General features: G+C 34.8%; 3 protein-coding genes across 12 annotated transcripts; 1 reads left to right on the top strand and 2 right to left on the bottom strand.

The window, feature by feature from the left end:
• Positions 1 to 22,969: 22,969 nt before the first annotated feature.
• On the top strand, positions 22,970 to 26,170 carry LOC120357608. Its single transcript, XM_039448450.1, has one exon. The coding sequence runs from the start codon at positions 22,970 to 22,972 to the stop codon at positions 26,168 to 26,170; it is 3,201 nt and encodes a 1,066-aa protein (XP_039304384.1).
• A 15,105-nt stretch (positions 26,171 to 41,275) lies between these two features.
• Positions 41,276 to 46,185, bottom strand: LOC105205306 (RNA-binding protein 7). Of its 5 annotated transcripts, none has more exons than XM_011174650.3 (3): positions 46,047 to 46,185; positions 45,840 to 45,965; positions 41,276 to 42,211 (listed from the first exon to the last, which is right to left on the bottom strand). In XM_011174650.3, the coding sequence occupies exons 2-3, from the start codon at positions 45,921 to 45,923 to the stop codon at positions 41,591 to 41,593; spliced, it is 705 nt and encodes a 234-aa protein (XP_011172952.1). In that variant the 5' UTR covers positions 45,924 to 45,965; positions 46,047 to 46,185; the 3' UTR covers positions 41,276 to 41,590. The 5 variants fall into 5 exon arrangements, with proteins under 5 accessions (XP_011172952.1, XP_039304066.1, XP_039304068.1 ...); XM_039448132.1 differs by having other exon boundaries at positions 46,101 to 46,119; XM_039448134.1 differs by lacking the exons at positions 45,840 to 45,965; positions 46,047 to 46,185 and adding exons at positions 42,358 to 42,490; positions 42,660 to 45,604.
• A 12,717-nt stretch (positions 46,186 to 58,902) lies between these two features.
• Positions 58,903 to 129,306, bottom strand: LOC105205307 (protein cereblon). 6 transcript variants are annotated; one of them, XM_039447717.1, is made up of 8 exons: positions 129,136 to 129,306; positions 118,809 to 118,874; positions 99,744 to 99,835; positions 96,705 to 97,049; positions 88,693 to 88,945; positions 82,676 to 82,821; positions 68,682 to 68,878; positions 58,903 to 60,916 (listed from the first exon to the last, which is right to left on the bottom strand). In XM_039447717.1, exons 1-8 carry the CDS (start codon positions 129,194 to 129,196, stop codon positions 60,763 to 60,765), a joined length of 1,314 nt encoding a protein of 437 aa, XP_039303651.1. In that variant the 5' UTR covers positions 129,197 to 129,306; the 3' UTR covers positions 58,903 to 60,762. The 6 variants fall into 6 exon arrangements, with proteins under 6 accessions (XP_039303651.1, XP_039303655.1, XP_039303656.1 ...); XM_039447721.1 differs by having other exon boundaries at positions 60,685 to 60,916; positions 118,828 to 118,874; positions 129,136 to 129,304; XM_039447722.1 differs by having other exon boundaries at positions 60,685 to 60,916; positions 118,828 to 118,874; positions 129,140 to 129,291.
• Positions 129,307 to 144,179: the final 14,873 nt, after the last annotated feature.

Below are 144,179 nucleotides of genomic sequence, written 5' to 3'. Positions count from 1 at the left end.
TTCGGCTAAGCGTGGGAGCTGCATGCCGCAAGGAACACGATTGGCCGAACCAAACGACGAATTTCCGTATAAATATCGCGACAAAATCGGAAAGCGACGGAAGAGTTTGACAAACAGCTGTCCGGTGTGTTACTCGCCGTGCGTGACTTACACGTCGAGCTTGTAACACAATCCGGAGATAACAGTCGACCTATATATACCGGGCCGTCCGGGAGAACAAGAAAACGAGCGACATACATAATCATACTACAAGTGTAACGAAGGCAATACTGAAGAAAATACATTATTTTAACGTTGGAACAAGCAAGTGTTTTATCTTCAACCACCGAGCGGCCCTTCCTACGAGTCCTAACTCCTAAGGCGCCAAAAAGATTCCGATATACCTACCGACGTCCCTGAAGCCATCACCGGGGCACAACATTATAGAGTATGTTGGTACAGAGAAGCATGTTGGGTGCCTTTAGTGAGTGCCGCCTCCTCCAGGTATGCTTTAAACTTGTTGATTGTAGAGCGATTTACTTGGGCAAAATAATCCGCATAAGGAATGCGGCAAGGAGGGGCGTATCCATGTCAAGCCGCTAGTTTAGCGGCCTTGTCAGCGTTTTCATTTCCAGGAATCCCTTTGTGAGCCGGAACCCAGCAAAGAGTCAGATTAAAATGTGCGTTGTTTAAAAAAAAGAGCTTATATTTCAGACAATATACGATATTGTTATCTGCCTTGTGATTACATTGAGATGGCTTGCAGCACACTCAAAGAGTCAGTGAAGATAACAGAGTTAGTCCAGTGAAGTTCTTCGATGATTCCAGTGGCTTCAAGTAGCGCCCAAGCTTCGGCAGAAAAGATGGAAGACTCGGCCGGTAATTTGTGTTTGATTGCTTTGTTTAAGTAGGGGACAAAGACACTGGCTCCAACGGCCACTGAGTGTTCAGATTTCGAGCCGTCTGTATAAAGTTGAATGTGTTCTTTGAAGGAATTATCAATCATGCAAAGAAAACTTTGATTGACTAGATTGTTGGAGGTATTTTTGTCGAGCTTCTTGAGTAAATAGTCGATGCGTGGGGTGAAGAAATAAGCGAAATAGGAATATTGGAACCTGGGAGGAATAGTACTGCGAAATAAGTTTCTCTTATCTCCAGAAGCCTGAATATAGATTCCAAAGATGAGAAATTTTTTAATAAGTTTAATTTTATCATAGACTGAAACCACCGCGCCTTTGAGTGATAAGAAGAAGATAACGGGATTAGTTTTGTTAAAAAGTGCTTTGTATATATATCTAAAAGAGATATGCAAGATTCTAGTTTCCAATGAAGGAGCTCTTTAGCTTCATAAAGCATTATGTTGGTGGGAGTGGAAATTCTATAACCGAGAGCAACCCTAATGCATCTAAAAATTAATCTTTTAAGTTTCAAAAAATCCTTTGAGTTGTTACAAAATTGGAAAATCTGACCGCCGTATTCTATGGAACTTCTAAAGGTGGCGCGGAAAATTTGCAGAAGTAAACGGGGGTGGGCGAACCACCAAACACCCGACAAAGAAGAAATGATGTCCGCCAGTTTTCTGCTCTTATTTATAAGGTATTTTAGATGAAAGTCTCCTTTAAGCCTGTCGTCAAACTAGACACCTAAAAAGCGAGCGCTGGAAACTTTGGAAACGCGTGTGCCATTTATAAAGATGTCCGGGGAACTTTGTGTATGTGTGTTGAGTGTAGCCTGTCGATTTCGAGAAAAGATCAAAAGTTGTGATTTGTCGGGGGAAAGAGTTAGACCTCTGTCTTTAAGAAAGGCATTCACACGGTCAACGTTCTTTTGAAGGAGACCAACAGCATTACTAATCTCGTCGGAGGATACAAATAGAGCGATATCGTCTGCGTATTGCAGAATCTGTCCCTCTTTAGTTAAATGTTTACTTATATGTCTTAGATATATATTAAAGAGTGTTGGACTTAATGTGGAACCCTGAGGGAAGGGGTGCCCTTACGCGAGAAAAATGGACCTTTAAGCTCGCTATGAAATGATGAAAAAGAATTTTCTTTCTGAAGTAAGGTTGGCAATAAATCTACAAAAGATTAAAGGTAGATCCAAGTCCAGCAGATCTTGAACTAATATAGAGGGAACGATATTATCAAATGCTCCTTTGATATCCAGAAAAACACAACGGATTCGCCCTTGATAAGGGCAGAGTTTGTAAAGATGGAAAGAAAGACAAGGTTGTCAATGATCTACACGATCTGAAACCGACCTGAAATTCAGGTATAGAGCAATTATTTTTAGTGACTCATCTAAAGCCTGCCGCAGACGATACGTTTTTTCTTACTGGATTTCTAATTGGATTTTCTTGCTACCGTACGGGCAATGGTACTGGCAGTGCTACTGGCCGTGGCTTCACACGGTGCGAGTTTTCGTACGGGCTAAGCAACTGAAATTTGTTTCATAGAAGCGGCACGCTTAAATATGGATGAGATAGATGAGATGGATGAAATTATTGCAACAGTTGTACATTGTCGTAAAATTGCATTATTTTTAATTATTGAAAAATTGCGACAACGAAATAAATATCGCCGACGTTTATGGAGTCGACAGTCAATACATTCTTTAATGCCTCACTTTTACTGTGTTTATTATGGTAATTTGGTGTGTTTATCGCATATAAACATGGTTCTTATTAGTAGGCCTCTATTAAACATAAAATACTTTCTTTGGACTATTTTGAAGTCTTTTCATTTCTGCACGATGTTATGTTTGCGAAGTGAATTCACGTTTGAACTTTGACAAAACTTTGACAGTATAACCTGGTATAACCCAGTATAACCTATAAGACTGCGTCCTGATTGGCTTTCACAATAAACCAGTACAGAATCACGTAAGAAAAATAGGACATGATCTATTACGAAAATCCAGTACGCGAGCCAGTAGCGTAGCCCGTAAGCTATCCATTTCCAGTACGGGAGCACGTAAGACTGCCAGTATAGGAGCACGTAAGCAATCTCGTAAGAAAAAACGTATCGTCTGCGGCAGGCTTAAGTCTAAAGTATAAAATCTTTTCCAAGATTTTGAGAAAGTTGGACAAAAGAGAAATGGGTCTTACTCCGCCTGAAGGTTTAGAGATAAGAACAACAAGTGACTGAGACCATTGTTCTGGAAAGAGATCTTCCTTGATTAGAGCGTTATGTATGTCTGCCCGGCGGGTCCCGATAGCGCACATCCTGCCGTTTGTTTTCTGTTCCTGAACTCTCTAAATAAGTGTAAACTTAAAATGAAATAGATAGATGTTTCAAAGTTAGCGAAAGCAAGAAGGAACGTTCCAGTGCAGTCTAGTGCAGGAATAGAAAACAAGCCTCTGATAGCACACAAACCACTCACAATGGCAGATGCCTAGAGATTTTCCGTAGGTTGGATTAGATAAGTCAAGATGATTGGTTGGTGAGCTATCAGGATGTGCGCTATCGGGACCCTTCCATGTCTGCCAAAGTAGAGAGGAAGAAGTCTGGAAGTGCTTTTATGATGCTGTATGTGAACTGATCGAGGCCTGGAGCAGAGGGAATTTTCATACTGTAAAGAAAGGAGGTTATTTCTGAGGAAGTGATGTCTGAGTTTAGAAGACAAAAACTTTCGGAAGAGTTTTCTTTAGGCTCAATGCACACAGGACGCGTCAACGCGTTACGCATGGCGAATAGCCAATCATTCTTTTGCTTTCTTATTTCTTGTCATAAAAACGAAAAAATGATTGGCTATTCGACACGCGTAACGCGTTGACGCGTCCTGTGTGCATTGAGCCTTAGGGGTGATGTTAGGAATAAAAGAAGAGTGTCCTGAAGAATAAAAGCCAATAGAGTTAAGTGTGAATGGATTATGTGAGCATGAGGGCGGGCAAAGTTTGCCGATGCAAGCCATTTGAGAATTGGTGAATTCTGTACGATCATTAGGAGGTAATGATTGAGTTAAATTGCGTTTTTTAAAACGTTTAACAAGCAACCATAGTTCTGCAGAGGGGGTTTTAGAATTAAAGGTTTACAAAAATTTTTCCAACTGTTTCTTTTCTATTTTTTAAGAATGTTAAAGCATGATCTTTTAGCTTGAACAAATTGATTAAAGTTATCCGTAGAGGGAAATTGTTTATAAATGGCAGTCGCCTCACTGCGGAGATTGACAGCCCTCTGACAATCACTATTCCACCAGGGGGGAGGATTTTTAGAAGATTTGATTATAGAAGATTTGGGAAACCTCTGGTGGTCTGGAATAAAGTTAAATAAAATATTTGTGATGTGAGCAATAAAGTTGTTGTATTTCTCGCAAGCATTAGAACCGGGTAAGTCGTCATAAGAAATTGGATTTTTAAGACACGTGGCGCCAAAGTCATTCAATTGGCTACGCGAAAGATGCCATTTATAGACGAATTTATTCCGGGTTAATAACAAACCATTAATTTGGGTAACCATAGGGTAGTGATCGCTACTCCAGGTATCGGCTAACGTCTTAGGGCCAGTTTCACAACTTAGTTTAACCGGAGTTTAAACCTTTAAGCTTGGATTACGGTAAATATTGTGTCCCACAACTGTCTTAAACCTCGGTTAACGTTGTTAAACTGCGGTTAAAGTTGAACGGCGAAATTCGGGCGTTTAAGGTAGATAATCGAGGTTTAATACTGCAGCGCCACTGCTTTCAGTAATCTTTCGAGTATTGTACTTCATGGCTGATATCTCCACGGAATTGTAAAAAGGTTATGTTGCAAGATATGGCTCTGGAATATATGTTATCGTCATCTGACGATGAAGATTTTGTGCAAATAATAAATCGACGCCCGAGAATAATTAGAAGACGACCGTCATATTTTGAAGAATTTGATGACATTGATTTTTATGCTCGATTTCGCTTAACCAAGGAATCTGTTACTGCAGTCTTAAGAGAAATCAAAGAAGAAATTTCTCATAAAACAGAACAGTAAAAATAGTTTTGTAATATTATTAAATTAGTACTTATAGATTACATACTATAATTACGATGGCCATATATGTGTTTTTCCAAAGAACAGTTTTTTTTTTATTTCGAGTGGCTGTCTTTTAGATTTATTTATTTTTTTCAAAACTCAATTTTGTCTTTTATTCTAATCTGTTGTTCTTTATTTTATGAGAAATTTTTTTCTAATTAGTGTTCCAATGTTTAATGTACTTAATAAAGTGTAAATTTTTACAGTAACAATTGAATTTAATTGTTTAGTTCAAACTGATTTGGAAACATGTAAGAAGAAAACTTTAAAACTTTTAAATTTGTTCATTATTTTTTGCCTTGGTGTATAGAACCTGTAATATCTCATTCCCTACTCTTCGGTAACAACCAATCACACTACTTGTTCTAGAAGAAAGATAAGTCTGTTGAAGTTTCTTCGCATAGATTATAGGTTTATGTAACCTAGAGTTAAAATCTGGTTGTGAAACGCGATAGAAGTTTATACCGTGGCGTTAAACTTTATTCCGGGTTAATAACAAACCATTAATTTGGGTAACCATAGGGTAGTGATCGCTACTCCAGGTATCGGCTAACGTCTTAGATAAACATAAGGTGGTTAGCTTATTAGAAGAAAGGGAAAGGTCAATGGTCGAGTCTTGAAAGCCAGGAAGAAGCAGAAGAGTAGGGTTTTGATCATTAAGAATAACAAAGTTGTGATGATCAATAGCCTTGGCCAGTAATTTGCCGGGACCATCATCATATGAATTATTCCAGTAGGAATGATGGCAATTAAAATCACCAATTAAAAACATGAGTTGAAAATTGTCCTGAAGCTCGAATATTTTGTTAAATACACTGAACGGGGTACGTTTACCAGGGTGTCAATACACGTTGGCAATGAGACAATGAGTATTATTAACTTTAATTATAATATCCAAAATTTCGAAAGAAGAATCAGTAATATGATCCAGCTCAATAGAAGAGTATGCGATGTCGTTAGTTATGAGAATACAGACACCACGTTTATTATGGCCAACGATGTCTTTTCTAACTACCTGAAAACCTTCCAAATGAAAGTCATTATTTTCATGTAAAATGGACTCTTGGATACAGATGATGTCGTAGTTGTAATATAAAGTTACCGCATATATTTACCTTTCGCCATTGCTCCCAAGTCTTTTTAGCTCCAGGAAGGGCATTTAATATATTAATAATTTCACACCATAGTTTTTGAGCATCTTGATATAAAAATGTTGATGTAAATTTTGCCGATACTAATTCCGAATGATTATTCAGAAATTCGATAAGAATTTTTCTTTGTCTATTTGATATATTTTCTACTCGTTTTTCTGCCATCTTTTATATATGTATATATATATATATATATATATATATATACCCAGATAGCCAAACGTGAATACTCAATCTAAATCAAATAATTGCAGAAATTAAGTTGCTCGTCAATTGCTATTATGTTGCCTATAATTTAATGAAACAAAAATGTTTTTGTTAATTCAGTATTAATATGCTGAGTTTTATTGTTAAACAATGGTAGAACAATTGTTGCAACCAATGTTTATAGCAATCTGATAGCAATATGTGAACAACGATTATCATTCATGAGTTGTGAGCAACGTGTCGGCAACCGAATGGTAATATAAAATTAACAGAAACATGCGAGTATTACTATTATTCATAAGTTGTGAGCAACATGTCGGTAAGCGAATAGCAACTCTACTATAATAATAATTGCTGAAAAGTTTTCAGCATTTAGTTGATAATAATGTGCATTATTATTGAGTGAGAGAAGTGCACGTAAACGCCAGTACCTAAGCGACCAACTGAAGCGAAGCATCCCAGATAACATTTCTTGCTGGCAAGTTTTGCGCGCGATGTGCATGCGAACTTTGTAACAGATTTGCGTTTTGTTCGTAGAACGTGTTACATCGTGTATATTGCTTACAAGTAGCTAGCTCATGTATTGTCCCATGTACTGGCAAATTACATGCAGATGGCTAACATATTGCTAGTCGTTTGCTCCCCAGATAACATTTTTTGCGCGCAAAGTTTGCGTATCTTATGCATGTAAACTGTGCACGCGGTTTGCGTGAGTTTTGCCCCTCAAGTTGGTTAAGCTCATGTATTGTCCGATACACCAGCATATCACATGCAAATGGATACCATGTATCGGATAATTATATTTGCTTGTACCCAAATAACATTTTTTGCGTGCAAAGTTTGCGCGTCTTATGCATGTAAACTGTATACGCGGTTTGCGTGAGTTTTGCCCGCAAGCAGTGTTCTCAGGGGGTCTATCATGTAATATTTCCCCTAGGGCGGAAACGTGAAAAGTGAAAAGTTTCACGTGAACTGCACAATCATGTACGATTCCACGGAATCATGTAACTCACTCATGAGCGGAAATATGAACTTTTTCACGTGAACTTTTTCGCCATCAGCCGTGATGGCGAAAAGGTGAAAATTTAGGGAATTAATAAATTGTATGTATTTTGAAATAAGAATGAAAGTGTGGTAACAGTGTGGTAACAGTTTGAAGAGGTATTATTGAAGAGGTTAACCTTTTTGGTATTGCATTGCGTTGATAGGATAAAGTAATACATACATAAATAAAAATAACCCACATAGCACGTAATATTTCTGTGATATCACAGAATCATTGCAATATCACAGAAATATTACATATTACTGTGAAATATCACAGAAATATTATTGTGATATTACACAGTGATAATAACATTGAAATATTCCACTGATATCACAGAAATATCACAGAAATATTATTGTGATATTACACAGTGATAATAACATTAAAATATTCCAATGATATCATTGCAATATATTGTTGCAATATTTAATTTCAAAGAACAAGGTAATGTCAAACCACGTTTTTATTATGTCTTATTAATGCAACGTCACTATCTCTTTGATTAATTTCGATATTTTTAGTATCCTTAATATTCTTGGTAATTTCGGTATCCTATAGAAGAAATCAACTTACAAATAAAATAATTACGAGGTGTGTTCAAAAAGTATCGCGAATTTTGAATTTTCGCGGGTTACGTATATTCGAATTTCGATCTTTTTGTGGCGTTATGTTGGTACTCATGTCTTTCACTTATGCCGACAAGCTCGGCCATTTTGTATGTTCACTTAATTGTTGACAGCTGGTTTGCTTGCACGTGTTTTGGATCGTCTTCGATTTTTACCTATTAAAAAAAATGGATCAAAGAACCTGTATCAAATTTTGTGTGAAAAACGAAATTAAGTGCGCGGATGCATTCCGAATGTTGACTGTGGCATACGGAGAAGCTACCTTGGACCGAAGTAACGTTTATCGGTGGTACAAAATGTTCTCAGAAGGCCGAGAAGATGTGAACGACGAAGAGCGTGCCGGACGCCCGAGCACTTCAACAACAGACGAAAAAATTAATGAAGTGGAGAAAATGGTATTGGCCAATCGTCGAATCACCGTTAGAGAAGTTGCTGAGGACCTAAACATATCGATTGGCTCGTGCCATTCGATTTTTATCAATGATTTGGGCATGAGACGGGTCGCCGCGAAATTCGTACCAAACGCCTCTGCTCACACATCGTTGCTTGTGCACGACTTTTTGGCCAAAAACAACACACTAATGATGCCGCAGCCACCGTATTCCCCAGATCTGGCCCCCTGTGACTTTTTCTTGTTCCCTAAACTGAAGAGGCCCATGAAAGGACGACGTTACGCTACGCTTGACGAGATAAAGACGGCATCGAAGGAGGAGCTGAACAAGATAAAAAAAAATGATTTTTTGAAGTGCTTCGAAGATTGGAAAAACCGTTGGCACAAGTGTATAATATCTCATGGGGATTACTTTGAAGGGGACAAAATAGATATTCATGAGAAAATAAATAATTTTTGAAAAAACACAAAATTCGCGATACTTTTTGAACACACCTCGTATGTCTTTGCCCTTTCGTGGAATAAAAGTAAATGTTAAGAAAAAAAATTAATTAACTTTATTATTAGTTTAGATATTTACTTAATTTATTCCTTAAACTGTATATATGTATAAACTATAATGTACGCTCTTCTATGTAATCTATCAATTTAATTGTTGCTTTACAACTCGATCAATAATGATTTTATTAAAAAATTACAGAAAAACCTTTGTATTTATCTTATTGTCATTTATAATTTTTACAGGAGCACAAAATTGATTTTAATTTTTAAAAATTTTTATCATGAGGAATTTAAAAAAAAAATGTTTACAAAAAGTTTTGTTAATACACATTTATTATTTACTTGGCAATAAATATTTCAAAGTATATTAAGAAGTTTTTAAAAAAATATACATTTTTACGTCATTTAATATTTACTGCTCGGTACATTATTTTGTGAAATAGTTTATTCATTAATATTGATTAGACTATTATACACCACAGTAAAAGGTTTTTCAAGTTAATTAAAATATTAAATTTCTAACAAATTTTTCTTTAGATTTCACTTTTTTTCAACTCTATTAAAAAATATGATTATATATATTCTATCATTAATTAGGTATTTTACAATGTTCATTAATTATATGTATGTATATAATGTTGCGGCTCGGTCACCGACCGTCACAACATACGACGAAACAAGCGAGCGCGTACACAGCCGCTATGCGGTCCCGCCGTGTGTATAAGACTCCACGCAAACAAGTGAGTGCTGGCACCACCGCTAGATGGCCGCGCCGCTGGAGACCTTTTCGTGAGTCAAGTGCAGCCTCAGAGGATCGATTATGAAACTTTTTCCCTAGGGCGGAAACGTGAAAAGTGAAAATCTTTACCATTGAAGTTAATGGAGAAATTTTTCATTTTTCACGTTTCCGCCTTAGGGAAAAAGTTTCATGATCGACCCCCAGGTGTTATATCTAGACGCCACTGCGGCCGACCGGGCCGACTCACCACGACTCACTAGCTCACACTTCAGTGAGATTTTAAAGAAAATTGTTGCTTGTTGTAATTTGGAAACGAATACTTGTTCTAATTTTTTTCCAATGTAACGTCCCTTGAAAAAAAAGTTAATAAACTTGTTTCAATAAACTGATTACTGATCAGTAACTGATTATATTTTGTCAGTTACTGATCAGTAATCAGTTTATTAAAACAAGTTTATCAATTTTTTTTTAAGGGGTACGTGTGAAACGCTGTTCCATATAAAATTTTATATTTTTACATGTAAATAATATTTTGTATTGTTATTTAATCTTGAACATAAATTAAAATTATAATTTAAATTGAATCTTTTTTAACAAAAATGAAAAAGGATACAAGAGATTTTTTTTGTAAATTAAACATTTATTACGTTTACATTATTGTATTCTGTTTTAATAAATATAATTATTTCTTTATGTTTAATATATATTACATGTAACGATATGAAAATAATATTAAGAATAACAATAAAAATAAAATAAATTGAAATAATTTATTTATTTAATTTTTTACAATATTATTTAAATATCACATAAACATCACAGAAATATTGTGAAATATCACAGTAATATTACTATGAAATATCACAGTAATATTACTGTGATGCGTTTTCGCGGACATTTTGATATTACTGTGATATCACAGTAATATTTCGTGATATTTCTGCAATATTTCATTTGTAATATTGCAATGTAAAAGTGATATTGCTATGATATCACTGCAATATTACGTGCTATGTGGGAATGCTTTTGTGATGTAATTAGGTTTGATATTTATATTTGACAAATTGATATCTTGATAATTATATAGAATGAGGTTTCATCAAATGCAAATTTAGATGAAAATATACTTTAAACGCGTTTTGATACATAATGATATAAGAAAGGTGCGCCTTGTGAAAAAGAATATTAATCAATCATGTAAGTGTTTATAACTTATAAATTTGGAAAATACACGTGTGAGCCGTGAATTCAGTTTTCATCAAGGTCCGTATTCTAAATTATTCAATATTTTTTAATTAAACAAAGTTAAATTTAATGACTAATGAAATTAATTTACTTTAAAATTTGCACACATAAAAAACTAGTTAAAATTAATTTTGAAAAACAATGCTTGAATTAAATTACAATGTAATTTTGAATATTAGATTACTACATAATAAAATGTAAATAAATGTAATATATATTATATTTGTAAATTAAGTTTATGCAATATAACTAAGAAATATTGCTATTTATTTATGAATATTTTTTTTACAATTTTTTTTTATATAATAAAATTTTTACAGTAAAAGTTATACTGTAAAAGCAGGTAGAAATCTTTTTCACGATCGCTTGATAGTTGCAATGACAGAGCCTCTAATGGTGAATTTCGGAACGCAAACTAAACTTCCGCGCATTATTCATACATAATCGCTGTGCGTGAAAAGATTCATGTGAACTCTCTATGAGTGAAAAATGAAAAATGAAAAGTGAAAAGTGAAACGTGAAAAGTTCCACGTGAAATTACATGATTGACCCCCAAATGGGACGGGATTTTTGCGCATGCGCGAGAATGTTTATGCGAAAACATCACTTAATTTCACTATTAAAAGATTCTAAAATTATGCAACATATTAAATTGATTAGACCAGTTAACAAGGGGGGAAGGTACCGATAGCGCACAGTACTATTGCACACAGCCAATCACAGCGGCTGGTGCCTAGTGATATTCTTCTGTTCAAGCGCTATGAATGGTTGTGAGTGGCTTGTGTGCAATAGTACTGTGCGCTATCGGTATCTTCCCAACAAGGGTACTCATACTACTCATTAATACCTTTACTTAATTAAATAAATACTTTACTGATGCTGAAACCACCGCGCATGCGCTAAAATTCCGTCCCATCTGAGAACACTGCCCGCAAGTTGAAATTCTGTAATTTCAGATTGAAATGGATTTAACAAGTGAGTGCTAACGCCACAGCTACGCGGCCACGCCGCAGAAGATTTTCTCGTGAGTTGAGTGCAGCCACGGCGTTATATCTAGGAATTACCACCGCCGACTCGTCAGCTCATACTTTAGTGACACTTTTAAGAGCTGTTTTTTGTAACCTCGAGACGAATACTCGCTCTCATTTTTTTGAAACATGGCGTGTGTGTGAAACGTTGTTCCACATAAAATTTTATATTTTTACATATAAATAACAATTTGTATTGTTATTTAATTTTGTACATAAATTAAATGTTTAATTCAAATTTAATTTTTTAAAATCTTTTTTAACAAAAAGAATACAAGAAATATTTTTTTTTTGTAAACTAAACATTTATTACGTTTACATTAATGTATTCTGTTTTAATAAATCTATCTGAGTTCGGATCTTATTTTTCAATCGATTTTAATACCGTATTTTCGGTGCAGAAATCCCGATTGATTCGAATTACCGATCTGATCTATCTATTGAACATAAGTCTTGATATGACACAGATTTTGCAACAAGATCTATATGGTATTTATAGAAGGGATATGAAAAGGATTAAAAATCTTTTTACCTGTTGTTTATAACATGATGGCAATTTAAAAACACAATATGTTGCACGTCAGTTGTTCACAAATTGCTGAAAATCGTTGTCATCAGATTGCCGACAAGTTTCTTGCATTGTCTGCAATCTGAGGGCAACCTAACAGCAACACTTGTTTCCTACCCATTGTTTAGATTTTAAGGATTCCTGACGTGTTGCTCGCCAGTTGCCAGCAAGTTGCTGAAAACTGAGTTTAAAGTCTATTGCCAATAGATTGTTGGAAACTTGCCATTATTATATTTTGAAAATTGTTACTGACAAAAACATACTGAAAAGAGGATACTCCTTTCTGTTGCTTTGCTGACAACTTATGAACGATATTTGTGGCAAGTTGCCGACAATTTGCAATCATTTGGCTACCTGGGTGTATATACATATGTATATATATATATATATTAAGTGTATGCATTAATTTTAAATGATTTACAAGAGATGGCGTAACTAATACTATATCTCATCGGGGCAAATAAGCTTCATCTACAATGTTCCCTACAAGCAATACGCAATGTAATATAGATGTATACAAAAAGTCTGGCCAATAAACTATTATCTCTCTCGGGCCAAATTGTTGCTAACTTTATGTCAAAGCACCATCAAGTGGCTTTAGTTTTTTGTAGGCGCCATTGTGCCGAATTGTAAACAATATTGTGTTTTTGAGCATTAAATATGTCGAAATTTGTGCCAACAAAACGGCATTTGCGGGAAGCTTTGCTTTTTTGCTACCATTTGAAGAAAAGTGTTGCTGATAGTCAACGAATGTTGTCGGAAGCTTATGGTGATTATGCTCCATCCCCATACAGCAGAAAACTTGCAACAATATTGTTGCAACGTTGCAGTAATATTACAACGTTGCAGCAATGTTACAACAATATTTCTGCAGTCTTCTGTGCTGTATAGGTCGATTTCAATATGCGAGTACTGGTTTCGACGCTATAAAAAAGGTGATTTTAACACGGAAGACAAGGAACGTCTAGGTCAGCCGAAAAAGTTTGAGGATAAGGAATTGGAAGTTTTCCTCGATCAAGATCCGAGTCAAACGCAAGAAGAACTTGCAGAATCATTAAATGTTGATCAATCAACGATTCCCAGACGTTTGAAGGCTATTGGAATGATTCAAAAGCAAGGATATTGAGTGCTGTATGAATTGAAGCTGAGGGACATCGAAAGACGCAAAATGACCTGTGAATTGTTGCTTCAAAGACACAGAAGAAAAAGTTTTGGTAATTGTTAAGAATACCCACTGCACCTCCGATTTTGACGAAATTAGACTCAGTCGACGCGTTTTCACTCAAAATGAAAGAATCTGGCAAGAAAAAGTGTCGCTCTGGCCCGCGAACCGAGATATCAAGCGTTAAAGTTGGCGATTGCACAGGTTAAGATACCTGTCATCTCGGCGTTATGTAGCGAACTGAGCATGCGCTGTGGTCACGTTTGCATGCTGGTGACCGCATGCGCATGCGTTTTAGTAATTTAATTTATTTAAAAAATGTTAAATAAAAATTTTGAAATTTATGAATCTGTACAATATTTCTTATAATAACCCAACCTAAATCTTAGTTTTAAATAAAAAATTGTTTTGCATGGAAGTTGAAATTACCGATGTCTGTTTTACAGTGAAATTGACTTTTATTTTAATTTACATGATACAAAGCACTTCCCTAACAGCACAAAGTCGACTTTAAGTCGACTATGAGTCGGCCATAACTGCTAGACGTCTGGAAAATGGACGTCCATAAATCGACTTTAGACGACTTAAAGACGTCTATAAGTCATACAATGTCCCACTTTAATCGACAACTATAAGTCGACTTTTAGAGACGTCTTTAAGTCATACATTTGAAGACAACTATAAGTCGACTATAGTTAGCCATCCTACAGACATTCTATGCAGTTGTAAAGGAAGTAATATTGAAATTGAGAAAATATGTTATAACATTTTTTACTTGTTTGATTCGTTTTATTTAAAAAAAAAAGAAAATTGTTATAATATGTAAAGCAAATATAAATGTGTATATCTGTGTATATGTATTGTGCGCATTTGTTTAACTTTGTGTGTGTATATGTATATCACAATAACTTAATGTATACAAAATTATCTCGCATAATATTATTATTGTATACAGATGCATTTGTTAAGAAAAATAATAATAAAAATAATAATAAAAACTTTTAACTATATTATATTAATGGACGTCACATAAGAAAAAAAATCTTTATTTCTCACCTCTCCTTAAATATCCTGTATACATGTATAGATTCTAAATTTATACAATGTCAATGTAAAATGTTCTTTCTATATAAATTATAGAACTTAGCTAACTTTTTAAGAAATGGATCCTTTGTTGTAGATGCTGCAAAGATAAAATATTCTTTTTTATTTTGCATTCTGCAACTCGAATCTCTAGTGGATAAAGAATGTCACTTTGTTTTACTCAAGATATTGAGGGATAATTTGTTTATCTTGATTGCTGGTACATTAATTCCTTGTGTTCTTTTTTGCAATTAGAATGCACAAATTGAAAGTGATATTATTAAAAAAACAATTGAATCAATCATTTAAAAAATAATTCAACTTAAATAAAAAAAAAAATTAATTGAGCGTCAAAATCAAGATGTTAATATCTATAACAATATTTAATTAATATCAATTTTTAATTAATTTTAGTGCTGCAGTTGTAAAAACTAGACATCTTTAATTCTCTAAAAGTGAGAGTTGTTGACGTATGTTGTTTTTCAAATGAACAAATTAATTTTTGTTTTGAAGACAAAGCTCACTTGTAGTAAATATGTTCAGTTGTAGCTTCTTTTCTCCGTCACGTAAAGTTCTTTATGACTCTGCCAGTTTTCGTGCCACTCAACCTCGACATCGACATAAATACCATGGATTGGAAATGCTTTGGCAGAGAAATCTCGATACACATATCTCCAGTGTTTTTAACTGCTTCGGCACCACTGATCTCAAAACTAAAATATTCGTAATTGATCGTTTAAATATTCGGATTTATATCTAATTGATATGGTTTTACAAAAAAATACATACTATAGTCCTACTTCACGACTCGTCTGTCCCTCAACAACGGCTCACAATGGCAATCGCCGCACATGACCGGTATGGCTGCACACGCTCCGATGGATAATAAAAAATAGCGGAGAGTACAAGAGAATTTTGTATGTCCGAACGGCTGCAGCTAATAGTCTTTATTCAATAAGCACAAGACCCGACAGACGGGTAGGATTACAACAACGCGGATTGACTCTTGCAAGAAACTTGATGACTCTCGCTTGGCGCTACATGCAGCAGCGGTGACAGCGGTGCTCGCTCACTACAGTGGCGCTCAGTCGAGTCGATTTCAAAATGTCTTTTTCTAGACGTCTTAAAGTCAACTTTTGAAAGACGTCTGCAGACGTCTATGCAAAGTCGACTTGCAGTCAACTCTGAAAGCCTGACTTAGAAAAGTAGACTTACAGTCGACATATGAATGGTTTTGCTGTTAGGGTTTCCACGTGAAGCGAGGTCCATCCCCATCCCGCGCGCGCGGGGGGAGGTGGGGGTGGAAAAGGTGGGGTGGGGATGGATCTCGCTCCGCGTAAGAAGTCCCCTATATCATGTAAATTAAAATAACAATTAATTTGGCTGCAAAGCAGACATCTGTGGAGGAGGGTACGCTAGGGGTGGAGAAAGTGGGATGGGGATGGACCTCGCTTCACGTGGAAAGTGCTTTGTATCATGTAAATTAAGATAAAAGTTAATTTCACTGTAAAACAGACATCGGTAATTTCAACTTCCATGCAAAACAATTTTTTATTTAAAACTAAGATTCAGGTTGGGTTGGGTTAAAAAAAGGGGGGCGGGGGGAGGGGCGAAGCCCTTCCCCCTTTTAAGCATTTACTTTCCGCATGATAACTTAATTAATTTATTCATTTATCATTGAATCACTTATTGCTCTGTATTTATGTTTCAAATTCGCGCACTTTTTGTATGTGTGTGCTCATGGAGCATGCAAATGTGCCCAAAGCGCATGCTCAGTTTGCTACATAACGCCGAGATGACAGGTATCTTAACCTGTGCAATCGCCAACTTTAACGCTTGATATCTCGATTCGTGGGCCAGAGCGACACTTTTTCTTGCCAGATTCTTTCATTTTGAGTGAAAACGCGTCGAATGAGCCTAATTTCGTCAGAATCGGAGGTGCAGTGGGTATTCTTAACAATTACCAAAGTTTTTTGCATCGTATCGTGTCGGGTGATGAAAAATGGATACATTACGATAATTCGAAGCACAAAAAAATATGGTGCAGGCCAGGCGAACCATCAACATCGACGGCAAAGCCGAATATTCATGGCGCCAAGCTCATGCTCTGTATTTGGTGGGATCAGCTGGGTGTACTGTATTATGAGCTGTTCCAACCTAACGAAACTATCACTGGAGAACGCTACCAACAACAATTAATGCAATTGAGCCAAGTATTAAAGCAAAAAAGGCCAGATTTTGCGAAAAGACACGACAAAGTGATTTTCCAGCACGACAATGCTCAGCCTCATGTTGCGAAACCGGTCAAGGAAACATTGGAAGCGCTTAACTGAGATGTTCTACCACACCCGTACTCTCCAGATATTGTTCTTTCGGATTATCACCTTTTTCGATCGATCGCTCATGTCTGACAGAGCAACGTTTCCATTATTATAAAGATATCAAAAAATGGGTCGATTCGTGGATAGCTTCTAAAGCTGTATCATTCTTTCAACGTGGAATCCATCTATTTCCAGAAAGATGGGAAAAAATAGTGGCTAGGTATGGGAAATATTTTGAATGATCAATTTGGTAACTACTTTGTTATAGCAAAGCCGTAAGTTTACCTTAAAATCTTTTAAAATTAATGCATACACCTAATATAAATTAAAAATACATATATAAAAAATTATTTTTTAATTTTTAAATATTGTAGCAGGAAGTATAAAACTCAATAAAAAGTAAATTTAAATAAATAATTTATGAAATAATAAAATAATTTTTTATAATTACCTTATTAATAACAATTTCAATATTTTGTATGCAATACAAATATTTAATAGGCAATAAAATTTAACTTTCAATTTCTCCTTAAACGTAAACGTTGTAAACGATATGTGTAACCTCTTTTTAAGGTTATAATACAATCTAAATAATTTAATCGTGTAGTTTTCTTCTTAAATTTTTATCTTCAAAATAATTACTAATAAGCAATTAATTTACAGGTTGTAATGTTTTTTTTTCAACAGATTTCTTATGTATCAACAAGAATAACTAAAGCTAGTATTTCATTGGTTCACTCATTTCATGAAGATTTGGCAACAACGCTCTAGTATTCGTATGCGATTAGTTTTCCTACGTTAATTCGTATAGTGATCAAGAATTTACTTCATCAATTGCATACGAAAACTTTCATGCGAAATTATTCGTATACGAAAATGATCGTATGTGCTCAAGAATATGGTCCCTGTAGTGGTATATAATTGTATGCTATGAAATTATCTGCTTAGAACAATTTTTTAACGCAGATGTTGTAAACAAAAACCTAGTTGAGAACTGCTGCGCCGAACGTAGCGCGCGGCGGCCGTCTGAAAGCTTGAGCATTATTATAAAAAAAAAAAATATATATATATAGGCTTGTTTTCTATTCCTGTACTAGACTGCACTAGAACGTTCCTTCTTGCTTTTACTAACTTTTAAATATATATCTATTTCATTTTAAGTGCACACTAATTCAGGGAGTTTAGGAACAGAAAACAAACGGAATGTGAACCTCCGCGCTGCGGGTGGGTCCCGATAGCGCACATCCCGATAGCACACAAACCACTCACAATGGCAGATGCCTAGAGATTTTCCGTAGGTTGGGTTAGATAAGTCAATATGATTGGTTGGTGGGCTATCGGGATGTGCGCTATCGGCACCCACCCCGCGCTGCCAGCTGTTGGACTAACAGATACAACAATTTTGAAGGTGCCATTCGTTTGCTAGTCGTTTGCTAGTGTTTGCATGTTTTTTGTTTTGTTTGCATATTAATTAGTTTAAACAAAAAATCAAAATTAAAATTTGGACAAATTTGGACAAAAAAAGCCGTTTTAACCTTTACTTCGTGATTTCTTGAATAATTCAGTGTCGAATCGTTTGCTAGTCGTTTGCTAGTTCCGAATACATAAGTATTATTTTAATTATGAGTGTTTTCCAGCTATGACACAAGTTAACACTGTGTAACACAGTGGGATGAGATCCGATAGCGCACGGTGCGATAGCCCACCAACCAATCATCTTGACTTATCTAACCCAACCAACGGAAAAACTCTAAGCATCGGCCACTGTGAGTGGTGGTGGGCTATCGGTCCCGTACGCTATCGGGATCCGCTCATTACAGTGTCCATTAGTGTAAGACAATTAAATGTTTTATCTTACATTAATGGACACTGTGTTACACAGTGGCTTTGTTTACACCGAATACTTGATACGCGTAATATTTAGTAACTTTTTATTCAATTATCTTAATTTCGGTAATAAATTTAATGAATAGTATATTAAGCTGGTACAATGTAAATCAAGATAATTAATTAAATATAGATATCACGTATACATTTACACGTATTGTCGAAATTAAGACAATTTAGAAAGTTACTTGTTAGTATGCGTGTCAAGTGTTCGGTGTAAATTAGGTCAGTGTTGACTTGTGTCGTAGCTGGAAAGGGAAAGGTACCAATAGCGCACAGTACTATTGCACACAAGCCACTCACAATCACTCATAGCACTTGAACAGAAGAATATCACTAGGCACCAGCCGCTGTGATTGGCTGTGTGCAATAGTACTGTGCGCTATCGGTACCTTCCCGCTGGAAAGCACCCTACATCAATAAATAATGTAATAATTTATTTATTAATAAATAGGATTTCTATAGTAACTTTAGCCCTAGTAACTTTCTAGGTAACTCGATGCGCATGCGCCAGTTTTATCCTCAATAAAATCTGTGGGTAGCATAAAATCGAAATTAAAATTTGGACAAATTTGGACAAGTAAAAAGCCGTTTTAGTTTTTATCTGATTTCCTGAATAATTCAGTGTCGAATCGTTTGCTAGTTCCAAATATATAAGTATTATTTTAATTATATTGATAAATAATGTAATAATTTATTTATTAATAAATGGGATTTCTATAGTAACTTTAGCCCTAGTAACTTTTTAGGTGATCAAGTCACCTAATAAAAATTCCATTTATTAATAAATAAATTATTACATTATTTATTAATATAATTAGAATATAACTTATATATTCGGAACTAGCAAACGACTAGCAAACAAATCGACACTAAATTATTCAGGAAATTACGGGTAGGTCCCGATAGCGCACATCCCGATAGCACACAAACCACTCACAATGGCAGATGCCTAGAGATTTTCCGTAGGTTGGGTTAGATAAGTCAATATGATTGGTTAGTGGGCTATCGGGATGTGCGCTATCGGCACCCACCCGAAATTACGAGGTAAAGGCTAAAACGGCTTTTTACTTGTCCAAATTTTAATTTCAATTTTTTTGTTTAAACCAGGAACTGAGGAACCTGAGAACGGCCATGTTGGCCTTTTTCTTATAACGCTAAAATTCTCGGCGCACTAACGACGCACATCTATTCTGGTCGGAATATGAATTAAAATTATATCCATTTTGTGACTCTGTTGATAAAAAATGGTTCAAGTCTGTGCTAAAATTATGTAGTGGGGGTACCCCCACCATATGATTTTAGCACAAACTTGAACCATTTTTATCGACAGAGTCACAAAATGGATGTAATTTTAGTTCATATTCCGACCAGAATGGATGTGCGTCGTTAGTGCGCCGAAAATTTTAGCGTTATAAGAAAAAAACCGGCGTGGCCGCTCTCAGGTTTCTCTCTGGTTTAAACTAATTAATATGCAAACAAAACAAAAAAACATGGAAACACTAGCAAATGACTAGCAAACGAATGGCACCTTCAAAATTGTTATATCTGTTAGTCCGACAGCTGGCGGCGCGAAGATTATATGTGAAGTAGAGTCCCTAGAAGTAGAGAGTCTGGACATCTCTGGGTTCCACGTGATTGGATGCACGTGATTGTGCACCTAAAATGGCAGCACCAATACGGATCCCTGTTTAGTCCTCTTTAGCCAATGCGATAACAGCATACAACACGTTCAAGTGCACACAATGATAAACATACACACACATAAAACTCACGTACATACACTGACATATTCATCACCGACATTTGAGGGGCAGATGTCCAGACTCTTTACTTCTAGGGACTCTAATGTGAAGTATTCAGAGGGACTTCCGGTGAAGCGGTGCTAACGAGCGGTCGCTCGCGCCTTTTCTTGCAACTGAAATCTCTTTTATCCGTGAGATACGGTGTTTTATATTACTCATTCGGTAGTATTATCAACCCATCTTTTTTGGCTTCCCGAAGGGCCTATATATATACTATTGTGCCTGTTCTGCGTGTGGGACAAACCGTTTGTTTTCTGTTCTTGAACTCCCTGAATTAGTGTACACTTAAATTGAAATAGATGTATATTTGAAAGTTAGTGAAAGCAAGAAGGAACGTTCCAGTGCAGTTTAGTGCAGGAATAGAAAACAAGCCTAAAGAAGTGGCCGACCTTAACCTCGACGCCACGGGCTCACCGGCAGGCGTGCAAGTGCCGTCCCCACAATATGAAGACATTGGTTCAGATTTACAAAATTTCATAGCCAATCTGTTCTTGGGCGATACCAGTATGGAGGAGACTGATGATGTGGACATGCAAAGTGCGAATAAGCGAGGTCATCCAACGACGGATGAGGATGACGCAACCGCCCTGAAAGATGGTAACAGAAAAACTCCTCGTACTACTAAAGATATTAAAGATAAATCAAAGGATCTGTCATTGTCTTTGCCGAAATCGCCTGTAATAGCTAAGCTGGGCGCGCATTCAGTCGAGCCAAAACAGGCAGACAAATCCAAAGTCATGAATGTACAGGCCCAAAACAAGAAGGTAGGTACATTCTGGTGGAGACGACTAAAAATTTTTAATACGACGCCTTCTCAAGAGCGCCCTTTATTGTATACTTCCGTATCAAATCAGCTAATGAAGTCGGCAGACTTCGTACGTCGCTGATTTAAATCTCTAAAAAGCTAGACCATTGTAACGTTAAATTTACCAAGATTTTGAAATACTCTAGATATACCTGGATGGCAACATTTTCTTCCAAAACATTAGCGAATAGCGGACTTCCGTTTCCGGTTGATTGGGTGTGAGTTGACAGCGTGGTTGAGTGAAGGTGCGAAGTGCGATTGTGAGAGGTGGAGTAGAGTAGTGAGAGTGAGTGTGTGAGAGGAGCTAGAGGACGGGACGAGGGGGGTGGAGGAGTGAAGGGAGAGAGGGGCTGAAGGGGTTAAGGTAATAGGGAGGGAAGAAAAGTCGGGCGATAGTGAGGTTAAAAGGTAAATTAGGAGTTAGGTAAGAAGGAAGTGAGACAGAGAATCTAGGGAATTTATCGGAGAGAGGCTTTGGGCATAGAGTACTGTAGGAGAATAGATATCGGACAAGGATCGAGGGATCGAAGATCGATTGTTATCGGTCGACAATCGTAATGACCTTATATGTTGTCGGAATTTGGAAGAGCGCGAGCGAGCGGGAGTCCGCTGTGAGTCGCGAGCCGAGACAGTGCTCCGTGTCAGAGACAGAGTGTATAAGGACAGAGTAAGAGATAAACAGAGACAGAGTGCGGAAATTCAGAATTAGCCACGAGTTCGTTTTTTCCTTTTACGTGAACTTTTGCAAGAGACGATTGATATTATTAATTTGACTGAAGCGACAAGATTCGCTCTATATATGTAACTATTTAAATCGCGTATTTGATTAAATTGCGACATTATTAATAACAACTACCTTTAATCATTATATTTATTTCTATTTTATCCTTCTTAAAATCATATTATCCTACAATCTGGGGGCTCGTCCAGCGATAAAGCTCATTCAGCGATAAAGCTCGTCCAGCGATAAGGATCATCCAGCGATAAAGCTCGTCCAGCGATAAGGATCATTCAGCGATAAAGCTCGTCCAGCGATAAAGCTCATCCAGCGATAAAGCTCGTCCAGCGATAAGGATCATCCAGCGATAAAGCTCGTCCAGCGATAAGGATCATCCAGCGATAAAGCTCATCTAGCGATAAAGCTCGTCCAGCGATAAGGCTCGTCCAGCGATAAGGATCGTCCAGCGATAAGTGCCGTAACGCATATTATATTATATTACATATTACATGCGAAAACCGTTGGAATGCGAGAACAGTTCAACGCGCGTCGTTACACAGTGATATCGGACAAAAAGACAAACACGAAAACAGAGTGTTGTGTACATAAGTGACTCACAAGGAAATTTCGCGAGAGACAAAGACACCTGTTATTGTGTAATATATTGTGAGACTTATAAGTGAGTTGCGTGCAAGTCGCAATGGACAATATTCAGCAGGCAATAATGAAGGATCCGACTAAGTACAAAGTAGAGGCACTTAAGGAGATGCTAAAAAGACATAATCTATCGACGGCGGGAACGAAGAACGAATTGATCTGTCGTCTGATGGAGTCTGATCCGAATGGCGAGTGGCTACGCGAGGATAACGAAGAGTCTCGCGATCGGCGTGGCGATGCGGAGGATGTCTCACAGGCTAGCGTTTCAAGGACGCAGCAAGGTACAAGCGCACGACTATCGGAAATTGAGCTTTACGAAAGAGAGAGAGAAATAGCGCGACGCGAGTTAGAATTAGCGCGGCGCGAAATAGAGATGTTGCGACAAAATCAGCGGATGGAACGCGTGGCAATTAACGAAAATCAAAACGCTAACAATGATATCGTACGAACTCAATCTGCACAATCAAAAATAAATGTAACTGCTATCGCGGATTTACTCGGTTATTTTGATGGTAAATCAGTGCATTACGAGACATGGGAAAATCAGATCCGTTTATTGAAGACAACGTATAAACTAGAAGATGATACGGCTAGACTAATAATCGCTATGCGACTGAAGGGCAAAGCGCTGGAATGGATACATTTGAAACCGGAATATGTTGCGATGTCGTTCGACGCTCTTCTCGGTGAATTGCGGAGCATGTTTCAGCACCGTCAGTCCAAGATGGCACTAAGGAAAAAATTCGAGGACCGGATGTGGAAAAAAGAAGAGACGTTCCATGAGTATGTCCACGAGAAGATCATTACCGGCAACCGTGTTCCTATCAACGACGACGAGATACTGGAATATATTGTCGAGGGCATACCAGACGATGCGCTTCGAAACCAGGCACGTATCCAAAGGTTTGACACAGTGGGGGCGCTTCTGAATGCATTTGAAAAGGTAACCCTGCGAGAGCGAGGTGCGTTTAACTCGGCAAAATTTGAAAAAAGAAACGGTGTCGCGAATAGAGAGGAGAAGACTGAGAAAGGTGACGCGAAAAGAAGGCCGACAAATACAGTTAGACATTGCCATAATTGTGGTAGGCGAGATCATCTGGGGGCAAACTGTCCGACTAAAGATCAAGGCGCGAAATGCTTTGCATGTAACGAACGCGGACACATTGCGTCTAAATGCCCGAAAAAAGCGGGAACCTCGAAAAGCTGTCTTACCGCAACGCGATCTAGGAACCAAAAATATGTTAAAGACATTTCGATCCAAGGTCATCAAATAAAGGCATTAATAGATTCCGGAAGCGATCTTACGCTGATGCGCGCGGATGAATACGTAAAATTAGGCTCACCGCGGAATGCGGTGAAATTAGGCGGAATGCGATTCCGTGGAGTGGGATCAGATAATAACACGACCCTAGGAGAATTCGAGGCCGAAATTCGTGTTGACGAACACAACTTTTCCGTGTGTATACAAGTAGTCTCGGACACGTTAATGCGACATCAAATGTTATTGGGAACCAACTTCTTGGATGCTGTCGAGGTCAATTTCAAAGCAGGAAAAATTTCCATTAGTCCGTTACAAGAGTCAACATGCGAGAATAAGCATTCGATACCGGAAATATTTAATATAAATTTGACACACGCGGATTTTGAGATAAATCACGTGGACGTGACCGGCGCGGGAAATGCGGAGCAAAGAGCATCGTTACAAAACCTTATTGAAAATTATAAGCCGAATAAAGCGCGCGAAACTAATATTAAAATGAAACTTATACTAACAGACGAAGAGCCAGTCTATCAGTCTGCCAGGCGATTATCTCCGTCGGAAAGAGAGGAGGTCAACGCACAAATCGACGAATGGCTTGCGGAGGGAATTATTCAGCCATCGATATCGGAGTATGCCAGTCTTGTGGTATTGGTCCGGAAGAAGGACGGGGCGGCCAGGTTATGTGTGGATTATCGTCATCTAAATAAAAAGATTCTCAAGGATCGGTATCCGTTACCGTTAATAGAGGACGAGATAGACCTATTGCAAGGCGCTCTGTTGTTTACCACGCTTGACCTGAGAAATGGTTTCTTCCACGTAGCAGTAGAGGAGTCGAGTCGAAAATATACGGCTTTTGTTGTCCCTGACGGACACTACGAATTCTTGAAGGTTCCGTTTGGCTTGTGTAATTCGCCGGCCGTATTTCAAAGATTTGTTAATTTAATTTTTAGAGACCTGATACGAGAAGAGATAGTGATGGCGTACATGGACGATTTGATCATTCCTTCAAATGATGTTGATATCGGACTGAAGAGGCTCGAGAGAGTGTTCAAGGTTGCCAGTGAGGCTGGCCTTGACATCAACTGGAAGAAATGCTGCTTTCTACAGACGAGAGTGGAGTTTTTGGGGCACGTTATTGAGGTGGGACAAGTGCGCCCATCCAATAAAAAGACTGAGGCAGTTCGACGTTTTCCGGAGCCGACTAATGTTAAGCAGGTACAAAGTTTTCTGGGCTTGAGCGGCTACTTTAGAAAATTTATTCCAGGTTATGCTGCAATAGCACATCCATTGTCGAGTCTGCTGAAAACAGACGTAAAATTCAATTTTGGCGCGGCAGAGAAGAATGCCTTCGAGAGGTTGAAGAAGATGCTGAGCGAAGGACCAGTATTAAGTCTGTACCGGGCGGGAGCAGAGACTGAGTTGCATACGGACGCTTCGGCGCTTGGATATGGTGCAATATTACTTCAGAGAGGCAACGAGGACAACCTTTTTCATCCTGTTTATTATTCAAGCGGGAAAACGACATCGGCTGAAGCTAAATACCCGAGCTACGAGTTGGAGGTCTTGGCTATAATAAAGGCGTTGAAGAAATTTCACGTTTATTTGCTGGGCATCACATTCAAAATCGTGACCGACTGTCGTGCTTTCACGTTGACAATGAATAAAAGGGACCTGTGCGTACGGGTTGCCAGATGGGCATTGCTTCTGGAGGCGTTCCACTATACCATAGAGCATCGTCCTGGAAAGAGCATGGTGCATGTTGATGCGCTCAGTCGTAATCCGTTACCGGCGTGTTTGGTTATCGACGAGACAGACGCTGGGTTGACAGCTAGGCTCAGGAGAGCTCAAGAGGAAGACGATGGTGTGAAGAGGCTTCGCGAATTAGTTTCTCGCGGACAAGCACAGGAGTACACGTTACGAGGTGACCTACTCTTTAGAGAATCCGATAGTGATCTACAGCTTGTGGTACCAAGAAGAATGTAGGCGCAGATTATTCGTCGAGCACATGAGCAAGGCCATTTTTCGGTGAACAAGACTGAAAATTTAGTAAAGAATGACTACTGGATTCCAAATTTACGACGAAGAGTCGAGGAAATTGTGCGCAATTGTGTTGCGTGCATTCTAGCCGAGAGAAAGCAAGGAAAGCAGGAGTGTTTTTTGCATCCCATTGAGAAGGGGAAGGTTCCGTTGGATACCCTGCATATGGATCATCTGGGACCGTTGCCGTCGACGAAGAAGACTTATCATCACATTCTCGTAGTTATCGACGCTTTCTCCAAGTTTGTGTGGCTCTACGCTACAAAGTCTACGAGTACGCATGAGGTTTTAACGCGCCTGAGGAAACAAGCGGCAGTTTTTTGCAATCCACGACGGATTGTCACTGACCGAGGAACTGCTTTTACATCAAGCGAGTTTGAGGAGTACTGTAAGGTACAAAACATCGAGCACATTTTAATAACAACAGGTGTACCGAGAGCGAATGGACAGGTTGAGCGAGTCAACAGAACGCTCATACCGCTACTGACCAAGTTGGCTGCTCCAAAACCGCATGAATGGTATCGGCACCTTGATACAGCACAGCAGTATCTGAATGCTGCACCTCATCGAAGCTTAGGTTTATCACCGTTCCAAGTGCTTTTAGGGACACATCCGAGGTTGAAGGATTGTCCAGAAATTAAGGAGATATTGGAGAAGGAGCGACTGGAGTCTTTTCAAGACGCCCGAGAAGAATTGCGAGCTGAGGCGAGGAAAAACATCGTCAAAATGCAGCAGGAGAACAAGCGGAGTTTCGACAGGAGAAGAAAGAAGCCTAAAGATTATCGCGAAGGAGAGATGGTCGCTATCAAGCGCACTCAGCGAGGCCCAGGGATGAAGCTTTCTGGCAAGTTCTTAGGACCATACGAGATTATCAGAGTCCTACGCAACCATAGATATGTGGTGCAAAAAATTGGTGAAAGTGAGGGTCCAAGTCGGACAACGACGTCGGCTGACTACATGAAGCCATGGGTTAGCGAGGACGATCATGATTATTCTGAAGATGATGACGAGGTTTCCGAATGACGCAGGTCGAAGATGTACATTCGAGGGCGAATGTAGCAGCAGGAATGGCCGAGCTGTAGGAGAATAGATATCGGACAAGGATCGAGGGATCGAAGATCGATTGTTATCGGTCGACAATCGTAATGACCTTATATGTTGTCGGAATTTGGAAGAGCGCGAGCGAGCGGGAGTCCGCTGTGAGTCGCGAGCCGAGACAGTGCTCCGTGTCAGAGACAGAGTGTATAAGGACAGAGTAAGAGATAAACAGAGACAGAGTGCGGAAATTCAGAATTAGCCACGAGTTCGTTTTTTCCTTTTACGTGAACTTTTGCAAGAGACGATTGATATTATTAATTTGACTGAAGCGACAAGATTCGCTCTATATATGTAACTATTTAAATCGCGTATTTGATTAAATTGCGACATTATTAATAACAACTACCTTTAATCATTATATTTATTTCTATTTTATCCTTCTTAAAATCATATTATCCTACAGTACAGAGAATGGAGAGAGTAGATAACGCGGTGAATAAAGAGAGTGACGAAGCACAGATCGTGAGATGTACGATGGAAAACATAAAAGGGAGAGTGAGAAGAGAGAGATTGGGGAGCGCTGGGGATATAGAGGAGCATATGAAGAGGAAAAGAGAGTGGCTAGGTAGAGACTCATTAGGAGACAAGAAGGAAGCAGAGATATTTAAAAAGAGTAATCAGACGGTCAAATCACCGCAAGGGGGAGGGGGGTTAGAGAGAGAAATAAAAGAGTTAGTTGCCAGTTTGAGAGAGGAACTAAAGTTAGAGGTGAGAGAAGGTTTGGAGGGGGTGAAGGAGGAAATAAGGAGGACAGGGGAAGGGCAGAAGGAGACGCTAAAAAAGGAAGTGGAGAAGATGAGAGAGGAATTGAGGTTCAGAGAGGAAGGGTGGAGGAAAGAAAGAGGGGAGTTGATAGAAAGAATTGGGAAGTTAGAAAAAAAGTTAGAGGAGGTTAAGGAAGGGAAGTTGGAGAGAGGGGCGGAGTGGGATAGGAAAAATGAGGAAAGAGAGAGGGGGGAAGGGTGGGGAGGCGGAGGAAGAAGAATGGAAGGAAAGAGTAAAGAAGCTAGAGAAAAGATGGGAGAGTAAAGAGAGAGAGAGCAGGAGAAGGAACGTTGTAGTAAAAGGTTGGAAAGAAGAGAGGGGGAGAAAAAAGGTGAATTAGAGGAGCTGTTTAGTGGGCTAGGACTAAGAAGCAAGGTTAAGGTGGAGGGGATAAGAAGAATAGAAAAGGGCAAGAGAGAAGGTGGATGTATGTTAGTAGTGACAGTAGAGAAAGAAGAAATGAAGAGGGAGATTTTGGAAAATAAATGGAAAATAAAGGGGGGAAGGGGAATTTGGATAGAGGAAGACCTGACATGGGAAGAGAGAAGAACGAGATGGAGGCTGAAAAGGATAGCAGTTAGTGAGGAATTAAAAGGAAGGAGAGTAAAAGTGAGTAAGGGGGGATTTGGATAGAGGGGATATGGTGGAGATGGAATGAAGAGAAAGAGGAATTGAGGGATGGGAGAGGGAGAAAATGGGACGGGGACAAGGAAAGGGGAAGGGGGTTGAGCGAGGGGGGGGGGAGAAGGAAGAAATGAGGAGGAGGGAAGACAAAGGCAGGGGGAATAATTGGGGGGGAGGGGGAAAGGGGAGTTGCGGGAACAGATAGAGAGAACACGGAGATGGGATGGGAGAGAGGGGAAAGGGGAAGAGAGGAGAGAAAAGTAAAGGGAAGAGGGAGAGGGGAAACGGGGGTAGGATGGAGAGGGGAAGGGATGAAGGAGTCAGTATAGCCTTTTGGAATGTGGCAGGTCTGAGGAATAAGGATAAGGAGTTTTGGAAAGGAATAGAAAGGTGGGAAGTGATGGTATTGATAGAAACATGGATAGAGGAAAAGGGATGGAAATATATTGAAGAGAAGTTACCGAAAGGATATGAGTGGAAGGTACAGTGGGCGAAAAGGAGAAATAGGAAAGGAAGAGCGATAGGGGGTATGATGCTAGGAATTAGGAGGGAGTTGGTGGAAGGGGGTAGAGATGACCGAGGGGAAAGAGAGGGGATCATAAAGGGGGAGTTTAAGTATGGGAGGGAGCGATTAAGAGTAGTAGGAGTGTATGCAAATCAGGATTTAGGAGAGAAATTAGAAGGCTGAGAGGTTGGATGGAGGAAAATGAGGAAGGGATAAGAACAATATGTGGGGGGGATTTTAATGCTAGGACCGGGGAGGAGGGAGGGAAACTAAATGAAGACGAATGGGGGAGAAAGAGAAAGGAAGTCAATGGATAGGAAGGTGAATAAAGAGGGAAGAAAGTTGATAGAGTTTATAAGAGAGAGGGGATGGCGGATTCTAAACGGGGGAATAAGCGGGGATGAGGAGGGTAACTGGACATATTCAGGGGGTAGAGGAAAATCAGTAATTGATGTTATTTTAATAAATGAAGGTGTGGAGGAGGAGATTGAAAGCTTAAAGGTAGGGGATCAAAGAGATTTGGATCATCACCCAGTGATAATAAGATTTAAAAAAGGAGAAGGAAAGAAAAAACAGAAAGGAAGGAAGTACAAGGTAGGGCATAGAGGAAGATGGGATGAAGAGGGTAGAGAGTGGTTTAGGAGGGAGTTAGGAAAGGTAGAGGTAAAAGAAGAAGGGGTGCAAGAAGGAATAAAAGACGTAGGAAGGAGAATAAGAGAGACGTTGGAAAGAATAGAGGAGGGAAGAATGGTGGAGAGTAGAGGGAGAGGTTGGTGGGATGAGGAGTGTAGGGAGAAGAAGAGAAAAGTTAGAAGGACACTAAGAGAGTGGAGGAAGGGATGGAGAGAAGGGCAGGAGTATAGGAAAGAAAGGAGGGAATATAAGGAGATATGCGAGGAGAAGAAAAGAGAGAACAGGAGATGGGAAAGAGAGGCAGAAGAGGCAAGATCGGTGGGGCAAGTGTGGAGGATAGTAAATAGAGAAAGGAAGAAATGGAAGCGGATAAACAGAGAGATAAAAATGAAGGAATGGGAAGAATACTTTAAGAGACTGATGGGTGGAACAGAGAGTAGGGTGATGGGGGGGGGTGGGAAGAGAAGAGAGGCTGGAGGGAGAGAGTGAGTTGAATAGGGGGGAAATAGAGTTTTGAGAAAAATAAAGGAGGGAAAAGCGATAGGAATGGATGGGGTACCGGGAGAGGCTTGGAAATATGGAGGAGAAGAGATAGATGAATGGATTTGGAAAATGTGTAATAAGATTTGGAGGGGTGAAGGATGGCCGAAGGATTGGAATGAAGGGGTGTTAGTGCCAATATTGAAGAGGGGGAAGGGTAAAATAGTGGGGGACTATAGGGGGGTGACGATCATGCCGACGATGTATAAGATTTATACAGCGGCATTGGCGGAAAGACTAAGGGAAGAAGTGGAAGGAAAAGAGTTGATCCCACCGAATCAGACGGGGTTCAGAAAGGGGATGGGGACACTGGATAACATATACATTTTGAATTATTTAGTGAATAGGCAGATAGAAAGAAAGGGAAGGAAAATGGTGGCAGTGTTGACCTGAGAGCGGCGTTTGATTCGGTGGACAGGGGAATTCTGCTAAAAGCAGTGAGAGAGAGGGGGAAAGAGAGGGGTTGGTGGAGAGGGTGGCAGAGGTCTTGAGGGAAACGAGGAGCAGAGTAAGAGTAAGTGGAGAAGTAGGGGAAGGTTTCTGGACTGCAAGAGGAGTAAGACAGGGGTGCCCACTAAGCCCCATCTTATTCAACTTACTAGTAGCGGACTTAGAGGAGGAGATGGGAAAAGTGAAATGGGGAGGGGTGAAAATAGGGAAAGTTAGGGTATATACATTGTCGTACGCGGATGACGTGGTGTTACTGGCGGAAGGGGAGGGAGAAATGAAAAGTATGTTAGAGCGGTTGGAAAGGTTTATGGATAGGAAAGATTTGGAAGTAAATGTTGAGAAGACAAAAGTGTTGAGGTTCAGGGAGGGGGGCGGTAGGATGAGTAAGGCGGAATGGAGATGGAAAAGAAAAAGGATAGAGGAAGTGAAAAAGTATAAATATTTGGGGTATATGTTTCAAAGGAATGGGGGGCAGGAAGCACAGATAAGAGACAGGGTAGCGAAGGCGGCGGCGGTTATGGGACAGGTGTGGGGTATTGGAAAGAGGAAATTTGGGAGGGACTGGAAAAGGAGAGTATGGCTGTTCGATACCTTAGTGTGGACGGTAATGGGGTACGGAGTGGAAATTTGGGGATGAAAGGAAAGGGAGGAGGTAGAGAGATTACACGAAAGGTATCTGAGATGGGTGTTGGGTGTAGAGGGAAGAATAGAGGGAACACCAGGATATTTGGTGAAAGAAGAAACGCAAAGAGAGAAGTTGAGAGGTAGAGCGGGGAAGAGAGTTTTGGGGTTTGAAGAGAGACTGGAGGGAGGGGGGGGAAGCTTGTTAGCAAGGATGTGTTTGGAAGAGTTGAAAGAAAGGATGAAAAAGAAAAAGGAGGGATCGAAGTGGGAGAGGAAAAGGGCCAGTTTTTTTAGGGAGAGGGGAATGGAAGCATTAGATTGGGAGAGAAGGAGGAGGGCGGAAGGGGTGGATTTTGAGGAGATAGAAAGAAGGAATAGAGAAAACCAAAGAGAGGAGAGCTGGGAAAGGATTAGAAACGGGAGGTTTAGCAGATGGTACGGAAGAGTAAAAGGAGAGGGTATCCTAAGATATCTAGAAATGGACTGGAGGGAGAGTAGGTGGAGGAGATTAGTGAGATTTAGGCTGGGGAATGAAATGTTAGAAGGAAGATGTTGGGAGGAGGAGGATAAAAAGTTGTGCAGGTTATGTGGGGGTCACTTGGAATCCTGGGAACACGTGTGGGAGGAGTGTAGGGAGAGAGGGAGGGGAGGAAACATGGCAGGAAGCGTGTGAAAGGATTTTAGGAGAGGAGGGAGAAGGGGAGGGGTGGCTGAGAGAGGTGGAAGAGGAGAGAAATAGAGGGAGGGGGAGGGGCGAGAGGGCGAGGGGAGGGGAGGATTTGGGAGGATGAGAGGAAGAAGGAGGGTATGAATGAGAGGACGAGTGTCAGAGAGGGAGTGAGTGAGGGGTGAAAGAGCAGAGATTGTAAACGGAAGCGGAAGTCCCTAGGGTTGCGATAATGAGAGAGAGAGAGAGAGAGAGGCATTAGGTAGGAGCGAGCGTAATGGCCGGACAGGCAGGGCATGCGTGCGAGGCGGTAGTAGTATAAGATTAGAATAAGAGTAGGCTAAGTTAGATGTAAGTTGACCTGTAAGTATATGTAACCTCAAGGGGATCATAAATATACGAGGTGTGTTCAAAAAGTATCGCGAATTTTGTGTTTTTTCAAAAATTATTTATTTATTCATGAATATCTATTTTGTCCCCTTCAAAGTAATCCCCATGAGATATTATACACTTGTGCCAACGGTTTTTCCAATCTTCGAAGCACTTCAAAAAATCATTTTTTTTTATCTTGTTCAGCTCCTCCTTCGATGCCGTCTTTATCTCGTCAAGCGTAGCGTAACGTCGTCCTTTCATGGGCCTCTTCAGTTTAGGGAACAAGAAAAAGTCACAGGCGGCCAGATCTGGGGAATACGGTGGCTGCGGCATCATTAGTGTGTTGTTTTTGGCCAAAAAGTCGCGCACAAGCAACGATGTGTGAGCAGGGGCGTTATCATGGTGCAAAAGCCAATTTTTGTTCTTCCACAAATCCGGGCGTTTCTGGCGGATTGCTTCGCGCAAATTGCGCATAACTTGCAGGTAATATTCCTTATTGACCGTTCTACCCTGTGGCAAGAACTCATGATGCACCACGCCCCTGCAATCGAAGAAAACTGTCAGCAAAACTTTCACATTCGACCGAACTTGGCGCGCTTTTTTCGGTCTTGGTTCGTGCGGCAGCTTCCATTGAGATGATTGAGCTTTGGTTTCCACGTCATAACCATAAACCCACGATTCGTCACCAGTTATGACCCTCTGGAGCAAATTTGGGTCGTCGCGGACAGAGTCCAACATCTCATTAGCAATGTTCATGCGATGCTGTTTTTGGTCGCAATTGAGCAATTTTGGTACGAATTTCGCGGCGACCCGTCTGATGCCCAAATCATTGATAAAAATCGAATGGCACGAGCCAATCGATATGTTTAGGTCCTCAGCAACTTCTCTAACGGTGATTCGACGATTGGCCAATACCATTTTCTCCACTTCATAAATTTTTTCGTCTGTTGTTGAAGTGCTCGGGCGTCCGGCACGCTCTTCGTCGTTCACATCTTCTCGGCCTTCTGAGAACATTTTGTACCACCGATAAACGTTGCTTCGGTCCAAGGTAGCTTCTCCGTATGCCACAGTCAACATTCGGAATGCATCCGCGCACTTAATTTCGTTTTTCACACAAAATTTGATACAGGTTCTTTGATCCATTTTTTTGAATAGGTAAAAATCGAAGACGATCTAAAACACGTGCAAGCAAAGCAGCTGTCAACAATTAAGTGAACATTCAAAATGGCCGAGCTTGTCGGCATAAGTGAGAGACATGAGTACCAACATAACGCCACAAAAAGATCGAAATTCGAATATACGTAACCCGTGAAAATTCAAAATTCGCGATACTTTTTGAACACACCTCGTATTACATACATACATACATACACTAGCGAATAGCGCAATCTCTAACACAACAAGTTGGTGCAAAAGGCTGGGATATCTGCCTTTGTCTCAAGATTTAAAATCAGCAGAAAGGCAATCATAAGGAAAATCCAGTCGATATGTCGCTATCAGAAATCAAGGAAATTGTAGAGGAGAAGAATTCTAACCTCCTGATATCTAATATCTTCAGATTGAGACGACGTAACAGAGTTACTAGAGAGTTGGAAGACTCGGAGACTGTATGTATGGAGTTGAGAGGCGAAATTATTCTTCAGAAGATCTCGATTTTAAGAGCCATTATCCCAGTTAACCCATACATACAATCGGTACGCGCATGCTTTAAGTGTGGCCGCATAGGCCACGTTAGCAAATTTTGCGAAAGTCCCGCGGCATGTCTGTTATGCGCCGAAGATCATCAATCGTCAAGTGAAGCACCATGCTCAGCGATCAAAAAATGTATCAATTGTGGAGGCCCTCACACCACATTGGACCAAGGGTGTCCAATTTTTAGGAAGCATCAAGAAATAGCTAGGGTCATGGCACATGACAACCTCCTCTTCCTCGAAGCACGATCCCTGGTAAAGAGAGGCGGGGGCCTCTCAAAAGAAACACCACACAAAACGGTAAGAGAATTTCCTATTTTTCCTGGCAGGAACGGATCATTAGACAACGGTCATGGATCATCGCAGATTACAAGAGAGAGTCTCACTACGTATAGTAATATTGTTTTAGGAGAATCTAAGAATATTATTAGAGAAAAGTTAAATAAAATTATAGAAGTTATTTTAACAGATTCAGACGGCGAGGTACTTTGTGATCGTATTAAAAAAACTATAAAGTTACATGTATTAAATAATAAGCTTAAGAAGGGTAATGATATGCCCACGTTTTCGTCTTAGAATTTTTTGTCAACTTAAGGAAAAAGAGTTCCTCCTTATATATTTACATTTATGCCTGTTCATATTTTACAGTGGAATTGCCAAAGTATACGGAATAAGCGTCCGGAACTCGAGGCGAGATCCAAGGATTTTGACTTAACCCTGCTATCCAAAACATATATGGTTAGATCCCCAATCTAAGTGGCTCTTCAAAAACTTTGATGTGATAAGAAAAGACAGGATAGACCGTCGCGGAGGCGGCGTTACGATTTTGGTAAGAAATGGCATCAAGTATTGCATTTTTAATCTTGAGAATATGTTCGATGCGGGAAAGTTAATTGAGGCTTGCGGTATCACAATTTATCATAAATCTAAAAAGATTATCATTTTGTCTGTATACAAACCGCCACAGGTCAATGTTTCTTTAACGGACTGGAGAAGATTCCTATCGCAGTTCAACGGTGAATTCCTCATCGGTGGCTATTTTAATGTGCACCACACGTCATGGGGTAGTCCATATACGTGTCCTGAGGGCCAAAAGGTGATGGATATTTGCTTAGAGTTAAATTTATATATCATAAATGACGGTGAATATCTTTGACCCGATTTGAAACGCCACACTCTCGGGGCTCAGCTGTGGATTTATCCATTACAAACAGTCCTTCTTTTATATCTTCCCACTGGGAAACGTTTAAAGAACCATGGGGTAGCGACCATATGCCAATTAAGATAGAACTACTGGAATTCTCTATTAACAAATTACAATTCCACTCTTCCTACCGGATGCATTCCAAAAAGACGGATTGGTCCAAGGTCAAGGAAAAACTGGCTTTGTTGGGCGAGGTTTGTGAGGGGATTGTGAATGATCCCTCTCTCGAAATTCAAGTGAGATACGGCTCGTTTATGGGGCTCATCGAGGATACACTCCGCTGCAATATCCCGGCTAGGAAGCCGTCCCTTCCCTCTCGGCTAAACTCGAAGACTAAGGCCTCTTCATGATGGGACGAGGAATGCGAGAAACTCTGTAGGCTTAGGAAGGCGTCCTTTCTTAAATTTAAACTCATCCCATTAAGGGAGAACTTTCTCAGCTACGAACAAGCTGACGCCATTGCAAAATCTCATTTTAGAAAAAGGAAACGTAGTTACTGTCTTGACTTCTGCGGTTCATTGAATAGGTTCTCAAGCTTGAAATATGTTTGGCAAAAAATTAGAGCCATGGGTAATAAATTCCACAGGAAAGAAACTGCAAATGCTTACGATGAGTCTTCATCACGTGTTATCCTAAGCCAAATAAACGAGCTGTGTCCTCCCTGGTGCTCTCTTGAACCGCCTCGCTTAAATCTGCTATCGTACGATCACATTCAATTTCCGCCGTTCTCGTTGGTGGAACTTGACGCAATCATTGACTCTGCCAGACCTGACTCGTCTCCTGGCTCCGATGGCATAGATTATCGCGTTCTGCAGGTGCTGCCTCCTGTCATCCGTAAATGTTTATTGAATCTCATCTCCGAGATTGTGGAATTTGGATCATTCCCAGTGGAGTGGAACAGGTTTTAGGTTTTCTTTATTCCAAAAAAGGATTCCAATAAGTTTCGCCCAATCTCTCTCGCTCAGTGCACCATGAAACTAGCAGAAAGGCTAATCAATAACCGCCTTTGTTGGTGGCTTGAAAGGACTAACGTGTTACTTAGGCTGCGTTCCGATATACACTGCAAGTACTGAAAATCTATAGTTCACGTTACGTATACTATAGATTTTCAGTACTGGCAGTGAATTTCGGAACGCAGCCTTTATAGTCAGGCAGGATTTAGAAATAATAGATCCTGTGCAGACAACATAGCAATCTTACACTCAGACATCTGTCGCAACTGGTGTTACAACAAAGATACGTATGCTCTATTTCTTGATATTAAAGGCGCGTATGACAACGTGTTATGGGATATCTTAATTCAGAAATTGATCCAACTAAAGCTACCTCCCTCTTTTATTAAATTTATTTTTAATCTTATTTCTTCTAGGGTGGTTCAATGTAAGTTTAATGACATCGATGAAATTAGACATGCTAAGAAAGGCTTACCGCAGGGTTCAGTACTGAGCCCTATTTTATACTCTATCTATGTCGTTGAATTGGAAAAATTATTTCATTATAACACTAACGTTAAAATCTTACAATACGCGGACGATGTCTGCCTTTATGTAGCTCATAAAGGGTCCCGATAGCGCACATCCCGATAGCACACAAACCACTCACAATGGCAGATGCCTAGAGATTTTCCGTAGGTTGGGTTAGATAAGTCAATATGATTGGTTAGTGGGCTATCGGGATGTGCGCTATCGGCACCCACCCGCTCATAAAAATCGTACCGCTGCGCTATCGGAACTAGAGGAAGCGGATAATAGGATTGCTGCTTGGTTTGAAGGGCCTGGAGCTTGCTCCCGACAAATCTCAACTTTGTATTTTTGGCAAAAGAAATAATCTCAGAGACCGCTTCTGGTTCATATGTGTTAAAAACACAATTATTCGAGCCGTGCCGTGCGTACGATTCTTGGGTATACTGTTTCAAAATAACCTGAAATAGAACAACCAGGTAAGCAAGGTAATCGCTAGCTGCAGCAAACCGTTAGTCATTTTGAATTTTCTTAGGACCACATGGTGGGGGTCTGACCCCTCCCTTCTATTAATGCTATACAAGGGTTTGATAAGATCGCGTATGGAGTATGGTGCGTTCGCATGGTTTAACCTTCCTCAATATCTCGTTAAGAAATTGGAGATCATACAATCTTAGGCTATTCGTATAGCGATGGGTTACAGGAGGACTACGCCTATCAATGTCATGCTCTATGAGGCCGGGAAACCCCTACTGGAGGCTAGCGTGGAGTTCTTGGGCTGCAATTTTATGTCTAGGGCTTTTGCTTGCTCTAATCATGAATTAATTTCGATTATGCAGGATATTCAAAATTTCACTGATGTCCTAATAATGTCATGAGATTTTCCCTTCCCTTTTTATATAAATGTTTTATTATTTGTTCCCGATTCTCACACCTTATCAACATGTCTGATATACTGTACGTTTCCGTTTTCAGTTTTATCCGCCTCACCACAGGTCCTTCTGGAAGAAGGGAGCATCATTCGTGACGACCCCGATCCCCTGGCGTGCTTCAATCGACTATTCCCGCCATCGCCTGACGAAAGCCGTTTCTTCACGGACGGATCCAAGGTGGCAGACCGTCCTTTTGCGGGCTTTGCCGTGTTGGATTTATCAGGGGATTACTATACTCTTCGATACCGTGTTACAAATAAGGCGTCTATTTTTACGTGCGAAGGCAATTCTCTCTGCGCTAAAAATTGCTTCTAGTTCCACAACTGGGAAAATAACCGTCTTCTCTGATTCTAAGAGTGTACTGAGCGCTCTTCTACCTTCCAAAAAGAATAAGAAAAAATGTCCTGGCCTGATTCTTGAAATTCTGTATGTTCTCGAGGAAATGAAACTCAGTGGAAAGGATGCCTCTCTCATATGGATCCCTGCTCATCTGGGCATCGCAGGGAACGAGCAGGCGGACTGCGCGGCCAAGGAGGCTATTGAGATAGGAAGGGATCTGATCTTCTCCCCCCCCCCTCCCTCAGACCTGAGGGCGTCTTGGAAGATCAAGTTGTATGATAGATTGTTTGAATGGGCTGAGAACCGAAGTCTGACGAAGGGATCATATTTTTTGAACGTTTCCCGGTGAGAAGTCGCAAACCGTGGTTCAATGGTTTTAAATTCAGGCGTAAAAGTGTTGTGTCAATAAATAGATTGAGATCCAAACATACCACCCTAGCAGAATGCTTGTTTAAGCATAACGTGGTGGATTCACCGTTATGTCATTGCGGGGAAATTCAATCTCCTAATCACATTTTCTGGCAGTGTGAACTGTTGGATATGCAGAGAAAGAACCTTTTGAGCACTCTTTATGCTCACGATTTTATGGGCCCTTTCTGCATCGAACAACTTCTGCATACTATGATTCTGGATATCATTTTTGCGCTTACCATTTTTATTGATGCCATTTCGGTTAAGATTTAAGGAGCTACCGTTTACGTCTAATTACATTTGTCTTTTTACTTTCCCTCCCCCTCCCCGCGGTCTATGCTTCGATCTTTGGATCTCGGACTCGTCTTGTAAATTTCCAATAGCAAGGAATTGTAACTGAAAAAAGGAAAAAGCGACCCATCCACTTGTTACTCTCTTATACTTACTGTAACCTTATTCTAAGCTAAGGTTACTTGCTTGTACGCAGCTTTTTAACTTTATCTCTATTCATAGACCTAAGTATTACGTATTATGTGTAGTAAGACAGGCCTAAACTCGAAAATGAACATTTTGAGTTCAGTTATGACGCCGGGGCCAACTCAATTCAAACTTGAATTATTTTTTACTTTAATTTCTATTTTTAACTGTTATTGTTATTTTTCACCTTATATGTCTATTTGTTGCATATATAGTTATGTCTATTCTTATATTATATTAACTGTACCGCAATAGTAACTAGACTCATATTAAGTATTATCATGGCTTCGCCACCAATGGTACCTGAATCGGTACAGATTTACCCTATGACAGTAAATGTAGTTTTTTACAATCACTTAAGGTTATGATGTTCTGTTTCCTATCTTATTTTGTCTTCCCTACTGTGATTTCTAGTTTTTTAAGTGATGACAATTTTAGTTGCTACTCCGTTTAGTCAAACTGAATCCTGTCTAGATAATTTAAGTGAATGCGCGATTGTGGTGACATGCGTAATTTTTTAAGTTTTTTTCGATAGAATTTCGATAGAAATGACTGATAATTTAAATGCTGACAGATTGATTACTGTTAATATTGTAAAAAAAGTTAGTTACATTTGTTAAAAACCTATCTTAAAATTTTTGCATTCGCCCAATATACAACAATAACCATTAAAATAGAGCCATTGAGAAAGCAAGACAATTATTAATAAAACTACTAAAGTCTAAATGTATCATATTTATTCTTAATATAAGAGACTAAAAACAAATTTTCATTCTATTATAACTCATATTAAAATTATTAGGAGTATAAATAAGTTTCCGCCGTTTTTTTATCAAAAATTGGGCATTTATTGTGAAAGAACGGTACCTAATGTTTTATTCGAAGCATTGTCCATCGCTAGCCACTATTTTTTCCCATCTTTCTGGCAGCATACGGATACCGCGTCGGAAGAATGCTTCATCTTTTGAAGCTATCCACAAATCGACCAATTTTTTGTATCTTCATATGATGTGAAGTGTTGTTCAGACAGGCCATGCTCCATCGATCGAAACAGGTAGTAATCAGAAGGAGGAATGTCTGGTGAATACGGCGGGTGGGATAAAACTTCCCAATTGAGTGTTTTCAGGTAGGTTTTGACCGGCACCGCAACATGTGGACGAGCATTATCATGCAGAAGAATAACTTTGTCGTGTCTGGAGTAGTAGTGGGCACGTTTTTCCTTGAGTACTCGGCTCAATCTCATCAATTGTGTTCGGTAGAGAGCCCCAGTAATGGTTTCATTCGGTTTGAGCAACTCATAATACCACCAAGCTGATCCCACCAAATACACAACATGAGCTTTTTTCCATGAATGTTTGGCTTGGCTGTCGATGTTGAAGCATGGCCAGATGATCCCCATGATTTTTTCTTCTTTGAGTTATCATAGTGGATCCATTTTTCATTACCAGTGACTATACGATGCAAAAAACCCTTTCCTTTATGTCTGGCAAGCAGCATTTCACATGTGAAAAATCGGCATTCAACGTTTCTCGGCTTCAGTTCATATGGAACCCAGTTTCCTTGTTTTTGAATCATTCAATGATTTTAAGCGATGTGAAATTGCTGGTTGAGTCACTCCTAATGTAAGTGCAAGTGCTTCTTGCGTTTGGCACGAATCTTCATTTAATAATGTTTCCAATTCCGCGTCTTCGTACACTTTCGGCCTTCCGCTACATTCTTTGTTTTCGACGTCAAATTCACCGTTCTTAAACTTGTGAAACCACTCACGGCAACTCTCACTTAAGGCAGCCTCACCATATGCTTCTACAAGCAATCGATGCGCCTCGGCTGTAGATTTCTTTAAATTAAAGAAGTAAATCAAAAGCTCCCGCAAATGACGCTTATTCGGCTCAAAACTCGACATTTTCGCACGAAAAGGTATATGATGCGGATACAAAATATTTTAAGGTTATGTTGTTGCCAGATGTCAAACCTTACGATATAACGTTTTACAACAGACAATTTCAATCATAACATACTAGTGGCGCCATTTTTTGTGAAACGGCGGAAACTTATTTATACTCCTAATAAAAAAATATAATTGCATCAATGTTTATATAGATGGTTCTATTTTCATGATCACTGTATCACAGTATAAGAAAGAATTTATATTGCAATATATAATTCTTATACTGTCACTGTATGTATATACAATAAAGAAAATAATTTTAAAATTCATAAATGATGCATTCTTTCTTGTCATGAAATTATTAAGAATTCTTTTAGTACCTTGAATAGTTTTAATGTTGGATATTAGCTTATTACGTAATTACATAACTTTTTCTCGTCGTATGAGTTAATACATAATTTTGTCTATATAATACAAAATATATAAATATGTATAATCCTTACTTAACTACATATATAATAGTAAAAATTATAAGTCATTGGTAACAAAATAATGATGTGCATGGTTATTATAGAATAAGTATAAAGAAAAAAATAAACGATAATTAAAACCATTTACATTTCTTGTAATTTAAAAATTAACTGAAAATCTAATTTTAGCAGCAATTAGTTGCAAAATAATTATTATCAATGATAAGTCCATCTTTTTCTATTATCATTATATCGAAAGTAGTCATTAAAACGATAACCATTATCTCGATTATAGTACGATCTTTCATCTCTATGATCACTATGATTTCGTTCTTTACTCCTTCCCTTTTCCTTCTCCCTCTCTCTGTCTCTGTTTCTCTCCCGATTTCTACCTCTTTCTTGATTTCTGTCTCTATCTCTATCTTGATTTCTATCTCTATTTCTCTGATAAGGATGACTTCTAATCCTAGTATCATTGCCAGAATTTGTATCTAATTGCCTTGGATATATCGGGCCATCCTGTAAAATATTTATACCAAATATGGCACCGCCGCCATCGCCACTGCCAGTCTGCGGTGAATAATTTCCCAACATCATTTGCTGGCCCAGTTCCAGCATATAATTCATATTGCGAACAGGATTTGAAAATTGTTCAGCTTGTTGTGACTCTGTATTATTCCTCGGTTTCATATTGAGAGTACGATTGTAAAGCATTGTGCCGTCAAACAAGAGCAGAGCATATTCCACAGACTTCATGTGCTTGTACGTGATAAATCCATATGTTCTTTGTTTGCCTTCACGATCTTTTGGAATGGTTATTTTTTGTACAGGACCTCCCTACATAGAAAAAAAAACAGTATCAAACATGAATGTCAAATCAAAACCGATCTAATCTATTTAACAATCATCGTTTCTTATAGAAAAAATTATATTCTTGCTTATACATAAAATGATTATTTTAATAAGTACAGGGACAAACTCACTTTTATTATAAATATAATCAAGAGAAGGTTAACGATCAGAACAAAAATAATATAAGTTCCTTTATCATCTTTGTTTATAAGCATGTAGTTCAAATAATATCAAAATTAAATTTTGAACGTTTTGACTACATATCTTCTTCAACAAACGAGAGTAAATTTTTTAAACATATGTAAGAAATAAAATTCATGTTATAATGGTTTAACGATATGACAAAAGCGTGTGTGTTATAGTAATATAATAAATATTAATGCGAATATGCTATTGAGAAGGTAATAAAACGCTTAAAATCATTTGTGCGCACCTTGCGCCAGACACGCGAAGCGAAGACAGACCATACATTATACTTGCTGCTCGATGATATATATTTTGACATATTCAATGTGCTCGCGGAAATAAAGATTTGCAATGTTTATATTCGACAACCTTTGCATCAGTCAGCTAATAATAGATTATTTATATTTTTCACGAGCCACAGTTATTTATTCGACTTTTTTCGAAACAGATAGGTCGACAACTGATTTTTGAAAGTTCTTTATCTTACATTTTTTTTACTTATTCAACCACTCGCAAGGTAAGTTATAAATTTTTTCACTTCGTTTTTTGGTAATAACTTAAAATCCTGTTAATATTATGTAATTTTTATCTCTGATTTATTATCAAATTTATACTTATTTTGACTCTGTTTCATTAATATTTGATAAATATGCAGAAAAGGTTACACCTCGTCAATTTCATTGATCTTAGTATATGTTATAGAGGTGAAAATACTGATCATCTTTTTCTTATAAAATAATCGGGGATCTCGTGTAGTTTTCAAACTATACCTACATAAGGTTTATTTTCAAAACGTCATTATTTTTGTTATGACACCTTGTACATGACGGATAGTGGTAAAATTGTTTAGGGGAGCCCCTTCCAATGATTTTGACCCTGAATCACCTTAGGAAAGTTTTAGCCATCGCTCGTTATCCGTTAAAAAGTTATAATCATAAAGATTGTAAAAATTATCTCTATAGTTTACACAATACAGGGTCAATAAAAACATGAATTCATTGCTTTACAAACACAAATTGTCTAATTTAAAAACATGCTTCGTGGTCACATACGCATACGAAAAGTGCGCAAAGTTGAAACACGCGTGTAAATGCAGTAGTTTTTAATGTATGATTTTTTAAGCTTTTAAGGGCTTCGCCTAGCTCTCTCCCGCCCGAGCATTTACTTTCCACGCAAAACAATGATTTAAAAGTTATATTCATTTATCATTAAAATTTCAAAAATAAACTTTATGTAGGTATGTCTCAAAAACTATACGAGACCCCTGATTATTTTATAAGAAAAAGTTGATCAGTACCATCACTTTTATAACATACCAAAATAAAATCAGTGTAACTATAATTTAACTAATATTGATATAACAGGTATAACTAATATTTTAATTGAATTCATTGTCGCCATCAAACAACAAATAGATTATGGATTTTTTATACTTTGACCACGTTGAAGATTTATTGTATCTTTTGTCCGTTCTATTAAGATAATATTTCCTTAAACCAATACTGGAACCGCGGTAAAATCTCTACCTGAAACCGCAGCAGAGGTCAACTTGACCACTCATTAAAAATTAACGCTTAAATTAATATAATTTTAACAATAATTATCAGGTACATGCCCTGGTTAAACGGACATTTAAAAATAATAAATTGCCTTTATTTAATCGTTTATATAAACTACTACTGAAACAGTCATTTTGACCGCGACCGCGATCTTAAAAAGTTCTTGTCTACTCGTCGCGGCCATATTGAAGTCATGACGTCATAATAAACGTGAAATAATATGTAATTTTATTCGATGTGCCATTTGTAAATAAGGAGAATTTGAATAAAACAGACTAATGAGATGACTTTAAAATACTTGTAAAATTAAGTGTCGACTATCCTTTTTCTGCCTAGTCAGTAAATAAGGGTAAAAAGGATGTAAAATGAAGCCTATTCAGACAGGGAAACACACTGATAGCTATTGAAGAATGAAAAATGTGCTTTTATGTATAAAGTAACTTCAAAGAAACTTAACATATCCATTTTTACGGAAATATTAAATGCAAGACAAGTTACATTTTCATAATGAAACAACACGAAACGACATGTGAGACAAAATTTCATCATCAATATGTGACATTTCACGTCTATTCTAATTTTTATCGCAATACTATGTAGTTGGATATGGTCAAGATGATGCTGCAAATGCTTTGAAACATTTTTGATTGGTCAATATGTAAAATTCTTTATTTTGATTGATTAATCAAATGCTTCAAATCATTTGTAGTAAGACTTTGACTGCAGAGCGCAGTCAACGCAGAGTTCTCGGCTAAGGGGTCAGGAGCCTTGTGTTACACAGTGTCGCATAGCTGGAAAGTACCTTTAATATATATACACTACTCATTATAATTTCAACTTTGTTTGCTCGGTTAATTGTATAAAAACTTTGTAATTTTATAAAATCAATTAAAAAATATCTAAAAATAAAAAAATGTTGATTTATTTTAAGATTTCCCTTGAAAGCTGATTTACAGTGCACTCTTTTTTCCTGTTTCTTTTTTTTCATGTTTTCTTGCCTTTTTATCTCTTTGCAGAATGTTTTATTAAAATTGACAAGATACAAGTTGACAAACTCAAAACTGGCTACATATACTCCGTGTGTAGATTCAAAAGGAAGACAAGCTCCAAAAAAGATAGGTAACATGGTTGTCAATAAAATAGTATGGGAAGAAGGTAAATAGACAAAAAGCAAAAAGCAAAGAATATATTGTAAGTTAGCCTTTACATTCAACAGCATCTTTATATTGCTTTTGCACATATAATCTTTGCTTTCTCTCTCTTTAACTTCTGAATGTATATTTGTCACTTTAAGTAAAAACACATTTTTAGATTTCAAGCAATGTGAACAGATCTACTATTACGCCTCAGTAATTCTTTCAATGTTCTATACTTTAGATATCTTGCAAACATAATAGTACATCAGAGACAAAAATATTTAAAAAAATTTACAGTTAAACATTTAATTTTGCTGTTAATAAATTTGCAATATATTTCAATATTTTATCAGAACCATTGCATATGACAAACCTGTATTGAGGACTAGTTTCACAACTTCCGCTTAACTTAATCAGCTAAGCTTTTTTTATATTGAAATTGGCTAATCACATTTGTTATTAAGCAGAATTAATCAGAAATAACTACTTATGATTAATGACATTCAACCGATAGATTAAAATAATTTACCGGTTATGAGGTTATGAAATCAGCTCTAATCCTTTTATTTATAAGATTTGTAACAAACGCATTTTTGTAACAAACTCCATCTTTGATAAATTGGCTATATCAAGTATACGTATATAAGAAATAAAAACACCAGTTGGTGCAGATATTTACATGTTATTACTCCTAGATCATTTTGTACTAATTAAAGTATAAAATGTACTAACTTGTAAAAATAATTCATACAGAATATCCTCTGTGACTTTTTCACTTAGATTTCCACAATAAAGTGTGCGTGCGTCCTCGTCCATCCTTGGCAAATTTTGCTATTTTTACCTTTACGAATCGATTTTCTAAAAAAAATCAGTGCCGTTTTACTTTCACTATCCTTTTTTTTTTACTTGTGTACAAATTTTTAAAATTATGATAGTAACTGATATCTTAGACAAGTCTGGACTTAGGTTAGAATTGCAAAAATCAGAGCAAACCTAAGCAAACTTTGAATATATAGACATTTATATATGTAACCTCATTTCGTAACTTAAAGGACCACGCACATGAAATACATAACAGAGAGTGTTTACGATAACTAATCGGATTTCGGATTGGATTGAACAATGGTACTCAACGTAGGTATAGAAAATTTCCCTAGGCTAATCGGATTGACGATTGCTGTCTCAAATGTAATCCGATTGATGACGAAAGCGTGGAGACCGAGAAGCATGCTCGAAAAGTAAGTCTCTTTATTTTTTTAAATAATAACACAAAAAATCAAAGATAAAGTTAAAAAGAATGATTTGAATTTAGATTTATTGTAATATTTTTTGTCTAAACACTAAATTTTGTTTAAAGTTCTATTTGTAAAAATTAATTAATCTATTCTAAAGTTTGTGGTTATATCGGAAACAAATCAAAATTAATAAAACAATTATTAATTGTTAGGTACAAATTAAAGCATATAATATTTTAAGCACATCATATAAAATTCCTGTTTATTATAAACTTAATAAAAATAACTTTAAAATCATTCAACTGACATCATTCAACTTACTACATTAATCAATATTAATTTATATGTTAAAAATCAATAATGTTTCTAAAAATGTTCTTATTATTCTTTTCCAGATCGTAAATAAACTTCAATTTCATGAATAAATAAAAATTACTAGAAAATGGATTTATATGAAGAGGGCATTATTGAACAATATCAATTTGTGCTATCTTAAAATTTGTAAAATCTACTTTTCTTTATTAATTGTTTATTAGAGAGTAATAATATAAAAATGGAATATACGCATCATATATGCATACAATTATTTGAATTTTATTTATGTATATTCCGTTCTTATATTATTACTCTCTAATGAACAACTAACAAAGAATAGCAGATTTTACAAATTTTAAGTTAGTACAAATTGATATTGTTCAATAATACCCTTTTCATGTCAATCCATTTTCCAGTAATTTTTATTTATTCTTGGAGTTGAAGTTTATTTACGATCTGGAAAAGAATAAAAAAGACATTTTCAGAGACATTATTGATTTTTAACATATAAATTAATATTGATTAATGTGTAATGTAGTTGAATTATTTCAAAGTTATTTTTACTAAGTTTATAATAAACAGGAATTCTATATGATATGCTTGAAATATTATGTGCTTTAATATGTAGTTAACAATTAATAATTGTTTTATTAATTTTGATTTGTTTCCGATATAACCACAAACTTTAGATTAGATTAAATAATTTTTACAAACAAAAATTTAAACGAAATCCAGTGTTTAGACAAAAAAAATTACAATAAATTTAAATCATTATTTTTAATTTTATCTTTGATTTTTTGTGTTATTATTTAAAAAAATAAAGAGACTTACTTTTCAAGCATGCTTCTTGGTCTCCACGCTTTCGTCATCAATCGGATTTCATTTGAGACAGCAATCGTCAATCCGATTAGCCTAGGGAAATTTTCTATACTTACGTTGAGTACCATTGTTCAATCCAATCCGAGATCCGATTAGTTATCGTAAACACCCAGAGCATAAGCGTAGCAAAAGGCCTCAAGAACAATGGGTATCTTATGTAAATCAATATGGCGACTTTATGCTGGATGCTTATTGGTCCATTGGTCTTATGTTGTGCTCATTAGAGTCCTATATAAAGAGAGAAGCGACATCAAACTCCTACTACAACCTTCAGTATCCAATTGAGTCCTCCACCGCCATTTTGGGACCGCTCAACGTCGTCAAACACCATTCGTATTAAAGGACCTCGCACATGAAATGCATAACATAACATAAGCACAACATAAGACCGATGGGCCAATGAGCATCTAACATAAAGTCGCCATATTGATTTACATAGCATTTTCATTGGTCCGTCGGTCTTATGTTGTGCTTATGTTACGTTATGCATTTCATGTGCGAGGCCCTTAAGGCCTATCGCACATAAAATGTATAAAGGCTATAACACACACCTTCCGTAACCGTGGGTGTATTCCAAAAGTTCTATTGAAAATAGTTTTTTTAATCATAAAGTTGGTAGTACTGTAACTAACTACGCTGTGTTCCGTAATGTAAGTTGAATTTGTAATTATCGTTGGCTTGCAAAGATCAGCAAAAAAGTTAGTTTAATTTCTTGTATTCTAATTATTTATAAAATAATTGTAATTATGTATTATTGATTAAAATATTATTTACTGACAATAATTTTGATTTTAAAATAGGAATTGAAGAGCACAAGAACTTCCAAAGACTGAAAATTAACTACAAAGTTTGTTTGTAGGATAAATTTTTTGATATTGCCAATATTAATATTACTTTTTTTATAATCTTACACTTATTTGATTTTGTATAAAATAAATATGAAATTATATTATAATAATATTTAATAAAAGTCTAACAATTTTAAGCATGCCAACTAAGCTACTGTAGCCTCTCTAACTACTTAAACAGGATAAATTTTATCATGCACTATTAGTGCACACAAACGGATATAATCTAATTTACTTACAATTAATAATTTAAAATTAAGCAAAATTTGCGATTTTTAGTTTCACGGAATTTTTGGAAATCTATCTTTTGCTTAATTCCTATTTTAAAATAAAAATTATTGTTACTAAATATTATTTTAATAATACATGATTAGAATTATTTTAATAAATAATACGTCATTAAAATTATTTTATAAATAATTAAATTACAAGAAATTAAACTAACTTCTCTGATGGTTTCTACAAGCTAACAAAATCACAAATTCAACTTTTATTACAGAACACAGCGTAGTTAGTTACAGTGTTACCAACTTTATTATTAAAAGGGATATTTTCGATAGAACTTTCGGAATACACTCCGTAACCATAAAACGTACCATAAAAATTAGGTCAATCACAGTCGAGAATTAAGAAATAAGAATCTGAATTCTCGACTGTGATTAGCTAATTCTTACGGTACGTCTTATGGTTACGGTTATGAAAGGTGTGTGTTATAGTCTTAAAGCCTATTCTACAATTACGTCGTATGACGGATTCGGATGTCAGGCGCATGCGTATTGTATTGTCGGCTAGTCGGCAGACGCCTTCGGAACGAATAAACATCTTCCACCTTTTACGACACGACATCCAACAGCGACACACGACGCATTATAGAACCGGCCTTAGGGTGCCGTTACATGGAGCGTAAGTTGCGTAGCGTAATTTGCATATTTTAGTAACTTCTAAAATACGTTACGCCATTTTAAAAGCCTTCTTTCACATGAAGGTATTTCGCGGAATTGGTGTACAAAATTTCGGCAGTGGACTGCCGAAAAAAGTAAGCAGTGATCTATAATATTGACGGCATTGTCGTCAGTGGTTGGGGAGTGGTGAGCTCACTTCAGATTCGGTTTTTCGATCATGGGGTTGAGCACAAAAATTTTTGAATACTTCGGGAAAGCTTTAGAATTCTTGTGCAGGCATTGGCGTATGATAATGGGCACGCGGTAGTGTTCATAATTGCATGACATTGCCTTAATTTTAATATAGGATTGACGGCATTGTAGGCATTGACTAACAATAAGCATTGTCGGCAGTGTACAAAAATGTCGGCAGTGTTTTACAGCAATGCCAAAAATCGGCATTGGTGTACAAAATTTGCGTAGCGTAATTTGCATATTTTAGTAACTTCTAAAATACGTTACGCCATTTTAAAAGCCTTCTTTCACATGAAGGTATTTCGCGGAATTTCAAGAAATTCGTATCTAATGCAACCAATTGCTGATTAAGGTTTTTCTTGTACTCTCTAACAGAAATGCTAAACAAATTTACGATTGGTTTTTGTAATTTACGCGTCTCGGAAAGTACGCCTCATGTGAAACTGATAGGCCTAGTTTACACCGAGCACTTGATACGCGTACTAACTCGTAACTTTCTATTAATTTATCTTACTTTCGACAATGCGTGTATACATAATACATATATTTAATTATCTCGATTCATATTGTACCAACTTAATATACCATTTTTTAAATTTATTTCCGAAATTAAGATAATTTAATAGAAAATTACTATTTAGTACGCGTATCAAGTGCTCGGTGTAAACTAGGACATACTCTGCACACTAGTAGGCTTGTTTTCTATTCCTGCACTAGACTGCACCGAAACGTTCCTTCTTGTTTTCACTAACTTTCAAATATATATCTATTTCACTTTAAGTGCACACTAATTCAGGGAGTTCAGGAACAGAAAACAAACAGAGTATGTGTGAATCATCTATGTACGGGCATACATTGCACCTAGGTTAAAACCTAAACTCTTAAGTTAAGAAATTGGAAATTTTGTCTATTAAAATAACTCCTGTTAACAAATAGTTTTTACATTTGTTAAAAAAATAATTGTTCTTAGGTTACCATATAACCTAAATCTAAAAAAATAGATTCACTTTTTTTAAAATATTGCACTTAAAATATATTTTTTTTACTGCTAAAACTGCTAATTAAATTAATTATAATGCTTTGTGTGTTAAAAGATTGTTGAAGATATCGTTCATACAATAAGTTCTCCAAAACTTGAGTTGTCTTAAAGTAATATAGCAGCATTATATGAGCATAGCAGCATTATATTATTAAGTTAAGAATACATGTGTTACCAATACATGTATTATTACATGTACACCCAAGGACTTTGATTCTGTCCATGGGGAAATTTTTCAAACTGAGAAGTCACCACTTTCTACATACTCGCAGTTCATGATTAATAAAACGACTAGAGCTTATTGGTCGTTACTTTAATCATAAACTGCGAGTATGTAGAAAGTGGTGACTTCTTAGTTTGGAAAATTTCCCCGTGGACAGAATCAAATTCTATGGGTGTACACCCAAGGACTTTGATTCTGTCCATGGGGAAATTTTCTAAACTGAGAAGTCACCACTTTCTATATACTCGCAGTTAATGAAACGACTAGAGTTTATTGGTCGTTACGTTAATTATGAACTGTAAGTATGTAGAAAGATAGCGACTTCTCAGTTTGGAAAATTTCCCCATGGACAAAATCAAAGTCCTTGGGTGTACAGTCGCCTGCATTATAGTTGCGACACTTTTTTTTCGATGATTTTTGGAATGCAGCCTTTCTCATCGAGCGGCAAACGTAATTGGTTAGATCCACAAGTAAGAACCAATCACCTTCTCAGCTCTCGTTATAATTGCGCATTCAGAAACGCATCTAAGAAAAAGTGTCGCAACTATAATGAACACGACTGTACATGAAAAAGGATAAGAAGCGACAAATATGACGATTGAGCGACAGATTCGTATTGCCTGTGTCTTTATGTGTCACTGTAGTATTAATGTTTTGTTAAACACACTGTGCTTTTCATTAAACAGTTATTAATAATGGCTTCAAGAAAAAAGAAATATTATAAGTGGTTATTAGATTGTAATAAAATGATTTGGGAACGTGAAATGGAATATTAAAATAATGATGTGCTTGCTATTATTGCGCTTTTGGAGAATCAAGAGATGAAAAAACATTATTCCAAAAAAAAGGTTTGGGTGGCACCATTGTTTCAAAATCATGATCACGGATTTTATGAAGCTAATTTACCGTATTTAAAATTAGAAAGTGCAAGATTTTTTAATTATTTTCGCATGTTATCAACACAATTTAAAGAATTATATCCGAATTCATAAACGTTCTCAAATTTATTCTGAAATTAAGAAACGACTATAAATTCGGATCTTAGGTTACATGACGCTTATTAAAGAAACAAACCGAAATGAAGATTATGTATTGTGATATCGACTTCGCGGCAGCACTGTTCACATCGCAGAGCGTTTCAGCGTCAAACGCTTAATAAAGGTGCGAATTCATGCAGCGATAAATCGCTGGCGACTTTCCCCTTCTACCTCGATTTTCCCCTTCTACACATACTTGTGCCGAATCCGTTGGAATCCGTCGACAAATCGTCAGAAGTTCAACTTGGTTGAACTTCAGCGACAAGTTGACACAATCGTGAGCAGTATGGAATCTTCAAATACCAGTTTAGGAACGGATACGTGAAAAAAGCTATGATCCTGACGGTCTTTTAAGTATGGAGCTACCCAATACTGTTTCTTTTTGTAATGCCGTTTCTCTTGTGTTTTTTGCAATTCCAACATTATAGCAGTTGTAATCACTATTCGTCTCTTTTTAATTGCTCTTGCTACTGCTGTTCCCAAAATATTTGCGCATTCAGCAGAATACACCTTATTTGAACGTATTGTCACTTTTATTTTTCTTCACTCTTCAATTTATATTAAAAATAATACTTATTACTCTGTAATTATTAACTAATAATTTACTGAGTTGATTGCGCTTATTGACACTAAACGCCTATTGCGCCTTTTGCAATCAACTCAGTAAATTATTAGTTAATAATTACAGATTAATAAGTATTATTTTTAATAAAAATAATACTTATTTTATTTTATACTTTTTTAATACTTTTTTTTATATTTATTGTACTTTTAGTCGCTAGCGATTTGTCGCCACATGAATATGTACTAGGAGAAAAGCGACAGATACTTGACGCTGGCGTTACTTTTCCCCCACGCAGCGAGTAAAAGCTGGCGTTTTACCCCCACTCAATCGCAACGCAAAGCAGCGTTAAAAAGCTAAACGCTATCGCCTCTATCCTTTTCATGTAGCGAATAAAAGCTGGCGTTTTACCCTTACTCTACCCAACTCCACCGCAACGCAAAGCAGCGTTAAAAGCGGCAATTGCTAAGTACATAATCTGACATAACCGCAAAAATAGAGTTGGAATATTATAATCAATATATCGAGTATGTAAAATATTATAAACGCACAGTGGCGGTTATTGTTGAAATTAGAAGACGACGTATAACTGTTGCAATTGCTGCAATGTATTTGTTAAAAAAAGAAAAAGAAATAGATATAAAAAAAAAGTTTTGGGTAGCTCCGATTTTTGTAAATCGTAATGAGCACAGTTTCTTTTTTGCATTGGGCCGAAATTGTTACTAATGTATTTACCGCTTTTAAGATAAAAATAATATGAAATTTTATCTATGTAACATTCATCCCTCCATACAAAAGTGCCGATATATTTCTTTACTTTCTTGTATGGTACAAACAATTGTTTTGCACACACCACAAGTATATGAGGGTATAACAGAAGTATAACAGAATTTCCTACAATATAAAAAACACAGTTATTAACACAATATAACAAATAAAGCTATCTAACATAAATAAAAAACAAAAAGCAACCTAGCCTAAAAGTATGCTTACTATATGTATATAATATATATTAATTTTGTTTGTATTTTCAGGTGATATCGATTGATTTAACCTTTCAGTCATAATTTTTTTCCTATATATTCTCTTTTGGAAGGTAATTAATTTGGAATGTAATATTTAAATTTCAGCGTCATTTTGCTAAAAGTTGGACTGTGTCGAACTTTGAGCGTTTATTCTCTGAATTTGCCACATTGATGAAAATTGATGGAGAAGGGGTAAACGCCAGCGTTTAGTCGCTAAAAGTTGGACTGTGTCGAACTTTGAGCGTTTATTCGCTGGATTCGCCAAATTGATGGAGAGGGGGTAAAACGCCAGCTTTTATTCGCTGCGTGAACTTGCGCCTAGTTGGAACTGTTCCATCTATAAAATTTTAGCCGCTAAAGTAAGAGCGACAAATTTGTCGCTCGAAACAGTTGATTCGAGCGGCTCGTGAAATCGCACCTTTACGCAGGAAATTGGATTCGACGTAACGATAATAACGTAAAAAGCGTAAAGTAACTAGGCGGAAGCTGATGTTCCAGTAAAACGATATTATTGGTCGGCGCAAGTTACCCTTACGCAAGTTACGCCCCATGTGACGGCACCCTAATACTCTTGAAATATTCTCAAAATATTTTTGTACCGTAGCGGATATGTTTATACAAAGATACATATGCTTTATGTATTATAAATCAAGGTTAAGTTAGGTTAGGTTCCAAAACGTCTTTTTCAAGGAAAATTATACTCAAAATATATTGTATGTAATGTATACCATATTATATTGAGTAAAATTTTCTTCAGAGGATGTTTTTGCATGTAGCCCAGGTATAAAAGATTGTGAATAGCCAAAATTATTAGACACCTTTATTTTTTCGTTTATTTGGAATTCTTTATCTTTATTATTTCATATTGATTACTGGCATCATACATAAATAAAAAAAATTTTTTAAATAAATAATTCACATGTTAATTTGTTTAAATCCTTTGAATTAAAAATATTTAAAAAATTATAAGGAGCCTAATATTTTTGGTCAAAGCTGTATATACTGTATATACATTAGTATATAGGGGAGACCAGAGCAACAAAAATTTATACAGCCAAAAGTTCTTTTAAATATAAGATTTATTTCAATTTTTCTACATAATTAAAGAATTATGTATATTTTAAAATTTATTAATCATATTTAATAATAAACATTGGTTTTTTAGAAAAAAAATAAAAATACATAAAAAAATGATGCAAGGTACCTGCATTTGGGAAACCATGCATCAGTCATTAGGGCACTGCAAAAAAGTAAAGGGATCTGTACCGAAACCAAAATATTCTACAGATTTAATAGATTGGATCCATAATCGGACCAAAAACATTTTTTCGGTCTAATTTTCAGTTCGCATTTTTTAAAAATGTTGTTAAGTATCACGGTGAAGATAAAAAAAGCTGCAAAAGAACAAAAAGCGCGTGGTGTATAGCTTTTCTCTCTACAAAGCATTTGTACCATCAAGTGAACGGCGGCCTTAATAAAGAAAAGAAAAAACAAAAAAAAAAACCCCAGAAAAATCTGTTAAATCACAAAAAAGTCATAATAAAAAGAAATTAACTAAATTCTGTTTTATCATTATTATTATCTTGAGTAATCTTGTTTTCAGGGAACTGGGCCAAAATAAAATTTCTTATATTCAATTTTCTTTTTCGATTCTGGTCTTTTTGCCGATAACGGTGACCGTAACCGTTTGGATTTCGGTTATGGGTGTACAATTACATATTGTAAAATTTATAATGTATAAATATGATAATACAAGTATAAGGTGCAGATTATTAAAAAATTCATTTGTTGTACAAAAAGTTTATAAATCATTGGAATGGGAGATTCCGGGTCTTTTTTCGAAGTCATTTCTTTTCTTTTCCTGTTGCTATTTTATCCCAGCAACTTGCAGCATCGTCAATTGCTTTTTTAAGTAGTTTGGCTATAAAATAATGTACTAATCATAATCACAAAAATCTACTAATCGTTAATTATCATAGCAATTATAAAAAGCAAAGAAATAAAAAAATAATCTTTAGACACCATGTAATATCGCGATTTATGTAAAACTTAGAACTAAATACTTACAATCTTAAAAGTTCAATTAAGATTTTCAAACTTTTTCGGTGCTTATAAGAGCCAGAAAAAATAAAATAAAGTTTTCAAGCTGTAAAAATTTACTTTCATATAAAAATTTCATATTCTTTTATACATATATATTTTATATTTAGTAATTAAAGGAAAAATTACTCTTTAAAATCAACCACGTATCTAGCGTTAAAAGCATAAATGTAAGATTACAATGTGTCATCTTTGTTAATACAAATTCTAAAAAATTCTAGAAATTTGCAATATAACGATCAGGAAGAGATGGAAGCTAGGTTCCATGTATCATTTTCTCTTTCCTTTTTCTTCATATATAGATAGGTAGATAAACAGATGGACAGAGAAAGGGAGAGGGAGGAGAGGAGAGGGAGAGAGAAATTGAATACACACTACTGTCCTAGGGTCAGCCCTCTAAGGACAAGCAATTAGCAATTTGTACAGGTGAGAAAATTGAATAAAAATAACAAGATAAAATAAAAAAAAAAACAAAAAGAAAATATATAAATATATATAATACAATAATAAAAGAATGATAAGATGACTGGAAGAGCGAAGGAGCCTACGTAAAGAAGTGGAGAAAAAAAGAAAGGAAAGAAAAAAAAGAAAATAAAATTAAAAGAATATTCGCCCCTTCTGCCATTTACAAGACAAAAATAAAAAAAATAGTAATAATAGAGAGAGAGAGAGAGAGAGAGAGCGCGCGCGCGCGCTATACAGCGCGTACTTTTTGTCCTTTTTTATCTCCACTGTGATATTTAACAATGTTTAAAAAACCCCAAACTGAAAAGTAGACCAAAAAAGATATTTTTGGTCCCGGTCCATTAGCCTGTACGATATTTCGATTTCGGTCCAATTAAAATAACGGTTACAATCTGGTTAACGATTTCGGTTTCAGATCCCTGCTTATTTGTATAATGTAACATACATTCCTAGTGGAGAAGAAACATAACCCTATATAAACAAAATTAATTTAACAACCATATAAAACCAATTGTATCAATTTAATTATTCTAAATTTCTGTAAATTATCGACCCATAGTATCTCGATAGCACATGGTGCCCCAGTCTCCTCTACATATATGTGCGCATGTATAATTGTAAATACGATTTTGTATAATTTTTTAATAATATATAAAATAATAGATAAAACATATTATATCGAATCTTTTTATTACCATCACACACGCACGCGCGCACAAACACGCACACACACACACACATGTAATTTTTCTGTAATTTACATTGACACTGTTGAAAAAAAGATTTACATAAAATTTGATTAACATAAATGGCAAAATTAACTGATCAACTGCAGCATTAATCTATCTCAAAAACTTTCTATTATAATTTTTACTGTTATTAATTAACAACTATCCATTATACATACAAAATATTTTTTATAAATCTTATGTCCAAGGGAAACTAAATTTCAAATAAAATGAAACTTCAGCATAGTTTATACATTAAGCGTCATAAACGTTTTGTTCATATTAATAAGTTAAATAAATTTTTAAAGAATTTTTTTCAATTTAAAATTGCTTAACCTTTTATAATAAATAAAACAATATTTAATTGATTTCTTTTATTATTTTTATATTCTTAACTTTTGACTTCTTCCTGTATAATATATGTCTTGCGCTGCTATTTTAGTCTTACGTTTACTACTTGGTCATGTACAGGGTTGGGCAGAAAAACCTGACACATTTTAAAAAATCGTTATTCCCCTCCAAGTGAAAAGAGGGCGCTGTAACTCCGGGAGCGAAAAATAGATGGTTGGAGGTTTATGTTTACATATCAGTACAGTTCCAGTATGGAGAAGTGGCCGCCGCAACAACGCGCGTTCGTTTGCGAGCGTTTTTTCATAACTCAGTCCTACGTTCAAGCAATTCGCGATTTTCGTATTGAATATTCTCTTCGTCCACGAGATCCGGTTCCCTCTCGTAATTCTGTGAATCTGTGGGTCAAAAACTTCCGACAAACAGCCACAGCCACGAAACAAAAGCCTCCAGGGCAACCAAGAATGGTAAGAACCCCTGAAAATGAGACACGCATTCGCATCTCTTTGCAACGAAGTCCACGCCGTTCTGCCGGTAAACATGCTCAAGCTCTCGGAATGTCTCGTCGATCGTTTAGCCACGTGCCATACGGCGAAAAAGACGTTGGATTTCCTACGCGAAGAATTCGGCACCCGTCTGCTGTCTCGCAACACTGAGTTTCCATGGCCATCACGTTCGCCCGATCTCTCAGTGTGCGACTTCTTTTTGTAGGGCTATTTGAAGCAACGTGTCTACGCTAACAAACCTCGAACCTTGGACCAGCTGAGAGCCAATATTCGGAGAGAAATTGCAGAAATAAAGCCAGCGATGTTGAAAAAAGTGTATGATAATTTCGAAAAACGCCTCGAAAATTGTATTGCTTGTAACGGCCATCATTTAGCCGATATAATTTTTGGTAAATAAACAAAAAAAACCTTCAAGTGTCTAGTTTATTCTCCCGGAGTTTCAACCTCTTCCGATTAATAGCGGCCGCGCAAGTGGTTATTAAAATGTGTCAGGTTCCTCTGCCCAACCCTGTATAAATAAAATGATAGTGTGTACGGTTAAGACATTTTGATTTCAGCTGTGTTATCAAAATAGAATGAGAACTAAAAAAAGTCAAAATTCGATGTTAAAAATATAAAAATATATACTAAACAGATTAATATACACGTATTAATATCTCCCTTAAAGAATTCATATATGTGACTTCATAAAAATGTACTAAATACTCTTCTCAAATAAACGCATTTTACTTCTTTTAACGAATTCAATCACTTGCATTACACTAAATTTAATGCATACTTGCATACAAAAAGCTACATAAAGGTAGGAAAATTAAACGTAAATATCCAAATAATACTGTCACATTACTTAACAGTATACATATAATATATATATATATATATATATATATATATATACATATATATATATACATACATATACGCACGCTCGCACGCACGCACGCACGCGCGCGCGCGCGCGCGCGTGTATGTGTGTGATCCAAAATAACCGACTATTTTTTTCTTTATGTGCTTCACCTGAAATCGAAAGTACATGTTGCAAAAGTAAATTTCGTTTTTTCGTTTTTTTAAAAAATGTTTTAGAGGTCGTTGTAGTCATTTAAACACGAAAATTGACGTAACATAATATTTTAATTTTTTTTAATCACATTGAGGCATATCCTGTTGAGTTGATCATTGAGATATTTTTGCCAGGAATCAAATATATAAGTTTAAATTTTTGTAGCCAAAAATACTGACAGAAAGTTATTTATATAATTTTTCAAAACTCGAATTTTTACAAAAATGAACATTTAAAAGCTTACAAAATCTATTTTGATCAATCGCAATCGAAAATCGTTTGTGGTATCAATTTTCTTGTTCAATGGAGAATATATTATGATATACAGAAATTTTAATTTATTGATAGATAGCGGTCATAAAATGCTTAAAAAATGCGATTTTTCTTAAACCTAACTTGGCCTTTATACCAACACCAGATTTAATTTTCTTGACAAATTGTCGATAAAAAAAACATTTTCATGAAAATTCAAGTTTTGAAGGATTAAATAAATGACTTTCTGTAAGTATTTTTGGCTACAAAAGTTCAAGCTTATATATTTGATTCTTGGCAACAATATTTCAATGATCAACTCAACAGGATATGCCTCAAAATGATTTAAAAAAATTAAAATACTATGTTACGTCAATTTTCGGGTTTAAACGACTACAGCGACCTCTACATTTTTTAAAATATCTAAACAAAAAAACGAAATTTACTTTCGCAACATATACTTTCAATATACCATGAAGTACATAAAGAAAAAAATAGTCGGTTTTTTTGGACCATCCTAATATATATAGCTGTCATTTATTGTGCGTCAAGCCAAACCATTTTAGATTAGTCTTTAAACGTGCACGCACATTTTGCTGCTTTGTCATAACTACAGCTTTTTTGTAAAAAAGTTTTTTCCAACATATTTACGAAGTTTTTCAATGATCTTTCCTACAATTTGAAGAAGGTAAATAAGTTCTCATTTGTTGTTTAGTTTCGTAGTTGCAAAGAGTTTTTATACGAAGCTAATATATTTTCGATACGCGTCATAATTTCGAAACATTGCATTTGGGATGAAGTGAGACATTTTTTGTAGGGTGAAGTGGGACACATTATTAAAGCTAAAGATCAAATGCATGCTAACCATAGCGCATGCTTAAGTTGCTACATCTCATCGATGACAGGTATCCTAATCTCAATAGTTCTCAACTTAGGTGCTTGATACCTCGGTTCACAAGTACCTATTGAAATATTTTCATTTTCTAATCATTAAATAAACATTACAAAATCTATTTCAGACGATTCTTACGTGATTTTTGATCAAATTTGGCCAAAAATTATCGTGTTCCACTACACAGTGTGTCCTACTTCACCCCACAATTTTTTGAGTTAAAAACTCACTTTTTGGAAAATCCGAACAAGAATATAATAAAAAATCTAATTTTGGAAAATCCGAACAAGAATATAATAAAAAATCTAATTTTGAAAATCTGTGAGCATAAAAAGTTAACTAATAAAATTCTCTAACGAATGAATATCACAAGTTTACAAAATTATGATTTTTTTAAATTTTTTATGGAAAAATAAAAATGTGTCCCATTTCACTGCACATTCCCCTATATAAATTTTATTGTTGATTATATTATACTGCTGTCCTTAGATATTTTATAAGCAGTAGCATTTTATGTGTACTAATTCAGTGTAGAGCAAGTAATCAAATTCATCATTATAAAAAGTCACTTTTATAAAATATAATCTTTTGGCGTATAAACTATCAATTACTTTATTTTCAAAATGGCATTTGATCGTAATACACACTAATATACACAACGGTTTGAAGAAAATTCAAGAATTCTATACAATGAAAATAAGATCAAAATTAAGAATAACAGAATTGCATCTAAAGCTTTGTTTTTTAAATCATAAATGTTTATACATTGTTATAGAAAGTGATTAAAGCACGTAAACATTTAGACGTTTAATTACAAAATAAACCTTTAGTCGCAACTTTGTTATCCTTTATTTATTTTACCATCTAAAATCACTCCTTAAATTTTCTTCCATTTGTTACTAAGCACCCCGTGTATGTCAATATGACATACTACTTTAAAAATTATCTATTCACTGCAATGTAGACATTTACGACGCCTAATGTACATTCATATTTTGATTCTTTTTATTTTTTCTTCTTAACTTTCAAGTCTTTATTTTTCAAACTCCTGCGTGTTAGACCCCAAAATTCCTTGGGCCTTAAATTATTTTGCACTGCTGTGAACTTCCAACCGACATGATGACGGCAGCTTTTACAGATAGCTATTGTCCAAGCATATCTGAAATGATATTAAAGTTCAAATAAAACATGTGCGTGATTTCTGACCTCATACAGCACAGAGAAATTGCAGAAACTTTACAAAAACATTATAAAAACATTGTGAAATATTGCTATGTTGTAATATTGTAATATTGTAATAGTAAAATGTCTACTTTTAGAAATATTTCTAAAATGTTGCAGCAATAATACAACATATATTTAATCTTTAGCAAAGGGATACCCGGTCACTCATTTCATTTGTAAAACAATTTTTTTTTTATTAAACATAAATATAAAACAGGTTAACTTTTAAGTTCTAGTGGTCTTAGCAGCCTGAAATTTTGCAAGTAAATATCTTTTATTTACATAACTTTTTTTTTACTAAAAACACTTTTCAGGAACGACTATAGCTGAAGCAATCAAGTTTTATTTTTGTATACTTATTTCTACTGAATAAATTCATTAAATTTCTGTACAAAATACATATAACTCGTATTAAATGTTTAAAAATCATTGGAGGTTCCGGGTGTTTCAAAATCTCTTTTTTTGTTTTACTTCAATATTCTCAGCAACTTGCGACGTTAATGGATTTTTTTTACTAATATTAACCCCTTGGGTCCAGATTTACAGAAACAAGTGCATGACGAATCTCAGTCGTCAAGTGTACCCAAGAGGTTAATGGTAGTTTTTCTCTATAAAATAACATATTAATCTTAATCAAATTATTATAATAAAAGCAAAGAAATAAAAAAGTAACCCTCTGTAGACAATCTGTAATATCGCTATTTATTAAGAACCTAGAAGTAAATACCTACGGTCTTAAAAATTCAATTAAAATTATCAAACTTTTTCAATGCTCTAAAAGAGCCGGAAAAATTGAAATATAATTTTAGCTTTAAAAATTTAGTTTTAATATTACAAAGATCTTATTCTTTTGTAATCATTTTATGTTCACAAATTGAAGGGAAAATTAATCTTTAAAATCAACTGCATCTATGAGCGTTAAAAATATTTAAAAAAAAAGATGAAATATAGATGTCGTATATCTTTTTCTCTTATTCTTATCTCCTAGAGAGAAAAAAGTCTACACAGCACGCGCTTTTTCTCCTTTTTTTACATGTTCTTCAGTATGATCTTTAACATTTTAAAAAATCTAACCGAAAAAAATCGGAAAAATATTTGTGATTTGGTTACGGTTACGGTCTATTAGCCTGTACAATATTTCAGTTTCGGTGTGACTAAAATAACGGTTATGATCCGTTTATAGGTTTTGGTTTCGGTTAGGTCAGGGGTTTTGGTGTTCGTATTTATTTTCGTTTTTCAATAAACATGTTCAGTTTCTTAAAGTGTTTTTTTTTCGTCTAAATAAGAAAAAGCAAGAGAAAGAGAGAGAGTGCGTGTGTACGCGCGCGCGCGCGCGCGGGTGAGTAAACACACGCGTATCACAAGCACAGAATTGCGGAATTATATAATTTATCGCATAATTTATAATATGTTATTAATAATAATACATTATATATAATATATGTAACGTATTAATATAATGTGTGTCACAGAGTGATTCAGAATAACCTTATGTCCTTGAAGAGACATTCCTGAGGTTATTCTGAAACAACTTTTACTTTAGCAAAAACTTGTCCGAAGCTTAGTTTTTAAATTATAAAAAGAAATATGTTATCCAATTACCGGGCGCGTGAGGCAGGGCCGGCGCAACTCACCGTTCGATATGGGCGATTACGTGAGGCAATCGCAGTGATAAGTTGACAACTCGAACACTACTTTTCCTTCCTCCCCCCTTTTATCTCTCTCTTTTTCCCGCACCTTCAAAGCATCTATCCCATTCTCATTCTTTTCTTATTTATTTATCAGTTTATACACAGACTAAATAAAATGCTAGAATTAAAAACGATTCTTAATTATTTGACGTCTTGCTTTTAATAAATTTGTATGTGTAAAAAAATATTTTTTTTAAGTCAAAAATAGCATATTTAAAATGCGTGATCAAAAAATAAAAATACAGAGTGAGAGTAAAAGAGAGAGAAACGAGTCTAATCAACTTAGAACGTGTATACTCACTTATCATCCTGCACAGCAATTAGCCTTTATCTTCACGAAGACAGAATATCCATATTAAACTCGAGATTTTTCTCTTTTCTTCTTAAATCACATCATTTGTTACATTCACTGCAATCATTCTCTTGATCAAAAAATACTAACGCATCATTTCATATAAATCACTATCGTCAATTATTATTAGTCACTACTAATCACGCGTGAGAAATACTCAAAAAAAAAAAGAAACACGTGCATGTGACCGTAACCTCGAAGATTTCAAGGTCATCCCGGTTTTTGACGACCAAAAGACTGACAAGGGAAGGACCCGACAATAATCTCGCCAATTTTATTAAAATTTTATGTATGTGTAGTATTCACTCACACCTTTATTGTGATAAATCCGTTTGTTGCACAACTTAGGTATTCTCGAGAAAATAACAATTAAATATTTTCAGCATTCTATAGTACCGTTATAGAAGAACGATTCTCGAATAAGTGACATGGCGTAAGGCATTAGGACGTTGACTGGTACGCTTGGGATTCGAGATTTTATCCCCGCGGCGATTTTTTTTTCTTACACTTTTTAAATGTTATATATAATTTTTAAACCGTTTTTAATTATTTAATATAAAATGTTATTTTTAAAAAATGAAAAAAATTTTTAAATGCTTTTTTATTATTTAAATTAAAATTTCTCATAAACACAAAAAATATATTTGCAATAAAAATTTACAATGACTTTTTAAGAACGTCAAATTAAATGTTTCTATAAATCGTTATACCTACTACCTACCACGGTCTCCGAGTAAAACGGTTTTTTACAAAACTCCTTGTTTAAGATTGTGAAACAGTCATTGTAAATTTTTATTGTAAATATTTTTTTTGTTCTTATTTTTTAGGTCTTTTATTCTTGTGTTATATATTTTTTGTGTTCATTAAAAATTTTAATTTAATTAATAATAAGAAAACATTTTTAAATTCTGTTGTGCCCGGTGGTGGTCCAGGTACGTCGGTAGGTATTTCAGGATCGTTTACAGCGCCTTAGGAGTTAGGATTCTTAGGAAAGGTCGTTTGGTGGTCGAAGATGAAACACTTGCTGTTCCAACGTTAATGTAAATGTATATTTCTTCTAATATACCTTGTTATTTGCTCGATGTCGAGGCGTGTCACTTGTACACTTTCTTCCCGGAAGGCCCGGTATATATAGGTCAACTCTTATCTCCGGATTGTGTTATCGGCTCGATGTGCAAGTCACGCGAGTAACACACCGGACAGCTGTTCGTTAGATTCTCTTCGCTTTCCGATTTTGTCGCGATATTTATGCAGAAATCTGTCGTTTGGCTCGGCCAATCATGTTTCTGCAACATGCAGTTTCCACGGTTAGTCGAAATCAGAATACCGGAAAGCGACTCAGCAGTAGCGCGATGGTATTTCGGGCCGGAAGCCCGACAGACCATCAGCGTCTTTCAATTCTTTTGCGTATGCGGAATTTGAATTCGCTACGCGTATGCATAGCAATAGGAATCTCAATTTCCTGTTGCTATGCGCGTTATTAACGTGGTTGTACTGGGTACAACAATTCCTTCATTTTTTAAAAACATAATAACATTTTATGTTAAGTAATAAAAACGGTTTAAAAATTATATATATAATTTAAAAAATATAAGATAAAAAAAATCGCATCCGCGGGGATCAAACCTGAGATTCCAAGCGTAACAATCAACGTCCTAATGCCTTACGCCACGTCGCTTAATCGAGAATCGTTTTTCTGTAATGGTACTATGCAATGCTGAAAATATTTAATTGTCATTTTCTCGATTATGCTTAAGTTATGCAACAAACGGCTTTACCACTGTAAAGGTGTGAGTGAATATTACATAACCATACAATTTTATTAAAATCGACGAGATCGTTATCGGGTCCTTTCCTTGTGAGTTTGATACGAGACAAGAAACAGCTCGAGAAACGTGAGCCGTGAACGCGCCGCGAGTGCAACGTTTAGGGGCTCGTCCGGGATGACCATGAAATCTTCGAGTTCATGGTCATAGACATGGCACACGGGCAAAACAGTATTTTTAATTTTTAATTATCGCGTTCTGACTTTGAGAACGTCAATCACGCAGTGATACCGCGAACAATAAAACTAGTCCACCGCTCGCTCGTGAAGCAAACAGGATATAACCTAACCTAACCGAACCCCTTTGTTGTAAATACATGTCGTGTGTTTGTCGTATAAACACGTGTTTCTTTTTTTGAGTAATTTTCACGCATGATTAGTATTTACTAATAGTAATTGACAATAGTGATTTGTATAAAGTGATGCGTTAGTAATTTTCGATCAAGAGAATGATTGCAGTGAATGTGACAAGTGACAAGTGATGTGATTTAAGAAGAAAAAAGGAAAATCTTGAGTTTAAAGTACTCCTGAGTACTCGCTGCGGCCATATTGAAATCGTGACGTCAAAAGCGAGAAATTGCGTAAAATGACACGTAATATTGTCAAATATGCCACTTGTAAATAAAACCAATTTCGATAAAACAGACTAAGCAGATGGCTTTAAAAAACTTCTAAATATCGGTCGTGACTATCCTTTTTCCGCCTAACAGTCGTAACTAGTCGTAAAAAGCACGTAAAGTGACGCCTATTCAGACAGAAAAACACACGGATAGCTATTGAAAGGAGTAAAGTACTTTTATATATAAAATTCAAAGAAACTTTTCTCGCGGTCCATTTTTATGAATTTGATAAATACGAAACAAGTCATATTTTCACAATGAAACAAAATGACATGCATGACAACATCTCATCGTTAATCTGTCACGTTTCACGTGTATTAGTTCTAATTTTGTCCGCGACAGAATGTCGCTACCGTCAACACGGAGTTCTCGGCTGAGGAGTCAGGAGCCTTAATATGGATATTCTGTCTTCGTGAAGGCTGATTGTTGTGCAAAATAATAAGCGAGCATACACGTTCAAATTTAATCTCGTCTCTTTCTCTCTCTTTCTTTCTCACTCTGTATTTTTATTTTTCAATCACGCATTTTAAATATGCTATTTTTGACTTAAAAAAATTTTTAGAAGCACAATTTTTCGTACAAAATTATTAGAAGCAAAACGTCAAATAATTAAATATCGTTTTTAATTCTACCATTATTTTAGTGTCAGTGCATAAATTGATAAATAAAAAAAAATGAGAATGAGAATGGAATAGAGATGTTGAGAGAGCGGGAGAGAGGGGGGAGGGAACAGTGTTCGAGCTGTCAGCTGATCGCCTCACGTAATCGCCTATATCGAACGGTGAGTTGTGTCGGCCCTGCCTCACGCGCCCGGTTATTGGATAACTATTTCTTTTTATTAGGTTAGGTTTAAAACTAAGCTCCGGACAAGGTTTTGCCACAGTGAAAGTTGTTTCAAAATATCCTCAGAAATATGTCTCTTCAAAGACATAAGGTTATTCTGAATTATCCTGTATATAATATACATATAATATACTATTATACAAGATGTTACACAGAGATTCAGTGTAATGATCTCCACATGATTTTTTAGGTATATTTAACAGTTAAAAAAATGAGTTAAAAGGTGAATATTTATTTGTTTCATGCAGACCACACATACAATAAAAAATTAAAAAACTTTTTTTAATAAAAAATCGAAGTTATTTTGAATTTTTTAAATAGCACTATACATTTTTTTAAATAATATTGTAAGGTTTTTCAAAACAAATTCAATATACTATTGAGAATGTCACTTTTATCTATGTCTTATTGATTTTATTAATATTTAATATCAAATTGCAGCATTATTTGTAACAGTAGTATTTACAAGCAATATTTACATTCAAGATCTTAGCAAAAGAATAATTACAGCCAACTTTGAATCAAACTAGTACAATAGCTGCAACGCATAGTAATTTATTAAAAAAAAACAGAATTTTGTGTTGCAGAAGGAGGCAAGCAATTGAATATTTGCTTACATAAGTTAATTTTTCTTTATTATTGTTTATGCTTTTTTTATTAATAGATACACAATATAGTAATACATACATATGTACCATAATACATACATATGTACCGTAATACATACATATACCGTGTTTATGTTCTGTGTACATTTCTAGTCAAAGCTTGTAAGTATTGTTGTTACAAATAACGCTGCAATTTAATATTCAATATCAATAAAATCAATACAATTTGTTCACATAAATTATACAGTTTTTCTTCATTAACAGACATTTATGATAGATACTATACGATTATTTATGTATCAAAATAAATGAAATATCAATAATAGTGATATTTTCAATAGTGCATTGAATTCATCTTGAAGATTCCTACAATACTATAAAAAAAAATTATATGGTGCTATTTAAAATATTCAAGATAATTTCGGCTTCTTATTTAACAAAATTTTTACTTTTTTTGTTATATATTGTAACCTGTATGAAAAAGATAAATATTCATCTTTCAACTTTTTTTAAACTGTCAAAAGTACCTAAAAAAAATCGTTCAAACCGTTACAATGAATAAAATATATACAATATTTTGTTACTTCATATAAAATATGTACTATAATACGTGTTAATACATTATTAATAGCGCAAGTGTAAAGTTATATCTATATAATTATTTTTGTTATTTTTTACTTAATTTTTGGCTTTATGTAATTAACAAGGGAAACCTTTGATAATGATCTCGCCGATTTTAATAAAATTTTATGAGTGTGTAGTATTCACTCACACCTTTACTGTAGTAAAGCCATTTGTTGCACTTAGGCATTCTAAAAAAAATAACGATTAAATATTTTCAACACCTATATACTATTACAGAAGAACCATTATAGTACCATTAAAGAAGTAAGGAGTTTCGTATATCAACTAACACACATAAGGTTTAGGGGGAAAAAAAAAACCCAACAAAACCGTTATACTCGGAGACCGTTGTAGATATAACAATTTATAAACATTTATTTGGACGTTCTTAAAACGGTCATTGTAAATATATTTTTATTGTAAATATATTTTTTTGTTTATGAGAAATTTTATTTTTATTAATAATAGAAGAGCATTTTTAAATTCTTTAAATTTTTTAAAATAACATTTTATATTAAATAATTAAACATGATTTAAAAATTATATATAACAATTAAAAAATATAAGATTTAAATAAAAAAAGTTTTATCCGCGGGGATCAAACCTGGATCCCGAGCGTACCAGTCGACGTCCTAACACCCTACCTTACGTCGCTTATTCGATAATTATTTTTCTGTAACGATACTATAGGTGCTGAAAATATTTAATCGTCGTTTTTTCGAGAACGCCTAAGTTTTGCAAAAAACGGCTTTACTACAGTAAAGGCATAAGTGAATACTACACAACCATAAAATTTTATTAAAATCGGCAAGATCACTGTCAAGAATTGCTCTTGTAAGCATAAAAAACTTGTTGATGGAAATGTAACACAAGTATAAAATTGTTGGACTCATGTAAATGGGATATAAAACTCCTGTATGTTAAATCAGAAAATGTGCATACGTACACAAATATTTATATATAAAATCATAGCAGTTTATTTTCACAATGTATTTAAAATACTGCTGCAACATTATTATATATCTACGTTTTAACAACGTTTCTTAAACATTACACTGCTATATGCAAAATTGCAATGTCTCTGCAATATAACAAAATTCTGTGCCATGTAGAACACGCTAAAATGTTGTATTTTACCCTGGAAACCAACTATATTCTGTCGAAGGATCCGAATTGTTAAGTACAACTCCTTGAACATGATAAAAAGTTATAGTTTCATGTATAACACCACCGGGATTGACGTAAGTACCCTGCGGGCCTTCTTTATTCATTGGGAACATGTGTGACTGTCGCCCAATAAAGGATTCACAATTAACACATACATATATCTTATCCTACAAACAAACATTGATATTAAAAGAAGTATACAAAAAATACAGCCTAATTGTTATATAGCATGAAAAAAGAAAGTCATCGTTACTAATATAGATTTCTTAAAGAACACATTTGCCTATTTCTCAAAAATTAAACACGGTATATACTATATTAATACTGATAAAAACACGATTAGCTTAAATAACAAACTAATTGGAATAAAAACTCATAATTCTTATATTCATGATATGGTTCACACCTGGCGTAAAGGGACGAAATCACCTTTTATGTGTAAAGCGGTTTACAGTTTTTTCCATTTTCCTCAAAAATTATTCAAAATATCAAAAAATGTCTTATACAAAAGCTGTACAATAAAACTATCTCTATTCATCCATGCCATTATATAAAAAAAATAATTTTCAAAGAGTAACACCAAATTTGGCCTATTTCTTGACCTCAAACAAACTTTCTTTTTTGCCAAATAGTATTATACATATAATGGAACATTAATCCCAGAGAAATTTTAAGATGAACATAAGGGCTATTCCGGAGATATAAAGGGTTGAAAATGATGATTTCTCATAACACAGGGCGCCGTTTTTAAACCTTTTTTCTGTTGTATCACGTTAGATTTCTTAGAAGTGTTAAAAATCATTTTTACTTCACTATGGCGTTAAAAAAAATCTATTTCTATCTATCTGAAAATCTATCACTCATATTAGAAAAGCACCCCAATCTGTGAGAGGCAAAGGGACTCACATTAATAAAGCACCCCAATCTATCTATATATATATATATATATATATATATATATATATATATATATATATATATATATATATATATATTTTAGACTTTTACATATTGGGTGTGCAACTTAATTCGATCTGTTTTCAAAAGATGGCACTAAGTGCTATAAATAGTTGACGGCGACAGCTGATTTTTGCTGTATCGTGAACATCTGTCAACATCTGTCAACCAAATATTGTTTACAAGTCTTTAAGTTTTGCACAACAAGTTTAATTTTTACTGCGTTGAAAATGTCGAGTTTCGTTTCAAATAAGCACCATTTGGGGGAAGTTTTGATTTTCTGTTTCAATTAGAAGAAAAGTACAGCTAAAACGCATCGAATGTTTGTGGAAGTATATGGTGAATCTGCACCATCGAATAAATCTTGCAGAGAATGGTTTCAACGATTTAAAAGTGGTGATTTTAGTGTTGAAAACAAAGAACGTTCGGGTCAACCGAAAAAGTTTGTTGAAGATGAATTAGAAACATTACTCAATCCAGATTCGTGTCAAACGCAAGAAGAGCTCGCAAAAACATTGGAAGTTTCTCAACAAACTATTTCGAAACGACTCAAAGCCGCGGGATACATCCAAAAGCAAGGAAATTGGGTCCATACAAATTGAAACCGAGAAATATTGGACGACGATTTTGCATGTTCGAAATGTTGCTTGAACGGTACAAAAAGAAGTTTTTTTTGCATTGAATCATTATCAGGAACGAAAAATGAATTCACTACAACAATCCAAAACACAAAAAATCGTATGTAAAGCCCGGCCAACCGGGAATATCAACGCCGAAGCTGAATATCCATGGTAATGCTCTGTATTTGATGGGAACAGAAGCATCCACTATGAGCTGCTAAAACTTGGTCAAACCATTACGAGAGACTTTTACAGGCAACAATTGATCCGTTTAAAGCAAGCTATAACCGAAAAACGTCCAGAATATGCGACCAGGGGGTCGATCATGAAACTTTTTCTCTAGGGCGAAAACGTGAAAAGTGAAAATCTTTACCATTGAAGTGAATAGAGAAATTTTTCATTTTTCACGTTTCCGCCTTAGGGAAAAAGTTTCATGATCGACCCCCAGACACGAGTCCATAATCTTTCACCATGACAACGCTCGGCCTCATATTGCTGTTCCGGTTAAAAACTAATTGGAAAATAGCGGATGGGAAGTTCTGGTTTACCCGCCTTATAGACTTTGCCCCTTCCGAGTACCATTTGTTTCGATCAATGAAAAACGCTTTGACTGGAATACGTTTCACTTCAAAACAGAGTATCAAAAATTGGCTCGATTCATTCTTGGCTTCAAAAGATGAACGCTTCTTCCGCGGCGGAATCCATAAATTGCCAGAAAGATGAAAAAAAGTAGTGGCTAACAATGGGCAATACTTTGAATAAGGTATTAATTCATTTTATCGTTCAAATAAATGCGTTTTTCAAGCAAAAAAACGGACCAAATTAAGTTGTACACCCAATCGATTTTTGTACAAAATAGATTTTTTTTATGCCATGGTAAAGTAATAATAATCATTTTTGACACTTTTCTAAGAAATCTGACGCGATAAAGCAATTTGCTTACCAGATTCGTGTTCAGCGCGCAAAAATACATAGGAAATAATAACTTTTGTTCAAACAACAGAAAAGAAGTCTAAAAACGGCACCCTGTTATAAGAAACCATCACTTTCAACCCTTTATATCTCCGGAACTACGCTTATGCTCATCTTAAAATTTCTCTGGGATTAATGTTCCATTACATAGTACTATTTGGCATAAAAAAGTTTAAAATTCGAGGTCCAAAAAATGGGCCAAAAAACAGGTCTTTTTTGTGTTACTCTTTAAAAAAAATTTTTAACAATTATTAACAAATATTTTATTTCTAAATTCATCTATACATACGAAGTTTCATTAAAATCAGAACTGGACACTTTGCTTTTCCTTATTTATCAATTGACCTCATAATTAACTTCTTTACTATAGCCACATCTGAATTTTGCCATTACTGCTTGATATGTATATCAGTTTAGAGCAGTTCAATTTCATAGATGTCCACTTTTGATTACTTCTTATAGAAACATTAATTATTGCAAAAGATAAATAAGTATTTAAAAAATTGCTATTTTATTTGACAGAAGACACTTTAAATTTATATTTTTAAAGTTTTATTTGTAGTTTTATGTCTAATAAGGAGATGCTGCAAACTGTAAAATACGAAATAAGATGAGCCATTGTTTATTAGAAAGGGGAAAGGGGGTGAAAGATATAAAAAGTGTCAGAGCGTTTGAGTGCATGGGTCTTCGTTTTAAAGAAATTTACATGTAAAGTTTGGCATTCGTCGCGCAGTATGTTGAGTACTATTGTGCGGTAGGTTAAAGCGTGAAGCGCGGTGACTGAAGAGACTAAGGCGCTTTCTATTTTGTCCTCGGCGGCCGTGTGAAAAGAGGTGTTCGAAACCTCGCAGTGCTATTTTTTTTCAATAATAGCTACATTTATCATATATATTTATTAATTTCAGCATACAATTAGTCGAAAAGTGGACTTGGTTTACAATCCAATCTAACGCACTCATCCATCCATTCCTAAAACCGCGTGTAATATCTGTACTATGACTAGTCTTCTACCTAAAATTCGACCTAAATCTTATTTATTTATTCCATGTCCTAGTAATTAATAGTGCCTCTGCATTTTTACACTTAAATCAAGATAGTAGCGGCTCGAGCTAAGTATATATTTTTCGTCCTTCCATGTAAAAGACGCTACCGCGTATTATTTACAAAAAGGAACACAGTTTTTTACAAATAAATAGTTGTTTTTCTTGAACAAATTAATTTAAATAAAAAATGAATATAGTGGGGACAAATATCGATTTTTCCGAGCAAAATGACAAGAATGATGTCCGTATGTGCATTCGATGCTGAGATATGAATTATGCATGTATTTTTCAGTCCGATTTATGTCATAAAAAAATTCAGATACGTCGTCGTCATCGTTGTCTCCATCTTCGCAAAATTTCAGATTTGTCCCCCTTGGTCTAAGTATACACAACCCGAATGGGGAATTATACGGGGATGAATCCAACGGGGGTAAATAGCGTTCCTCGAGTACTCTAACATTGATCTTCAGTACCAACCCTCTATCACCAACCCCTATAAAGTTATTCAATATCTTTGAAAAATTTCAGATTTGTCCCCTTTGGCGGTAATTTTGAAAAAATATACGAATGTATATAAAAAATATTTCAGACTTGGTCTCTCTCCCTCTCTGTTTTTCATTCTCTCCTTCGCTTACTCTCGTTCTCCGTCTCTCTCGCTCTCCTCTGCTCTCCATCGTTCTCTAATGCTCTCTCTCTCTCATTCTCTACTGCTCTCCCTCGCTCTCTACCGTTTTCGCCCGCCCTCTCACGCTCTCTATTGCTCTTCCACGCTCTCTATTGCTCTCCTTCGCTCTTCCATGCTCTTTCTCGCTCTCTATCGCTCTTCCACGCTATCTCTCGTTCTTTACCTCTTTCCTTCGTTCTCCCATGCTCTTTTCGTTCTCTACCGCTTTCCCACGTTCTCTCTTGCTTTCTACCGCTTTTCCTCGCCCTCTCTTGCTCGACTCCGTTTTCTACCGCTCTCTCGCACTCTACCGCTTTTCCTCGCTCTCTCTCTACCTCTCTCCCACAACTTTTCACGTTCTTTACCGCTCTCTCTCGCTCTATACCGCTCTTCCTCGCCTTCTCTCGTTCTCCCTCGCTTTCCTTCGTTCTCTACTACTGTCTCTCGCTCTCTACCGCTCTCCCTCGCTCTCTACCGCTTTCTCCCGCTCTTCCTCGTTCTGTACCACTTCGTTCTCTACCGCTCTTCTTCGCTCTCTACCGCCCTCCTTCGCTCTCTATCGCTTTTCCTCGCCTTCTCTCGATCTTCCTCGCTCTTTACCAAACTCATTCGCTTTTTCTCTTTCTCTCTCTTAGTGTCCAAATATTTACTTTCGTGACTATAAAACATACATTTTCTTTTAGGTCTATACAACCTTACTATATCTGTGATATATATTGTTACTGTACCAACATACTTAGCAAAAATTCGTAAAATCCGTCTAAAAAACATTAAAAATGTAAAAAGAAGCGAAAGGATTGTATGTAATATAGATATTTTTTGTAATATAGAACCAAACCAAAATTACAATAAATAAAACCAAATATAATATCATCAAAAAGAAGTGAAATAAAAAATATTCTAAGTATATTCATTACCGATAGGATGGGAGTCTTATGACCACGTTGCAATTAACCACCTGCCACTTACAATGTTAAACAGTGGAAAAACTTTAGGCACCAACCGCTCAAATGACTGTGATCAATCGCAACGTGGTCAAATGGGTCACTTCCGTACCGATGAGTAGTAAATTATGTGACAAATAAAATCAAAGATGGGCAAAATCTCTAGCAGCAGCGTACTTGGCGCGCCCGTTTTTTTTATATAACTAATACCGTTATTAACGTTATTTTTTATACACACATCAATTTAAAATATAATCTACACTTTAATCATTATTTACAAGATTTTTGAAATAATGATTAAATCAATTTTCTTCCTTTTGTTTATATTATTTACTTCTATTGTTTTTGTTCATTATCTCTCTTTCGTCTCCTCCCTCCTTTTTAGTTCTCTTTCTCTCTCCTTCCATAGTTTCTTTACTACTTCTCCCTTGTGGCTACTTTATCATATATTCGATCTATAACCCTGTCTTTGCCTCCACCTAATATCTCAAACCATCCGCTGGTTTTCTCACATTCTTTGACATAGTGTTCTATACAATCCCTGTCTTTTCCGCAAAATATACAAAACCATTGCGTTTTTTCTAACCAATATTTATTCGCTTGTTCTAAATTCCCGCACCGTAGTTTCATCCTAGCTCTTATCTCACCACCTCTACTTGTACCTTCTATATTACTACTTTCTAAATATTTTAGCATCCTACCTTTTAAACCTATCATTCTATATATCCTATTATATTTTGCCTTTGCAATTTTTTCATCTTCCCATTGTCTCTGAGTATCCCTTTCCCTGTCTATTAATTCTGTTTCTAAGTCATCTCCAACATCTTCTCTTACCTCATTTGCCTCTATCCCCCAGTCGTTCCTATTGTAATACCTTTCCTTTTCTTTCCCATACGTATCGTTCCAGTTATAATGCTCTTTCTTCCACCAACACTCCTTGACTATTTCTCTTGCCCTTCCTTCTTTAATCCTATTTTCGTATCTCCTAGCTCTGATCCCCCATCCTACTCTTAGTTTATCCATCATCAGTTTTCTTGTTGTTATGTATCTCGGTGTATAGAATTCTAACCCGAATAACCATCTGACATAATCCATCATTATTTTCTCTAATTTCTCCATTTCTACCCCCATATTTCTATACCATACGCCATAATATTTTGCATTAGATAAGTGAACAAAAACCATCTTCTCTTCATATCATTCCTACATATTCTCTCCCCTAATCCCCATACTTTTCTAGCCGCTATTTATCACAGAGTTCTTTCATATGTTCCTTATAATTATCCTTATTATTTAATACAAAACCTAAATATTTAAACAATTGTACTTCTTCAATTTTTTTTACCCTAATTCCATTTTTTTATTTTTTCTTTCCTTTTCCTATTAAAAACCATTATCTTTGTTTTATCCGAGCACAATTTTAATTTCCTATGTACCAAAAAGCGCTTGAATGCACCCATCATATCCTACATTACTTCTCTATTCTTCGCAATTAACACTATGTCGACCGCATACGCTAATTCCCATATCCTAGATTTTCCTATTACTACCCCTCCTATCCCTCTGTTCCTTAATACCTGCTCTAGTTTCGCTATGTACAAATTAAACAAGAGTGGACTCATCACACATCCTTGCCTAATGCCATTTCCTGTTGAGACCCTTTCTGTGATTCCTTGGTTCGTTCTTATCACTGTCTGTGTTACTTCATATATGTTCTCTATTTTTCCTATTAACTGCTCATTTATATTCATATTCCTCAATACCTTCCACAACATCTCTCTATCCACTTTATCGAAGGGCGCCTTCAAATCCGTAAATAACATATATACTTTCCCGTTCTTTTCACTATTTCTTTTCTCTCTCTGCATAATAACAACATTTATCAATTGTAAATAATTTCTGTTATTCTTAGCAAAATATTAATTGTTATATGTTATTCGTTACATGTAACAAAATGTAATAACCAAAATGTTTGCATATTTATTCAAGTTTATTTATTTATTTTTACTTATTATACAGTTTTGACATTGCTGTACAATATTGTGGGTAAAAATTTAAAAATATTGGAAGCAGAAATTTACTGTACACCATAAACATTATATAAAAGAATATGTTGTATAAGAACATTTAATATTATGCATGTTTACAGGAAAATATAATTGATTCACATTACTAAAAATTTCGATATTTATTTTATTTTTTTTTTACGCTATGTAGTCCCAACGGATTTTTTAAGTTGTGATCTTTGCAATCATATGCTGACATGAGAACAGATACCTGATCCAGAATCTTTTCTAACGCAGATATAAAAGATTTATTTTATTTGGATCTCATCCCTCGAAACAATATACAGTGGTGGTCATGAAAATAGAGCCACTAACAAAGAAAAGAATTATAATAATAAAAAATAAATACTGAAGTTTAAATTTATACTAAATTTATTTCATCATGTCATTTATTTCAAACATAAGAAACTAAAAACTACTTTTTATTTTTTGCAACTTATATTAAAAGGAAAAAAATAATAAATTAATATAAATACATCTTATTCGTTGGTCATAAAAATAGAGCCATAACAAGAAAATAACACTGAAACATTTAAAACTAAAAATTGACACAGAATTTTGTTATTAAATCAGTTATGTATATTTAATATTTTGTCGTGTGACCACGATTTTTAATTACTGCCTCACAATGCCTTGATATAGACTCAACAAGATTGCGACTTTGCTCAACGGGTATAGACATCCATTCTCTTTGTATTTTTTCCAACAGTTTATTTTAATTTCGAACTTTATGTTTAGAAATAATAATCTTTAAGTCTCCACAAATCAATCGGGTTGAGATCTGGTGAGAAGGCCATGGTATCATACAAATATTTTATAATTCTTAAAAAACTTTTTTGCCTTCTTAGAAGTGTGTTTGGGATCGTTGTAATTTTGAAATTTTCATATAAGTGTCACGTTCCCCTTAGCAAAAAGCAGTACCGTCAAATGGGGCAATTAGTAACACTGGGGCATTAAGTAACAGCACTTTAAATTCTGTTTCGGGATTTTTTTTATCGACGTTGTTGTTATCCGATGTTCGTAAATTGAACAGTTTTCGAAAGGTGGCAGCACTGACTATCGGATTCTGTGACACTTGCCATAACTTGATGACGTTTTAGTTAATCTGTTGTATAATGAAAGTAAACGTAATTTTTGTTGAATTTTATCTGAAAAACTTTACTTGTACAGGTAAGTAGGAGCGTTACGAATTACACCATAAACCCATACGTTGTTCTTTATTTCTTTGTGATTAAAAAAAAACGGATTTGATGAAGATAGTATAATATTTGCGTCTGGTGAAACGTAAAACGTGAAAAAAGTCAACATTTTTAGGAAAGTGGGGTAATAAGTAACACGTGTTTGTGAGAGTTATGGCAACGCTAAATGACGTAATTTCGATTGCAATATCTGTTGTGACATTTATCATTTTGTCAGATGGTAAGGACGTACAAAAGGATCGTCGGCAAAGGAGGCAGAGCGACAGTCGACTTGGATAGGCTACGCGAAGCGCTAAAGGCGGTCACGGAAGACCATATGACACTACGTGAAGCAGCAAACAAATTTAAAGTAAATTACGTTAGCATTCATCGTCGATTAAAATTTCCCGACACACAAAATAAAGCAGGTAGAACAACAGCACTAACACATTCAACTGAGATCAGAATTTGTAAACGTTTGATTATTTGTGCTGAATGGGGATATCCGTTGACAATGTTGGAATTGCAACAATTGATTTCTCAATTTCTGGCAGATAATAACATCGAAGTACCACGATTTACAAACAACATTCCAGGAACTGACTATTTGCGTGGGTTTTTGAAGCGCCACCGCGACACTCTAACCTTTCGGTTGTGCCAAAATATTAAAAGAAAACGTGCCGCCGTGAACGCAGAGATCGTTACGGAGTATTACGATGAATTAGCCAAATCATTAAAGGGAGTTCCTGTCGAAAACATTTTCAATTATGATGAAACAAATTTCAGCGATAACCCCAGTGAACAAAATGTCTTGTGCAAACGAAAGGTGAAATACGTTGAAAGAATTATGAACAATTCGAAAACCGCCCACTCAGTAATGTTTTGTGGAAATGCTCTTGGTCAAATGCTGCCGATCTATGTCGTGTATAAGGCTACCAATATGTATGATTCTTGGATGTCAGGTGGGCCTCCACAAACGCGATTTAACCGAATGAAGAATGGATGGTTCGATAAAGTCACCTTCGAAGATTGGATTAAAACTATCGTGATTCCTGCGCTTCGACGCCTTGACGGCATTAAAATTCTAATTGGCGACAATTTGTCGTCTCATTTGTCGCTGGAAGTCATTCGCCTTTGCGAATTGCATTACATAAAATTTGTATTTTTGCCGTCAAATTCCACGCATCTACTGCAGCCATTAGATGTGGCCGTGTATGCGCCATTAAAGCATTACTGGCGTACAATACTCACTGATTGGAAGAAATCGTCTGGGATGATCGCTACTACGGTTTCCAAAAGCGTATTTCCATCGCTTCTCACGAAGCTGATGGACAAAGCGACTCCAACACTTAAGGCAAATGTCATCAGTGGTTTCCGTAAATGCGGCATACATCCACTGAATTTAACAGAGATGTTGAGCCGTCTGCCAAAAGCGCCTGAAACTCCGCACCAGAACGGACCAAACGTAGAAGAAGCTCCAGACAACAGTTTTATCGCTTTCATGCAATCGCTGCAACCAACCGAGCAGCCTGCACAGCAACAAAAAAAGAAGCAAAAAGTCGCTGCGGACAAAAGTGTTTCTGTCGAAGATTTGTTAAATCCAAAAGCGATGGCCGAGTTGCTGGAACCGCAGCCATCAACCTCTGGCACTCAACAGAACTGGAACCAACCTAAGAAGCGTGGAAGACCGAAAAAACAGCAAGAACCAGCTCCACAGGCTTCCAGAAAATCAACCAGAGCTCGAACATTGAGAGCAAGAAACGTGAACGCTTGTTTGGACTCCGATTCATCGTAGGGTTAAGATAAAATTCCATGTTTTTAATTCATTTATTTTATCATATTTATTTTTTCACATACTTTATTTTAATATATTTCCAATGGGTTCTAGATAAAAATTACGTTTCTATTAATATAAATCTATGCGTGTTACTTATTGCCCCATTTTAGACTTTTGCAAAAAACACCACTTTTTTTAAGAAAAATATAGGATAATAAGTAAAAATATATATAAACACCAGATGTATCTAAAGTTCAGACTCACATCATGTGGAATCTGCTTCAAACCGCATATCGCTCCTTTTAAAATGTCGAAAGAAATGAGTTTGAACTTTTTTTTTGTTACTAATTGCCCCATTTGACGGTATAATATTTTCAAGAATATGTACACATTTATTTTGATTCAAAGTATTTTTAATCCAATAAATTAGACCAACTCCGTATCATGAAAATGTTTTCCACAGCTTTATATTACCACCATGTTTTACAGTCTTTATAGTATACTTTGGTAGCAATTCTTGATTTGGTGGCCTTTTCACAAAATATCTTCCATCAGATCCCATCAGATTTATTTTAGTTTCTGACCATGAAATATTTCTCCAGTTTTTAATTCCTTCAGGATCACTCTATTCCACATAATCTTTTGCAAATTGTAATTTGCATTTCATTCTTTGAACTTAAATATGGAACTTTCCTAACAACTCTATCATTTAAATAACATTCTTGGATTCTTCATCGAATTGTACGTGCAGTTATAGAAACATTCAATTCATTTTTAATTTCATTTAATAACTTGAATAGATCTATTTTAGAAGCACGTGCAATATTACGATCAATTTGAGATATAATTTTTTGCTTTAGATCTCAAGTTTCTTCATTATTTTTGCATCTTAATACATTTTCTATCATTTTTCTATAGCGACCAATAATTTTTGCAATTTCTCGTTACAATCTTCCTTCACTGCGTAAAGTTTAAATTTTTATTCTCTCATCAGCTATACAATAAATATTTCGCCCCATTTTCGCTGCATTTTGAAATAATTGACTAAATTGCATTACAGTATTACTATACCTAACTTATTAAATCACATTAATATTTTTAACCTATTAAATCACATTAATATTTTTAACAAATTATTTTTATATTAATAAACTTATATTAATAATTAGATTCTATTATTATGACCTATTTATACCACAGAGCACTTTAGGATTTTCTCAATATGACATGCACTTTATTTCGGCAGTAGTTTATGTTTTTTAGTTGTTATAAATTGTTGTTATTTGTACAATAAACTATTACCGACAAATGAAAATAAACGGGTAAACTAATGAATTTATTAATTTTTATATAGATGGCTCTACTTTTATGGCCACCACTGTATATACATAAATATTTCCAATGCTTTTACGTAAATTTTAACCCATAACATTATACAGCAATGTCAATATTGTATAATAAATAAAAATAAATAAATAATCTTGAATAAATATGCAAACTTTCTGATCATTATATTTTGTTACATGTAACGAATAATAAATAACGATTAATATCTTGCTAAAAATAATAAAAATTATTTACAATTGATAAATATAGCTATTATTAAAAAACAATTGGCACTGCAAGATTTCGAATACCTTTCTTCACGTGGTCGCAGAGGACAAAACAGAAAGCGTGCGCCTTAGTCTTCTTAGCCATCGCGCTTCACACTTTAACCTACCGCACAATAGTACTTAACGTACTGCGTGGCAAATGCCAAACTTTACATGTAAATTTCTTTAAAACGAAGACCCATGCACTCAAACGCTCTGACACTTTTTATACCCTTGACCCCCCCCATCCCCTTTCTAATAAACCATGGCTCATCTTATTTCATATTTTACAGTTCGCGGCATTTTCTTATAAGAAATATAATTTAAAAACAAAATGATATGAATAATATTGCGATTTATGGCGATCTTTCTCTATAAAATAAAAAGATTTCAGATTTGTATTAAAATCGACTCTTGTTGGAATTTTTGTATTAAAATTTTAACATATCCAAGTATTAATTTAATATATCTATATAACAGTGTTTAATAATTTAACATAACGTGATTGTTATTTTAATATTTTGTCATATAACATTTAACGTTTCTTAGTAATTTAAAACAGAGATCTATAAAAAATGTACATTTTAACCGATTTTCATATCGCTCACTGCTTTACCTCATTGACCCGCGAGCGTCCAAGTGTCGATTGACACTCAGGATCGTATGATGTTCGTACATACATATACGTTTATAATAGATTTCCATCTCATATTATTATTGACGCGTTATTTTTTAAGTATTCTTAATAGACTTAGTCCATGATAAACGCGACAACTGGGATTTGTAAACTATATTTTAATGTTTCTATTTTTTTTCTATATGTGCTACGAATGAAAATATTTCACTCAAAATGGTTAGAAAAACTAGTGCCGATTCTTACAAAAAATTGATAAAAAATGAAAAATTTTTCCTGACGCAATGATTCTCTATTTTATTTTAGAGAGGCGTTGCTTTATTACATGCAATATTTTGATTACAAGGTTTTGCGCGCTCTCGTTTACAAAAAATACTCAAAATTTAACTAAATATCCATCTCATTCTGCTTACGTTTAATTCTTTAAAGAATTGTATAAATCGTTAATAATTTAAACTCCTTACTAACAAGGAGTAGGCAAGAACTGTAAAATGCCAAATGAGATAAATTATAGCTTATTCAAAAGGGGAGAACAAGTATATTAAAAGTGTAAAAGGATTAGCGTGAATGGGCCTTACTTTTTAAGAAAATTGCAATTAAAATTTAATATTTGGACGTTTGTACGTTAAGTACTAAAATCTTGAACCACTATCCAAGAGAGCGTCGTGGCTGAGAAGGCTAAGTTCTAAAACTTTTTTATTAATTTTTTATTAATAAAAAGTTGCTTATTTTATTAGTATAAGTACATTATTATTAATTAATTTAGAAAATACTAAAGATAATGCAATTGTAAAATATAATAGCAAAAGGTTTAAAAAAAAAAAAAAAAAAAATTGATACTGCGGAGATTCAAACCCGGTCCGTCATGAAGGGAAAAATGTAACGCTAGAATTTAGCCTGCACAGCCACGACGCTCTCTTGGATAGTAGTTCAAGATTCTAGTACTTAATGTACAAACGTTCAAATATTAAATTTTAATTGCAATTTTCTTAAAAAGTAAGGCCCATTCATGCTAACCCTGTTACACTTTTAATATACTTGTTCCCCCCTTTCGAATGAGCTATGATTTATCTCATTTGGCATTTTACAGTTCTTGCCTACTCCTTGTAAGTATACTATAAAAAAAAACGTGTTAATAGTTGTATCTCATAGATAACAAAAATCTATTAGAAACATATATGTAAGAGTATCAGTACGAGTATTGAATAGCACTTGCATGTTCGCGAGGCGGTGAGGTAACAGGAATAGTGATAGGAAGAGCCGATCTGAATATCGAGTAAATGTCCATTTTTTACTAAACTCTGTAATAAAATAACATTATTTTTGTTATTTATAAATAAATAACAAAAATGTTATTTTAAAATATAATTTTAAAATATGTGTTCTAAATATTAATTTTACTAAAAAAATATGTGTTAACTTATTTTGTGTTAAATTAACACAAAGATTTGAGTAGACTTTAAACACATGTTAAATTTCACATAAGAATTTTTTATTGTATATTATTTTATACATACCTCTACAAGATATTTTATTTCTCTTTGTAAGCGAGAAATAGCACAATCATAAGTTAACAGCATGAGTCTCTCATTGTGATCCATTAGGATATTTTGTGCAACCCAAAAAGACAAATCTATGGGATCTTTAGGTACACTACCACCTCCTAAAATATAAATTGCAATTCTTTGTTAGACAAGTCTTTATGATAAACATAGTTTGCTGAAATACAGTAACTGGAGATTTTTGGGATTGCTGATTGCAAATTAAAAAAATTAAAATTAAAAAAATTATATTGGATTCTATGTGACAAATAAATAAAAAAAAATTTTTTTAAATTATTTTCTAAAATATTATTAACATTAAATAAAAATGTTTATATTATAAAATTTTTTAAAATGTGAAATATGTTTTATATTTACAATATTTTCTAGATATAACAAAAAAAATGTAAAACACTGTTATATATATTTAAAAAATAATCTATATATATATATATATATATATATACATACATACATATATTACATATATACGCGCGCGCGCGCGCGCACGTACGCACATGGCCAATGTGCGTGACAAAACGTTTCAAGTAAAAAAATCTTCTAAACTGTCAAATTTTGATGATAAGAAATTAGAAAATAAATACAAGGTTTAGGGCTCTTAAAGAATGAAAAAATTTTATGATAAGGTTAGATTTTACCTAGCAACGCTAGTGCTGCCAAGTCGCAAAACTTAGGAGCAGCCTACGTAGCTTCGTAAACAATCAATAATACCTATTTCCACGAATAAAGATTAACTTTAATTTCAGTTTAACTTACTCTTTATCTTTCTTTAGTTCTAAGAATTGAAAAAAGATAAAAGAAAAGTTAAACTGAGAACAAAGTTAATCTATATTGATGAAATAGGCATTAGTCGTTCAACCCTTGCGCTGCGGCAGCAACGCCAGCGCTAGCGCTGCATAGAAGTATTCGTCGTAAGCAAGTCATCGCTGTATGGAAAAGGTGCTTACATACGTATATAGTACACAGGACAGTTTCACAAACGAGCAGTACAGTTATTTATCGCAAAAAAGTTGAAAAAGACCAAATGTTTTAAATATAAAAAATAATATAACATCATTAAGCAATTCATTATAAACGATACTCATATAGCACAGAACATTGCAGCAATGTTACAATGTCGCAAATTGCAATGCATTATTGCGGAGATATTGTAGAAACATTACGATGTTGAATGTTTAGTGTGAATGTTTGTTCAATATTGAATCTATGTTGATTTTTCGACATTAATTATTAATGTTGCTGTAACGTTTAAACAACATTAAACAAATTATTATCGATATTTTTTTATCTTGTAAAAAATGGACAAAATTAAAAGTTGTGTAAATCCAAAAACAAATATTATCAATCACGAAATAGGTTCGTGGATAAAAAAAACCTTTATTTAAACAATCAGACAATATTTTTTTAATGCTTTTAAATGTTTTAAAAAAATTTTTTTTATATTTAGTTTAATTATTGCGTCACATTGACTTTCTTTTAATTGTATTCTTATTTATAGAAATGACAGAAAAGTTATTCTAAATGCTATTCCGCATTGATGACAATCAGTAAAAAAAACTATAATTTTATATAAATATTATGCTTTATTAATGTTTTATTTTTTCGATAACATATTGACATGATCTATTAGTTATATAAGAGTAGTAACACAAAGTGTTCACAGATCATCGTTAGAATTCAGTTTGCAGAGGTCCAGCAACGTTTAATGTGATTGCGACTTAGATGGGTGACCGCTTGAAAATTTTCGAAAAAAATTCTCCGAAAGAGGAATTTCTTTTCAGTGCAAAAAGTGTTTTTTAAAATGCTACAAAAATATTGTTTTGCATTAAAATTATGTGGTGTAATCATATTAATATATTTACATGGATATTTCAAAGAAATTTTTTTATATGTTAAACAGATATTGAATCAATATTGAATTAATGTTGAAATTAATGTCTATAAGACATTGATTCAAGGAACATTGCTGCAATGTCTTATCAATATTGTATAAATATTTCACAATGTTGCTGCAATATTCGCAATCTTGTGATTAAATATTGCTGAGATGTTGATACAATATTAGTGTGCTGTACGGGATAGTGGCCGCTCCTATATAGCAACAGGATTCGATGTTCATGAAATTAACACCATTTTGGAAAACAAAAAAAATAAACGTTGTGCTAGATTGTGCGAGCCTTGTGCTACATTGTGCCGTAGAATTCGTGGATGGTCACTTTAGTGGCTGCTCATACGTAGCGACAAGTTCGTGAACGGCTACTATAGTGTCTACTCATAGCAAAAGGGTTAATGAATTATCAATCTCAAAACTAGAAATTTCAAGCTTTAAAATGCTTTTTAAACACTTTTTACGACCATTATTGACAAAATTACACTCTCTTGAATTTCGCTTATTTTTAGAAATCAGAATAGGTGATGCTTTAATTTTAGCGCCGAGTGTATCTCATCACCGACACCAAAAATTCTTTTGAAAGTCGAACAACATATTTAATTTTCATTGCAATCAAACTTTTTCAAAACGCTATATATCGTAATCATAATATGTAAAAATAGTCTTTCAATCATCTTTTCTTACAATTTTAATTGCAAATTTCTCAAAATTATGATAAAACAATTTGTATAGCGGATTCATATTGTACTCAAAACACTAAAGAAAACGACTAACCTCGTTTTTGTGTTCGTAAAAAAAGTCATTTTTTGTGTCGCAGTGTAATTTTTTAATTTTTTCAATTAAAAGACGTGTTTTGTTTCTAAACATTTGCATAGTTTGACGCAATCCACGGGGTAAAATAATTTTTTTCGCAAATGTCACAATAGCGATCGTAAAATTTGGAGTTTTCCCTGCAAATTAAAAAAAAATCAAGTATGCACGTTTTTTTTTACGATTGTTATTATGACATTTGCGAAAAAAATTCATCCTACCCCGTGGAGTGCGTCAAACTATGCAAATGTTTGGAAACAAAATACGCCTTTACTTTTAAAGAAACGGTGGAAGAAGGAAAGCAGAAATTCAAAATTGGCCAAATGCACCTTAAAGTACAGACTTTAAGCTTTAAAGAAAAATTGTTTTCAAGTACGATAATTTTTAACGAAGTTATGATAATTTAAAGTAGTGTGAAATTTTGGTATAAATGAGTGTTGCGATAATTTTGTTGTCTGGTGTAATTTTGTCACTCAAAAATTTTCAGTTGACACAAATCGTTATATTATATTTATGTTAAAATTTTGCAGTCAACAATATAATGTGATATAATACGTGTGTTATATTACATTGTATTGTTGACTGCGACTGGGACTCTGTATATTAAAGTACTTGATGTGAATTCAATAATAATCAAATAATTTTCGAGTTGTTTAGGAATTTTAATTCAACATTTCGGATAAGATTAGAGGATTTTAAAAATTAAATTTTGGAATAAATTTACTTTATTATATTTATTAACTTTTTTCAAATAAAATCATGAAACTACTTGAGTTTTTAACATTAATTTTTAATATAAAATTGGAAAAAATAGTATGAACTTTAAGCGGAATATAACAATCTGTTCACAATAAACGGATTTAACTCGTAAGAAGTACAAAATTCGGAAATAATCAAACATAAGTTAATTTGGAATGATGTATTGTCTTTGATTGTGACTGATTTTTTAATAAAAGTTTGCAAGCCACACAAAAATATGGTATACATGAATATACAGAGTGTAAGGTAAATACCGCCCCTGGTTTCGTGAATTGATAGATCAAGTAAAACTGAGCAGAAAAGTCCTTTACCATTTTTTAATACTCGCCATAGTTAACGAGGTAAGAATTAATAAAATCTGAGAATAAGCGCGTATCACCGCGCGCAAGAACCGCCCACCGGTCGCCGAGACGTAGGCAGCCGGGGGAGTCTTCTCCCTTCTTGCCGCGCCGCTCGCGGGCCGTAGCTACTGCTGTTTTTCCCTCCTCACCGCGCCGCGCCGCCAGCCATGGCTGTCTATGTCTCGGCGATCGACGAGCGGTCCTTGCGCGCGGTGATACGCGTTTATTCGCAGATTTTATTAATTTTTATTTCGTTAATTATGGCGAGTATTAAAAAATGGTAGAGGACTTTTCTACTCAGTTTTACTTGATCTATCAATCCACGAAACCAGGGGCGGTATTTACCTGACACCCTATATATACAATGTACACTTTATGGAAAAATATCATATTTATTGTCAACTAATTGTAGATTTTTACATCATAAAAAAAAAATGATCAAAGAAATAATTTTGTTGGACAAGAGAAAGAGAGAGAGAGGGAGAGAGGGGGGGAGGGAGAGAAAGAATTAAAATTTAAATGTTTCTCTGAATATTAAATTTCTAAAAATTATTTTTTTACGATAAAAAGGAATACCAAATTGTCCCACTTTTTTCCCAGAAGTAAATATTCTAAAATATACTGATTCAATTAAAAATAGAAAATAATGAGCTCAAGAGCCACGGGATGTCAGACGCAAATAAATAAATCGCAGCATAAATCCAATGTCAAGCAAATGCTTCGACCTTTAATGACGGTCTTTCTCAGATTTAAAAGTCTATAAAACAAAAAAATAATCGCACTAATTAAGATATAAATTTATCAAAATAAACAAATAAAGGTAAAAAATAAAAACAAGTTAGCACACAAATAGAAATTGTGCGAAACTGCGATGTTCATCTTCTTTCAACGTCTTAACCTAATAAACAATTTCACAAAGCGTGTGCAGAGATAAAAGCTTCGTAAAATCAGCATGACTTAATTGCTAACCAATAAATAAATAAAAAGGTGATATTGACGATTATATAAAATGACGACTCTTAAAATTGTAACAGACAACAGTACAAATTAAATAGTTAAAAGAAATAAACATACAATACAATTTACTATGGAAAAAGATAAAAAGAAAAATTGGTTTTCTTAATGTCATGTTTGTAAAGAATAATAAGATTATTTTCGATCAGTATCGCAAACCAACTTTCTCGGGAAGATACTTAAATTTTTTCTCACACCATCCCTTGTGTCATCAAAAGGATATTATTGTTGGTATGGTTGTAATAAAATTATTTTTATTATCACATCCTCAATTTCATCGTAAGAACTTTGATTAAGATAATGATGGGGGAGGGAGGGAAGGAGAGAGAGAGAGAGAGAGAGAGAGAGAGAGAGAGAGCAAGAGAGGGGAAGAGAGAGGAAGGGGGAAGGGGGAGAAAGGGGGAGAAGGAGAGAGGGGGGAGGGGGGGAGAGAGAGGATAGAATAAGATTGGAATATAGTTTTATGTATTATAGGGTAGTATTAAAAAATAATAATGTATTAAATACATAATGTATTAAAAGACAAAGGCTGTGAAAGGCTGTAAAAAGTAATATTAGACAATAAGTAAGGAAATAAAAATGTAAAGGTAAATGTAAAGGTAAAAGAAATAAAAATGTAAATGTGAGAAATGGTAGAATGTTAAAGGTGATGTAAAAAGAAAGAAAACAAATGTAAAAGCGAGGTAGGGTATAGATAAGAAGAGAGTAAAACATAAAAATAAACTAGGATATGGATAAATGAGTGATTTAGAAAATTTTTATAAACCAAGTCCGGCATTGTAAGCTAAAGAGAAATAAATTACTACTACAAGAGAGCAGAAAAACAGTAAAAACATATTCTATTCACTGAGAAAAACCAAACTGCTCAAAAACTTGTCCGTTTTGCGTAGGCTCTGCCTGCAAAACGACTAGTAAGCTCCGTTCTTCTCTGCTCGCACAGAGAAGACCCGTATAAACTTGTAATGTCTGCGCTCTTCACTATACTGTCCACGTGCGCAAACCGATTCGGTTTCTCTCAATGAATAGAGTATAGAATAACTGCCAAGAGACAAGTGTACCTGTATACAATACTATGTAAAGGATTACAATGTTAAAGAAACAAATCGTAATAAATATCGAAATAATAGAATTTTATTTATATAAGTTGCAATACTTACTTGTTTCAAGAAATTGTAAATGTTGACGTATTTTAAAAGAGAGCCTTGTAGGATCATATTGTCTATAAACCCAAGCCGGCCAAGCAGTTACAGCAGCATCCAAATTTTCTACTCTCTCCTGCTTTTTCATGTCTTCTTCAGACTCGACAGAAATTCTTAAATGATCTAATGAGGCTAAGCGTTGGTCCAAAAACGGTGGCTCAAGTGTTATCTCTGGTAACACTTTAACATTGGCCGAAATTTTGTTGTTATCCTGATTATAAGTAATATTAAATTATCATAAACAAATTACAATGAACGTAGCTTATTGTAAAGTGTTAAGGTGTTTACTCAAATATTGTATAAAATTTCTCTGAGAATTCTCGGATTTTCCAGAAATTTTATTCAAAATTCCAAATAAAATTAGAGAATTTTTTAATGTATTTTTAAAATAAATTTATTTCCTTATATGCGATTTTTAATGTTCTATAATTATACAACCATAAAAAGAGCCACTTAAGTTTTGAATAATCTAGAACGTTAACGAGTATGATTACTATTACGAATTATACATACAATTTATATACAGGGTGATTCAAGTCGGTCAGAGAAGTTGGCATACGTATTCCTAAAAAAATTGAATCAAAAATGTTAAAATCAAAATGTTATGGAGTCAATCATTTTTAAATGGTAAGCATTTGAAGCTGTCTAACCACAGAGCGTGATATTCGCGTCGTCAAGTGCGATGCAACCAAGACGCCAGGCGCTTTGACGGCTACCGCTAAACGGCTCGGTACTGAACAAGTATTATAAAGGTTCCGAAAAATCTCTATTAACATCTTCTGCTATATGCTTGAGTTCAGTTTAATTGACAAGAAGTAATGTCAATTGCAAACTCGATGAAACATCATTTATGAGTAAAAAATGTGTGTTTTAAAATACTTTTTATGTGTAAATAAATAAATTATTATAACAAATCCATATTAATTCAATTATTTGATCAAGTAATATTAAAAGCATCAGTCAACAAACATTTCCAAAACATCTTTACAAAAACAAAATACAAAGAAAAAAACAGCCAATTTACGAGAAAATTAATTGGTTTTGTAAATTACATTGTGATAAATCGATTTTCCCTGCGCGAGTTAACTCGCCGAAGCGGTGCAAGAGCAAAGGTTCGAACAGAAAAGAGAAAAGAGTCTCGCTTGAATAATAACGTAGCGTTGATATGCAGACTACTAATTTATTATAGAAGACCGACATTTAAAGTACAGTAGCTCGCAGTTGCGGTAAAAATACATAAAATACGTAAAAATAGAAAGTGAACAGATTGATAACAACTACAGGGTGATTCAAAATAACATATTGGTCTCGAAACTAGCATGTTCGTAATCGAATTCTGAGACGATTTTTCTTTTGACAAAAATTTGTCCAGAATTTAATTTTCAAATTATAAAAAAAAATTAATTAGCATATGACAGGTCGGATACAAGTGGTAGACAGGGGCGACGCAATTTACTGTTATACGCGGGTATTTCCATGAGGCGCCTGCTGCGCTCAAATGACTGACAACAATGCAAATGACTGACACACAACACATTCCCATTTAAACTTTCTCTCTTTCTCTGTCATTTTAAGTATGCTATATTTAACTTGTCAAATATCGAGAAGACCGTGAAATCTTCAAGTTTACATTATTATAATAAATATACGCCCGCAAATAATAAAATTTAATGCAAATGGAATTACTTAAATATCATTTGCAAGTTAAAAGTAGCACATTTAAAACACACAAGAAGGGAAAGAAGGAGAGAGAATGAGAGAGAAAAGAGGGAGGGAAGGAAGGCGTTCGAACAAGTTTGAACACGTTTACTCGCACGGTTACACGCACCATTCCACACGGCGATCAGCTTATTGTTTCCACGATGCGACAGTTCAATTAAAATTTATCCTCTATCCGGATCTATCTCTTGAAGTTGTTTTTCATTTCACCATATTTGTACTATTTACTCACTTGATCGATAAACGCGGAACGACGCAACAAATCGATCAATCAATTTTATTAATTACTATTAATCACTACTGATCACTACAATCATTCGACGCATTAAAATTACTCAAAGAAACACGTGTTTACGTTACAATCACACAACACGTGTTCACTTGACAATATCAAGCAGTTGACTAGGTACTATAACAAGGTCAAATGATTGGTTAAAGTCATAAGTCAAAACGCAGCAATTCAAAATCAAAATATTGATTAATATGATTTACATTAATACAATTTATTAGAAAAATGTTGCAAATGCATGTTTATCATTATTCATTAAAAATTGTATGATCCATAAGTGACTTTATCAGGATAATTATTATTTATTCAAAATATTTACAAAATTGATTTTACCAAAATCAAATTTTTTTTAAGTATTTTATTTATTTTTTATTTTTTATTATTTGCGAAAACCATGAAAATATTTCTTCTTGTGCGTTTTAAAATGTGCTATTTTTAACTTGCAAATAATATTTAAGTAATCCCATTTATATTAAATTTTATTATTCGTGAGCGTAAATTTATTATAATAATGTAAATTTGAAGATTTCACGATCATCTCAATAGTTGACAAGTTAAATATAGCATTCCTAAAGTGACAGAGAGAGAGAGAGAGAGAGAGAGAGAGAGAGAGAGAGAAAGTTTAAATGGAAATGTGTTGTTCGTGTTGTCAGTCATTTGAGCGCAGCAGGCGCCTCACGGAAACACCTGCGTGTAACAGTGAGTTGCGCCGCCCCTGTCTACCACTTGTATCCGACCCATCATACGCTAATTTTTCTTAATTTAAAAACTAAGCTCCGGATAAATTTTTGCCAAAGGAAAAATCGTCTCAGAATTCGATTACGAATATGCCAGTTTCGGGACCAATATGTTACTTTGAATTACCCTATATATGCGATAATTGGACGGACAATGCTTAACGCGAATACATTACAACGGGTTTATGTATAGGATGCGCGAACGCGTATGTTGTTGCGGAATGTCGTTATCTGCCGAGAAAAGCTTGTCGACGTGTCGCGCGGGCGTGGATCTTAGCGGACACGATCTCGCGGTTTCAGCGTGGGCGGAACCTACTGCGTGGTTCCGTGTGTTAGCCCCGGTGACCTAATCGGGTCGATCAACCACGTGCGATTTCGAACAACAGGATGTCGCAAAGAGAGAAGAGGCTGGACTCGTGACAGTTGCCAAGTAGCTCGGCACCGAAATCCCGAACACGGCAATCTCGGTTTGAGTTGCTGCCACAGGGTGAGAATGATATTTTCTATATCACCGAGAAGACGGAGCCTTGTTTTGTCAGACCAAAATGCTTAGTTTGAGTCAAAGTTCCCGCTCTCGAGATACGAGAAAGCAGAGAGGATCGGTTTTCGTAAGCAAAGTACCTTTGCCGTGGCCAAGCACCTTCGATCATTATTTTCGAATGGGAATATGTATCGCAACACAGCGAATCAGGCGGATTTGCTGGTTGACGATGAAGTCGCCTGGTCGCCTTCCTCTCGGACAACACCCCTATTTATACACGGCGACTCCGATCGCCTCCGTTATTTTCCGGCGCTTGACAACGGAGTCGTCAGGGTAGGGTAGCTATACTCGAGTGCGCGTGCGCGCTGATTCGGCGCTGTTCCTCTGGCGGCGCCTGCCGTCAGGCAGAACTTATACTTTGGCGCGGTATTACAAGTGGACACTCGAAATGCCCCCGGTTATAACCCAGCGGCTTTTTCCCCGACTGGTGTTAGCCGGGGACGATGCAATTCCGGGTTGCATCAATACAACATAAATATTAAGAGTTTATTTTACTAACAAAGTGTCACAAAACGTTTCAATTATATTTAATTTTCATCAGTTTTACCCGAACTATTCTGCAAATACAATAACTATTTTAACTTGCATAACTAAATAACAATTTTGCTGTTATCAATTCTGTTAAGCATTCTTTTAGCATTCTTAAGCATTTTATTTTATTTCATTCTATTTTAATTTTTGACCGATTTTTTTTTATTTATATGTATAAATCGACTTTTATTGGTTTTATCTTTTAACGTATTGCTTGGACTTAATAAAATTCTTGCCTCTGACCAAAAAAATGGCATAAAAAAATTTTTATTTTTTGGACCGTTTTGAGGACTTGAAGACCCAAGTTACAGCCAATTGTTACCATATGTACTCTTGTGAGAGTGTGTACGATGTATAAGGCTCAAAAGTGTTATTCAATTATGCAGATTAAAATAGTTATTATATTAGCAGAATACTTCATGTAAAATCAATGAAGTTTAAGTATAATCAAAACCTTGTATGACACTTTATTAACAGAATAAACCCTTAATACTTATGTAATTTACAAGATCAAATAATTTGCTCGTAAATTGGTTGTTCTTTTCTTTATAATTTGTTTTTATGAAGATGTTTTGGAAATGTTTGTCGACTGATACTTTTAATATTATTTGATCAGATAATTTAATTAATATTGATTTTATTTATTTATTTGTTTACACATAAAGTGCATTTTAAAAATATACTTTTTTACTCATATAAATGATGTTTCATCGAATTTGCAATTGACATTACTTCTATTAAACTGAACGCAAGGATACAGCAGGAGATGTTAATAGAGATTTCACGGAACCTATATAATATTTGTTCGGCACCATGCCGTTTAACAGTGTCCGTCAAAATGCCCAGCCGGCTGCTTGGTTGCGCCGCACTTGACGGCGCGAACATCACGCCCTGTGGTTGAACGATTTCAAACGCTCACTATTTAAAAACTATTGACGCCACAACATTTTGCAATTAACATTTTCGACTTTATTTTTCTTGAGAAATACGTACGCACCGACTCCTCTGATCTAAATCACTCTGTATATTATTTATAATTTATTCAAAAATATCATACATAAATTACAAAATGTGTATTATGTAACTATGCACTTTATAAGAAACTGATATTAAGTAATTAATAACAACATACATAGATGTATATGCCATATTTATCATTAATCGACTGTTGACACTTCACAAAAAAAATGATCAAAGAAATGATTTTATCAAAAAAATAAAATTTTAATTTAAAAGTAAAATTCCGAAAATTTCCCTGAGTACCATAAAATCCCATGAAATGCTATAATTTTTAAAAGCAGAAAAGAAAACTTAAAAAGTTTTCCCGAGTTTACCTTGCAGTAAATACCTTCACCAAACTAATGTATACTTAAATTATTTCGTATATTTTTATATAAATTACACACAAAAATTCCGTTAAAGCTTCCAAAACTGGCAGTTTTTTTTTATTAAAAACATTCTAAAATGTATTGCAAACTACACACATACATACATGCACACACATCATATCTTCATTTAACATAAAGTTTTTATAATAACTCATTTTATCCAATAGCACAAAACCTTGCAGCAATATTGCAATCTTCCATATATCTGAACATTTTTATCAGAATTTTTCATGTTTTAAATTTAAAATTTCTAAAAAAGAACTTAAAATTCTTTTAGATTTAAGTTTTTCAGAAATTATATTAGGAGTATAAATAAGTTTCCGCCGTTTCACAAAAAATGGAGCAACTAGTATGTTATGGTTGAAATTGTCTGTTGTAAAACGTTATATCGTAAGGTTGGACATCTGGCAACAACATAACCTTAAAATATTAGCGATTTTGTATCAGCATTATATATCTTTTTTCGTGCGAAAATGTCGAGTTTTGAGCCGAATAAGCGTCATTTGCGAGAGCTTTTGATTTACTTCTTTAATTTGAAGAAATCTGCAGCCGAGGCACATCGATTGCTTGTAGAAGCATATGGTGAGGCTGCCTTAAGTGAGAGAAGTTGCCGTGAGTGGTTTCACAAGTTTAAGAACGGTGAATTTGACGTCGAAGACAAAGAACGTAGCGGAAGGCCGAAAGTGTACGAAAACGCGGAATTGGAAACATTATTAGATGAAGATTCGTGCCAAACGCAAGAAGCACTTGCACTTACATTAGGAGTGACTCAACCAGCAGTTTCACATCGCTTAAAATCATTGGGAATGATTCAAAAACAAGGAAACTGGGGTCCATATAAACTGAAGCCGAGAAACGTTGAACGCCGATTTTTCACATGTGAAATGCTGCTTGCCAGGCATAAACGAAAGGGTTTTTTGCATCGTATAGTCACTGGTGATAAAAAATGGATCCACTACGATAACCCAAAGAAGAAGAAATCATGGGGACCACCTGGCCATGCTTCAACATCGACAGCCAAGCCGAACATTCATAGAAAAAAGCTCATGTTGTGTATTTGGTGGGATCAGCTTGGTATCGTGTATTATGAGTTGCTCAAACCGAATGAAACCATTACTGGGGCTCTCTACCAAACACAATTGATGAGATTGAGCCGAGTACTCAAGGAAAAACGTGTCCACTACTACTCCAGACACGACAAAGTTATTCTTCTGCATGATAATGCTCGTCCACATGTTGCGGCGCCGGTCAAAACCTACCTGAAAACACTCAATTGGGAAGTTTTATCCCACCCGCCGTATTCACCAGACATTGCTCCTTCTGATTACTACCTGTTTCGATCGATGGAGCATGGCCTGTCTGAGCAACACTTCATATCATATGAAGATACAAAAAATTGGGTCGATTTGTGGATAGCTTCAAAAGATGAAGCATTCTTCCGACGCGGTATCCGTATGCTGCCAGAAAGATGGGAAAAAGTAGTGGCTAGCGATGGACAACACTTCGAATAAAACATTAGGTACCGTTCTTTCACAATAAATGCCCAATGTTTGATAAAAAAACGGCGGAAACTTATTTATACTCCTAATATAATAAAATAAAAAATTTAGGAAATTCATATATATAACATTTTTTAACATAGATGTAACATTCTTCGTACTTTTTTTATAATTGCTCTGAAAGAAGTCCTTTTTCTATTGTAATAGGATCAAACAAACAGTATGGCTGTTCTATTTCATGCATGATGTATTATTTCATCCTCATTTGACATTTGGGGAATTAAAAGAATAAAATGATGCATCTTGCGTAAAACGGAACGTATACTATGCGATATCATCAATAGATGATCGCATTAAAGTTTTATTTCTTTAATTTAAAAATCTAAAATACTACAATAGATAAAATAAAATAATGCAATATTATGACAATAATCGATTCTTATTTCAAGACCATCTTAAGTAATGTTTGAAGATGCTAATAACGGCTTTGTGATTAGTTGATGACATCTAAGGGGTTATATCTACCCGTAAACTTCAGAAAAACGCGTTTTGACATTTTCTTAAAGTAAATTATTTCAAAATATTTTCTAAAAGTTTCAAGTTAATTTGACAAAAATTGACAAAGTTATGCGAGTTTAAAATCTGTTGGTTTGACAGTTTCGGAGTAGAATGGTACAATACTGGGCCTGGGCAAAAAATAATAATTATTTTCTGCAATTAGAGAGTTCCATAAAATTTCTAATAAATAATTTAGGTGTCAGTTCGGGATCAAAAATGGCCTTCACTTAACATTCTTCATTAATGACTTTCTAGCATTCTTTTAACACTTTATAGTATATAATAGTATATTATATAAATATATTATTATTGTATATTGTAAATTTTTTATCATTCATAAAAAACTAGTTTCTTAATTTTTGATACTTGTGTACAAATCCTATAGAGTATTTGTACAAATTAAAAATATCTTAATTGTTATAACACCATGAAGTGTTATCAAGTATACATTCTATGTAATACTACTGTAAAGTATTGTATTGCAATATTTCTAAAAATAGATATTTTATCATTGTTGCAATGTTACAGTCATATTTCGCTGTATAAACGTTTTTGAAATGTTGCAGTATTGTAATGAAATATTTCTGTAATGTTTCTGTGCTATATAAGATATTTAACTAAAGCTTCTATTCAAAGATGCTTCAAACTTTTTAAGTAACTTAATACAGTCTAACAGATGCTATAAACATTTTATATAAAAAAACAAACCTGTGAAATAATACGTAATATCTTAAAGCGTTGTCTGCCTTTAGCTTTTAAACGAAACTCTCGCCGACCATGATCCAACCATGTACTTCCGTCCGTGTATTCATAGATCTCCGCAGTTGTTCCTATTCGTTCCATCTCTGGATAACCGTAACACACAACACCAAAAGTACGATCGTTTTGTATACAAGCTTGTAACATCTCTATAGTCTGCGTGCCAAAAACTGTCATGGGCAACGTTTGTCCAGGGAATAACACAGACTGTTTTACTAATAATGGTAGATTCATATAAATGCCATCATCCAATAAAGTCCTTCCTCTTAGTTCCTCTAAATTTTGTCCTAAATACTACGCAGAATATATTCAATTATTATATAGCCTTACATTACAAGTTAGCATGACTAATATTGCATCAAATGTTATTAGCAGAGTCCGGATCTCGGCGGCGTTTTCTTCCACTCCGAACGCCGCGTGCCGCAAGAAGCAGGATTGATTACGCCAGTAGCGATCTAACGTAATAAATGGCACACCATCGCATGCGTCTCTGCCTTTTGCAGCTCACGACGCTTGAACTGGAGGAAAACGCCACCGAAATTCTCCGGTTATTAGTGTCCTTAAATTTCTTGAAAAATAAAATTAAAGAAAAAATCATTGTTTCACTCTTTTCCAGAAAAAAAACAAAAAAAACGGGAATGATTATGAGATAATAAAATACTAATATTTCTAACCCTTAGTTGACACAGTGGGTGTCATGCACCCGAGCTATTTACAAAAATGCTTGGCATTCATAACACAGCCATACAAAAAGAAAAAAGTGTCATGTACGAGAGATTAGACCTATATATAGTATTCCTATGTATTTTGACGCTCTAAAACCGAATATGATCTCAGAATTGCGTCATCAGGTCAGAATTTTTTTTTAGTCATGTAAATGTAGCATTTTTCTCGTTTAAGTGGTCTTTTCCAAACATAGACCTTGTGAACTTCATTAATTTTTGTGAAGATTTGTTGTTCCAACAATCTAACATTATATAACAACAACTACATACAATGTGTGGTACCCAATTCGCATCTTGATTGCTTATTTCGAGATTGAAGCATTTTTTATATATTTTCTTTATTTTAGCGTTTATTGATCGCCTATTTTGCGGAATTGCAAATTTTCCACAAATATAACAGAAGTTATTTGATTTTCCTTCACAACTGTGTATTCCAATTGGAAAGATATTACTAAGGTTATTGCTGTTTTCTTGTGTTAAATTTTCCATATTTAAATGTAAAACCCGCACGTTAGGGATTTTGTTCCGATCGCAGATGAGTCCACCGTACTGGGGGTGATAACCCTGATATCTCCCCAAGCCTAAGTATCAGGGCTTTCCGACTTTGATGAGGACTATGTTAACTCATCGTCGGACACACTACGGCTTCATCCTCATACCCTAACGTCCCTTGCAGGGCAGCGCGCTTTCGCTGGCTTCGTTACCAAAACGGATCGCAAAATTGAATCATTCTACACATCCCCTTATGAGGCAGTTGTCATCGCATGCAGCATCCATTCCGACAGCAGAAAAAATTTTGAAAAAAAAAATCCAAATCTTTGTTCATGATTGACAACAGGTAAATACGAATATAAAATGTGTAATGTCAAAGAACTATACTCAGTTTTATCAGTGAAATTGGGTCTCGGATGAAAAGCATTAAGATATGACAAAGACTGATATAACTTGTAACAAACCGCTTTTCGACCACCCCCGAACCGTCCACCGATCCGCGCTGTTTGGCCGAACACCCATCAAACAGCGAAAACTCCCCCGGGTTTGGAACTTTGGGTTTCAGAGTCTATTTACTACTACTTTAGCACTTTGAAATATGTACGAAAAATCTGCATAACATTTTTGATGTTTTTTAATTAAAGAAAGATCCGGGCTGAATAATGTAATTTTAAGGAATGTTGGCAATTTTTTTGAGGATAAGAAAAGTGTCATGTCTGAGATTTTACCCATGTATCCTTATGTATTTTGACGCTCTGAAACCGAATATGACCTCAGAATTGCGCCATCAAATCAGGATTATTTTTTACTCTCAAAAAATGGCCAAAATTCCTTAAAATTTTTTTCCAAGTAAAAAAAATCCTGACCTGATGGCGCAATTCTGATATCATATTCGGTTTCAAAGCGTCAAAATACATAGGGATACATAGGTCTAATCTCTCGCACATGACACTTTTTTCTTTTTGTGTGGCTGTGTAATTGTCCGCTCCTTTTCTGAATATTTTGAATACAGAGTGCTCCAAAAATACGCGGAAAATCCTCGGCGGCACACTCTTCATGTCAGAACAAGAAAAACAGTTAATAGAAAAGATTTTTTCTACTAATAATAAATAAATATTATATTACATTTTGTGGATTTCACCTTCGTCGCCCTGTATTTTGGAAATAGCGAATTTACGTACACATTATCATGGAGACTTTTTTTCTTGCTTTGGCGCGAGGAGTATAGCCCTGAAGATTTTCCGCGTATTTTTGGAACACCCTGTATATAGTAAATATTGTATGATTTTTGTACTTTATTTAGTCTTCTTCTTGATCTTCTGATGTATTGATTAGAAAAAATTGTTCGGATTCTACTTATTATGTACCGAGATGTACACAATTAAAAATGGTTGGGTGACACATCCATGTGTGGCAAAATATCAAATCCAATATAGTGTGTCAAAAGAAAGTTAATTTTCCAGAAAAATAAAAATAATCTTAACTTTTTAGAAATCTAGAATTAAAAAAAAACTATTTTTTCAAAAAATATGGAAAAATACAATTGATAATGAGATACTAATGTTCTTAATTTTCCAAAAAAATAAAATTGAAAAAATCGCAAATTTTATTTTCCCAGATTTTTGCAGAAAAAAAATTAAAATCATTATTTTAAAAAATCTGGAAGAATACGTTTAAAAAAATAAAAAAAACTTTCCTAAAATTTTTGATAATTTTTCCAGGCTAAGAACACTAAATATTATGTTCAAAATATCATAAAAATTATACTTACAGAATGTGCCGCTGGTAATGTCACATCAAATGTATTTTCTGAGGGCACTGGTACGTCTTCCATATTAGGTTCTAATCTATTACTCGACAGATCTACAAATATATTATAACTCATCATATATTTGATAATTTATTGAATAATGTGTATGTATATGTAGATAAAATATTGTTTATTTCATATATACAGAGCTTGGCAAAAAATGCACATTTTAATTAATTTTCAGATCAACTCCGCCTATAGCTATTTCTTTTATCTGACTGTCTCGTGAATATTCAAGTGTTGATTGATACTCAGGATCATATGATGCTCGTACATACAACGTTTATAATAGATGTCCATGTTATCTATGAAAAATTACCCAGGCACACAAAAAGAAAAAAAAGTCATGTCTGAGAGACTACACCTATGTATACCTATGTATTTTGACGTCCTGAAACCGAATATGACTGCAGAATTGCTCCATCAGATCAGAATTTTTTTTACCGGGCTGAATAGTGTAATTTTAAGGAATATTTGGCTATTTTTTGAATGTAAAAACAATCTTGACCTGATAGAGCAATTCTAAGATCATATTCGGTTTCAGGGTGTCAAAATACAAGGTGTGATCAAAAAGTAAGGTGACTTTTTGAATTTCGCGCGCTCTGTACACTCTAATTTCAAAATTTTTTTTTTTGTGTTGGTACACTCGTCACGATCATATGTTCACAGTTTTGACTATATAGCATGTGTTGTTTTTATGTGAGAGGCTAAAGGTTAGACTCATGTTTGCGTGCTCGGCGATTTTTTGCTGTTGAAAATAATGGAGCAGAGAGTTTGTATTAATTTTTGTGTAAAAAATGGTATTAAGTGTTCAAAAACTCTTGAAATGTTGACAGTGGCGTACGGTGAGTCAACTTTGAGCAAAAAAAATGTTTATAAATGGTATAAGTTATTTCAAGAGGGCCGAGAAAATGTTAACGATGAACCTCGCTCTAGACGCCCCAGCACGTCAAAAACCGACGAAAATGTTCAGGAAGTGAAAGAAATTGTGTTGAAAAATCGTCGAATCACGATTAGAGAAATAGCTGATGATCTTAACATATCGTTTGGCTCATGCCAATCAATTTTAACGGATGTTTTGGGTATGACATGTGTGTCAGCGAAATTCGTTCCAAAACTGCTTAATTTTGATCAGAAGCAGCGTCGCATGAACATCGCCCAAGACATGTTGAACGACGTCAATGATGATCCTGATCTGCTCAAAAGAGTTATAACTGGTGACGAAACATGGATATATGGTTATGACGTCGAAACCAAAGCCCAATCATCCCAGTGGAAGAGCCCAGGAGAGCCAAGACCGAAAAAGGCACGCCAAGTTCGTTCGAATGTGAAGTTTTTGCTCACAGTTTTCTTTGATTACCGTGGCGTTGTGCATCAAGAATTCCTATCACAAGGTCGTACGGTAAACGAGGAGTATTACCTTGAGGTTATGCGGCGTTTGCGTGAATCAATAAGAAAAAAACGTCCGGAAGTGTGGAAAGAAAATTCATGGATTCTGCACCATGATAATGCACCTGCGCACACGTCATTACTAGTGAGTACTTTTTTAGCCAAAAACAATACTATCATCATGCCTCAGCCACCGTATTCACCAGACTTGGCCCCCTGCGACTTTTTCCTCTTCCCAAAATTGAAAAGGCCTATGAAAGGACGAAGATTTGCGACGATTGAGGAGATTAAGGCTGCATCGCTGGAGGAGCTCAAGGCAATACCCAAAAGTGCATTTCAGAAATGTTTTGACAACTGGAAAAAGCACTGGCACAAATGCATTGTATCAGAGGGGGATTATTTTGAAGGGGATAACATAATTTTGGATGAATAAATGAATATTTTTTTATAAAAATGAAAAGTCACCTTACTTTTTGATCACACCTCGGATATAGGGATACATAGGTGTAGTCTCTCGAACATTACACTTTTTTTAAGTGTTTGTGTTATTATTGACGCGTTTTTTTTTAAGTAATATTCCTAATAGTAGGCTTAGTGATGAATTATATAATCCTTTCAATACTCAGATAGTAACATATCCAGACCTAACAACTACAGTGAATCATGGAGCACTCCATACCCAAAATTAAGCTTTATGTGGAAATTCACACCCAAAAAATCCAAGAATTGGATTAAAAATCAACTGTGAATTTTTCAACATAATGCAAAAACAACTGAATAATTATACTATATATTCATAGAATGCAGCAAAAGATATAGGATATAACTTGAACAATTGAAGTAATAAATAAATTATTCAGCAGAAACCACAAAACATTGCAATTCGTAATTGTAAAAAAAGAAACGGCAACAAAGAGTAAAAATAAATAAAAAATAAAAAATAGTCGTCACTTTGTATTCTCTTCCCTTTCGTCAGCTAAAAATTCCACATCCACAGTAGGCCTATTCTGTAACTTCTTAGCAACAATTCGGTATCGTTACAGTGTCGTTGCGCAAATATTATACATGGTAGAAAAGCTACGCAACGACACGTAACAATATCCCTAATTGACGTTAAGAGTTACTATACTACAGGCGAGATAAGTTGACGGGCCCGAACGTATCTATATCATTGTTGTCAGTTATAATATATAAAAACGAGAGTGATAACTTGAATAGATTAAAAAAACAAACGTAATAGCTTAGATTTGAATTATATAATAGAAATATTTTTGTTTTTCTAAATGCTTTATAAGTGAAAATATATTTCACTTAAAACGGTTAAAAAAACAAATGCCAATTTTTATAAAAAATTTATAAAAAACAAAAAATTCTATCTTAAACGAATCTCTATTTCCTCTTAGGCACCTCGCTACATACAATATGTTAATTGCAAAGTTTTTGCATGTTCTCGTTTACAAAAAATTCTTAAAATTAAACTAAATGCTCTTCTTATTCTACTTATTTTTAATTACATATTTAAGATTACATAAATCATCAATAGAATAGGCTTACTAGGAATACTATTTTTAAAAAATGGGTTAACAATATATCACAAATAATGTGCAAATCTATTGGAAATGTATGAGTGTTATTACAATCCTAAGTGCCGATCGGCATTTATTGTTAGACGTTTACGGAGCGGAGGTAAAAAGAATCCTAATTAAAATTTTCACTTTTATATGTCAAGTGTAAAAAGCCAAAATTTTAATTAAGAGCTTTAGCAATAAAAGGAAGGTACTCGAGTCAACATTTTATGTTTAGAAACTTGGTAATCTATAAAAATTTCCGCGCAGGTAAGCACGAAGAATCTCAGAGCCCCAGCAAATTCATAAAGATTCATATTTGTAAAAGTGACAATCGTTCTCATCGTAAAAATGACATTGCAAACCAGGGAGGTTAAGGAATAAAAAGCAAGTTCATTACGATAATCCGGCGTTAAAAATAACTTTTATATCATCCGGTCGCAAATGAAGTATTATTTTATGAGTTATACAGATGTAAAGTCTGTTACGGTAAAGTTTGAACTTCGTTGAAAGTGAAAACTCATTATAACTCATAAAATAATGTTCCATATGCTAACGAATGACTTAAAAGTTATTTCTAGCGCCAGTTTATCGTTAATAAACTTGCTCTCTTTCCCTGACCTTCTTGGTTTACAATTTCATTTTTATAGTGAAGAGTATAACTTTTACAAATATGAATCATTATAAACCTTGTTGTAATTCTAACATTCTTTGTGCTTACCTGTGTAGAAATTTTTATAAATTACTATATTTCTGAACATAAAATTGAGTATCTTCCTTTTATTGGTAAATTAACGATTTACGAATCCGCAAACCGAGATATTGAATATGATTCAGGTTAGGAAACCTGTCAATCGGCAACTATAAATGCGGTCATGATGCATCACATAGGCGCATGTCGCGTGTATGTACGGCTATGTAAGTGAGCGCCACTCTATGTCAAAAAGATAAAAAAAGACATCGCTAAAAAAGGCGACGTTTCTTACATAAAAATTTCGAGACCTAAACTTTGCGTCGCGATATCTCCGCTCGTACGGCACGGACAGAAAAAATAAAAACACTTTTATTATGCAATTTACCCCAAGCTATCGATTGAGACTACTCGAGATTTGATCTGAAAATATATGCAGAATTAGTGAAATCGTATTATGTAAAAAAAACCATAATTTTATTTTAGAAAACAACTTTTTTAAAAACCAATTTTTTCAAAAACTGATTTTGCTAAATTTATTTATTTTTCTTTATAGCATATAATTTTCCGGAAAATTTTTTCTAAAATGTTTTATTTTCAAGATATATATATATATATATATATATATATATATATATATATATATATATATATATATATATACAGGGTGTTTCAGACCATCCGTACACCCCTTTTCTCTTCGCAGGATTAGGACCAATCAAAAATATGTTCAGACGAAAGTTGTAGGGTTGTAGGTTTCAAAAGATCTATTCAATGATCTTATCAGTTTGACCTTGGATGGCGTCGCCAAGGTCAGATCGAAATCACATTAAGTTTTTTAAATGAAACACCCTATTTTTGATTCCAGAATCTAATAGCTGGTGTCAAGACCTTTCCAAAACACTACAAGAAAGTTTATTTTCGTTGACTACTTTCCGAGTTGTGCGGCTTGAAAGTTACACTACCGCCAACACCATGTAAATAACAATATAAAATCACGCGTTACGCAGAAAGCCGTGCAGCCGACACAAAGAAAGTAAACACGCGAGCCGGGCCAACAAAAACAGATCATGAAAAATCGTGAAAGTTAGCTGTCGCGACCGTAGATAGTCACATACATATGTATGTCATAATATTATGTAATTACATTATTACTTTAACGGTAGCACACGAGCAATAACGAGCGCGGCTTTCTGCGTAACGATGTCTAACTCGTGATTTTATACATATTGTTATTTGCATAGGATGTAGTAGAGATGTATTCACCACAACGCTATTGTGACTCAACTCAACACGAGTGACAATAACTCTCTCAAACTTGTCACCTACGTCTTCAATAACCGTCATATCAGTATCAATCGCGCAACAAAAATCCGACCCTCTTTATTAGTCTAGGTTTATTTAGCCATGTCCTATTCCAATGAAGAAGCATATGATATGCTGCTAATTTTAGGTGAGTGTCGAGGTACATTCATTGCAGCGGAAAGATTGTGGCGGGAACGTTATCCTGATCGGACTCCTCACTCGCGAAATGTTTTTTCACGTTTGGCTAAACGAATCAAAATTAAAGGTGTCGTTCAGCCTCAACATAACAAAGGTACACAAATTCGTCGTCCGATTATGGATGAAAGAACAGTGGAAATTCTTGCATCGACAGAATTGAACCCTTATGATTCTTTAAGACGACGAGAACAAGATTCTGGTGTTAGTAAAATCAGTGTTTGGCGCATTCTAAAAAATAACAAATTTCACCCTTACAGAATGTCTGTTCATCAAGCGTTGAATTATAACGATATTAGACAGAGACTTGTATTTTGCAACTTTATAAGACAGCAACCACTTGATTTCCACTTGAAAATTTTATTTTCTGACGAATGTACACTTAAAAGTGATGGATCTGTTAATACTTGGAACTCTCGTTATTGGGCACAAAATAATCCTCACTGGTTGAGAGAAGTAGATCATCAAACCATTTGGAAAGTCAATGTTTGGTGTGGAATTATTGGAAGTCAAATCATAGGTCCTGTTTTCTTTGACGAAAATCTAAACGGTGATAGATATTCCGCCTTGATAATGACAGATCTTCCTGTCTTACTAGAAAATATTCCTCTGCAATTGCGCCTGAACATGTGGTTCCAACAAGATGCATGTCCGTCTCATACATCGAGAGTTGCTCGTGCGGCATTAAATACTATGTTCCCCGACAAGTGGATAGGCAAATACGGTCCAATCAATTATCCACCCCGATCACCAGATCTCACCGTCCTTGATTATTATTTCTGGGGAAGGATAAAAAACTTGGTCTATCATGAACGTCCGACTACGAGGGATAATATGATTCGTAGAATAAGTGAAGCAATTCGATCCTTACGTGCCGAGGAAATTCTTCGAGCAACCAATGATTTTCAAAATAGAGTTGATGCTTGCATCGCAGAGAATGGTGCTCACTTTGAACATTTAGTCGCTTAACAAAACATACACTCATTCATTCCCGAACGTGAGAGGCAAGAGGACTCACGTGAATCAAGCACCCCAAACGTGAGAGGCAAGGGGACTCACGTGAATCAAGCACCCCAAACGTGAGAGGCAAGGGGACTCACGTGAATCAAGCACCCCAAACGTGAGAGGCAAGGGGACTCACGTGAATCAAGCACCCCAAACGTGAGAGGCAAGGGGACTCACGTGAATCAAGCACCCCAAACGTGAGAGGCAAGGGGACTCACGTGAATCAAGCACCCCAATGGGATGAAATTCTCGTCACGTCCACGTCGTTCATTCTGGATAATGCTAAGCACGGGAAAATGCATACAGTCAATCTGGACATGATTGATCATCAAACATAATCAATCCAGTTAATAAACAAAAGCAGAGTACATAAAACTTTGACTCCCCTTTTCCTCCCCCATACACATACGCATGCACGTATGCACACACCCACACACAAGATTAAATCCGACTAAGTAACCACCACATGGTACATCTTGAGTAATGCTGATGCTGGCGGTAGTGTAACTTTCAAGCCGCACAACTCGGAAAGTAGTCAACGAAAATAAACATTCTTATAGTGTTTTGGAAAGGTCTTGACACCAGCTATTAGATTCTGGAATCAAAAATAGGGTGTTCCAATTAAAAAACTTAATGTGATTTCGATCTGACCTTGGCGACGCCATCCAAGGTCAAACTGATAAGATCATTGAATAGATCTTTTGAAACCCTACAACTTTCGTCTGAACATATTTTTGATTGGTCCTAATCCTGCGAAGAAAAAAGGGGTGTACGGGTGGTCTGAAACACCCTGTGTATATATATATATATATATATATATATATATATATATATATATATATGTATATATATATATATATATAGGGAAACTTCCAACTGACTGGCTTAAATCAACATTCGTCATCATCCCGAAGAAACAAGGAGCTGTAGTGATTATTGTCTAATAAGTCTGATGAGCCACATGCTAAAGATCTTTCTGCGGATAATCCACGCTCGCATTAGAGCCAAATATGAAATAGATATGGATCCGTCACAGTTTGGTTTCCGAAAGGCCTTTAGAACGCGGGAAGCGCTGTTCGCGGTTGACGTTCTTCTGCAAAAGTGCAGAGATCACAGCAGAGATGTGTACGCATGCTTTATCGATTATGAGAAAGCATTCGACAGAGTGCGAAAAGCTCATACAACTGCTATGTGAGGCTGGATTGGATAGTAAAGACGTTCAAATTATAAAAAAATCTGTATTGGCGTCAGAAGGCGGAGGTAAAGTTTGGGGATGTGAGTTCATTGGAATTAGAGATACAGAGTTGTATATTATCACCTTTGCTATTCAACCTTTATTCGGACAAAATCTTTAAAGAAACTGTAGACGGCCTTGATGTAGGAGTCAAAGTTAATGGTGTTCAAATAAACACCATAAAATACGCTGACGACACTGTCATTCTTGCAGACAGCATAGAAGACCTCCAAACACTTCAAAATCTCAAAGACCGGCCAGCGATCGGGTCTAAACATTAACATCAAAAAAACAAAACTTATGATCTTTAGCCGCCAAGAGAGTAATGTCGTCCGTCTACACCTCGACAACAAACAGATTGAACAGGTAAACATGTTCAAATACCTTGGGTGTATTATTACTAAGGATCTAGATCCCAATCACAAAATTAATGTCGTATAGAACACACGCGTACGACCTTTCTCAAAATGAAAACGCTGCGACGACAACCATAACCTCAAGCTCCGACAGAGGCTGGTAAAAAGTTATGTCTGGTCCACCCTTCTACATGGGGTGGAGGCATGGACTCTAAAAATAGGCACGATGGACCGGCTAGAGCTGTGGATACACAGACGCATGCTTACAATTTCCTGGGTAGATCAAGTGACGAACAATAAGATCCTGCGCAGAGCCAATACTAAACACGAGCTTCTAAACACAGTTAAGAGTAGAAAGATAGCATACCTCGGTCATATATTGAGAGAAAACAGATACCAACTTCTGCAACTGATTCTTAAAAGCAGGATTGAGGGTCATCGAGAGATTGGAAGAAAGCAGCTTTCCTTCGTAATATAAGAATCTGGACTGGTATTCGGAACGCGGGTGATCTATTCCGGGTGGCAGAAATAGGGAGGAGCTTGCCAAAATGATCACCAACGTCTAGGGGACCGAGCAGGGCACATAAAGAAGAATATATTTATTGTACCATTCAGCTTTCGCCAAGAAGCGGAACTTGATTTACAAAATCTCCTTATCTTCATTCATCCTTCCACACTTTCTCTACTCTCCCTCTACCCTACTCCATTCATTTCTTCCACCATATTTTCTAGAAACATCGAGTCTCTTCATGCGCATGTGTCTACATTATTTATATCTTCTTATATACATACGCGCCTCTCCATTCGAATACTATACACTACTCAGAAACAAAAAATAAAAAAACAAAAAACACGCAGGTAACATGCATAGAATACATATTGTACTAATGAATACATAACATAACAATTATATAAAATACATAAAACATGTCACAAACAAATACACCTATCAACACCCCTCCCCTTGCTTCTCCTTTTCCTCTTCCGCCTTCCTACTTTTACACTTTTCCTTTTCCCTCTAGAATTTAACTAATACCTTCTCCTTCCTTTCATCTAAACTATCGTTTTCTAACTTACTTATCCTTTCCTCCACGCTTTCTCCTAACTCCTAAAACCAGTCTTTTGTTATTTTGCATTCTCCCGCAAAATGCACTAAACTATCTTTTCCCATCTCGCAGAAAACGCTATTCCTTTCTTCCTCTTTTAATCAATATTTATTCTCTACCTCCATATTCCCACATCTCAATCTCATCAACGCTCTTATTCCTTACTCATTTTTCCTTTTTCTCACTTCGCTTTCCTTTAAGTAACTAGGTGTCCTGTTCCCATCCATGAACATTTTATATCTCTTATTATACTTAGCCTCTCTAATTCTACGCTCCTCCTCCTGTCGTTGTACATCCCTCTCTCTTTCCCTAAATTTTTTAATTAAATCTCTCTCTATCCCTGGCATACAATCTATTGCTACAACCCCTCAGCCATTTCTATTATAATATTTTTCCCTCTTTCTTCCATATAAATCTTTCCATCCATCCTTCTTTTTTTCCAACTAGCACACTTTTACCCATCTCTCCTCTCATATCTCTTCAATCTTTTCTTCATATCTTCTCGCTCTAATACTCCATTCTACTTTTCGCTTGTCCAACCCTAATTCTCGCGTAATCAAATATCTTCGTGTACAAAAATCTATTTTGAACATCCATCTTATATAATCTAGTGAAATCTTCTCTAATTCCTTTCTTTCCTCCCACCCCCATAATTCCATTCCATAAGACATTACACTTTCCACTAAATAACATCCATCTCTTTATGAAATCCTCCCTAGATCCTTTCTCCTAATCCCCATACCATATTAGCTGCCATTCTTTCTTTTCTCCTTAATTTCTTTATATCATCATAATCTTCTCTCCTATTAAAATTAAAACCAAGATATTTGAATGTTTGCACCTCCTCGATTTCTTTCTTTCCCATTTCCTTTTCTTTTCCCTTCCATCTTTATTGAACACCATCATTTTCAATTTATCTGTATTCAGCTTCCTTTCTCTTAAAAACCCTCCTAAAGTTTCCATCATGTCACCCATAGCCTCCCTATTTTTCGCTAGTAATACTAAATCGTCTTATTTTCAAGATATTTAATCATTTTAATTTAATATTTAGACCGTCGGCATTGGATCTATTGTAATTCCCTTAAAAAGTTTTTAAAATATTGCACTTATATCTTAGATATAACCTACATAATGAAAGATCTGACATAGCATCTATATTCAAAATAACATATTGGTCCCATTACTGGCATATTCAAAATCAAATTCTAAGACGATTTTTTCTTTGACAAAAATTTGTCTAAAGCATTGTTTTCAAATTATAAGAAGAATTAGTTAGCGTATGACGGGTCGGATACAAGTGGTAGACAGGGACGGCGCGACTCGACTTTTACACGCAAGTGTTTCTGTGAAGCGCCTGCTACGCTCAAATGACTGATAACAGTACATACCCAGACAACACATTCCTATTTAAACTTTCTCTCTCCGTCTCTGGCTGTCCGTCTCCCCTCCTATCTCCCCCTCCCCCTTCTCTCTCATTGCTAAAAATTATACGAAAGAAGAAACATGCTGCAAATGCGCAAGGAATCATAGCTCGCGTGTTTGCACAGCGACGGAGAGCAAATGTGTGAATTGTATGTTCAAAAATAGAACATACAATCTAAAAATAAATAATGAACATGAAACCATCAGTCAAGAATGTCCGACTTTTAAGAAGGCGTTACAGGAAGAAAAGAGAAGAGCAGGTTGAGAGGATACAAAATAGCAACTACAGAAGAAAGAAGAAATAATTATGTATACAAATGCGCAGAGCTTACCAGCGCACATAGACGAACTGCAACATCAGGTTATGAAGAGGATAAATCCTGTGATGATAGCGACGTCGGAAACCAGGCTGATTAGTGAGATAGAAGACAGTGAAGTAAATGTGCCGGATTACACTGTAGTTAGATGTGATGGCGAAAATAGGAAGGGGGAGTTATTATATATATAAGAGACGATATTAGATATGAAGTAGTATTAATAAAAAAGTTAGAATCAAATTGTTGGTGTGCTGCAATAGAAATGAAAGAAAAACTATATAAAGGAGTGATAATGGTAATATATCACTCACCAAGCGCATCGCACGGGGATTTCATGAGATTTTTTGAGGATATAATAGAAAAATTAATAATAAAGGGAGAATGCATGGTAATAGGAGATTTTAAATAGATCTTATGACGGACTCGTTTTACGCGAAGAAATCGCAAAAAACAATGTTAAGCTTAGGTATGAAACAGTATGTGAACGAACCAACAAGAGTTACAAAAGACAGTCACAATTATAAATTTAATTTTCTCTAATAATAATAAAATAGTACAAGTAATTCATGAACCTAAGATTACGGACCATGCGTAGCTGAAAGTAGAGTTGAATGTGAGTAAAATTGAAATACAGGGAATTTAGTGCTAGAAATTACAAAGAGTTCGATGAAGATGAATTTGTTATATTAGTAAAAAAACAAATTACAGGAAAGTCAGAGATGGCAATGTACATGTATGAGTGTGAGTGAAAGAGCGAAAAAATTTGTTAATAGTATAGTAGATGTGTTAGATGTAATGGCACCGAAGAAAAAATTTAGAACTCCAAAAGTATGAGGGGAAAAAATGGTTCTCAAATGCAATAAAAGAGGCTGCGGATAGGAGGGATGAAGTATATAAGAAAGCATTGTATGACAATACCGAACAAAATTGGTCACAGTATAAAATTGAAAGAAATGGAGTAGTAAAATTAATAAGGGAAAAAAAGAAAGAATATTACGAAAATATGATAGATCTTAATAAAGAAAATTCTTCGACTATGTAAAAACCCTAGAAAGAAGTAATTAAGGGCTACCTAGTAGGTGTAAAAGAAGTAGGAAATATAGATTTTGAGATTTTAGGCCAGAGCAAAAAGTGCAATATAACTGATAAATTTAATTTATATTATATACAAAGTATTAATAAACTCTATAAAGGTAGATAGATCCGGCAGTAATATAATTGAATATTGGATGAATATAAATAAGAAAACTATATTATCAAAAACAAAGGAATTATAGAAAGTTTTTAGGTTGTTATACTAGAGCAGCTAGAAGTCATTATGGGATTACCAAAAAAGAAAGGAAGATAACTAGTGATATATTAAAGACAATGTTTTCTGTAATAAAAAAAGAATTTGCGATTTTAATAAACAATTCTTTAAGAGATGGTCACTATCCGGAAGGTTAGAAAACCTCTACCATAATACCGATCCCAAAGATAGATAAAACGGAAAAAGCAAGCAAATAAAAGTTTATTAATGTTACCAATATATGAGAAAATGCTAGAATTAGTAGTAAAAGAACAACTTGAAACATACTTGGAAACAAACGGTATTATAACAGAACATCAGATGAGGTTTAGAAAATATTATTCGTGTAAAACAGCAATTCAATCTGTCATAAACTAATGGAAATTAATAGTAAACAAAGGAAAAATGGAGTAATCTTCATGGATCTTAAGAGAACGTTTGAAACAATAGATAAAGATTGTTAAAAAAAATGTATCAATACGGAATTAGAAGAATGGCTTTAGAGTGGTTCAAATCATACTTAAATAATAGGAAACAACAGGTGCAATTCAATCAGATATGGTCTAAATTATTGACTATAGAATATGGAGTGCCACAAAGTTCAGTACTAGGACCTTTGCTATTTATAGTATATATAAATGATATAATTGAAGTCTGTCCAAAAGGGTGCAATATAAAAATGTTTGCCGACGTCACACTTATATATGTAAGTAAAAAAAGTAGTGCGGATGTAAAGATAAAAATAAATACAGCTTTTAATGTAATCGAACAATGGATGAATATAAATAAGTTAAAAATAAATGCAGATAAAACAAAATATATGATAAAAGTATTAGAAAAGAATTAAGAGGTAATACTGCGGTAAAGTATCTGGATGGAATTGAAATAGAGCGTGTAGCACGAAATATTTAGGTATAATTTTAGACGATAGATTTAGATTTCAAGACCACTGCAATTATGTACTTAAAAAAAATAGGAAAAAAAACTAGCTTTTTAAATAGAATAGGTAGCTTTGTATCAGCATACACTAGATGTATTGTGTACAAGTCCATCATAGCGCCTCATTTCGAGTACTGTACTACACTATTAGTTGGGATGGGTGAAATGCAATTGAATAAACGTCAGATAGCTCAAAACCAAGAGTAATTCTGCATGAAAGTAATTCTGCAATGCAATAGATTTACCAAAATTGAACACATGCTACAGGCGATACAGTTCATGTCTATAAAACAACAGTTGTGTTCTAACGTTAATGTATTTATCTTTAAAATATTAAATGTCATGGCTTCGGTGGCGTTAAATAATAAACTAGAAATAGTAGGAAAGCAATACGATAAACAAATAAGGCAGACAAGAAACTTAGTAGTAATTTTTCGTAAAACTGAAGTGCTCAAAAAAGCCTTTTTTTTATAAAGGTATAAAAATGTATAATTCTTTACCCACGGTGATTAAGAAATGTAGAGAACTAGTAGCGTTTAAGAGATTGTTAAAAGAATATATATATATATACATATATATATATATATAGAAAAGTTAATGTTAGTATATAGTTAATGTATAATAATGTATAGTAATTGTGTACAAGAAATAGCTGTGAAAGCTAAATAAGTCAATCAATCAATCAAAACATCTAAACTAAACAATTATTAACAATAAATATTTTTATTTTTAAATACTACTTTTACACATTTTAAATTAATAATTTTTAAATTTAAATTTTATGTATCAGAAGCATTACAATCAGCCAAATAAAGGCATCGACATCAGCAGCATATGTATGCAAGAGAACAAAACAATATAAACTGAGATTTTATTTAAAATTTGTTTCATTTAAATTTAACTTTTTTTAATTTTAATTTTCCATTTAAAAACTTTTATATTATCAAATTTTTTAAATTATTGTATTAAAAAATAAAAATGCATATTGTACAAGAATACGTGATTTGATTTTGTTACAGCCTTTAATCTATTATACTCATATGCGCGCGCACGCACACACACATAATGGATTTTTTCCACATAACATTTCATTTATATATAATATAGGAAATATGTACATATGTAATGTTACCATTTAATATTATCATTTGTATAGTAACAATACATACACACACACACACGCACACGCACACGCACGCACGCACGCACACACACACACACACACACACACACACACACACACACACACACACACACACACACACACACACACACACACACAATATATGTATAATTACTTACGAATAATAGCGTAAAACCACATATTATATGTATTTATTTGCCATTATATAATATATACGTATAAATAAAATGTGTTATTTTGGAAAATAATAATCCAGAAAATATTTGGCGGGTAGATGTCCAGCAAATCACGCGCAAAAATGATACCTACAGTGCAAACAAAACCTTGTCCTAATGTACCGACATATAAGTAACAAATCGCTAGTATATTATGTGTGATGCTTGCACATACGAGGTGTGGCAGAAAAGTAATAAGACTGATTCTTTTGCAACAATTTTATTTTATTTTTATACATCAATGTTATCCTTCTCAAAGTAGTTTTCTTGGAAAGCTATATATTGGCGAAGTTGTTTTCTGTCTTCGTAACACTGCTGGAAGGCTTCAACTGAAATCATCTTCAGCTCCTCGGTTACGCTTTGGTTATCGATAGTACCAAGATGACGTCCTTTTATGTGGTTTTTTAATCTTGGGGAACAAAAAAAGTCACACGGAGATCCGACGAATAGGGAGGGGGCTGAGGAACCACAGAAATCCCTTTTTTCTCTTTTTTGACGAAAAAAGGGATTTCTGTGGTTCCTCAGCCCCCCTATTCGCCGGATCTTCGTGTGACTTTTTTTGTTCCCCAAGATAAAAAAACCACATAAAAGGACGATCTTGATACTATCGATAACCAAAAGAGCGTAACCGAGAAGCTGAAGGTGATTCTAGTTGAGGTCTTCCAGCAGTACTACGAAGACTGGAAATAACGCCTCCGCCGATGTATAGCTGCCTAAGGAAACTACTTTAAGAGAGATAACATTGATGTATAAAAATAAAATAAAATTGTTGCAAAAAAATCAGTCTCATTACTTTTCTGTCACACCTCGTATTACATGTATATCGCATGCACATACTGTTGGCATATTGTTTGCATAATATATATGCGTATTGTTTGTTCATTTAACATGCATCTCACATGTTTATGACAAGAGTATTACGAGCAAAGTTTGCTGGCAACTTGTTACTTATATAACAACGTACTAGATCAAGGTTTTGCTTACGTTGTAGAAACCACTTTTGCATGTGATTTGCTAGACATTTACCAGTAAAATAGTTTCTAGGTATTCATATTAAAACAACAAACAATTGATAATAAGACTACTAAGAGTCAGCACGGGTATACATGCGCAATCAAATTTACTAATGTAATCTTATAAATTATTTATTCAACTCAAACAAAATAACAAAAATCAAACGTACATTTCGACTCACTTTGGGGTCATCTTCAGCGAATTAATGTATACACTCAAACGTTTATCGTTCCGTAACAACGCTTGCTCATAGTCTCAAGTAGGAATGTATACTAACTGTTTAAATCAAGTCGCTCGGATTCTACACCTTACTTTAACGTCACATTAAAAGTCAAGCGGTCAAGAATACAAATAATAAATAAATACACGGCGATTCAACTATTACAAATAAAAATAAGTAAAAAATTGTATATCATTCTGGAGAATATAATTCTATTACAATTTTTTTAACCTTTAAACACACCAATCCTGTAAAATACAGAAACATATTTTCGGGTCTGGGAGACTTTTTCAATTTTGAGAAGCTATAACTTTAATCACAATCAATATTTTTTTACAAATTTTTTTTTTAAATAAAGGTTCAGAATCTCAGAAATGTGACTGCATAATCGGTATTGCCGAAAAATAATTTACTGCAAAGTTATAAAAAAAAACCATTAAGCAAAAATAAGAAATTGTTAAAAAATCCACTTTTCCTTTAAAAAATCATATCTCTGCAACAAAAAACTTTTAAGGACTTTCAAATACGGTGTTTTAAAGAACCATACTTTCAAAAAAAAAATTGTCATTCCTGGCAGTGTCATTCCTTTTAAAAAGTATAATTATACAACAAGGAGAATATAAGGTATTTTTGGGTGTCTAAAAAATCCACTTTTAAAAAAATCATATCTTTGCAACAAAAAACTTTTAAAGACTTTACAATACGGCGTTTTAAAGCTAAAGAGTCATACTTAAAAAAAAAAAAAAATGTCTGCCATTTCTATTAAAAAATACACTTATGTCACAAGGCGAATATGAGGTATTTTTGATTGCCTCAAGGTGTCTAAAATTGAAAATTGATGTGTTTCATAATATATTTCGGACCCTACGCAGAAGTTCTCTTTTTCACGGCATTATATTATTTTAACTTTAGACAAAGTAACATACGCGTACGGATCTGTTTGAACGTGTTTTGTCCAGTTTTTTTTACATAAGATTATTCACAAAAAAGTTTCACTCACACACTATATGGGTCCCATTGACCCTAATAAAACTTTGCTGACGTGCCAATCAAATTCTAATTGACCTAAAAAGTTGATCAACCATATCAATCGAAAGATATTTCAAACTTTTTTTACGTCCTAGTCCGAACCTCCTATCTCATTCCGTCTTCACACAGCAAGCATTCGAAACTTCACATGAGATCTCTCAAACCCACTTGCGTGTTTAAAGGTTAATAACGAAAGATACGCATGATGCAAACATTCAGTGTCTGTTTGTAAATTGAGACTGTTATTTTATAATAAAATATGTAGCATTTCAGATATCAACTATTTGCCTAAGAAACGTTCATTGTCTAAGATGTTCTCACAATTGAAATCGTGATTACTATTAACCCGTAATGGTCACACTTCCGAATAATAACATAATGGGGTCACATGGGGTCCACTGGATCTTCCTTGCACAAAATCAGTCGCTATTTGCTAACTTTTTGATATTTTGTCGCAAAAATTTTACTGGACATACCTTGAGGTCTACTCTTTATCATCTAATAATTTTTTTGTTTAATTAGAATTTAACATAGTGAAAAAAAATTCAAATAGAAAAATTTGACTTTTTTACAAAAATATTCATAAAATTTTTAATTTTTGAGATAATTCAACAAAAATTTAGGAGTATATTCTCAAGAGAGTATATTTTCAGATAAAAATTAGCTTCATAGAAGATTGTTCGATTTTGAATGGTCTGTCTACCCTTAAAGTTAGAAGGACGCGTGGGGTCTTTTGGACTCCGTGTGACCGTTACGGGTTAAGTCTGTGTTCTGAAATAACAGAGTGATTATTCGTATTCCAATTAATATGGTTGCAATCTTCAGTAATTCTTGTTTTCTATTAGTTTGCCCCACATATGACGCATCGCAATCTTTACATATAATTTTATAAACATTTTTCCTATACCTACGCTGATTCTCAGTAGCCTTATTATCAATTGTTTATTGTTTTGATTTTCAAGAATCCTGAGTTACATATCATTAGTTATTCATATTAACATAAAAATACATGCGCGCGCGCACACGTGTGTTCATGCAACCAGCAAAACTTTACTAATTCTGAAAATGGTCCTCAGTTTATAAAAAGTTGCATATCACTGCTTTAAAGAATCCTGAGAACAGATTCCATTCTCGCTTGAAATAAGGTTTCATATAATGTTTAAATATTCACCAATGGAATTTTGTACTGTGCTTTCAACAGAACATTTTTTTAATTGACTATATAAGTGATGTTGCAGGAAAAAAAAGAGTATAATATATATTGTGTCCAATAAAAAAGGTAACAGATTCTATCTTCATACTGTCTGGAATGCCATTTTTGAATGTAAACATACGTTATGTACTGATATATTTCAGCCGTCATCAGCCAAAATTTCAAGACGCTAGCTTGTGTGCTTCATTAGTTATGACAAAGTATTGTAATATCTTTTGAGCATTGATACAAAAAATACAATGCCCTAACATTAAATTTTGTTTTAAAATAGGCAAATGTATCACAGAAACATTTCAAATGATTTGCGATAATTGCTTATAGTAGTGAAGCTATGAGTCGTAACAACGTTTTTAAGTAAGTTGCAAGGTCTTGTGAAAGCAGAGAGAGCATTAAAGATGATCCATGGATAGATTAAAAAACATTCGAATCAAAGAGAATGTAGAAAAAATGACTGAAATTCTTCGAAATGATCATTGTGTGTCTGCAAAACTTATTGAGAGACTTACTGGTATTTCTAAATCTGAATATCATAAACCGGGCTCTGAATTCATGATGAATATTGCTTCACGATAATGAACTGGCCCACAAAGCTAAGCTTGATATTATTAAATCGCATATGAAAATCCTTTCTAATGATTGATTCATTTTTAGTATCACTTCATTAAGATTTTAATAAGAATTCAGTACAAGGTGTAAAAATTACAAAGAATTCAGTAAAGTTTAAAATGATAATCAACGAACCCAATAAATCTAATAAAATTATTCAACAGGAATGAGTTAAAATTCAGTATTACATGTGGATAGATAGATTAGAATAAAACTAGTACCAAATTTAATATTATTAAAAAAAAATTGATTTAATAAACTTAAGAAATTTTAAAGTTAAATGTTGTAATCATTTGCAATTAACTTACAAATATTTAAATAGAAAAAAATGTTTATTTTGTTTCTGTTTCTAACATTTTCATTATTTACCTTTAAGAGTATGTCAATATACTACTTTTGTTAATATATCTATATAAATATTATATATTTTTCATTTCTTTTTCAGCGTTTTTAATAATTACCTTTAGAATTCATAAAATTTTAATATATACTTCAGTGTTCAACTTTTGTTAATACATCTGTAAAAATGTTTTATACTACTTTTCATTACTTTCAATTATTTTTAATATTTATGTTTAGAATTTATAATATTTGCTATTAGAAATATAACTTACACTGATTGTGAAACATATTCAACAATATTTCAATAATTTTTATTTTCCGTTTTAACAATTTTTAATCAGTTTTTAACAATTTTTTTCTAAAATTTATTTTCAACACAGTTGCAAAGACTAAAAAATCCATTAAAATGTAAAATATATCAGAGAATATACCTAATTCAACTGTGCTTACGTCTGACCAGTTTTCGTGATCCTCATCTGGGCCACTGTGTGGAGACTCTGCAAAACAGTTTACTTTTAACATTGAACAGTTTGAAGCACAAGTGCATCAATACCATTATTACATTTATATGTCACAAAAGTTATGCTATTATCAAAATATATATAGGGGAGATCGGGGCAAATCGTTAGATGTGGTAATTCAATAAATGGAAATATCTTTTTATGGATACATATTAAAAATTTACTTTAAATACTGTAAACACGTCCTAATATAATGATGTTGTTAACAAAGTTTTGTTGGCAACGGCGTCATATTAAAATCGTAGTAGTAAAAGTGTTTTGCGACAGTCGAAATAATTTCTGATAGTCAGCATTCCTTTGAAATTTAAGATGAATAAGGTTTTTTTTTAAAAACTTTGAATGTATCATGTCTAGTTAAATGTATTTGAAACATTTCGTGTTTACTTTTTGCTGTATGATGTCTATTTCTGTCAATCATACGCAGCAATGCGCACAGCTAATGTTGGGGTTATTTGTAATACCGAGCACCGGGGCAATTCGTTAACACTAGAGTTGGTATAAAGAGAGTTGCGACAATTACCCGGAAACCGCCATTAAGGGGGAAAATATATAGCTACATAGCGGCAATTTCAAAATATGAGCAAGCAATACTGTGTAACACAGTGTATATACAATCCAATGCTTTCCAATTTTGACACAATCATACAGAGCCGTTTTTTCATATACAGCGAACATTCTTAACCTCAGTTTCTGCATGATTTTGAAAACGATCTCAAATGATCGATATTATTTATTCATGAGAGGTCAAATACATCTAGCTTTGATAGAAGCAGTGTTTTAATTACGAGTTGATACTGTGTAATACTGTGTCACACAGTGTAGGACTATGTTTCGTTGCTGGAAAGCTCTCAATAACAATGAAATAAAATTTTAACTTTAAATAATTACTTTTTTTAAATATATATAAGTTTTTTACATTTTAAGTTCTATGACTTACAAATAGAATTATATAATTTTAAAAAATTATTTTAAGATTTTTATTTTATGTAGCAGAAAGATTACGCTGAGAAAAAATTAGTTTTATAAATATACCAGGATCAAATACTTAACTCAATCATCTTAAATTCCTCGTAAGTCGTTATATAAAGAAAAATGTTTAAAAGAAAAATTATATGTGAATAAAAAAATAATTATTACATTAAAGTGTTTTGACATCCTTCTGCTGCACAATGTACCATCTCACTAAACAATGTGTAGAAAGACTATTTAACATATTTTCTTTAATGTTATTCATTACTCTACATATAAAATGACAACAATATTTGTAATAATAAATAGAACGTTAACAATAAGAAATAAAAAAATAGATAAATTTTTAAAACAATTTGAGATTATATTTGTATATCATTATTTTTATTACTTATTAAGAAATAGTTAACTTCTTGGCTTTAAAAAAATATTGACAAAAATTACACTTGTGTAATTAATATTCTTTTCAGAATTAATATTTTTTCTAGAATTTGCGAAAAAGTTGCAAAAAAGTTTGTATCAGCTGACACACGTAAACACACTTGATTCAACCAAGGATGATAAGGCTGCGTTCGGGAATACACACTGAGTTCTTTCAAGTATCATTTTATCCTTGTTTAGCATTCAGTGAACAACAAAGATAAAACGACACTCCAAGGCACTCAATGTGTATTCTCGAACGCTGCCCTATTAAATCTACCTAACCTGATAGCTAACCGGAAATTTCCCTCTTAATGACAGAGCCAATCAGCATTAGGCATCTCCGCGCCGCCAGCTGTCGCACTAACAGATATAACAATTTTGAAAGTGCCATTCGTTTGCTAGTGTTTGCATGTTTTTTTGTTTCGTTTGCATAGTAATTAATTTAAACAAAAAACCGAAATTAAAATTTGGACAAATTTGGACAAGTAAAAAGCTGTTTTAGCCTTTATCTCATAATTTCCTGAATAATTCAGTGTCGAATCTTGCTAGTCGTTTGCTAGTTCCAAATATATAAGTATTATTCTAATCATATCGATAAATAATGTAATAATTCATTTATTAATAAATGGGAATTCTATAGTAACATTAGCCCTAGTAACTTTCTAGGTGATCGAGTTACCTAGAAAGTTATTAAAATTATAAAATAATTTTAATAACGTATTATTTATTAAAATAATTCTAATCATGTATTATTAAAATAATATTTACTAACAATAATTTTCATTTAAAAATAGGAATTATAAGCAAAAGATGTCGAGTCTGGTGAGAGAAACCGTGGGGAACGGACGTATCTGTACAGAGCGACACACCTGTATAATTATTTACACCCATTATAAGATCTCAACAGGTGAAGTAGTGGTTTGAGTTGTGAGGTGATAAGAAATAAAGCAATCGGGCTAGAAAGCCCTCTTTTTCAAAATGAGTAATATTCCCCCGGTCGGACGGGGGAATGGAAACGAAAAGACAACAAAGAACCAAACGAAAGAGAGTAGCAGAGGAAGAGGAAAGAGAATAATGGATATACAGGAGGTCACGAGTATAGAAAAGAAAAGAATCTTGGAATTGGAGAAGGTACTGGAGAGGACAAAAGATATCTTGAAGGAGGAGATAGACCTAGAAATCATGAACGTGGACAACCAGGAACAAAGAGTAGATAGCAGCAATCAGCCGATAAACACACAGGTAGAGGCAGAACGCGTGGCAGATAACAACGACCAACCGTTAAACGAGGTAAGAGAGAGAGCACATGTCTCTTCAAGACCAGAGGATAACCGGCTTCCATCAACAAAGGATCCAGCAATAGTTATTCTAAATAAAGAAAATACTAGTAATATGAACATTAACCGAGAAATTTTCTATATAATAGAAGGACAATTAGTTAACAAATGTGATATTACAGATAATGACCTAAAACAATTAAACTCAAGTAAGAATAGATTCGATAAGAATTATAAAAGTTTGTTTAAAGTTTCATGTAGAATATATACAGATGATATGTTTAGAAGCAGAGGAAAAAATTGTATAAGATTGCTTAACTGGTGCAATGGTAGGAAAATATTCCCGGAAAAAGTAGATATGCTTAGACACAACTTGGCTAATCTGATATTTAAAACCCTTGAAGAAGCTAACAGCTTCATTGAACAATCTGAAAAATCGGAGGTGAAATTTTTGTCACCTTTCATAGATAATAAATGCAATACATATAGAGGCGTAATATCCGATTGGCCTTATGATACTAAAGAACTACGGAATAATATAATAGAAAAAGAAGGAATAATTAAAATAGAACAGATATACATACGTATACGCTGTGAAACAACTAAAAACTATAAGCTAGTAGCGTTAGATAAATTTATTATAACGGAAAGGAGAACCTGTTTCAAAGATAGAATTCCTATTTTTGACAATATTTCGTTTAACCTAAGGGTCAGACCTTACATTGAACCAATTACGCAATGCTACCAATGCTTTAAATTTAGTCATATGAAGACACATTGTAAAAGTGATGTTCGTTGTATACAATGCGGAGAGGTGGCCCATGGGGAGTGTAACAAGCCAAGTAAATGTAGGAATTGCGGGGATGATTATCGCGCTATTTCTAAATTATGCCCTATTTATCAAATGAACCGGGAAACTAAAGTTGTAATGGCATACAATAATTGCTCTTTCTTTGAGGCGGAGCGTATACTCTAGGGCTCGGAGAATAGTTCTATACACTACGACAGATATACAGAACCAAGGTCGTGGCCAGATCTACCAACAAACAAAGCCAACGGGGCCCGTAGACAAATTCCAAAGAAAATATTATAAATAGTAGCAATAATAATACACAAAATTCTTCGACACACGACTTGCCTTTTACTTCATATTCTCATAAACGTCAAGGGTCATACGCTTCGGTTGTCAAGAATAGGAAGTCTATCGAAGATAAAAGAAATCCAAACAGGGAATACTATTCAACGTTTAATAATAAAGAACACGAAATCCGCAAAGAAAACTACGGTTTAGTTCTAAATTCAAATCAGAATACTAAGTTAACAGAGGATGTAGAAATCGACTCTAGTCCCCTCAATCCTATTCGGCAGGGAATTGGGGAACTTACCTCGGTACAAACAACGTGATGCAACTCAATCGAATTCAGGATCGAACTTAGAAAACTTATGAGAAAATATGCTTCTATGGAAGAGATAGAAGAAAAGGAGGTACAAGAGAATCATAAACATGACGTAAATGCTATTATAGGTTATAAAAGAAAAAGACAATTCCAAAAATTAGATAACATGAAAAGGATTTCAGCAGATATTAAGTATAAATTTTGGAATAGTTTAGATAATGAACAAATTATAACTCAAAATAAAAATGGCGAATATAATACTATGGAACGTTAGAGGTATCAGTAACAAAAAAACTGAATTTAGTAATACAATTTTAGAATTCGATATTGTTGCTATTACAGAAACAAAGTTAAGTACAAATAAAACACTTTATTTTAAAGGATATAAAACGATTAAATCTAAAAATAGAGATAATAATGGCGGGGTCGCTTTAATCATTAAAAATAATATTCAATTTGACGTAATTCCGGAGTGGCACAGTAATTCTGAGAATTTTGATGTTGTAGGTGTTAAAATTAAAAGCTTCTCTATATTATTCAATGTAATAGTGGTATATCGCAGACCTGGCTCAATAGAGTCAGACAACTCTTGGAAAAATTTAACTAAATTTAATATGGTTGAGGATAATGTCATTATTATGGGGGATTTCAAGGCTCACAACCGTACATGGAATTGTAACAAGACAGACACCAATGGAGAAAGACTGTATAACGCTATGTTTAATAAGAGCTATTTTTGTCTAAATAATGACACTATATCGAGACTCAATTACAATAATCAAGCTCTGTCTAACCTTGATTTGATATTCGTTAGGGGAAAAATCTTAGAATATCTGAACTATAAACAAATTAACGATACATGGGGTTCGGACCACTTCCCGATAAAACTGAACATTGATACCTCTTTTTCTCCCTATATAAAAAAAAAAATAGAATTACAAATAAAATTATGGATTGGAAGCGATATTCTATTACAGTAAAGAAAAAATTACAAGACAAAGTTGACGTGGTAATAGATGACGTAGACAAACTTAGGAAGACTTATAATGAGTTTACTAGTGCCATGATACAAGCAGTATATCAATCGGGGGGCAGGAAAAAGGAAAAGTCAAACAGCCAGTCTGGGGATCCAGGATTAATGGTTAATAAAAAGCGAAAGCAACAGGTTAGATGGTGGGACAAAGATTGTCAGGAGGCATTTGATACCAGAAAGACTAAATTTAATAGATGGAGACATACGAGAAATTTACAGGACTTTATAGAATACAAAAAACATAGGGCCATTGCTAGGAAAATTTTTAACAAAAAGAAAAGAGAGAGTTTCAATCAATTTTGCGCCAGCATTAATAGATTTACTAATCCTGCGTATGTATGAAATGTAATGAGAACTTTTAAAAATAAAGGAAAAAAAATCAACTGGAATAGTTGACAAACTAATGATCGAGAGGAAGTAATAAGCAAAACTATAGAATTATCACCGCCATGGGTAATTAGGGATAGGTCTGGTTTTATTTTACATAACCTCAACGAACAATATGGTAGGTTGGACAATGCATTCAATATGGATGAATTGAGCAGAGCCCTCAATATGATTAGAAAAGATTCTTCACCTGGATGGGACCAAATTGATTATATGATGATTAGATATCTACCGATTTGTGCTTTGGACTTGCTCCTTAAAATTTATAATGCTATATGGTTCTTGGGAGATTTTCCAAAAGAGTGGAAAAAATACCAAGTTGTTTTTATAGATAAAGCTAACAAAGAAAAAGTTCGTCCTATTGCATTGTTCTCATGTGTGGGCAAAATAATGGAACGACTCGTTAATGAAAGATTGGTATGGTGGATGGAGAATAATAAAAAAATAGCTCAAATGCAGAACGGATTCAGGAGAGGCAAGTCGTGCGTTGAAAATTTGGTAAAACTTTTTGCGGATGTTAGGTCTACCTTGGTGGGGGAATTTTCTTTGGCAGCTTTTTTAGACGTCTCATCCGCGTATGATAATGTGGATTAGGATATTTTGTTAAATAAATTAAAAGTGAAGAAATGTCCTAAACGTATTCTAAATTTTTTGGTAGGATGGGCAATGCCGAGACTCACTCAATTTATTGTTAGTCATCAAATCACTGTCGAGAAGTTGGTCGGTCGAGGACTACCGCAGGGAGCAGTGCTCAGTCCTGTATTGTATGCGTTCTATACAAGGGACATTACTTTAGGCATAGAACGAAATATAAAGATCGTACAATTTGCGGATGATATCGCAGTATATATCTGTGATAAATCTAGATTTAATAATAGAATACTTTTAGAAGCCGCTGTAGACAGGTTAAGAAGAAATCTAGATAAGATAGGTCTCTCGCTAGAACCTAAGAAATGTAAGCTTGTAGAATTTACCAAGTCGGGTTACTATGATAGAAATACATATATAAATATTAAAGGTAACAGAGTCAGAAATCAGGATGCGGCAAAATTCCTGGGTGTTTGGTTCGATGGGCATCTCTCCTTTCAAAAGAAATTATAGAAATAACAGGTAAAGTCGATAGAGCGAACTCAATCCTAAAATACTTAGGAAGAGTTTACAGGGGCATGGAAGTTAATACCACATTAATGCTTTACAAAAGTATGGTTAGGTCTGTAATAGACTAAGGATCATTTGTATTCTACCCCTCAAACAAAAACCTACAGCTTAAATTAGAAAGAGGCCAATTTTTGGACATACGAACAGCCCTTGGTTATCGTAATAGCATGCCAAATGGAGTTATCATAGCAGAGTCCAAGTTAATGTATATCAGGGATAGATCTTTGATGCTTGCAAAAACATTTAGTAGTAAAATATATAAATATGGCGAACAATCGATTAGAGACAGTTTAAACATGCTTAAGGAAGGAGAGAGGTTTACATGATATAGAAACCCAAGAGCTTTTCGGAGTATTATAGATCTTGCGTGGGAAAGTATTTGGAAAAATCGTGAGATAATGGGACCTTCGATGGACACATTTGAGCTTTGGAATATGACATATCAACAAATTACTAACAGAATATTACGACACCGAATTCGGTATAAAGCATACTATTCTTAAAAAAAAAACACTGTGATATTGACAAAATTATAAACTATAACGAGCTAGACAACAAATTGATAAAAAATGTAAAAAATAAATATATGTTGTCTGACAACAATATAATAGTATATACAGACGGATCGGGTGGTGATGCGTCTCAGAATACAGGGCGGGAATTGTAATTGAAGGTCAGGAAAACGGTTATTGCATTAGTTTACCCAAGAAGTGTTCGATTTTCACTGCGGAAGCATTTGCTATTAAAACCGCTCTAGAGTTAATTATTTGTAAGTTAGTTAGTTATAATAACGCCATTATTTTTTCGGATTGCAAATCTGTATTGCAAGCATTAGGAAATAACAAAATAGGTGTTTACCAGAACAAATATGTCTTAGAGATTAAGAAATTATACGTTAGATTTAAAGAGCTAAATGAAGACAAGAATATATATTTTATATGGATACCGTCCCATCGAGGGATATTAGGCAACGATCTCGCGGATTACCTAGCCAAGCAAGGATCCAATGAACTTGCGTCGGTGGAAATAGAAGTTCCTATTAGTGATTTGAAGAGATATTATAAAGAAGAGTCACATATTGTTACTCTGGAAAGCAACATAAAAGAATTCAAAACGAAGGGCGTTGCTTATTATAAAAATTTTTTTCGCAAGGAAGATAAATACCCTTGGTTCAGCGAATTTAATAGAGAAAGATATTTTATTACGTTAATCAACAGAATAAGGGCGAACCATTACAACCTTAATGCCTCCTTAGCTAGAAAAAACTACATAGTTGAATCAAGATGTGAATGCGGGTATGAAAGCGAGGATATAGATCACATAGTGTGGCAGTGCCATAAATATGATGCATTAAGAATGAAGATGGGAGAACAGCTTGTGCGTCGACGACTAGATGGCGTCGAGAGCGTCGTTGATATCATCAGGAATGAGAGGTGGGACAAGATGGAGGTGATCTACGGGTTTATCAGAAGAACGGGAAGAGTGATATAATTGAAGGGATCGATTGTATTGCTGATTTTCACCTCACGACGTCATATAACCATAATTCCCTGTGGGAGATTGAGCACGTCGGACTTTGAGAAATCAAAGTCATAACGAAAAAAAAAAAAAAAAAAGCAAAAGATGTCGATCAATGCCAAAAATTACGAATAGCTCCAAGCCCGGGGTAATTCGTAATTAGTCCGGGAACATCCCGAAATTTGTGTTTCAAGATGAAAGACTGTAAAAAAAGCTGTTGTTAAGACTTTCTTTTATTTAAAAAAAGATATAAGTATACAAAAAACAAATGCAAACATACACGTTCGCATGTCTTTTTATGCCATCGGTGTGACAGATTTCCTAACCTCACAAGTGTCAATCTTTAACGCTTTATAACTTTTTACCTGCTTAAGAGCGTCGATTTTATATTCATATTCATGTTCTATGCACTGAAATACACAATATTATCAAGTTTGAACTAAATCAATAAAGAACTTTACCTCAATGCTTAACTTTGCGTAGCGCAGACGTTCATAACATAGCCAAAGGGTTAGGTTAGGTTCATAACATAGCCAAAGGGTTAGGGTTACCTAACTTAGGTTCGGCGCTGTAATCAATATTAACGAATCGCCCCAGTGCTCAGTATTACGAATAGCCCCAACATCAACTGTGCGCATTATTGCGTATAATCGACAAAAATAGACATCACACAGCAAAAAGTAAACACGAAATGTTTCAAATACATTCAACTGGACACGATACATTCAAAGTTTTCAAAAAAACCTTATTATCTTATTTAAATTTCGAAGAAATGCTGACTATCAAAAATTACTTCGACTGTCGCAAAACACATTTTTTACTACTACGACATTAATATGACACCGTTACCAACAAAACTTTGTTAGCAACATCGTTACATTAGGACGTGTTTATAGTGTTTAAAGTAAATTTTTAATATGTACCCATAAAAAGATATTTCCAATTATCGAATTACCCAGTCTAACGATTTGCCCTGGTCTCCCCTATATATATACGCATGCACACGTACACACACATAGGGGGTGCTTTCCAGCTTCGACACAAGTCGACACTGTGTAAAACAGTGTCTATTAGTGTAAGAGAGAAAATTTTAGTTGTCTCACTCATACTAATGGACACTGTGTTACACAGTGTCAACTTGTGTCGTAGCTGGAAAGCATCCAGGGTGTTCATTAATGATTGTATACATTTTTTATCATAAGAGTGCACCTTAACTATGATTTACCAACTCTACGTAATTTATGAAGTGAAGTCATAAGTCACCTTTTATGGTAAAAGGTGTATACAACCATTAATAAACACCCTGTATATATACACCTCAATAACAAACTGTGCACATAGTGACAGCAAATTCAATCAGATGATGACTGCAGATCCATAACCATCTGTGTCCACATTAAGCTCAAGATTTGTCGACAAAGCTTGCTGACATGTCATGTCAGCAGATTGGTGGCAAAAATCAAGCAGGATCTACTTTAATCCATGCGGGCAATGTGATGGCACTAACAGCAGAAAACGAGTATGAGTTGCATATCCTGCTTGATTTTTGCAGTCAATCTACTGACATAGTCAGCAAATTTATCTTAGTTTTGATAATGGTTTGTTGACAACATCAGATAATACAGACACTGTGTACAATTTGTTACCACTTTGCCATCAAAAGTTGATAGTATGTCATGTGCAATGTCTGTTTCTGCATACATAGCTATCTAAAAACAATATATATATATACATATAAGTGTATGTACATAAAGATGCTTGTAGCATTGTGAAAATTAACTGATATTGTCTTAGTTTATAATTGCGTTTCAAATCCGACACTCCATATCGACACACAATTAATAAAAAAATATATTTATGAATCAATATAAAAATATTATTAAGTATAAAGACTTCAACCAAAAAATGAAATGTTCATCTCCTTTTTAATTGTTATTTATTATTCACATATCAGACTAAATTTCAATTTATCATTTTATACACATACACAAATATTATCCGTACATATTGTTTTGGCAAGTAACCTTTCATGGTACATTTTCACATCGCGTCAAATAACTATTCCAAAAACGTACCTACTATAGGTATATCGCCATAATCACTTTGTTCGGTGTCGTAATCCTCATCAATGTCCATTATTATTTATTAAATTACGTTTCAAGTAAAATCTGTATGATTCGTATATAAGCAAACCGTGAAGCATGTACACACCGACATGTACCAACACATATATAGGTACATACATACGTTGACGCATACGTATGCGTACTGTTCTATGACGTCAGGGCAAGGTTAAAGGCTATAACACACATCTTCCATAACCGTAATCATGGCCGGTATTCATAGTCGATTCTTATATTTAAGATCATCTTAAGTATTACCTTAAGATGCCGTCAACCAATCAGAGAGCTGTATTAGCATCTTAAGACGTTACTTAAGACGATCTTGAAATAAGAATCGACTATGAATACCGGCCTATAAGACGTACCGTAAGAATTAGCCAATCACAGTCAAGAATTAAAAATAAGAATCTGAATTCTCGACTGTGATTGGTTAATTCTTAAGATGCAATTTCACGCAGCGAGTAAAAGCTGGCGTTTTATCCCCACTCAATCGCAACGCAAAACAGCGTTAAAAAGCTAAACGCTATCGCCTCTATCCTTTTCATGGAGCGAATAAAAGCTGGCGTTTTACCCTTACTCCACCCAACTCCACCGCAACGCAAAGCAGCGTTAAAAGCGGCAATTGCTAAATACATAATCTGACATAACCGCAAAAATGGAGTTGGAATATTATAATCAATATATCGAGTATGTAAAATATTATAAACGCACAGTGGCGGTTATTGTTGAAATTAGAAGACGATGTATAACTGCTGCAATTGCTGCAATGTATTTGTTAAAAAAAGAAATAGATATAAAAAAAAAGTTTTGGGTAGCTCCGATTTTTGTAAATCGTAATGAGCACAGTTTCTTTTTTGCCGAAATTGTTACTAATGTATTTACCGCTTTTAGGATAAAAATAATATGAAATTTTATCTATGTAACATTCATCCCTCCATACAAGAGTGCCGATATATTTCTTCACTTTCTTGTATGGTACAAATAATTGTTTTGCACACACCACAAGTATATGAGGGTATAACAGAATTTCCTACAATATAAAAAACACAGTAATTAACAAAATATAACAAATAAAGCTATCTAACATAAATAAATAAAAAACAAAAAGCAACCTAGCCTAAAAGTATGCTTACTATATGTATATAATATATACTAACTTTGTATTTTCAGGTGATGTCGATTGATTTAACCTTTTAGTCATAATTTTTTTCTTATATATTCACTTTTGGAAGGTAATTAATTTGGAATGTAATATTTAAATTTCAGCGTCGTTTTGCTAAAAGTTGGACTGTGTCGAACTTTGAGCGTTTATTCTCTGAATTTGCCACATTGATGAAAATTGATGGAGAAGGGGTAAAGGTTTAGGCCCAGTTTCACAACTTTGGGTTTAACCCGAGCTTAGTTGAACTACCGTCAAGTTTAACGCCACAGTTAAACTTCTATCGCGTTTCACAACCAGATTTTAACTCTAAGTTACGTAAACCTATAATCTATGCGAAGAAACTTCAACAGACTTATCTTTCTTCTAGAACAAGTAGTGTGATTGGTTGTTACCGAAGAGTAGGGAATGAGATATTACAGGTTCTATACACCAAGGCAAAAAATAATGAACAAATTTAAAAGTTTTAAAGTTTTCTTCTTACATGTTTTCAAATCAGTTTGAACTAAACAATTAAATTCAATTGTTACTGTAAAAATTTACACTTTATTAAGTACATTAAACATTGGAACACTAATTAGAAAAAAATTTCTCATAAAATAAAGAACAACAGATTAGAATAAAAGACAAAATTGAGTTTTGAAAAAAATAAATAAATCTAAAAGACAGCCACTCGAAATAAAAAAAAACTGTTCTTTGGAAAAACACATATATGGTCATCGTAATTATAGTATGTAATATATAAGTACTAATTTAATAATATTACAAAACTATTTTTACTGTTCTGTTTTATGAGAAATTTTTTCTTTGATTTCTCTTAAGACTGCAGTAACAGATTCCTTGGTTAAGCGAAATCGAGCATAAAAATCAATGTCATCAAATTCTTCAAAATATGACGGTCGTCTTCTAATTATTCTCGGGCGTCGATTTATTATTTGCACAAAATCTTCATCGTCAGATGACGATAACATATATTCCAGAGCCATATCTTGCAACATAACCTTTTTACAATTCCGTGGAGATATCAGCTATGAAGTACAATACTCGAAAGATTATTGAAAGCAGTGGCGCTGCAGTATTAAACCTCGGTTATCTACCTTAAACGCCCGAATTTCGCCGTTCAACTTTAACCGCAGTTTAACAACGTTAACCGAGGTTTAAGACAGTTGTGGAACACAATATTTACCGTAAACCAAGTTTAAAGGTTTAAACTCCGGTTAAACTAAAGCCTGCCGCAGACGATACGTTTTTTTCTTACGGGATTGCTTACGTGCTCCTATACTGGCAGTCTTACGTGCTCCCGTACTGGAAATGGGTAGCTTACGGGCTACGCTACTGGCTCGCGTACTGGATTTTCGTAATAGATCATGTCCTATTTTTCTTACGTGATTCTGCACTGGTTTATTGTGAAAGCCAATCAGGACGCAGTCTGTATAGATTATACTGGGTTATACCAGGTTATACTGTCGAAGTGTTGTCAAAGTTCAAACGTGAATTCACTTCGCAAACATGACGTCGTGCAAAAATGAAAAGACTTCAAAATAGTCCAAAAAAAGTATTTTATGTTTAATAGAGGCCTACTAATAGGAACCATGTTTATATGCGATAAACATACCAAATTACCATAATAAGCACAGTAAAAGTAAGGCATTAAAGAATGTATTGACTGTCGACTCCATAAACGTCGGCGATATTTATTTTGTTGTCGCAATTTTTCAATAATTAAAAATAATGCAATAGCAATTTTACGACAATGTACAACTGTTGCAATAATTTCATCCTTCTCATCTATCTCATCCATATTTAAGCGTGCCGCTTCTATGAAGCAAATTTCAGTTGCTCAGCCCGTACAAAAACTCGCGCCGTGTGAAGTCACGGCCAGTAGCACTGCCAGTACCATTGCTCGTACCGTAGCAAGTAAGAAAATCCAGTTAGAAATCCAGTAAGAAAAAACGTATCGTCTGCGGCAGGCTTTAGTTGTGAAACTGGCCCTTAAGCCTGTCGCAGACGATACGTTTTTTCTTACTGGATTTCTAACTGGATTTTCTTACTTGCTACCGTACGAGCAATGGTACTGGCAGTGCTACTGGCCGTGACTTCACACGGTGCGAGTTTTTGTACGGGCTGAGCAACTGAAATTTGCTTCATAGAAGCGGCACGCTTAAATATGGATGAGATAGATGAGAAGGATAAAATTATTGCAACAATTGTACATTGTAAAATTGCTATTGCATTATTTTTAATTATTGAAAAATTGCAACAACGAAATAAATATCGCCGACGTTTATGGAGTCGACAGTAAATACATTCTTTAATGCCTCACTTTTAATGTGTTTATTATGGTAATTTGGTGTGTTTATCGCATATAAACATGGTTCCTATTAGTAGGCCTCTATTAAACATAAAATACTTTTTTTGGACTATTTTGAAGTCTTTTCATTTTTGAACGACGTCATGTTTGCGAAGTGAATTCACGTTTGAACTTTGACAACACTTCGACAGTGGGTACGTTCCACTTAACAACCGCAACGCCCGCGGAATCATTTCATCCTTGTTGTTCGCCTGAAGTTAAACAAAGACAGATAATGCTCGCGGGCGTTGCGGTCGTTAAGTGGAACGCACCCAGTATAATCTGGTATAACCCAGTATAACCCATGGTGGAAGTAGACATGGTGTGCGCAGTTTGCAAGCGTCTCTCTCTAATTCTTTGCCCTCTCACTTATTTTTTGACCGTAAGTCCCCATGTGTACCAACCTTGTTTAACTCCGTAAAGTTGTTACAACTGAATGTGTTTGTTTTCGTTGCACGCACGTCATTTAGTATTCTTTCGGTCTCTTTTTATCATATACGTGCGTGAATGTCGTATGATTGCACTTATCGTATAATTATAATAAAATGTACATTAAATTCGATATAAAAAACGTATGGAAGATGTCGATAATTTTGAAAAGAAAATCTTAAGATTCATCTCCACAATGCTAAAACTCGGTGCAACTTTTCGAGCTGAGAACTGTGTGATCAATTAGCTTGTCACTTTTCCGTAAAAGCTAAACATTGATTGGTTACAAACTTTTCGATCTGAGAACTCGGACCGATTTCTAGCCATTTCTAACATCGCGGGCTTTTATAAATAAACTTTTCCATAGTAATCAAAGAATATCGTAATATTATTACAATTTCTAAGAGCTGGTTTTAAAATCTCCTGTTTGTGACCAGTTCAGTACCAATAGTAATTGATTATTTCTGGTCAATTTTATTTAACGACAACTACGATATGTAAGATAATAATAAAGTATATAAATGTAAGATAATATTAAAGGAAAAAAGCTAATATAATGAAGGATAATAATAAACGACTTTTATTTATATAAAAAAAACTCTGATATATTTAAACCAATGGTTTCGCGCTCGTGTTATAAATCACAGATTAATTATAGGCCGTAAACAAGCAAGACGATTATTAATTTAATAAATTTATTAAAATCTAAAAAGATTGTGATTACGAAACGTTTCGGTCTTACTTGACCTTCTTCAGCCGTAACGTTAACATTAATCTACTATCTTTTTGAACATATTTTTTATTTATTTTTCTACTCGTATATACTAGTAAGTATGAGTTCGTACCAAACATTAATTATAATATTTCATCGAGAATGCATTGATAGTATTCGATATTTTCTTTAACAAGTGTTATTATTTTGTGTATTACATAATTTTCTTGGGAAAAGTAGTCACCATGAATATTTATAAAGCATTTTTCAACAATTTTACTAATATGAATTAATTCATCAGAGGGATACATTAGGCTTGTTTTCTATTCCTGCACTAGACTGCACTGGAACGTTCCTTCTTGCTTTCGCTAACTTTGAAACATCTATCTATTTCATTTTAAGTGTACACCTATTTAGAGAGCTCAGGAACAGAAAACAAACGGATTATCTGGTACCCTTCAGAGACATAATGATAAGTATCAGGTATCAGAGAAAAGGACACAACGAACATATAGCAGAGTGTGACAAAGATGCAATCAAAACAGTTGTAGTAACCTGATATCATCAAACATTTAGTTTTTCGTAGTTGGCAGACTTGGGGACTTACAGTCTCTCGATGCGAAAAAGGGGCGTGGTTTGCGAGTTTCGCGCACACCATAGGCTTGTTTTCTATTCCTGCACTAGACTGCACTGGAACGTTCCTTCTTGCTTTCGCTAACTTTGAAACATCTATCTATTTCATTTTAAGTGTACACTTATTTAGAGAGTTCAGCAACAGAAAACAAACGGCATGTCTACTTCCACCATGGTATAACCTATACAGACTGTGTCCTGATTGGCTTTCACAATAAACCAGTACAGAATCACGTAAGAAAAATAGGACATGATCTATTACGAAAATCCAGTACGCGAGCCAGTAGCGTAGCCCGTAAGCTACCCATTTCAAGTACGGGAGCACGTAAGACTGCCAATATAGGAGCACGTAAGCAATCCTGTAAGAAAAAACGTATCGTCTGCGGCAGGCTTAAATCTTTGATTTTTTGTGTTATTATTTAAAAAAATAAAAAGACTTACTTTTCAAGCATGCTTCTCGGTCTCCACGCTTTCGTCATCAATCGGATTACATTTGAGACAGCAATCGTCAATCCGATTAGCCTAGGGAAATTTTCTATACTTACGTTGAGTACCATTGTTCAATCTAATCCGAGATCCGATTAGTTATCGTAAACACCCTCAGCATTTGCTCTAGACATGTAAATCATAATTTTCCCAATTACTATAAGAAATTTTACCATAAGAGATTACAAATGATGGCTTATCGACTGCTCGCACAAGCTCATAGAGCCAACGTTCTTTCTCTTAGGCTCAATGCACACAGGACGCGTCAACGCGTTACGCGTGGCGAATAGCCAATCATTCTTTTGCTTTCTTATTTCTAGTAATAAAAACGAAAAAATGATTGGCTATTCGCCACGCCCAACGCGTTGACGCGTCCTATGTGTATTGAGCCTTATGCTGTCTGACAAAAACTTAAGCCTGCCGCAGACGATACGTTTTTTCTTACGAGATTGCTTACGTGCTCCTATACTGGCAGTCTTACGTGCTCCCGTACTGGAAATGGGTAGCTTACGGGCTACGCTACTGGCTCGCGTACTGGATTTTCGTAATAGATCATGAGTATTGTTCGTTTTGTCTCTCGGGAGCTGCTCGGAGTCGCTCCGAACGAACCCAGCGACTTGATAGTGTTCTTTTAGACGGAAGTAATATAGAGGGCAATTGGGGTGAAAACTTGGTTCTGTTTTATTACCTGCCGTTAGAGCTGTTGAGAACCATTCAGGTCCATTCAGAGTTTCCCTGTAATGCTCCACCGCGAAACGACAGTTCAAGTCGGTTCCATTCAGGTTATACAATAAACAACCGCGTGTTTTGAAATATATAAACGTTTATTGTCGTGGCGAAAATGACAGCGTAAAGCAAGCGGGAGTGTAAATTGAGGCATCAGAACGTAAATAAAGCGTGTGAAAAGTGCAGGGTTGGGTAAGTTAATACATTTTTTAAACTAAATTAAGTTAAAGTTAATGGTTTATATGTATATAAAATTAATTTAGTTAGCGTTAAAAGTTATATAAACAAAAAACTAACTAGTTAAAAGTTACGTTAAGAGTAAATTAACTTAAGTTAAATTAAAAATTAATTTTAAAAAACTTATATTAAATTACAAAATTATAATTTGTATAATAAATTTAAAAATAATTAGTTAAAGTTAAAAATTAAATCATTAAATCATTAATTAGTAATCCTATAATTTAAAAAAAAATACTTTTAACTCTGAAACTTTATAACATTTCATCAAAAATTATAAAACAAAAAATCTTTAGAAAAATTTTAGGATATTTTATAATTAGTATATATAAAAAATTCAGAAAAAAGATAAACTTTCTAGTATTTCTAAAAAGTATTCTAATTTATATAAAAAGTTTGAAAAAGTTATACAATTATACAAATATTCTGAAAAATTATATAAAATTATATAAAAAATTCTGAAAAAAATTTTCACGGGGATTATATTCAGTCAGATTAGGTTACGCTATCGTTTTCTTTTTACAGCCGTCCGAGTAGACCCGAGTTCACTTTAGAGTCGTTCAGAGCAATATCAGTAATCCACTTCCTGTTCTACGATCCATTTCCGGAATTCTTCTATCTTAACCCAAACATACCCAGGTCTATTCAGATCTGCTCTGAACTAGACCCAGGACAGACAAAACGAACAATACTATGTCCTATTTTTCTCACGTGATTCTGTACTGGTTTATTGTGAAAGCCAATCAGGACGCAGTCTTATAGGTTATACTGGGTTATACCAGGTTATACTGTCAAAGTGTTGTCAAAGTTCAAACGTGAATTCACTTCGCAAACATAACATTGTGCAGAAATGAAAAGACTTCAAAATAGTCCAAAGAAAGTATTTTATGTTTAATAGAGGCCTACTAATAAGAACCATATGTTTATATGCTCTAAACACACCAAATTACCATAATAAATACAGTAAAAGTGAGGCATTAAAGAATGTATTAGTATTGTTCGTTTTGTCTGTCCTGGGTCTAGTTCAGAACAGATCTGAATAGACCTGGGTATGTTTGGGTTAAGATAGAAGAATTCCGGAAATGGATCGTAGAACAGGAAGTGGATTACTGATATTGCTCTGAACGACTCTAAAGTGAACTCGGGTCTACTCGGACGGCTGTAAAAAGAATACGATAGCGTAACCTAATCTGACTAAATATAATCCCCGTGAAAATTTTTTTCACAATTTTTTATATAATTTTTCAGAATATTTGTATAATTGTATAACTTTTTCAAACTTTTTATACAAATTAGAATACTTTTTAGAAATACTAGAAAATTTATCTTTTCTCTGAATTTTTCATATATACTAATTATAAAATATCCTAAAATTTTTCTAAAGATTTTTTGTTTTATAATTTTTGATGAAATGTTATAAAGTCTCAGAGTTAAAAGTATTTTTTTTAAATTATAGGATTACTAATTAATGATTTAATGATTTAATTTTTAACTTTAACTAATTATTTTTAAATTTATTATACAAATTATAATTTTGTAATTTAATATAAAAGTTTTTTAAAATTAATTTTTAATTTAACTAAAGTTAATTTACTCTTAACGTAACTTTTAACTAGTTAGTTTTGTGTTTATATAACTTTTAACGCTAACTAAATTAATTTTATATACATATAAACCATTAACTTTAACTTAATTTAGTTTAAAAAATGTATTAACTTACCCAACCCTGCACTTTTCACACGCTTTATTTACGTTCTGATGCCCCAATTTACACTCCCGCTTGTTTTACCCTATCATTTTCGCCACGGCAATAAACGTTTATATATTTCAAAACACGCGGTTGTATATTGTATAACCTGAATGGAACCGACTTAAACTGTCGTTTCGCGGTGGAGCATTACAGGGAAACTCTGAATGGACCTGAATGGTTCTCAACAGGTCTAACGGCAGGTAATAAAACAGAACCAAGTTTTCACCCCAATTGCCCTCTATATCACTTCCGTCTAAAAGAACACTATCAAGTCGCTGGGTTCGTTTAGAGCGACTCCGAGCAGCTCCCGAGAGACAAAACGAACAATACTATTGACTGTCGACTCCACAAACGTCGGCGATATTTATTTCGTTGTCGCAATTTTTCAATAATTAAAAATAATGCAATTTTACGACAATGTACAACTGTTGCAATAATTTCATCCATCTCATCTATCTCATCCATATTTAAGCGTGCCGCTTCTATGAAACAAATTTCAGTTGCTTAGCCCGTACGAAAACTCGCACCGTATGAAGCCACGGCCAGTAGCACTGCCGGTACCATTGCCCGTACGGTAGCAAGTAAGAAAATCCAATTAGAAATCCAGTAAGAAAAAACGTATCGTCTGCGGCAGGCTTAAGTATGGCGACCTAAAGTTAAGAAATTATGTCGTAAAACTTTGATACTTTTTGAATTTTTTCGATAAATTTTTCTACCCTTGCGAAAAAAACCGAAAAAATCCGTGGAAAAATTGAAAAAAAGACAGATTTTTTCCCGAGCCTTTAAGGCGATGGTGGACTAACGGTGAAACTCACTCAACGTCGGTACTTCAGATTACTGCAGATTTTTCTTCTACTAACTGTGGTTCACGCGTGAGGCAAAGAGTAAGGGGAATGGGCTAGTGCTCTTTGTCAAACGCACTCATTTTTCCTTGTTCTTTTGATTTTAGCGCCTCTAATGCAACATCGAAGAACTAAACTAGTGCTCTGTCTTACTCAGTCTCACTCTTCACCGATTCTCACATCGATTCTGCACGCACACATAAACACGATATTTTTGATTGGAAATATCTTTTATACTAAAGCTTCTAGGATCGTTTTGAAAGCACACTAACAATCTTACGTGTAATTCACAGTACGCTGGATGGTTATTTTGTAGGTACAAAGTCTAGAACTTTTATACGCAATATATATTGTCACGAGACTACTACAAAAGCACATAGTTTTATAACTTTTTTCCGTTTTTCGTGTCAAATTGTCGCCAGCGTATTATGTTTTTGTCAATACTTTAATTGTAGAGAAGGATTTATCATTCTGTGAATTCCATAAAAAGTTTACTGAAATTAAAAATAATAGTGTTCAGTCGGTATCTTCAGCATCGTCTTAAAACTATAGTTGTTGTTCTTGTGCTTTGCATTCCTAAACTGATTTTGAAGGATGGCCATAACGTTCCCGGTTCGTACGTGCGGGAACGGGTGTCAATAACCATAAGAAGAAGTCGTGTTAGTAGTGTTTTGACAGTTAGCCGTTCTAACCTCAATTTTGATTGATCAAATTTCTAAAATATTCCAAAAGAATATATAGTAATAAAATCAGGTGTTTATTAGGAATTAAAGAAAATTACTCACAATTTAATCGAAAGGAAGTGAATTGAAGCATTTGATGCGTCTGATAAGTAGCATTTAAAAAAATAAAATAAAATTGCTAATAAATTATTTGTTAATAAAAAAATATACTTTGTGAGCTGTTCTTATTTACAGGTAATAATACATAAGGAGTCAACAACGGAGCGTTTGTGGCGACAAGCATTTTATTGGATGCAAATACAAAAGTAAAATCTAATCATGAGATATTTAACAGAATATAATGGTAAAGTAGTTCAATATTATTGATCTTGCAAGAATTGATATTATATGGTTGGATATTGTGTGCACGTAATAACAATCATTTGGTATCTGAGATATGCATAATATCTTGACAAAGATATCTATTAGCTAGCAAGATCAGCTAACGATGTATTTGTTTAGTTTTAGAGAACCTGATAATAAAAAAAATTGAAAATAATTAAAGTTTATATGTTTGCCAGGACTCAAGTTTGGCAAGAGAGCGTATTTTCTTGCTGGAAAGCCGCTATAGCCCAGAGCGTTTATTTTAGTGCTTGCATGCCATTATCATTAAATTTTGTACAATGAGCAGCTGGACAAAGGGGATGCATCGATGCACTGCTACGTTAGGAAATGTTGTAATCAGCTATGGACATCCGTCCTCAGAGCCTCTGCACCTGAGGCGCCTGAAAAAATTAGTATACTACTTGAGAACAACATCGTTTGTTCCTCAGTCAGGTTTAAATTAATATATTATTCTTTAATACAATGAATATGTGTGTCTAAACAAGAGTGCAGGGCATTTTAAAATATGTATGTATTAAAGAATAATATATTAATTTAAACCTGACTGAGGAACGAACGATGTTGTTCTCAAGTGGCATACTAATTTTTTCAGGCGCCTTAGGTGCGGAGACTCTGAGGAGGGATGTCCATAGCTGGTTCAACATTTCCTAACGTAGCAGTGCATCGATGCATCCCCTTTGTCCAGTTGCTCATTGTACAAAATATAATGGTAATGGCATGCAAGCACTAAGATAAATGCTCTGGACTCTATCGGCCTTCCAGCAAGAGAACACACTCTCTTGCCAAACATGGGTCCTGGCAAACATATAAACTTTATTTATTTTCAACTTCTTTTTTATTATAAGGTTCTCTAAAACTAAACAAATATATTGTTAGCTGATCTTGCTAGCTAATGGATATCTTTGTCAAGACATTATGCATATCTCAGATACCAAATGATTGTTATTACGTGCACACAATATCCAACCATATAATATCCATTCTTGCAAGATCAGTAATATTGAACTACTTTATCATTATATTCTGTCAAATATCTCATGATTAGATATTACTTCTGTGTTTGCATCCAATAAAATGCTTGTCGCCACAAACGCTCCGTTGTGTACTCCTTTCGCTTATTTATTATTACCTGTAAATAAGAACAGCTCACAAAGTATATTTTCTTATTAACAAATAATTTATTAGCAATTTTATTTTATTTTATTTTTTTTAATGCTATTTATCTGACGTATCAAATGCTTCAATCCACTTCCTTTCGATTAAATTGTGAGTAATTTTCTTTAATTCCTAATGAACACCTGACTTTATTACTAAATATTTTTTTGAAATATTTCAAAAATTTGAACGATCAAAATTGAGGTTAAAACACTACTAACACTATTTCTTTTTCTTAGACAATTTGGCACCCGTTCCCGTTTCACTAAGTCAGGAACGTTACGGTCATTCCTCGAGTAAAAAGGATGCAAACAAATTCCCTGTGTGTTTCAGGTCAAACAATGGAGCTCGGCGTTTCAGTATTTAGTTTTAGTTCCAGGAAAAACGTCCGGAGACTCCGGAGTAACCTGCGCCCTCCCCTCCACGGACTAAGCGGAGATTTAGTATCTTGACGTTAGCAGCATAAAGTAACTGACTGAGCTAGCAAGCGAGCGGAGTGGCTTGCTTCCCCTTTTTTTCCCGAGACGAAAAAGTAGGCGGGGGATAAGGATTAGATATTTAGAGAACATGATTTTAAGAAGGCATAAAGTAGGCGACATAATTTGGTGTGTGAAGTGGATAGAATTCGAAAAGTGCAGATTGGGGATAAAGGAAATTTATCTTTTAGATATTTTATTAAATATTTGGATTTAATTCTGTACAGTGGATAATAAAAAATAACAATTTATGTCTTCTTTGCCCTCACCGCAGTGACAGTCCTGAGATTGAGTTAAATTTTTCCTATGTAGGCTGTAGGCCAAATTATAGTGATCGCACCTGATGCGGTTAATGGTGATTATCTCCTTACTCTCCTTTGAGACGCCTGTGATAAAACCACGGTTTTCTGCTGTATCTCAGATAGAGTTGGCCGTACATAATACCCTGAAGGAGTCCTCGAGATACGCCCGGGTCACAGTGTCGCAGGCTTTCGCTGCCTCCGCGTACAGATCCGAGTACGGGATCTTAAAGTATATTCGGTTTCCTAAACGCGCGGCGCGTTTGGCCACACTGTCAGCCTCTTTGTTGCCCTGTACGCCCTTGTGAGCTAGAACCCAAACTAGGGTGATTTGTAGACCTTTTTCCTGTGTCTGAAAGCAGATATGCCTTATTTGGGCCAAGAGGTGATTAGAGCAGTTGGTGAGACAATTTTTTAGAGCGTGTAGAAAACTGTGGGAGTTGGTAAAGATGACCGACTTTTTCCACCCTCTGTCAAGGGTAAGTTTCATTGCCTGCAGAACAGCCCAGGCCTCTGCCGAAAATATGGAAATGCCAGAGGGCAGTTTGTGCACAATCTTGAGATTAAGGAAAGGCACCCAAACACCAGAGCCAACAGCGTCGCCCTCGTTCATCACCGAGCCATCGGTGAATATTTGGATGTGTTCTTAGTATTCGCTGCATACTAGTTCTTGAAGAAACAAAAGAATAGATGAGAGTGACTCTTCCTTGAGATCCTGGTAAGGCGAGAATCAATGTTTGGGATGTGCATGCCAGTTGAGTATTCAGCGTGAACGCCCGGACAAATTGTAGATTAATAAATGTCACGGCAGTTGCCCTCGAGTCTTATAAAGTAACTGAATAGGGGGAACCTAGCAAAAATTTTGGCGCGCTCAGGAGGAGGTTTTGACATAGCGGTTTCTTTGATTTGTGCGAGCTCAGAATAGACCAAGCTCTCGAGATTAAAAGATCTTATACATATATATATTTGCGAGCCAGAAAAACGAATTTAGCTTTCATAGTTGGCTCGCGAGATTCGGCAAATAGAATATTGACGGGGGTGGAGATCCGGTACCCATAAGCTATGCGTAAAGCCTTGTTTTGAAGGCGCTGAAGTTTGAGAAGTAGCAATCGATTTCTTGTAAACCGGAAGACATGCATACCGTAATCCACAACGCTTCTAAAGAGGGTAAAGTGTTATGAGGAGTTGCGGGTATGCGCCCCACCAGGTACCAGCAAGGGAAGCGATAACATCAACGATTTTCTTGCCCTTGCAACATAAGAACCGAAGGTGTTCCTTGCCAAACAGGGACCTGTCGAGCATAACGCCCAAGAATCTAACTTTATCAACGGTCGGGATGACCGTCCCGTTAACCCGGACTGAGAGGGGAACCGAGTTTTTTCTGCTGTTGCCGAAGATCATGACTTAAAATTTGGCAGGTGCCAAATTCAAACCTTTGGAGAACAAATACTCCTGAACGTTGTTCAGAGCACTCTGGATCTTATTCCGGGCCACTTTGATACTAGTAGAAGAGACTAGTAAAGTTATGTCATCCGCATACTGTATTCAATTTTAATCTCTATGACGTTGTTGCCGATGATGCCAGAAATTATGCTGGCCGTTACGAGAAAATGCGGTATAGCTCGCGAGCAGTCAGATGTATCCGCATATACATATACCACAAATAGGTCTGAATCTCTGAATGAATATGTAGCGTTGCGATACTGTGAAGGAGTGCCCGTGACACCTTCTAGTGCGCGAGGGGAATTATCGCTTATAGGATTATTCACTTTCCTTGTCTTACCTGAGTCGATGGCGACATTGTTCTGGCAACTGGCTCTTTTAAGCAAAGACTTTTTGGACCCGGATTCCGAGGGACACTTGTTGTTATGCGCAGAAAAAGAGCTTTTGCTTGTGGATGCATCGTTGGAATGGGATAATGCAATGGCTTCCTTAATTGCGTCACTTGACAACGCATCGATATGCATTATGTCTGAATCACCAATCGTGAGATCACTATTGCCATCAAAATTGTCGTGAGGTAAGTCAGGTAGATTAACGATCGAGATTTCACCTCCTTGCGGGCCAATTAATTTAAAAACAGAAGGGGAAGAGAAAAAGGAAGAAGAAGGACCTCGTCCGAGCGACCCCCCCCCTCTCCCCGGTAGAGGCCGAGGTCTCTTTGCTCATGCCTGTGTGATGCACAGGTTATACAACGCACTACCCAATAATTTAGAAAATAGAAAAACGCGCGAATAAAAACCAACTGAGTGCAAAAGCGCACTAAAATCAACGAAAAAGACCGTGAACAGCCAAAAAGAAAGGCTAAAATAACCTCGCCAAATGACCAGATACCGAGGGGCACTTGTGCACCGGTACACGGTTCGCGCGCGAATCCTACTAACACCACGATACATTCGTGGTTGCGCGCGACATTCGGTCATGAACGTAAAAATAATCAAAAAAGAAACGAGTTCCCTAAAATAGGTGACCCAGGCATTAATGGCACGGTCTGTACATACATTGCAAAAATCAAATGTGTTATTTTAATTAAGCTTCTTCTTAGACATTTGATAAATTTATTTTCTAATTTGTTTTATTTTATAACTTGATAATTAACAAATATCGCAAAATAGTATAGGACTATTTTGTCCCTTTTCATCTCCTCTATGATCTCAAAGCGGTAGGTTTCCCAT

The sequence above is a fragment of the Solenopsis invicta genome, chromosome 4 (assembly GCF_016802725.1).
Source record: "Solenopsis invicta isolate M01_SB chromosome 4, UNIL_Sinv_3.0, whole genome shotgun sequence".
In the NCBI taxonomy this organism is placed as follows: domain Eukaryota; kingdom Metazoa; phylum Arthropoda; class Insecta; order Hymenoptera; family Formicidae; genus Solenopsis; species Solenopsis invicta.
This window is presented reverse-complemented; position numbering and strand designations above follow the sequence as displayed.

Coding starts and splice junctions, on each gene's coding strand:
- LOC120357608 (XM_039448450.1), top strand. CDS start 22,970: ATGGACAATATTCAGCAGGCAATAATGAAGGATCCGACTAAGTACAAA.
- LOC105205306 (XM_011174650.3), bottom strand. CDS start 45,923: ATGGACGAGGACGCACGCACACTTTATTGTGGAAATCTAAGTGAAAAA. Junction 42,212..45,839: donor TGTATGAATTATTTTTACAA/GTTAGTACATTT, acceptor TTTTCTATGTAG/GGAGGTCCTGTACAAAAAAT.
- LOC105205307 (XM_039447717.1), bottom strand. CDS start 129,196: ATGGACATTGATGAGGATTACGACACCGAACAAAGTGATTATGGCGAT. Junction 118,875..129,135: donor TGGCGATATACCTATAGTAG/GTACGTTTTTGG, acceptor ACTGTTTTGCAG/AGTCTCCACACAGTGGCCCA. Junction 60,917..68,681: donor GAATATAGTTGGTTTCCAGG/GTAAAATACAAC, acceptor ATATCATTTCAG/ATATGCTTGGACAATAGCTA.